At 35.0% G+C, this 101,045-nt stretch overlaps 2 protein-coding genes across 2 annotated transcripts; both read left to right on the top strand.

Annotated features, from left to right (window-relative positions):
- The first annotated feature begins 29,914 nt into the window (after positions 1 to 29,914).
- On the top strand, positions 29,915 to 83,370 carry LOC129004119 (DNA topoisomerase 2-like). The gene is made up of 33 exons (XM_054432554.1): positions 29,915 to 30,200; positions 35,393 to 35,570; positions 37,200 to 37,380; positions 38,353 to 38,596; positions 38,927 to 39,056; positions 39,915 to 40,003; positions 40,231 to 40,404; positions 41,294 to 41,380; positions 41,634 to 41,786; positions 42,570 to 42,675; positions 43,380 to 43,570; positions 44,432 to 44,563; positions 44,752 to 44,962; positions 45,388 to 45,579; positions 46,057 to 46,205; positions 63,164 to 63,411; positions 63,731 to 63,803; positions 65,048 to 65,206; positions 65,758 to 65,913; positions 66,258 to 66,437; positions 67,242 to 67,399; positions 68,381 to 68,522; positions 70,112 to 70,336; positions 71,202 to 71,420; positions 71,807 to 71,930; positions 72,390 to 72,545; positions 74,302 to 74,437; positions 74,785 to 74,909; positions 75,385 to 75,459; positions 75,728 to 75,814; positions 76,042 to 76,152; positions 80,823 to 80,944; positions 82,786 to 83,370. Exons 2-33 carry the CDS (start codon positions 35,402 to 35,404, stop codon positions 82,933 to 82,935), a joined length of 4,854 nt encoding a protein of 1,617 aa, XP_054288529.1. The 5' UTR covers positions 29,915 to 30,200; positions 35,393 to 35,401; the 3' UTR covers positions 82,936 to 83,370.
- A 3,188-nt stretch (positions 83,371 to 86,558) lies between these two features.
- On the top strand, positions 86,559 to 100,394 carry LOC129002607 (ubiquitin-conjugating enzyme E2 variant 2-like). The gene is made up of 4 exons (XM_054430541.1): positions 86,559 to 86,801; positions 94,338 to 94,480; positions 96,205 to 96,330; positions 99,236 to 100,394. The coding sequence occupies exons 1-4, from the start codon at positions 86,777 to 86,779 to the stop codon at positions 99,374 to 99,376; spliced, it is 435 nt and encodes a 144-aa protein (XP_054286516.1). The 5' UTR covers positions 86,559 to 86,776; the 3' UTR covers positions 99,377 to 100,394.
- The last annotated feature ends 651 nt before the right edge of the window (positions 100,395 to 101,045 follow it).

The following is a 101,045-nucleotide window of genomic DNA, read 5'->3' as shown; positions in this document are numbered from 1 at the left end:
CTCACAACAAAAATCAAATAGTTAGTATACGCTGTCCTAATTGTTATTTTTACTTCCGATTTTATAGTTGTAAACAAGGCAATAATGGTGGTTGGAAAACTTAAGTTTTTCGCATACTTGTCTTAATTTACAGATTCGGTTGCATCCTTTGTTAACCAAAAAGGATATTTACATTTATTGACAAAATAAAACTTAGACTGATCGATGATTATAAATTCGATGACAACTGCATTTGCATCACCATACTTATGCAAATAGGTCCAAAATAAATCTCTCATAGACAATATAACTTATAAAGACCGGCCTCTGCAGTAATATGGTTTACCGTACTTATTAATTGCGTACTTATTAATTTACCTTACTTATTAAAAAATAGCAAAGTGCCGAAAATTACCAATTTGTGGGTAAACCAAAGTAATCCAACCTAGCTTACTCTAACCTAACCTAACCTAACCCATGCTTAGATCAGCAAAGTGCCGAAAATTACCGATTTTGGGTAAACCCAGCTTAGGTTAGGGCTGAGGAGCTCAGCTAAAGGTTATTTTAGGGAGTCCTTGGAGGCTAGTGGCCATTTTGGATAATTTCAAACAGCTGCTGAAGAGCGATTTATCGTCCAAAAATATTTTTTCAAACACCAAAGTGATTATAATTTAACATCGAGTATAGTGTGAGATTAGAAATGTTCTTTGTAGTTTTTTATTGTTCTCCAGTGGAGTCAATGAAAGCTAACAGCCATCTTGGATTTGTCCCCCATAAGAGCGATGTTAATTACGTTAATTTCAGACAGCAGCTGGAGATTTATTTACAGTCCAAAAGTATTTTTTCAAACATCAGAGTGATTGTAATTTAAATATCTAGTATATTGTTAAATTATAAATTGTCTTTGTAGTTCTTACATTGTTTTATGAGTTACAACGTCTAGGCTCCAAGGACTCTTTTACACTCTTTTATTGACACTTACCAGTCAAATGTGGCGATATTAATGATTTATAACGCTTTTAACGATTTTCAAACGTGTTTTTCGTGGTGAAATATGTGTTTGCTGAAAAAGTGCAAGAGGAAAAGAAGTTTGAAATGACTCGAATAATAAAAAATAGGCTTCCATTAAAAGAAAAAAAGATTTTTCAAGCGCTTATAATCGCCGATTTCTAAAGCTTTTCTCGATTTCCAAACGTGATTTTCAGGGTGAAATAGTCGTTTCCCCCTAAAGTGCCAAAGGAAAATAGCATAATTTTGGTAGATAAGGTAAAAAATGCGATAAAACATAAGTAGTGCAAGTTCAGTATTGCCTCCTGGATTTCACCAATCACGTATTCAGACCCTAATTCCAAAATTTAGTTAACCTTGCGCTGAATTTTGAGATAAATATTGCAAACCCACAACGGACCTTTCCAGTTCTTGCTTATCTTTCTTTACCGCATATCTCTCTTTCTCCAAGACTACAGACTGCGCAATGAAGGAGGGTCTCGTGCCTATGCCTAATCTGACGAAGAATGAGCAAGAGCAATCGTACATTTGTTTTTTTAATTGTGGTGTAAAACTTTTTAATTTATGTTTGGATGTTATTTAATTTCTTGTTATGTGAGTTTGAATTTAGTATGGTAGCCATTTCAGAAGAAAGTATTAAAGTAATTTGAGATGTTAAGATTATGAAGAAATGTCATTTCTTTAACAGAAATACTAAGATAACTTCTCAAAATGACTTCTAAATTGTTATTTATTTTGCTAATGCAAACAAGCATCTGTTTAGTAAATATAATTAAATTATTTCGTTTATTACGATTGTGTTAGTGTATATTACTATCGATATATCGAACTATTGACAAGAATGCCACATTTAGCTACCCCATTCAGTTTTTCATATTTAAAAATCATATCTTACAAACAGAACTTTCCAAATTAAACATCAAAATTATTTAACTGACCTTTACCCTATAGAATCAGGAATCCCCAAAGGAAGCGTACTTGAACCATACTTGTATATTTCCTTTACATCGGACCTACCAGAAATTGTAAATACTATCGTTGCCACATTTGCGGATGATATGACCATTTTATCTGTCCACGACAAACCGGTTCAAACTACAGCAAATTTACAGTTAAACTTGGATGAAATTTCACATTGGTTTAAAACATGGAGGTTCAAAATTAGTGAAAATAAATCAGAAAACATTACTTTTACCCTAAATCTGGCTACATGTCCTCCAGTATCCATGAACAATATTTACCACCCTAAAGTAACAGAAATAAAATACTTGGGCATGCACTTAGATGCAAAGCTTAATTGGAAGGCACATATCTGGACTAAAAGACAATATCTAAATTTTAAAATAACTAAGCTTAATTGTCTTCTTGGATCTAAATCAAAACTTAGTACACAAAATAATGTTACTTTGCAGAAAAGTTATAAAACCAATTTGGACTTATGGGATCCAACTTTGGGGATCATCAAGTACATCAAACATTGAAATTTTTCAACGATACCAATCAAAATTGCTACGTAAAATTGTCAACGCACCTTGGTTTGTTACTAACAGAACACTTCATAATAATCTTAGAATTTGAAAAGTCAAAGAAGAAATTACAAAATCTAGTGAAAAAAGATAATCAAATTGGAAAATCATTCAAAATCGTCTTATACAAAACAACTTTTGCAAAACTTATGACAGCTAGCCTGATCATACTACTGGAACGAATTACACGCGGTTGGTACCAAATGAAAGATATTTTCCTGTAGATGTGATGAATCCCTTTATAAATTAAAATAGGCTCAAAAATAAACACAAGAAACTAATTTAAAATTTTAAAAATAACTTGGGCCGTATGGGTTGCCATGTAGGTAACGAAATAACAACTAAATGTAAACAGAAAATAAAACCAAATAGAAGAAATTCCATTTACATGTCTTATTTATAGCATAGGGTAAATATAGATAAGTTGGAAAAATACATACTTTTGGTCAAGTTTCCGACCACAAGGCGAGCTCTCATCTTGCACTAAATTTATTGGACAATCACAACACCATTTACGACATTAAACCTCCCATTCAGATTCGGCTGTGTTATCAAAATTATCTTTGTCAGCTAGTGTTGAGAGTGGTAAATCACTATACTTTTAACGTTGTATTATTGTTAATGTATTTGCTTATTTTTCTACTTTTGAAACAGACTGTAAATTAAATAAAGTTGAAACCCGATTAAGCTACAACCCATTTAATAGTATATTTCGTACCTAGGGCCAAAAATAAGGTTTTGCCGGCTCGAGATGGTTCGACTTCGTCTCGATCGAGAGCTGCAAAACCATTTCGGTCCGTTGTACGAACGCTATTTTGCACCACACTATACCCTATTGCCACTATTCACCTCTATAATAATGCACACTGATGGTTAGCACAACTACAACTTTAAGGTTATGTGAAGAAATAATTCGAGGCATCAGCAAAAATAAAAATAAATTGTTGCTAGGCAACGGTGACAATAAAATAATTCTATGGATACTGATTGTGTATTTAATATGCATTCATGTTTTAATTCTGTGGTCGCTGCTAGGGACCTGCTCGGTCCCCGAATAACAATGACAGCTGGCATGGCCAGCAAAACGTAACTTTCAGCCACCAATTAACGTATGTAAAACCACTAAAACATCATAGTGTGGTGAAAAAAATTATACATACTTTCGATACATGCGATTGCATACAATCAAAGCTCACAACTGAGTTTAAATCAGCTGATTTTCACTTCCTAGGGAGAAAATAGTGAAAAGACCTACTTTAAGCTCTTTAAATACGGCTGTTTTTGCTGCAGTATGACTCAGCGTTTGCAGTATGCTTCAGTGTTTTAATAAATATTTGATAGTTAATTTGTCGATAGTGTAATGCAGGTTAATCTTATATAATTCATTACAATGATCAACCACCAAAACACATACTTCAGATTCAGTTAAGCCTAAAATTATTCAAAGATCCCGTGGGTGATAACATAGGTACCAAAAAGATATTTTTTAGATTTTAAGATGAAAAATTAACTGATGAAGAAGCGGATGAAGCAACAGTCTGATCTAGAGTTAAGTTCACAAGAACAGTGGGAATGAAGCTAGTAATTAAGTCTAGTAATTAACGGTAGTATACAAAATACGAAACGTGACATTGGATTGGGCCGTTGAGTATTTTGAATACAATAGGGGTACTCGTCAAACAGTTAAATAATATTATTTCTATGAATTTAATGGGTAACTTTAAAAGATTAGGTGGAATTTCTAACAATACTTCACCGTAATCAGCAGCAAACATACATAAGGAATTCCAGTTATTACAACAGACGCTCTGACAGCCCATCAACATAAGACCTGCAGACGGGTCAACGAATATGCTGAAAAAAATAACGAGATAAGTGAGTGTTAAAGTGACTATTTATATCCAGTCGTCATACGCCACGAGACATTCCGTCAGTGAATGGGAGGCCCACACAAGGGTGAAGATCGATAACGCGCTGCATTTGGAATGGAATAAATTGCACAGGTCCTCGAAAAGTACTAAATTCTCGAGTCCCGAAAAAGTCAAGTCCCCAAAATGCCTTATACACTTACATATATATGAATTTGAACGGATGGTGTTTTTGGCCTCTAGGGACTCAAAACGAAAAATTACATCGGTCCCGGGTCCAGGTGTTCCCATGAGTTATACGGTAATAGCTTATTCCCTATATGCGAAATTCGCTAAAAACCTAATAATTCTATAGAATAACAAGCTGTACCCGCAGGCTTTGCCCCGTTAAACTAATTAATTTTCAAGATTAGCTCGTTCGCATGGCTCAATCAAGTCCTGGTTGAAGTTCGTTCGCTACGCTCTCTCACCTTTAGGTTGGAGCTCGTTCGCTGAGCTCACTTGCCTTGGGGTTAACTCACCTCCAGGTTGAAGTTCGTTCGAAACGCTCACTCAGCTTTTGGTTGCAAATTAGCTGTTGTCATAAATTGTTAAATTGACACAGCTGTTATGATTCATTAATTCCTTTTAAATATGAAAAATCATAAGGTTAAGATGGGAAACTCCAGAGCCACTGGGGCGGAGCCCGAATGCCCGATCATAATAAAAACTACTTAGTTTTCCTATTTAATGCCCAAAGAATCGGTGTATCGAATTTCAGCCTCCTAGGTAAATGGGAAGTGGGAGAATTAGTGATGATGCGTGAGTGAGAGTGAGTGTGTCAGTGAGGGCTTTGCCTTTTATAAGTATACATAGCACATTCTACCAGTTGTTAGTTTAAACAAGTTATATTGGACTAAAACAAATCGATGATTGCAAAGAATACTTTAAAAAATAATTTGAACATCCTACTACTGTATTTTACTATGCACATTTAATTAAACTGCCATCCTCGTACCGAAGAATTAAATGTATCAATGGTCAGCATTACACATACATAGTATAAATAAGTCAACCATAAGTATGTATTTGAATTTTCTTCCAAATGCTGAATTTGTGTCACAAATACTGAATGTTACAGCTGTTATTTTAAGCAAATTATAATGTACTAAAAGCTAGCTAGAAGCATTAAGGTTAGCATCGGCTGCTAGACTTTTTAAAAACTAAAACTTAATTTATAAAAAACTGGGACAATAATTTTAAATTATGGCTTTGAAATTATCTAGTTCTCAAAATTGTCTTTCTTTCAACACAAAACTAATGAAAATCCATCGACTGGTTGATTCAGAATCGTGAAAAAACCCCATTTACGTTATAATAATATATATGATAGTTTGGACAGGTTTCAACCCTTCCGTGGCGTAATACATTACACAGTTTATATGTAGACTACATTATAACTCATAAAATAGTTCTACAATTAAATGGATCTCCTTTTACAAACGTATATAATAACCAGAAATGTTCAGATCGTCCTTGCGTGTATTTTATGCCACAAATTTTGACGAAAGGCTTTTCATTACATAAACTATACCTATTTACAGTGTTGACCAAACAGTTGGCAAGAAGCATTAATAAATAAGCTATGTACCAAATATGATAATTTTAGCTCTATTCTAATTATGACAAAACACGAAGTAACTAAAAGCGAGTTTTGTTGGTGTAGTAAGCGTTGCAGGAGGTCTACTTTACACTGAATCGACGTTCACTTTTATTGCTTTTGATCTTCCGACACTTTTGACTCAGCGAAACTGAAATTGTATTTTACCGTATTTCGTTATATTAATCCTGCTGTTGCATTAGGTCAAATTCCCAATAAGTCAATTGCTTTAACATAGACTAAACTTTTAGCCCGGACTGTACTATTTGACTTTCTGGGATTTTTGATCTACAGACACTGCAAACATTGTAGTTTTTGACCTAGCGGCACAGGTATAAATTATTTGATCTTCCGGGACTGTTGACTTTCAGCAACATTCCCGTCAGCTGTATGCATTGCATTCGGCGCATTGTGTGTAAATTTCAACATATGATTTAAGTAGAGTGGATAGCACACCACGAAAAAATACCATTACGTTGAGTCATTGATTATGAAAATAAAATTATCAATGACTCAAAATTTCCTTGAAGCTTTAAAACTAAAACAATTAATTAACTTGTTGCAAAACCATCCTTAAATTATGTTTCCTGAATTTTCTGCACCAGGGCTGAAATGAAAACTATGAAATGCAGAAGTGACGCGCACCTGTCCGTTCTTCTTGGCGATGTGAAGCTCAAAATCAGAATTTGTATTGCCATGAATACAAATACCACCGACGCAGTAAACCTGCAGACTCGAATTTCCATTTACCCGGCTTGATTTCTAATCAAATATTCCCTAAAAATTTTCAGATTTATTTCCTTTAACATTAATTTTAGTGAGTAGGTTTGCTGCTTCGGGGAAGATATTGAGATGGGGTTTTTTGTATATATTAAAATGTTGATACTGTAGCTTAGTATGAAATAAACAAAATTGCCAAATTTGATTAAAATATACCAATATATCTGCGATAGTTTATTTCATCTCCTTAAGAATGACATGAGAATTTTAAATCTACGATTTTTTAAATTACTTCCGTAACCGTTAGGCATACAACAACGGATTCAATATACAAAATTATTTCTTTTTTAAGCTCTACAAATAGGTCTGAAAAGAAATTATAACATTTAATAATTTTAGAGTAAAATACCCCCGTCGCAGCAAACCTGCCGACTAAGCGAATTTCCATTTGTCTGAATTGATTTTCAGTTATATTTTAATAACATTAGGTTTAACGAGTACCTAGGTTTTCTGCTACAAGGAAACTAATAACGTGTGTTTTTGAGTAAAATATTGATAGCTTAGTACAAAATAAATAAATTTGCCAAGTTTGATCAAAATATATCCATAAAAAAGCAAACTACAACATTTTACAATATTCTCCATAAGAATAACATGGGAATTTTAAATTTACAATTTTTTAAATTTTCTCCGTTACTAATAATCGAACAAAAATACTTTCATATACTAAATTATTTGTTTTTTTAAGCTCTTTAAAAAGGTCTAAAGAGAAATCGGGAAATTTTGTGTTTTGAGGGTCAAAAGTGAGAAAACCCAATTTTTACCCCGTAAAACCCCCCGTAAAGCCCCGTTTCCATGGTCCGATCGTGCTGGTTCGCGAACTCATTCAAGTTTATCTCGCTTTACACCTTTAAACCAAATTTCATCAAAATCGGACAAAAATTACTCAAGTTATCGCGTTCACGGACGTATATATATATATATATATATATACATATATAAATACCCCCGCCGCAGCAAATCTGCAGACTAAGCAAATTTCCATTTGACTGATTGGATTTACACTGAAATGTCTACTTTAAAATATAACATTTATTCCCTATTTAAATAGAATTATAGTTTAACAAGTACTTAGGTTTGCTGCATCAGGGAGGGTAAAACTGTTTTTTTTTTAATGTTAATTGAATGAACGAAGTGAATTCTCATACTGGTGTGAAATGCATCTTTTTGTTGATCGAAATCTCGAGAATGACTAAAGTTATCAACTTGATGTTTTGCACAAAGATTCTATACCACTTTATCTTGCGACCATTAGTTGTTCAAAAATATTTGTTCCGTAATTATTATAAAATCTTAAAAAAACATTTTTAATTTTGTCCCATAAGATTAACATTATGAGCTACCTTCTTCTTCTTTTTATTTGTTTACATTTTACGACCTACAATTTTGTCGTTTACTTGAGACAAAGAGAACGACTACTCTTTCATCCATAGAGTAACAGTTAACAGTCATACCATATTCACATTATAACTCTACAATTTTTAGGATAATAATGTATTTACGAAAATACTGGCAGGAGTTAACAAATTATCTACTAAAATGTATCGCAATTGATTGAAAAATAAATATTCTACAGGCTACGTTTCTTCAGTAGGCTCTTCTATATAATAAGTACGACGCGACGGTAAACAATGCCGTGGGTGAAATTCTACTATTGTTTCCTAACTTGCTAAAAGTTAAGTGTTATCTTTGACTAATAAATATTGGATAAGATTTCACTATCTAATAATTAATGGTTTTAGTTATTTTCGTTCTGGTTGTTCCTAATTAAATTTCAGTAAGGCCTCTCGTCGGTGGCTTTATCTATTCAGTCAGTCATTCAAATGTTGCCCCAAAATATATAAATAAGTTACAAGTTACTGTACTTTCATATTACTGTATAATGATATAACATAAGTACTAAGACTTTTTTATCAAATAAGGGTTTTTTTAATTTAATATATCTTTTTTTCATCGGTCGTCTGCAGTTCACTCGCTAACCTAAGACAGAATCACAAAATGCTGCCAGTGTTCTCAGACGTACGATAATTATCGTTTTGTACGATAATTTAGCCTCCCGTACTATGTACGATACGTCACCGTACGATAATGCTATTTGTACGATAATTTGGGCAATTGAAATACTCTTTCACAAAATTGGTTTGGGAGGTTATACCAAGTAATTCGGAAACATTTTTGCTGTTTTAAATCAAAACTCAGAATTTATTAGAGATGGGATATAAAAATCAATACATAAAAAAATCAATCTTATGAAACCTATAAGTTAACTGTTATTAAAAAAATTAAAAGGAAAACATTTCCATTATATGTGCTTCTGAACTTCTGCTTGAATGCTTCTGCTTCTTCGCTTCTTCTGCTTCCCCTACACCGCGGGAAAGTCTGTTACCATAAGAATAGACCTTCCGTACATAATCTCGCCCAATTGGCGAATTATTGGGCCGCGGCCTTCGAACTGGCAACGTCGCAAGTGGTGTTGTAACAGCTGATTTTTTTGGAAGCAACTAATGGTATTTGTGTATTTACGAAAGAATAATTACTGGACTATGACAATATTGACTCCGCTTAAAAATGTACAGATATAGATCGATATAGATTTTAATTCATAATGTTTCAATTTTCAATTCTGTATGTTTTATTTTCAATATTTTAATAAATGTATGTTCATAAATTAAAAATTAAATCAATAAAGTGCGAATTAGTGAGATGATGTCACCTGTCTGCAATGTTTGGCTTATGGGACGTCTGTCACTGAACAACACCACTGCGATGTTGCCAATTCTACCAGGCCGCCGCCTGTAGTTAAAGGCGGCCGTGATTATTGGCGTAGTGCATGCACAGAGCATAGAATAAATGGAATAAGAATGGTGGAAGGAAAATACAGGTGTAGTGTTTGTGTTTAGGTTGCTGGGTAGGTACATCATTAGAGTATTATATTGCCTGTATTCACATAATTTCAGTTACTATGATTATTACAACGTGCAAAACTAAAAATAATTTGGTTTTATGGCAATTTTAAGATTTATAACAAAAAAATATATAAGTCTATTAGGTATTTATTGATAACATCAATACTCAAGCCAGTTACGATGGTTATTTAAAATTGTACGATAATTTTGCCTGAAATACGATAATTTAGGACCGCGTGTACGATATTTGACTCCGGCCAATCTGGGAACACTGAATGCTGCTAAGTTTAGTGTAGAACATACTCCTCGGTTTAGTGCATTCTGCTATTAATAATAAGACGGCAACCTAAGTAGGTTTTAAAAGTTTGTGAATAAAATCCTATCCATTCAAATTACGTAGGTAAGTAATGCAATAAAACTGCATTTTAGATTGAACTCAAACCTCATCCATTAAGTTAAGGTTAGTGATGGGAGAATCGAATACAGAATCGAATAGTATTCGAATACAGCCCGAGTATTCGTAGATTCGAATACTTCAGATTCGTACGAATACTTTTTTGTGAATACTCTTGACCTCAGATTTTGCAGGATTTCTTGCATCTAGAAAGCGAATTCGGGGGATTCAAAAATGTATTCAACACTTTTTCAACTACTGAATTCCCTTTTGAATATCTTACGAATCCGTAGCATTCGTAAGAGTATTTAATGTTTTAACTGCAGCATTTGTTTTCATCTATTCGTTATAGTTTTACCATTAGCCCTATAATTTACATAAGATTATTATTAATCGTTAACATTTAGAATATATTGGATATTTAAAATATTAGGTTACTACCTACTGGTAGAGGGCAATTGAATAGAATTTATTATAACTACAACCGATTTATATAGTTACATGGCAAAATAACATGCATATCTGATGTAAATTATCCATACCAATGAATAAGACATATTATTTAAGATATTAATTAGTTAATATAATAGAAAATAATACATTAATAAGACTGTAACTGACCATGAAATAATTATAAGTCAAATTAATGTACCTTTTAAAAATCATATAATTTAAAATTACATAGAATAAATTATATTAATGAATTAATTACTGTAAAACAAAATAACAGTGGCCAAAAGAACGGGAAAAAAGAATTACACACTCATTTTCCATGCTTTGCATACTCAAAGGCGTTCGAATACAAGTATTCGTAAAAGTATTCGAATACAGGGGAGGCTACGAATTCACGGTATTCGATTCTTTAAAGTATTCGATTCTCCCATCACTAGTTAAGGTTAACCTAGAACAAGTAGACTCAGTTCTGATGAAGAGCGGATGAAACTCAGCCAATGGACACAAGAATAGGCAATAGGAAGGAGCTTTCCCGAATTTGGTCTGAATAAGTGACAAATTTTTGTGAGTTTAATATTGAACTCTCTGTCGACTATGTGCCAACTGAGCTTATGGACCCTTCATCAAGTATTGAACACTAAATACTGTAGGTCAATAAGTGGGAACCTACTGCTTCAAAGAGCTAGCCCACTTATAATAATGCTGCTAAGGGCCCATAACAAAACGACTACGCTTAGATAACCAAGAAGTGAAGATCAAGACGTACGGTACGAGCAGACATAAAATTGAAATTGGGCTCACAGGTCTTCATCGATTGTACCAAGGCAGTGGAAGAATGGTGAGACAGACAATCAGAATTCTGAGGTAGATAATCTTAACTTCAAAACATAGCCTAAACAGTATAAACTTTTAAAGGAAGGCGGTGAAGCGAGGAAGTGCTGTGTCATGTAAAGTTGTTTTGTGTAAAGTGTGTCTGTTGACATTAATTGCCTAGACGGCAGTGTTGCCTAGCTTAGGTATGGCCTGTCAAGTGTTTTGTTAAAATCTGTGTCTAATGATGTCACAGTACTATGTTTATTTATTCATACAACAATCTGTGTTTAATGTGTTTTTCACCGTCAAAGAATGTAGGCCTACGGTAGAAAGTTTAAACTAAGAAAGGTAGGCCTTAATATAACTTAACCCTAACTTACCTAAATAGACCAAAAAAAGTAATGTAGTCTATAACTTTCTTTTAGCTACTAGATCTGTGTCCTTATAGTAGGCCTACTTAGATTAAGTTACCCATCTTCAGGGGAACAGTTTCGCAGAGAACCTAGCCTACAATAATTTATCAGATGAAATATTTTTTGTTTAGGCCTAACTTAATATACCCTATATGTAATAACTTATCGTAATCGGTTCACTTTTAGGCGATACAACTTACCTTACCTATTTATCATGTAGGCCAAGGCCTATTTCAATATTGAACAATTAATGCCTAAGATCTTTTTTTAAGGAGACTCTTTACACTGTGTAGCTTACTTTTTAGTTTATAATATGCCTAATAACAAAGGTAACATTTCTAAAAATCAACATGAATCTTTTGTGTATGATTTGTTAAAGAGATAAATTTTTACATACATAAGTTAGGCTACGGTAAGTTAACTTTGATCTTTTTCATGAGTTTATAAAAATGTAGGCTACCTATCTCACCTACTGGGTAAGTTACAGTTCCACAGAGAACCAACTTACTTATTTTATCAGATGAATTCAATTCAAAGAAATTAAATACTACAATACTGCCAAATTACAAGTCCATAAGTTAGCACGTTTCTAAACGATTCAGATGACCATAACAAAGTCATTAAATTTCAATGTTATCCTCCATAAGAATAACATGGGGCTCGTAAAAGTGGTAAAAAACCTTCAAAGTTTGGGATTAAACCTAAGTTTAGTTAATTTAGTTAGTTTAGACTTATCGGTTTGATTTTAACTTAACTTAATATCGTAGGCCTAACTTAGGCCTATTGAATTTAAGTTCATCATACACTTACCATATGATATAAATAAAAAAAATAACGTTTAAAAAATCCCACTCCCCAGAGCCATAGGTACACCTACCGAGGTAACCAAACATTAAATAAGCATTTTATTGTTTTATCCTTGGTTGTTTTGTTATTAGGCAGGCCTAGGCCTATTTCTTTTGTTTCTTTTGGGTACACTTCCGGATATCTGTTGGCACAAACAACCGAATGAGTAATATCGATCAATATATCGAATTAAACAATCGAATAATCAATATTACTCATTAGGTTGTTTGTGCCAAAGATATGAAACTGTACCCTTTCTTTTTAATAGGCCAACTTAACTTATAATTTATTTTTGGTCAATTGTAAGTTAGTCCTAGACGGTAGTTTAGCATAATTTCTTAAATATGAACAAAAACTGTACCAACCATAAATCAACTTGATGTTTAGCGACATACATTGGAAAAAAAAGAATTTTTTGTAATCGAAAAATTGAATCAGATAAATATTGATATGCATTGTTAAGATTAAATGTATTTAACTTACTCATCCGATAAAATATTGGCAATTATTTAGTATGTCTACATTGAGAAATGATGTAATTTTTAGATGTTTATTTACAGTATTTTTCACGCTGATTCCAAAAATGCAATCCGTTTTTGTCGGAAAGATTCCTAAGTGGATGTAAAACGAAGGCTAAAATTACGAATCTGAAGTTCATTTCGCGGTTTGGATGGTAATATGGTGTGGTCTGGACGGGTCCAAATGTGGGCTGAGGACTGTGTGAGCAAAGCAAACAGCTGTTTATACTTGACTCAATGCGGAATTAAATTAATTTGTTTTGAAACTAAATAATCAGCTCTTAGTTAGGCATTTGGGGAAGGTAGGTTAGGTTTTATGCGAATTTGTGACTGTATTAAGTGTTTTGAAGTTAGGTTCGATTAGGAAGGTAAAGTTTAGGTTATGATGAACCAGCTCATTAATTTATGCTACCTACAGACTGTCTTTGCACAATTTGAAATAGTGGTCGAAACACAATGAAATAACGATATAAAAAATGCTTGCAAATAAAACAAATTGAAATATTTATCTTGTTATTTTTACCTTAAATTAAATTTCCATAGGTAGGCCTACAGTACCTACTTTATTTGTTTCTATATACAGGATTCTATTCTTTTGGTAACATGGTCCTACAGGTTAAAATACTTAAATAATAACATTGTTATGCATTTTAAATAGTAACATTGTTTTGCATCTTCCCTTAAGAAGGAGTTCCAGATTACTTATAAAGAAAATGATTTTTATAAAATAAAAAAGAACATAAGATGTTTTAAAACCTAATTAACTATGCATTAAAAATTCAATAAAAATTTAAAAGTGAAAAAACTGTTAGTAAAAGTTTTAAAACTTAACTTATAAAAACTTATTAAATTGAAAAGAGGCAGGGTTAAGGGGCACCAAAGACTAAAGACAGATTATATAATTATGGTAGCCTACATGGAATTGGAATTTTAGTTTAGTAAAATTTTTAGTAAAAGTTGTGGATATGCCCAACCGGGATTTGAACCAGGGACCATAGCATAGAACTCCGATCACTTAGCCACTACACCACGGCCACTTCTAATCACGTATTGTAACGAAAGCCATTACGAATCCGAGAATCTAGGTCTCGTAATTGTAAGATAACATTTCCCAAAAATTGTCTTGCTCGGTAGAACTTTTACCAAACGAAATTCGACTGACTACAACAGTTCCTACGATTTAATAATTTATTGATCTCATAGGCCTATCTATCAATGAAGTGAAAAATTGGAATATTTTAAAGAAAATGTCAAGAGGGGTTCACCAGTTAATTAATAATTAAAAAAGTAAGCCATAGATAAGTTAGGCCTGGACACCCAATGTTATCGTAGGCTAATTTAAGTACTTTAGGCTAAAACTTTTTTTTAATGGTCCTTTACTTATGCTAAAACAAATAGTTGGCAACCATATGACACAAAAACAACATTGATTTTGATAGGCCTACAATAAACAACACTCTACAAACTAAACAAATCAAAACTATTTTTTTACTCATGCTATTTAGTTAAAGTTTTTTTTCATTTTCTCTGTCAATGGTTACTACTTTTTTAGGCTTGGATTTTATTTATAAGAATAAAGTGTGGATAACATAAAATGTTGGTTTGTCTCTTAAAACACAAATTTTACCGATTTCATATTCCATATCTGGTCAGATCTGGATGCCAGATACGATCAGATCTGGATGCCAGATACGATCAGATCTGGATGCCAGATACGATCAGATCTGGATGCCAGATACGATCAGATCTGTGATGCCAGATCTGAACTAATTCCATATCTGGTTAGATATGGGTGCCAGATCTGGAATATGTCCAGATATGTCATCCCAGATCTGGCCAGATATAGAATCCAGATCTGGGACCAGTCCACTTTTCCATAAGGGTTACTAACACCATTTTATGGCATCAAACTATTGAATATTATTCATAAGAATTCCGAATTAACCGCAGTACTCAAATTGCCATTCGCGATAGACCTAGGGTACTCTTGCATTATTTGCTCTAGCTTTTATAATTAACATTATTTATTCAATTTATGATAGGGCCAGAGGCCATCACATAAGGTTTAAAATCTTGTAAATCTTATGTTTTTTTTTTTAATTTGTATGGTTGATATAGGGGATAGAGTTTTACTGTTATTCAGTGCTCGATTTGGGGGGAATGCAGTGGAACGGAGTTCCGGTAACTCTCTTTCAGAAAGATAAAAATATTTGCATAAATAGGTACCTACATAAGTAAATAGATATTTCATTACATTTAATTTGACTTCAGTTAAAAAAGGTAGCCTTAAAAAAATTGAAATGAATGATGCACGGTTTGCTGAATATAAGAAAGAATGGTATAAATATTAATAATTCTCTCAATGCACCGTAACAACGTGGTTACAACGACGTTTTTACCAAAAGGTTTGCCGAAATCTTTAAAATTTGAATTCAGGGGATTTTGCGGGTAACCAAGACTTTGATTCCGGCTAATTCCGGGGACTACCACCGGATTTTGCGGGTAAAATGAGCAAGTTGTGTTGGCAACGCTGGTCATCACTGCCACTGTCGCCGCACAAACTTGCGGCGGGCCGCAGAGGCAGGGTTAAGGGGCACCAAAGACTAAAGACAGATTATATATGGTAGCCTACATGGAATTGTCTTCGTCCATTCTCATACGCGACTTCGGAGCGTACTCCTAGTAGTTAGTAAGGAATAAAAACATTTTCCAAATTTGATCAAAATATGTTCATAAACAATCAAACTACAACAGTTTACTTATTCTCCATAAGAATAACATGGGAATTTATAATTTAAAATTTTTTTGAATTTACTCCGTAACCATTAGGCGCATAATAATGCTTCAATATACTAAATTATTTGTCTTTTTAAGCTCTACAAAATGGTTTGGAAAGAAATTGCAAAATTTTATGTTTTTTGGGTCAAAAATGGGAAAAACCTATTTTTACCCCATAAAACCCCCCGTAAACCCCCGTTCCCATGGTCCGATCAAGCTGGATCGCGAACTCGTTCAAATAAACGTAGGTTTAAACGTTTGTACCAAATTTCATCAAAATCGGATCGTTTTTGCTCGAGTTATCGTGCTAACGGACACATATATATATATATGTATATATATATATATATAAATATATATATATATATATATGAATTTGAACGAATGGTGTTTTTGGCCTCTAGGGACCTCAAAACGAAAAAAAAATCGGTCCCGCGTCCAGGTCTTACCATGAGTACTACGGTAATAGCTTATTCCCTATATGGGAAATTCGCTAAAATTTGAACGAATAGTGTTTTGGCCTTTAGGGACACCGAAATGAAAAAGTATATCGGTCCCGGGCCTAGGTCTTACCATGCCACCTAACCTACGGTAATGGTAATAGCTACTTCCCTATAGGGAAATTCGCTAAAATTGTAAAAAACAATTTTTATCCCATAAAACCCCATAAACCCCCAGTTCGTTCCCATAGTCCGATTGTGCTGGTTCGCAAACTCGTTCAAATAAACGTAGGTTTACAAGTTTGTACCAAATTTAATCAAAATTGGATCATTTTTGCTCGAGTTATCGTGCTAACGGACACACACACACACATATATTCATTTTACATACAAGAAGACGGTTTACCCATGGGCTCTCCCCTCTCTGGACTTTTAGCAGTACGTGAACAATCTAGAAACAACCGGGATTTTGAATTAAACAAATCCTTAAAAATCAAAACTATTATATTGGTACCGATATGTTTATGATATTCTTTGTCTATTTGAAGGCACTCAAATTGAAGCAGAAGAACTACATAAACACATAAATTCTCTAAAGAAGTACAAAATTCACAAATCAACTTTCTAGACATAACAATTTCGAAAGAAAGACACATGCATAAGTTTAAAATTATACCGAAAACCAACTACAGCAGAATCATACCATCAAATTCAAATCACCCGTGGCAGCACAAACTGTCAACTTTTCATTCAATGACACATCGATTAGTACATATACCAATGTCAAGCAAAGATTTTGAAAAAGAGAAAAACATCATCCTATATTTAGCCTTAAAAAATGGGTACAAATCTTCTACTGTATAATTGAAAAAAATATCCGAAAGAAAATTAAGAAGAAATTTAAAACACAAATATCAATTGAAGAAAACAATAGAAAAGAATATATTTGCATACCCCATAGTACAACCATAAACAAAGCAACAAGAAAAACCTTCCAAAACTCTAATATGAAAATAAGTTACAGAACTAAAAATAATGCCTTTCAGATGATAAAAAACAAAATTTCTAATGAAGCATATTATAACAACCAAGTTAAAGATATATAAACAAATCAGGCATTTATCAAATTAAATGTTCAGACTGTAATAAATCCTACATTAGCCAAACAATTAAGTCGTAGCTTTAAGAAAAGGTTCCAAGAACATATACAAGCGTTAAATCAGGTAACAAAACGACAATGAAATCAAATTTTGCAGAGCGACTAATCGAAACTCGACATGAATACAAAAATATAAATGAAAATTTAGAAATCCTAGAATATGAAACAAATAAAACAAAATTAAATGTCAAAGAAGAATTGCATATATACACAAATTACAAAAGATCTCCTCAAAATTTACTGAATACCATGAACATCAACAAAATATTATATAATATACGCAAAATTAAACAAAGAATATATCAAGATCCTCTAAATTTTAAGTTAGCTTAACATGACTATATTTATTCCTATCATTATTTTTGTTATTGTATTTGTATAAAATGTAAACATGACTATATGACCTAAGTGTTGAAACATGTCGTTTGTTAATAATTAAAATGAATTTAAAAGGGTAGCTACTAATGTTTCTATAATGTTTTAGATTACTAAAATAGTAGTAGCCCTAATCACAATCATAATTATATATATATATATATATATATATATATAAACTTACACTTAGGGATGGCAACGATATATCGATATTTTTGAAACATCGATATTCTGGCCCCGATATATCGATATATTGCCATCGACAAATTCTTCCCGATAGTATCGGAGACATCGATGTTTTTGGGTCCGATATATCGGATTCATAAAATGACAAAAAATTGTCATTTTATTTAAATTTTCTTGGGAATTTAAGTTCCAATCGTAAGCCCTTAATTTAATTTTTTAACTTAATAACTTAATTTTTTCATTATGTTTAATCTAAATTAAAGATAACATTTTTCGTGATTCTATGTACTTAAATAACACTTAATGTTCCCTGTGTCTGCACATTTGTAATTACAATAAGCAGTTTTCTTATAGAAAAGCGAAGTAAAATTTTCGATGTATCGTTGTCCCGATATATAGGGAATATCGATATTTTGGGGGTCGATATATCGTAGACATCGATATATTGCTTCCGATATATCGGAAACCCGATATATCGACAAAACGAAAAATTTTGCCATCCCTACTTACACTAGGCTGTTAAGGGGACAACAGAATAAGAGAACAGTTGACTGTTCTCTCAACAGCGTCTGGTATAGTAAAATTTGTCAGTATTGCCAACCTTCATAGAACAACCGCCAAATGAGAGGGAAAATAGATAATAAGAGGACAGCGATAGGTCCCTTTAACATCTTCCCACATGGCATGGCTGTTGAGAGGACACTTAACTGTCCTCTTATTTTTATGTCCTCTTAACAGCCTTGTGTAAGCTTAAAGTGTCCTCTCATCAGCTCCATGTATAGTAAGCCTGGTATTAACATTAAATTTAGTTTCCTTTTCTTGATTATGAGTTTAATTACGTAAAAGGGTAGAAAAAATGTCACATTAAGATATGGTCTAATATTAATTTTTATCACTGCCTATACACTGCCTATAAAAATGTTCTATACTACTGCCCAGCCCCATAAATATTTCCATTTTCCAATCCCCATCCATCCAATATATATTTTCAAAATCAAACTCTTTTCGCATCACTCACCCGCGTACCCATATAAAATAATGTTAATTTTTTTTTAGATTTTCAGATTTTTTATGCTGTATTATTGTTTTTGATCAAAAGTTGATACCCACGTAGTGTGCCTGAATTTTAACCGTTTTGCCGCATCTCTTACCGTTTTTAAGATATAAGCATTTCTAAAACAATAAAGCAATGCCGCTCTGCAGCGCCTGGAGTTTAACCTTTGCACCTATTCTAGAGCCAACGTTGACATTATAATACAGTGCATTGACATACAAATAAAAATGTTTGATATATTTAACAAATGGTACCCATATAAAATAATGTAAACTAGGTGGCTTTCGCAGAGGCATCCACAAAATTGAGCGGAGTCATCAGGGTTCCATATAATATATTGTTATTGGCCTTCACCATCGACCTTCATAATTATTTTTACCTACAATTTTAAGTGAAGAGAACATTTGTGTAAAGATAAATATTGGTGTAATTAGATTAGGTACACGTTGATTCGTAAAAAAGGGGGAGTAAAAATCACGGAGATGTAATTTTAGGCATTTTTGGAGACCTGCATTTACATTTTAAGTTTAAACCCTCAGGGTTAGTCATCAACTTATTCTAAAACAGGGTGGTACAGATTTAACTTAGAAATCAACCCTTTGCAGTTTCGAATTCTACCATTTTGGCTACTAATAACTGCATAAGAGGGCTTTATGTGATGGTTACAGTATAAGTGAAACCAAGAAATATATTATCGTTACAGAAGTTATATTAACATTCACATTTGCATTTATTCAAGCGTTTTAACTATAACCTAAGTGTTACACGTTAATAATTTGTATAATCAATCGGAAGGTGATCGAAGGCGAAGATTAAGCCGTCGTGTTTTGGCTAAAATGTCTGTGCTTCCTAGTCGTCCTTGTCACAGAAAACATACTACTATAACCATTATAGTAGTACTAGGTAAACCCCGTCGAAATCGACGGTTGCTTTAAAGGCTTACGACAATTCTTCTAAGTGCGAAAAAAAGAGTGAAATTACAAAAAATGTGCGCATTTAGCATTGTTTAATGAATACGGTAATAAATAGGTGTAAAAACAATAATGACTATTATGCGTTAGTTACAAAATATGGTTGATCATTCAATGAATAACATATTTCTTATATCGTCCGTCATAGGAGTTATTGTTCCTATGTTAACTGATTTATCTTCTTTTTGATGAATATAATATAAAGAATACTTTTGGAAGAACCTTTAAATAGCATTAAAACCGTATTGGTGGATATTTTGTGGTACACACTTCTGCGATTTCATCAGTGTTATGCAGATTAAATCTGTGTGTGTGTGTGTTTTTTTTCTTATAAAATATATGTTTGTTGAGAAGGCACGTTATTATTTCAAAGGGAGGTCCACCCTAAAGCTGTGAAAGTTTTATTTTTCCTTCGTCACGTCGGTCATCATACCGTACTTCTGTGCCAATGAATAAACCTCTAAATTTAGCAATTTAAGCATAACATTGATTACATGACATGCGGATGTCAGTTGTCTCAGCCTTATCAATTACATAAAGTGAATACATCCTCGAAATGTTAGGTGTAGTGGAATATACTTGTAGTGATGCTGTCTTTTATTCTCGAAATGAGGGACCTCGTTCTTATGGCCATGCGGCTTCATTGGCAACAAATAATGCAAATGACAAAGCAATGCTGCATTTTCAAAAAGCAAATACTGTAAATTGTTACGTAAATAGTGACGTTTACATGCATTGTTGTTAATCGACGTATCTTAGAAAGGATGAGGATATCTAGTTCAAAAGGAACACGACCTTTCTGTCATGACAGTAACTGCTTAAATAGTAATTACTCTTTGTGAAATTTGTTTTACATTCGAAGTGTAGTGTTATTTTCACAAATCTCACTTAAGGCCAACCAAGTAGGCCCCGGTCCGTAATAGGCCACTGCAAAACATCTTTCAAGATATAGGTACTATTTTAATTTTAGGCAATGTTTCTGTGTTTGGATATTATTAGACATGATAAGAGCACAATGAACTTCTTCTGCAGATCTTTATCATCTTTTGGTTAAGAGAAATATAAATCGAATTAATAAGTGTCACAATCCAAGCGCATTAAAATGGCTCTGGCATGAACTTTTTTGTAGTATCGAGTTTGGACATTTTGTTTATGTTACTATCTGGGTAAGTTACCGGTGCATTTTGAGATATTTTTGTTTGCTGAGTAGCGCTAGTAAACATGTACAACCCTTTTCGTTAGTTTAATATCAATCAAAGGCTCTATTCTGTTTTCACTAAGCTGAATGAATACATCGAAATAACACCTCTAAAAAGTCTGCAATAAATTGCAATTTTGCAGATTAATGACTTTCTAAATCATACACACATCTATATCTATAAAAGAGGAACTATGTATGTATGTGTGTGTGTGTGTGTGTGTGTGTGTGTATATATACGTTATGGACTCCGAAACCGCTCGACAGATTGTAATGAACCTGTCAGGCATTGTTAAGCATCTTTCAAGGATGGTTCGAGTGAAGTTTGGTGCAGATCCGTCAAAAGGGCTCTGGCCCAGAGGGTTTTAAGTGGGCCAATGTCAGACTTTTTTATCTACTATGTTTACAAATAAATATAATTTAAAAGCAGATGTTTACTTTCACCAACTGTTTAGTAGGTTTGAATAATCACAACATTCTGTATTAGTATTAGTCATGATTGATTTGAAATAGTGCCACAGTGTTTCTACAGATTGCAGCACAGAAAACTATTTTACTTTTGAATAAGTCCAAATGTATTGAACCCCAATCGCAGCACACTTGTGCACTTAACAACGTTTAAATTCTCCAATGTTAAATATTAAAACATAAAAACCTTTATCAAAGTACTTTATTATAAACAATAAAAGAGGTGATTTTTTTTTTAAAGTTATGACTACAGCTAATTTGCAACCAAAAGGTGAGTGAGCGTAGCGAACGAACATCAACCTGGAGGCGAGTAAGCGTAGCGAACGAGCTAACCTGAAAACAAGTGAGCGTAGCGAACGATTTCCAACCTGAAGGTAAGTGAGCGTAGCGAACGATTTCCAACCTGAAGGTGAGTGAGCGAAGCGAACGAACTTCAACCAGGTTGATTGAGCCATGCGAATACTGATGAAGTTAAGCGGGGCAAAGCCCGCGGGTACAGCTAGGGTCTTTATAAAAATTATTAAAATATTAATCCAGTTGCTGTAAACCACTATTAATGTAATAGCTATTTACCTTACAAGTGTAGTAAGAGCGTATTTACATCACGCAGGTGAATGTTGTGCAACGAGCGGAAGCGAGTTGCATAATTTACCTAAGTGATGTAATAAACTCTTGCGTAACGTGTAACGTACAAGATTTTACCTGACCCGACAATATACAGGAGGTTACGAACAATTTTTCATTATCCATTCCACTCATCTTCTAGTAACGTTCATTTACAAACATAAGCTAGGTTAGGAAAATTTTTCAAAACAACAATAAAATTCAAGCGCACAGCTGATTTCTAGCGTTGAACGTCGTTGGCTCCATGGAGGTATATTTTTTAAGTTAAGCACTCAATGTTATTTAAATGGGTTCTATTACCTCACCGAGTGAGTTTTGTTCAACTTTTCATCACTCGAGAAGTAATGAAGTTGTATACATCACGCTTGGGATAGGGAAGTTTAACATGGCGGGATAGGTAAACAAAATATGAACACGGCTCATATGGGCAACGTGCCCTTCTGCACTTGTATTATTTTGTATTGTATTACACAATCGAAATCTTTTTTAATAATTGAAAACATGTATGGAAATGATCTCATGAACCTATCTGTCTTGAATAATATGACAAAATATCGGCAAAAGTGGTCAAAAAGGCAGACACCAACCCGCACAATAGATATAATATAATTCGATAAGAAATCATTTTAAGAGTTTCTATAATATTAAGATTTTCCAATGATTTCATAACTGAACGTTATATTGCAAAACATGAGATGATGCAGAACAAAATAAATTTTAAAATCTGAAAATTACATTGCAAGTACTTCTTTTTGACAAACTCAGTAGTGTTGTTTAAAATGCAATTTAAATATTAACAGTTGCTTCATTAAAAAGTAGTGAAAAATTATCCATATGACGATAATGTAAACCAATCTGGGAAGGAAACTTTAAAGGATTTTAGGGCAAAGCCCTAAGGGAATTTCTTCGTTTTTCTGTTGATGGCTCTTCTACAGACCAACACCTTTCTTTGGACACCTCAACCAAGTTTCTACGCCCAGCCGTTCTCTCAAATTAGAGGGGACAAAGTTTCCAATTAAATGTTTAGATTCCCCCATGTTAATCTTATGGGAGAAACCCCAAATTTGACAAAAGATCCTGCCCAAACTAATAAAGATTTCAAAATATGAAAACCATTTTACAAATCTACAAATCAGGGTAATTTTTTTGCCACCTTAATCATCAAAAACATGTCAATCGGTTCAGTAGTTTCGGAGGAGTAATTGTCACAAAAAACCTGCTTGCGTATTAAATAAGTACTAGTGAACCTGTGCGGCTCAATGCCCCGCAAAATAACATAGGAATTTAGAAAACAAACTCATCGTGTTATATATTGACTTGATGTCGAAAATTAAATACAGTAATAATAAAGCTTTAGAAGGAAAGCAGTCCAGTTATTTTCAAGCTGTATGTGTATTATATTTAGTAAATTAATAAGTGCTCAAGGTCAAGTGTGTTCATAGTTATTTTTTAAAGATTTATAAAACACATTTAACAAAACATTTTATCATATCAAACCAATAGGCCTATGAAGCATATTTTGAGGCCTTGCAATGCTGTTTGGAGAATTAAACTTTTAAATATACACATTAAATATACAATATAATAAATACAAATATATATTAATTAAAGGGCTTGTGCTGCAAATGGCAAAGATAACATAAATTAGCATCTTTCCATTTTAAAAGGTAACTTAAGTTTGTTTCAGACGGACACATTTTTATCCTCGAAATCAAAATATCTCCCCACTCACTTGTCCCAGTTAAGACTTTACATTCTATTAAGTTGTTAACCATTCTGATCACATGAAGCTTTGTGCCATTAATGAGGCCCTTTTTGATGTATTAATATTCCACATCAATAAAACCACTGCCCACTTTTATTAGTCTAATCTGTGTCTTGGCAATCCACTGACCTCTATATTTAAAAACTCAGTTGGATTTTCTAGATGGGTGTCTCCGCCTTCGTCCGTTTTCGAGGACCCAGTCTTCTTCCCCTTGGCATACTGACAGTTAATTACCTAACTTATCAAGTTCATGAACTAATTCATTAATACCGTTAGTTTATAAAGAAAAATAGATAAAAGTTACTTGGCTCGGTGCTTTCATAACTGCAATCTCAAAATACAACCAGAAGTAAAAAAAACTCAAGTTATTGGTTAAAAAAACTATGTTTGTGTAATATCATTATTCACATGGAGTAGATGATTTGTTTGATTTGTCAATCAGCTGTTTTGTTTAAAATGATTTAATAATGTCAAAGATTTGTGATTTTAAATACATAAATTATTATAGTAAAGTTTTCTAAATCATGGTAACTTATTCTCAACTAAATTTTACTATTCCCAGCATTAAAATAAAGTAGGGCCTATTAAAATCCATTATGGGTAAACTTCAAGGTACACAATCCTTGATCCTTGATTGAAATGTAGTATACATTAACAGTCATAACACACAGCAATTATTATGTAGAAGACTTTGACTATTTTCAAGTAACAAACATATGTTTCTGTAAATAAAAATCATCTCCCATGTTATCTTTATGGAGAAATATGAAACTTTAAAGGGCCCCAGGGCCTCACTCTCTAATTATTCCCTTAAAAAGTTTCCTGCACAACTTCACGTTACGCTCTTTCCAATGACACCAAAAACATGACAATCGGTTCAGTAGTTTCGGAGGAGTAATTGTCACAAAAAAACTGCTTGCGTATTAAATAAGTACTAGTTGCTCTGCCCGTGCTTCGCTACGGGGTAAGAATGCAGAAAAGAATAATTAGGTTTTACTTTAAGATGCTATGAGAAACAGTTACAACACACTTACCAGGAAACATATAGGCAAAGGCTCAATCCTGCTTATTGATTATTTAAATTAAGATCTCTTAATGTATTACAGTATTATCATTTTATATAGTGTGTAGAATTTAAAATATATGCAAAAGTATAATTCATTGACCACATGGCACCAAGAAACAATTCTCCTTGTAAACAAATTAAATTAAATAGCAGAACAGCATTTCTGACAACAGCTGTAGTTTCATAACAATGTTTGTTTCCCTTGTTAATCTTATGGAGAAATACGAAATTTTAAAGGGCCCCAGGCCATTAATATTACATGAATATTTATGAAATATTGCAACTTTTTTGTTAAAAATGTCAATATTTCAAAATAAAAATATGAAAATGAAAAACGGATTGTGACATATCAAATGAAAAATAAATTTCACCAAGCATTTCCTTTTTCATGCTCTTTCATTTGATATGTAACAAGGGGTACCTTGCGATTAAAAAAAATTAAGTTCCGGGGAGGGGGGGGGGAAATGTCTCGCAAATTTATGAACCGATTTTAAATTTTTCCACCAAACATTTTCTTTTTTCATGCTCTTTCATTTGATATGTCACAAGGGGTACCTTGCTAATAAAAAAAAATAAGTTGGTGACAGGGGGGTGGAAGGGGGGGAATGTGAATGTAACGTTGAATTAAAAAAAAATTGTGCCCCCTACGTCAATAGATGATTCCCGCAAACTGAATATTTCTATCTATTGCGGTTTTTACATAGATAAAGATGCAAGTTATAAAAAAAACACCCTCTATAGATAACTAACAATATCTTCGACGATTTCATTCCAAAGCTGTAAATAATATATTTCTGGCCTAAAAACGTGTTTTATGCAGTTAAAACTACCAAGAAAAATCTAATTTCGTAAAATAATGAACTTGAAAGACAAAACTCTCTAACAGTGAGCCTTATGGGTTACTAATTTGGGTTTGGGAACGAAATAACAAACGAAAATAGTTACCGTAACATCAACAAAAGAATAGTTAGTACTCTCCATTCGAGTCACTTGTGTTTTCTCATAATCTCAAACAATATCCCATAGTTACAATTAAAAAACAAAATATATAAATATATAAATATACAGCTGATTATAAACAAACCTAATACAAACCAAAGAGATTTTCATCCATCCTCAGGTAATGTTTAACATATTACAAATAGACTGCAACATTTGATTTGGATGAACGGCAGTGACAAAACACTGCTCTCAGAGTATACTAATGACTTTCTTCGAGCAAAGCTCGGTCCCCAAGTGGTAACGGTAAGAGTGGTCTCGGAAACGGTAAGAGGTACGGCAAAGCGGTTAATATACAGGCCTACTACGTCGGTTCCAGCTTTTAATCAAAAACAATAATGCAGCGTAAAAATTATTGTAAAATTTTAATACGTGCCGCAACAGACGTTTTAAGAAACACATACTTTTTTGTGGGGGGATGTTGAAATGCGAAATTGTCTCTTTTCTGAATTTTCCTCATGGTTTGGGGCAGAGACCTGTCATCGTGCCAAATTTCTACTTCCTAGCCCGTCTAGAAGTGCCCAAACACTTGTATACCTGATCAGTGAGTGAGTTACACATCGTGCTGTATAGTTAATTAGATAAAATCAATTTGTTTATAAAAACACAGGATATTTTGGTAAGCACAAATCCGTTATGAGGACACATATTTGGAATTTATACACACGGCTGTTCAGGGGACATACCCATTTAAAATGTATGGGATTTAGTTGGGAAATTCATTCTCCTACAAGTGTATTGGTATGCCTTTTTTGCCATACACAAGGCTGTTATGAGGACACAAAATGTTATATACAAGGATGTTACGAGGACTGTCTTCTTATTAATAAGAGGACAGCAATTGTCTTCCTAACAGCTTTGTATATAAATTTTGTCCACTTAACAACCATGTACATATCTATATATATATATATATATATGAAACTGAACGGATTGTGTTTTTGGCCTCTGGGGACCTCAAAACCAAAAAGTAATTCGGTCCCGGTTCTAGGTCTTACCATGAGACTATACGCATTTATCCTATGTGGGAAATTCGCTAAAAGGTACCGGGCAAAAGCAAGTCACTAATGAGTAAGATCAGTCCCATTAAAAAATACAAACTTTAAGAGGTACTTAGGCCTACTACTTACATTTAAAATACACCCGCCGCAGCAAACCTGCAGACTAAGCAAATTCCCACTTGTCTGATTACATTTTAACTAAAATATTTCCATAAATAAGACATATTTATTCCCAATTAAAATAGCATTAGATTTAACAAGTGCTTAGGTTTGCTGCTACGGGGAAGGTAAAAAGTGTTTTTGACCATACGTAAATAGTATAGGATGAAATAAATAAATTTGCCAAAATTTTATCAATATAATTATAGTATATCCATAAACAAGTAAACTCCGTATTCAAGAGGGTGTAGGCGCCATGATCAAGGCTGTAATCGCCGAATTGATAAGTTTTCCTTAGTCTAAGATATTGAGAATATGTTCTAACTTTTCAGTAAAGGGGGGGATTAAGGGGTTAGGGAACTATATATTATTTCAGCTTAATATGTAAATTATACTCTAGAGCTCACTCGTACCCATAAGGTACGAGTGGAAGTTTTAATTGTTCTTTTCCTTATTATATTAATAATTAGATGCATAATAATATTAAATCATCAAAATGGCTGTGATATGGATGTGGTTTGGCTCAGTAATTAATTTAAGATCATTATTATTCAACTCAGAATGTTGCTTGCAACACTAGATTGATTATATTGAGCCTTAACGAGCCTATGAGTCCAGTAACGTTACTATAAACTATAGTAACACGCTTCATTATTTTTTTAATAGTATATTTCGCCCTCGCTCATTTTCTGACCTCGGCTTCATCTCGATCGTAAAACTTGACCTTGGGTCAATAAGAGTCACTTTAGGCCCTAGTGATATTTTTCTACTTATTGCATTACAGTATTAACTAGAATTGCTTTCATGGCAATGAAAGCCAGTTGAGCGGAGCAATATCATGTTTAATGTTTTTTAATAAAGCAATAAATAAAAAAATGCTTATAGATATAATACAAAATACAAATTTCCCCACACTCTGCACTCCTAGCCTTACTACATCATTCACCACTTCCTACGTTGTGGACCTGTTTCCCTCTCCTTTCCCATAGCATTTTAATACCGGGTGTCCGAAAAAGAACTAAACCATTTTAAAGGCAAATACTGATACCAAAAATAAGAGACTATGTTGAATGTTTTATATATGTGTTTAAAGCTTATATTCTCAAGTTTTATTATAAACTTAGTATAACTCGATATGAGCACCATTAGTGGCCCGGCATAAATCTAAGCGAAATTTGACCTCTTCCCAGGTATTGGTCAGTACTTCAAGGGATGTTGCACCAACACATGCGACTATTCTCTGTCGGATGTGATTCAGATCCCGAATCTGCACCGAGTAGACATAATTCTTTATTCCCCCAAAGGAACAAGTCCAAAGGAGCCATATCTGGACTCCAGGAGGCCATTGGATGGGCCCTTCCCCTGCCAATCCACCAATCGTCGAAACGAGTATCCAGCGCTTCTCGCACACGCAAACTGTAGTGTGGCGGCACTCCATCCTGTTTAAACGGCCACCTTTAACTCCAGGCCGCGGCCTTCGAACTGGCAACGTCGCAAGTGGTGTTGTAACAGCTGTTTTGTTTGGAAGCAGCTAATGGTATTTTTGTATTTACGAAAGATTGGTTACTGGACAATGACAATATTAACTCCGCTTAAAATGTACGGATATAGATTTTTAATTCATATTGTTTCGGTTTTCAATTCTGTATGTTTTATTTTCAATATTTTAATAAATTTTTGTTCAAAAATTTAAATTTAAATCAATAAAGTGCGAATTAATTAGCTGATGTCACCTATCTGCCATGTTATCTTATGGGACGTCTGTCACTAAACAACACCACTTGCGACGTTGCCAATTCTACCAGGCCGCGGCCTGTAGTTAAAGGTGGCCGTGGTTTAACACGTTGCCTACCAGCCGTTACACTCAGCTGTATGAGGGGCGTTACGAGACGTGGTAGTGAAGAAGCTTATTCAATTCAATTCAATTCATTTATTTCCACGGTAACACCATTTTTACAAGAGGTACAGTAAGTAGTAGCTATCAAACTCAAATTATAACAACAAATAAAGGCTGTCACTATTTCTGTTTGTTAAGTACTGTTCTATTTAAGTTCTGTTACACTTATCACGAAAAGTCGCCATTTGCATTGCGTCAGGAGTTGAATAAAAATTGTAAATTAAAAATTCCCTTGTTTTTCTTAAACTGTTGTAGTTTACTTGTTTATGGATATATTTTAACCAAATTTAGAAATTTTGTTTATTTCACACTAAGCTATTATCAACATTGCAATACAAAAACACACCTTCCCCCACACATGCTGTCCCTGTAGCAGCAAACATAAGTACTTACTAAAATCATTGTTATTTAAATAGGAAATAAATCTGACAATTTTTAGGAAATATTTTAGTAGACATCTGGGTACAAAGCCATGGTAGTCTGCAAGTTTGCTGCGGCGGGGGTATTTTAATTTTGGTCCGTGGTTTTGTCGCTTTCATTCTTCTTCTTCAACTTCTTATTTCTTCATCTTCATTCAATCAAGCAAGAACAAGAAGAAGAAGAAGCTGAAGAATCCCATTCCCAATCCCAATCCATCCAAGTCCCCAAGCCCAAGTCAAAGTACTCTTGCTTTGCGGTTCTCGAAGTCATTGTTTGTTGTTTTGCATTTCTGTATTTAGAGTGAAAATCATTTAACACATCGTAGGGTTTACCGAATCCGTCGAAATGATAAAATAGTTCAGTTCTCTTGCAGTGTAAAATCATAAGTTTGCTTCGTTGATGTACTGTTAAACGCATATTCTTACGATTTTATATTCCGATTTTTGACTGTCCTTCCTACCTAGGAAGCCGACTGCTCAGTGGCTAAATCCACACAGGTAAATATGAATTTAGTTAACGGATTATCGTAGATCTTAATTCATTTGTGGATTTTTATGTGTGAAACCTTTGTGCTGGTTCCAAATCCACTCTTAGTAGACTTAATTGCTTTATTATGTGACGGTTAAAATGGCGGTCTGGATTTCCCGCCATTTTGTACTTTGAATTTAAACCCTTTCTGCCTTAGCCTTACTGCTATTCAGTAATCAGTAGTATTCTTTCAGTCGAATCTCGAATCAGTAGGTTATTCATTGCTGCTGCTGCTGTGCCTTGCCAATTCACATTATTTCAGAGTTGATCTACTATAGGGGACTCATTGTATAGTAGTAGGCCTAAGGTATTACCACACAAGACTAGGCTCTAACTAGGCTACCTCTAGGCAGGGACGTATTTAAGTATCTGCCGCCTATAGGCAACAAAGTTTGCCGCTGCCCCTCCCGCTCCCACTTTTCAACGCACTCCCCGACCTCACTAATATCACTCCAATGGCCAATACATGCCCTGTCAGCTGGTTTTGTAGGAAAATAATTGGTAATATTGCATGCTGCATCAATAAATTTAATAACTTTTCACCACACTATGATGTTTTTAGCTGTTTTACATGCGTTAATTGGTGGCTGAAAGTTACGTTTTGCTGGCCATGCCAGCTGTCATCGTCATTTTTGGACCGAGCAGGTTCTTACATCCCTAGGGCCGCAAAATCAGCTTATCGCTTACTTTTAAAACATGAATGCATATTAAATACAAATCAGTATCCATAGCATTGCAATAGAATTGTTTTATTGTCACCGCTGCCTAGCAACTATTTATTTTAACTTTTGCTGATTCCTCAAATTATTTCTTCACATAACCTTAAAGTTCTAGTTGTGTTGACTATCAGTGTGCATCATTATTGTGGTGAATAGTGCTATTAAGGTATAGTGTGGTGGAAAATAGCGTTCGTACCACAGACCGAAATGGTTTTGCAGCTCTCGATCGTTTTAAGTTGACTTCGTCTCGAACCTAAAAACTATCGAGCCGGCGAAACCTCATTTTCGGCCCTAGGTACGAAATATACTATTTCGACCCCTTTTAACAGACTTTTTTGTGCCGTTTTTTTGCAAAACAGTCTGACTTGGATAGGCCTACACGGAATGCAACTTTTTTTATCTAGGCCTAATCAGTATTTTTACAATTCCGTTTTGCGGCTTGAAATGGCACACAAAATCGCCTGTATACAATGGTTCTTATAACGCTTTTCATTGAACACTATTAGTCAGATCCACTTGCGAGACATGCTTTTGGCTTTGATTTGAAATGAAAGAAATATGTTTTCTTATACTAGGCTATTTATATCTTCCAAAAGCACATGAATCGCAAAGAAAGATTACGTACTAATACTGAAAGAATAATATACAATTTTAAATTAGTTAAGTTTGGTACAGTGGTAAGTATTTAGTTCACACTTTCCTTCTTGATTTTAACCTAGCAAAAGAATCTTTCAGCTATAGTGCTGCCGCTGCGTAGTGGTGTATGAAGTAAACAGAAGGGAGTGTTATCTACGTTTGTCACTACGTAGCGGCCGTACCGGCGACCCGCTCCCGCGGCGAGCGTGTCCGCCAGACCAATAGGGCAGCACGGACAACTCTACACAGCTGTGTAATAAACTATTGACGTTTGTTTGACTTGGATGCGTTCTGAAATAGTTGTATACTTAATCAAAATATTGAAATGGCTAGTTTGCCGTTCCAAAAATTGTTTGCAAAATTTTTTTTGATTAAAACTTTGTTTTTTTATCTACCCTCAAAATGTTGCCGCCCCTAAAATTTGCCGCCCTAGGCGGGCGCCTAGTCCGCCTATTCGGAAATATGTCCCTGCCTCTAGGAATATAAAACCAAATGTTCCATAGTAGCCTATTGTGTGCAATAATCGCAAAAATATACAGTAACTTTACCTAGGGCACATAGGATACAGGCCTAGCTTAAAATTTAATAAACACTTAAAGTTAGGGCAAAACTTTAATATCTGACTCCACCGAATTATAAAATGATTGATTGGATCAATAGGCCTATCTAAACTTAGCCTGATCATAAACCCAATAGCCTACCCATTGTTATTTATACAATACCTAGGCTATTACTTAATTACGACTGAGTTGGATAAGCTACCTATCAAAGTTTTAACTTACAAAGATAAATTTCTATAGGTCTATTACGGACACATGTGATTTAACTAACTTTTAACCTTTTGTGTTCTGAGGTTGTGCAGAATTCAGTGGCGGATCTAGAACAGTCACAAGTGATATGTGTGTAAACTAAGTCTCCAAAATGGCAGTTTTATACCATTTCTTTGTCCAAAGTTAAGTTAGTGTGACAAATAATTTTACGCAATGTGTATGCTCTACTGTAGGCCTATTTTATGCAGTAAAAAAAGTATAATGTACACTTGAGGGGGGGGGGGGTGGTCCCTCCCTTCACCCCCCCTCTGGATCCGCCACTGGCAGAATTACATTCAAGCTTGATCAAGTAGCCTAAGCCTAAGTTAATTTATTAGGCCTTTTAAGCCTTAGGCATAACTTAGCCTACTGAGGCTAAGTGACCTAATTTTTTTTCGCACCACTCTTAAGTTAAAGAAAAATATGTTTAAATTTATTTTTGTACTAAATTTCATGTTTAGGTTACATTTGCCTTGTTTGAGAGTTGGACTATAGGCCACTAAATGCACTCTAGCAGATATGGACCGTGTAACTTAAGCTTGAACTTTAACTTAGCCAAGGCTTCTAATTAGGCTACTAAATGTCCTCCCCATTCATTAACTTAGTTTTTAACTGAACAAAATATTTAGTTATGTTTTTTCAAAATAGGTAAGTTCTTACGATAGTAGGCCTAATTAAACAGATAGGGCCTAGTAGGCCCCCTACCGGTAGAAAAAAATAGACTTTTTGCATTTAGGCCTAAGTTTGGTTACAAAAAGGTACATGTTGAAGTACCGGTACCTCCCAGATCGGTAGTGGGGGAGACAACGACGGAACAGCGTCTCAGTCGTCATCTCCCTAAACTTAGGCTAATATTTTTTAAGCAACGGTTATTTTAATTTTCAAATGTTTCCATTATGATTTGGTTTACTAATTTTTTAAATAGCAACACGGCAGACGCACAGGCAGCACTTGCCTATGTCTGCTGATTTTCTTAAATCAAATAACTTAAATGTTAATACAAAAATGTTTCTTTTTATTTTATAGTTTTAGTTTAAATATTTTTTAATCGCAACGTTAAAAAGTATGTATTTTGTATTCTGTATATTTTGTTTCATATTTTTAGATTTCTAGTCATTTGTACAAACATATATTAAATTGATGAACCTTTTGTATTATTTTAAGTTCATCATACATATTCGGCATCAAATGAAATTTTTAGCTTAATCAAATTTAATTTTTGACTTTCACGTGTGATAACAATGTTAATACTCAAAACCCCACTCATGTTATTATACCATTGGAAAGATAATTTTATTCTCTTTCCAGTGATATATAGTTTTATAGGTTAATCTGGAGAGAGATTTTTGTTATGAAACCTTTTGTCAGTAACTCAATGTTCCGATTTCGGAAAAATCTAATTATTTGTATTTAGGAATTTTTTTTGGGTGATAATAGGTAATAGTTATTATTTCACTTGTGTATGATTCTGCATTAAGTTTTGGATATATAAGTAACATTTGAAGCCCATTTCTTCAAAATTGTCCCTTTTACATAGAAAGATGAGAATATATGCATTTCAGTTTAGCGCAAAAATAAGCCTCGGAAACTGAATTTGTGTGAAACTTAAAATGGCCGTATCTCTGAAGCCCTTGATCAGAATGAGATAAAATTTTGGATTTCTTCTTATCTATATGTATATATTATCTATGCAAAATGTTATTGAAATCAGAAAACCTTGGGTGACAAGTCTACTTTTGGCTGGATGATTTGGCGTGGAATGACCCTATATTATTTGGAAAATAAACATATTATTTCATTCATTCAGTGAGTGTTGTGACTACGTTCATCTTGTCCATTGTCATGTATCAAGAACCACATCAGAGAAGTGGCTGGACCGCAAAATTGGTGCATGTTGAGTCTCGATATTTTACAAATTATAAATGAAGACGAGGTAGAACAAGGTGTACTTGACTATGTGATGGAGTGTGAGAAATGTGGGCAGGAATATTTGCTATGATTGTGAAACGTTTTGCCGGTGCATCCATCTGCAGTTTTGCATTCATCTGAAAGAACAGAAGCCTACTAGCCTACAAAGTGTTTATTAAATATAGTCAGGTAAACTTGACCTCACACAATTTTTCATTTTGATATTCTATTTAAAGTTTTATCCAGGCCTACCTCTTGAATCCTATTACCATCATCATTTTTAACACAAATATGAATATAGGCCTAGGCCTACTAGCTGATCAAATAGGCCTACATTTTTTGGAGGTATGTCATCTACAGTAGGCCTTATGGTGTAACTTGACTTCCACTGTGCTGCTAACTTATGCCTACTTACTTGAGACTGCTTACTGCTGTTTTTCTCCGCAGTCATCAAGATTGGGGGAGGCGCCATCTTTTTCTTTTCTTTTTTCCTTGTTTTCAGGTTTATTTTGGTTCAGGTTTATTTTTCTTTGGATTGTTTTATTGTCTGCAATTGTAGGCTATATGATCTTCTATGAATTAATTCAAGTTGTAAGTAGGAACTTTCCAGGAAAGTTGAGTGGAGAATTTTCTGTCATCTTGAATATTTTTAAGCCGGTTTGGTAATACCTGAGCTGTATAATTTTATTGCTCTAAATGTTGGCATTCTTGCGGTTTTTTACAGTTTAGCCTATGTTGGGGTAAGTCATTTTTTCCTTCTGTTGTTGTGGTTATGGGTTTGTTTAAATTAGTTTTATAGGATCCAGTTTTTTTTTAATTGTTTTTTTTTTATAACATTGTACATTGCCCCCTTTTTTACTCAGTTCTAACTGTATGATAGGCCTACTTAACAAATAAGTCAGTCAGGAATGGGTTGAAAAAATAAAGTAAACATGGACAGTGTGCAACTAAATCTGTGTTGTACTGTCTGTATTCAATAATCATTCAAAATCTTATCAGATCCATACGAGCTGTTTCTCAGTCTCTGCTATGATTACAACATGTGTTTTGTGGTTAGTTTTACATTTGCTTTGTTTTGTGTTTGGAAAGCCGAGTACGATGTCAGACAGCGACGGCAGTAGTCCAGTAAAGGAGAATGGCGCACCTAGCAGCGGCGAGGAGCCCGCGCCCAAAAAGGCTGCACCAGCCAAGAAACTCACAGTTGAGAAGATATACCAGAAAAAGTCCCAGTTGGAACATATTCTACTCAGACCAGATACCTATATAGGTAATGTATCTTAAAATTATATTTTTTAGTTACCCTACTAGGTTTTTATTTAAAAAAATTGTCTTCACTTTGGTAAGACAATAAATTATAAATATTCTCTAAAAATCTGTTGAAGTCTGCAGGCTTTATCAGATTACATAAAGTTCCTTTTCTGTTCATGTTATACAAGGGTTTAGTGTCAACTAAGCCTTTCTATCCCCTTCTTATTAGCCTTATTAACCATTTTAAAACTGTCTGCAACTACCTCTATCTCCTGATACATGTTAGATTTGACTTTGACTTTGAATCCTGGTTTGCAAAACAAATTCAGTTGTCAACCTCTTCAAGCAATACCGGAGGATAACACTAGGTTTAAAATTAACTTACCTTACCTCCTTGGCCACTCAAACCTAAGAAGGTTTTTGGCCTCGCCAACAAGTTGCCTCCACTGCTGCCGGTTTAAAATTAACTTGCCACAGCAAAAATTTGAATTTTTCAAAGAGAAATGTTAAAAATATTCAGTTTTAACCACGAATACTACAGGGTGTCCACGTTCTGGAAAGTCAGGTATAGTCATGGAAAAAAATTATGGTCATTGAAAGTCATGGAAATAGACAAAAAGTCATGGAAATCCCCAATGATGGATGGATTTCAGGGGACCTTTCAATGCTCTAGTCGGCCATAAGCGTGACTATTGTAGCATTTTTCACAATTTTTCACAAATGTATGACAATTTCAATTTATACAGTTGCCTTAGTTTAAATGGGTTTTGAGTTTGTATTAGTTCATTGTTGTACCTATTGTACTCCATTGTTATCTGTTAATACATATTTCAATATTTTCTGTGAAATAACTTGTCTAGGCAGTATTATTCGTGTGTGTACGGTATATTATAATTTTTGAGTTAAGTTCGTGAGTCATGGAAATCAATGGTTAATGGTCATGGATAGTCATGGAAAGTCAGGGAAATTGATGACAAAATTTCTGTGGACACCCTGTACTAGAACAGACCCGTTATAGATCATAAACATAAACAAATTATGTTACTGGCCCAAAAGTAAACATTTTTTAACATTGCTTAAATGGAACTGTTTAACGTTAATGTTATTAGTATAGGATTTGAGCCAAGAGCCAGGGGCGTCATTTGTTTATGTTTATGAGCCATATCGGTCTGTTCTAATATTCGTGGGTTTAACTTTTTTGCAACACCTGCCGGCTCCTATAGAAAGTGAAGGCAATTAAAATAAATTCAAAAGAACACAAATGATTTTTTTTTCATTTTTCATTTTATTCCATAGAAGACTTCAAAAAAGTTAGTAGCTTATATAATTTTAATTTGAGTTCCATAGCAAAATTAGGGGAACAATTTATATTTTCATCATGTGTAAGTAGTTTTTTGTTTTAATTTTTTTTAACCTTGACAATAGATTATATATTTTTATTTTATTTACTGCTCATGTTATTATGATTTCAATAGTTCAGTTACAAATTCCTAACTTTTTAAACATTATTTTGTTGACAGTACGGTACCTAAGTAAATCTTGTAGTATATTTTAAGCACTTTGTAATAGGTATAGCCTATATTTGACCCTACTCGATGCATTTTTTTGTGTATAACGTATAAATAATTATTTGATTTGATGTTCTTAGGGTCTGTGGAGCCTGTAACGGAGACAATGTGGCTGTATGACTCCGAATTGGAAGCAATGGTACAGAAAGACATCACTTATGTTCCGGGGCTCTACAAGATATTTGATGAGATATTGGTCAACGCCGCAGACAACAAACAACGTGATGCCAAGATGGACTGCATCAAAATTGATATTGACCCGTAAGTTATATTGTTGGTTTGTATTTCAGGTAATGAATGGTACCACAAAGAAAGAAGTTTAATGCAACCTACACAATTAATTGCCACTCTGCTTCTTAGCTCGACATTTTCCTAGATCACCCCTTCCAGCCCTGTTTCCCAAGCGTAACTTATTTGCAGATGATACGAATAATATATCGTTCTAGGTACTATCCCAATTCCTATTTGGTACTTGCTAAAACACTTAACATGCCATGGCAATTTTCTTGATTTCTGGAACATGTGGTAGTTGCCCATTACTTCTGTTAACCAACCTCATATTGGCTGAGGTTATGGGTACTTATGCCACGATAATCCACTTATTGTTCTCATTTGAAATTAAATTTTTAAGATAAAAAAAATGTTTTAAAAAGTAGATGTTCTTATTTTTTTTTATTTTAGATTATTTTCAGTAGTTTGTAGCCTAACATGTGCTAACAGGTAGGCTACACTACTATAGCACATGTTAGGCTACTAAACTACTGAATCTGGCTTGTCTCATTAGTTTAACTGTTGGATTTAAGGAAACCCCAGATAGATGGCGTCTCTTGTTATTCATTTCTGATTAATATTTTTATTACACAACGGAAATAGTGATTGTATATGTGAATAAAAATAGCTCAAAAACCTCAAAACGGTTTGTCCCATTTCAAAACTTTCTGAAATTATTTTACAGTTTAACTTAAAGTTTACAGTTTTGAGACAAGCCTGTTTGGCCTAAAGAATAAAATAGTTGTATCAAAATCTCAACTTGTCTTGCAGTTGAACTTTAAACATCCTATTGAAATATCCAATTAAAAACCTGATAGGTTAGAAAAGTAAATCACACATCTTACAGACTTGAGATTTTAACATTTAGATAAGTTGTTTTGTGACTCATAAGCTAGTTTCAGAAATAACTCTTACTTAAGATGTTAAGTAAATTAAGTGAATAAAATGAATGTTTGTGTTCAGAGAGAACAACCAGGTGTCAGTGTGGAATAATGGCAAGGGAATCCCAGTAGTGGAACACAAGGATGAGAAAATGTTTGTGCCTACGATGATCTTTGGCCACTTGCTCACCTCGAGCAACTACAACGACGAGGAGGAGAAGGTGACAGGAGGTCGTAACGGCTTTGGAGCCAAACTGTGTAACATCTTCAGCACCAAGTTTACCGTTGAGACATCCTCCTCGGAGTATAAGAAATGCTTCAAACAGGTACACTGAGAGATTGCCATATATCTTAAAGTTGTTTAATTTTTAAATTCTTTGTTTATTTTATATTTTAACCATGAAAAGTGTGAGCTTCTTTCAAGGTTTCGTTTTAATAACTACTCCTGTGTTCTAGCCGGACAAACTGTAATTTGTAGGTCTTCATTGCCACACTGTACATTCTTCATGTATTGTCCTGACCCACTGCACAATCTTGTAAAACAAGTCAATTGCTTTATCAATTACTTAAAGTGTTCTGTATCTATGAGCTATCGATTGTAGATTGTGATTTTTAATTGTTGCTGAATATTCTCAACAGAAAATTCTGTTATACAGACATGGGGTAACAATATGTCCAAGGCTTCTGAACCCAGAGTAAAGCCGACGTCAAGAGAAGACGAAGATTACACTAAGATTACCTTCTCACCAGACCTGTCCAAGTTCAAGATGGACAGATTGGATGAAGGTACACCTAACTCGTTATATGTGGAGTTTGAGGGATTATTGCGGTCATTTTACATCATGATAAGTAAAAAAAAACTAGTCAAAATTCATCCTATGACTTTCCATCCAGCGGTGATGGCAGATTTTTTATTTCTCTACCGAACCTTTTTCCCTTGTGTTCTTTTTTGTAGTGTAAAGCGGTATCCAGTAGAACTTTATATTTATCCGAATCAACTGGGACTGAAACACAATCGGACAATCAACAATTTGTATAGTCATATTTTTACTGAAATTTGAAACAAAATAGGCTGAGTCGAGCCGAGCTTTTAATATTGCTATCACAGAACATGTCTGCAAAGATTTCACGATATAAAAAATCACTCTTTCACGGGAAACTCTTTCTTTTTAAATAATTTGCATAGTTGTTGAAGTTCTACTATATTTGCCTTGCCTTAATTTTTATATGTGATATAATGTATAGGCTACAACAACCCTCAGGATTTTCCAAATGTAATGTATCAGTATTTTAACTGTGCACCAAACATTACAAAAGTATTGTGCTAAGACTTCCACTTTAATTAATTAAAGTATTGGAAACTGAAAACAATTTGTAAACGGGATTGATCTATGTAAGAAAAGTTTCTGAAGCTTATAATATATTTTTAATAATCAAAATCCCTATAGCATATTTTTTGGTAACTAAAGCATACAAGTTTATTGGTGGTACCAAACATTTAAATTTATTTTACGGTTGGTTTGTGTATGTACAATGTTTCTTAAATTATTGTATTTTGGTACAACAAGGGGTTTCCCACCATGAATTGGTTGAAAGTTAGGATTACACTTGGTTATTGTCATGATTGTGATGTTTATTGTCCAGGTATTGTCTCTCTTATGACCAGGAGAGCCTATGATGTGGCAGCATCTACACGAGGTGTCAAAGTCTATCTTAATGGCAAGCGACTGCCTGTAAGTACATATAAACAGAGGCTTATACACAAATAAAAGATCATAAAGCTTAACACTGATATTATTGTTATAACTATTGTTTCACAAACTAAAACTATACACTGCTATTACTATGTAAGCATGTAATTTAATCAATCAATTACCTTAGCAATTAACTTTATTACCTTTTAAATTAATGTTTTTGGTGATATTATGAGATACACTACAGTGGTTTTATGTTTGTGCAGATCAAGAGTTTCAAAGATTATGTGGAGCTGTTTGTGAAAGGCAAAGAGGACGATATGGGTAATGCCATCAAGATCATCTACGAGAATGTCAATCCTCGGTGGGAAGTGGCTGTCGCCTTGTCTGACAAAGGCTTCCAACACATGAGCTTTGTCAACAGCATCGCCACCATCAAGGTAACAATACTCCTGACAATCACAAATGGATTTTAGCTATTTTAGGCCTGTAGGAAAAACTTTCTTCATATTGGAAATTCAAATTTCCCTTCATTGAACATATAAGTAAAATTTATAATGAGAGATAATAACATCTAAAACTTTGCATCTCAACTAGCCTATTTAGAAACACAATAAAGAAGAAGGAATGAAACACAACTAACTTAGACATACCCAAGAAAAGAGTTCCACACAGTTGATAGCACACAAGTTCACTTCATAACACAATAAACTTGGTGTTGCACATTCAACTTCTTTCTTCTGAAGAAGGCTCTTTTGGGGTAAAATATCAAGTTTATTGTGGTTGAACTTTTATGTGTTCTTTTAACCAGGCCTACCTGGAACTCTTTCCTTTGGAAAGTTAGTTGTATATCCATACCTTTTTCCTCATTGTATAAATTATAATGTTAACGTTTTATATAAGTCTAGAACAAATTCACATTCAAATACAACACTATATGTTGTAATGTAATTTTATATTAATATATTGATATTGTAATATGTTATATTAAGTGAGCTTCTGTAAAATAAGACAGAAACTATTCTGTATTTTCTGTGTAAGGTTTCACACGTGTAAGGCAATTAAAGTCCATGTAGGCTACACTTTTACAGAACGTTTTGTATACCAGGGCGTGCTTTGGTCTACACCAAACTCACTGTAAAAGATGATTTATTTAATTATTGAAAGCTTAATATACTCACAAATACTACACTTTTTCCCATACAGTACTGAAGTCAATAATGACATCAGTCCTTTATTGAGACAGGGGAAAGCGATAGGTACTCTAAATGCATACATTTTTACATTTTCCTTGTTTTTAAATTAATTTAATGTGGTGTTTTGTTACAGGGAGGTCGTCATGTTGATCATGTAGCTGACTCCATCGTTAAACAGCTGATAGAAACCATCAAGAAGAAAAACAAAGGTGGCATGCAGGTAGAGTAATACTAGACAAGTTGAATTCTTGGTTTAACCTGGAAACTGTGTAATTATCATACACAAAATTCACACAGTATTTTGTATAACTAGGAACAATTATTTTTAATCTTTAGAAACAATGGTTACTGTTAAATCTACTTTCTGTTTTATAACCAATTGTGGTACTACAACTCTTTCTTTATAACTTTATTTCTTGAGGTCATACCTCTATGAGGACATGCGGTACTAACTGCAATTTATGTGGTTACAGGTAAAGCCATTCCAGATCAAGAACCACATGTGGATCTTTATCAACTGTCTGATTGTCAACCCGACCTTCGACTCTCAGACCAAAGAGACAATGACATTACAGGCCAAGAACTTTGGCTCCAAGTGTACACTCAGTGAAAAGTTCATTACCACTGTGAGTATCACTGTTGTATCCTACTTAGTCAACATTCATGTAAATCAGCATCAGCCATTAGATGGATTGTAAAGGTAAACCATTGCCGTTTACCAGCTTTTCAAGGTTAAGACCTTGTTGAAGCTGTGCTAACTTTGATTATAAGGATTAATTAAACTTGGTAAGAACAGGACAGATTTTTGTAAAGCTTTTATTTTTTATTAGACTTAAGAATTTGTCACAAACGCTGAATGTTTAAACAGCTGTTAAGTTAAGCAAATGGTATTATACGAAAAGCTTGTCTAGAATGTTGGCGTCAGCTCCTAGACTTAAAAAAAATTAAAACTTAATAAAACAAAACTGAATCCCTAAACTAAATTATGGCTTTGACATTCCCTAGTTCTCAAAACTATCTTTCTTTCAACACAAAAATGACGAAAATCCATCAAGTGGTAGATTCGTGAAATGAAAAAACCCAGTCTCGTTTTAATAAAAATGAGTTCTAGAGTTGTTTCTTGTTTCATGAGGCTATGGTTAAAACTTGTACTATCTAGTATCTAATGTATGATAAATAAGCATGTGTACACGTGATGTTGGAACCATATGAATGGCCAAGTATTGAGCAAGAGAGAGCCAACTACCTGTACTTAGTTTCTGTGATGAACAGGATATGATTTTTTTTATAGGATGTTTACAAAAATATGAAACATATCTTTTCCAATTTTCATCATGAATCTTCAGCTAAATGATTACGTGGTACTAGTATCACTCAGTGCTTTTCTAACATTTGTACTTGTTTTTCAGGTAACCAAGTGTGGTATAATTGAGGCAGTGTTATCTTGGGCCAAGTTCAAACAGCAGAACCAGCTGCAGAAAGCCTGCAGTGGGAAGAAACAGAATAAGCTCAAAGGTACATTATTTATTACTGTACACACAGATTACTTTAGTTAAACCTTAATGTCAAGGGAAGGCGCTGAACAATGAATCAGTTGTATTGAAGAATGTGTTGTAATGATTTTAGTTTTTCTGCAGAAAAATCTCTCGGCTTCAGAATTCAGCATAAGAAAAAAAGCTATCCACTAATAACTTGCTTAAGAATTAAGTTTAAGGCAAAGGCACACAAAAAGTATGTAATAGTTCACTTGGAGAGGCAACATGTATTATCTTAGATTCTTGGAAAATATATCTCAAATAGTATCATTTTTAGGGGTGGACAGGACTTTGCTTTTAGGTCGGGACAGGACAGGGGTGGATTTATATTTCTTTCCTGATTTATGAGAGAGGTTTGTGGCCAGATTTTTGCCTGTGCAACAAGGGCAACTTGAGTTTGTTTTTGTGTTTTGTTGTTTGTTTTGTTAAGGTCTTGAGTAAATGTTTTTTGCAAATGGCAATAATGACAAAAATACTGTTAATCTGCTGCGGCCATGTAGATATCATCATCGTCTCCCACGGTCATGGAAACGTCATCGTCATCATGCGTAATGGCTTCAAAAGTGGTAATCTTACAATCAGGCAATCTTCGCAGATTTCAAGTGCTAAAATGTTGTGAAAACTTTTAATTATGGCGATTAAAATTTTCTCCAATAATCTTAAACTAAAATTTGATTACTCCAGGTGTTCCAAAACTGGAGGACGCCAACGACGCAGGCACCAAGAACTCGCTGGATTGCACATTGATCCTGACTGAGGGAGACTCAGCCAAATCTCTGGCTGTGTCGGGTCTGGGAGTCGTGGGGAGAGACAAGTACGGAGTGTTCCCACTGCGAGGCAAACTGCTCAACGTCAGGGAGGCCACACATAAACAGGTGGGGGAACTAATGTATAGACATTCTATGACCCTGTGAAAGTTGTAGCCAGTAGGTAGATTTGTGGTCATCGGGCAACGAGTCAATGTGTCATAAACTACTGTGTAAAAGTCAAGTCGCCCTGAAGTAGGATACAACACTAGAATCGAAGCCGAAACTTCGGTGAATCAAAGTGGTTTTGTAGATTGACAAAGTCGCCGCCTGAAAACCATGAACGTACAATAAGTGAAGGTGGAAGCTCATCCTGGAAAAAATGAACATAGTTAAATTCATCCATAAACTTTACAAGTGTGTTAATGTAAATTACTGAGTTTTGTTAAATACTCCAACTGAGCCAAACCGTAAGAAACACGTCCTGTAAGCTGTGATGATTTTTTCATAAAGGGTAGAATTCTAGCTTACCTGATAAGTTAGGATTCAAGGGCTGATAGCTACACAATATCATACACACAACTTAACACAGATATTCCCTCCCAAATGAGGATTTCTCCAGAGTTTAGGTTGAAGAGAAATGTTACTACATTTACAATAGCATTTAAGTTTGAATAAAAAAAACACGCAATAAAAACTGTACTTAGTTCATTTGATAAGTTATAAGGTATTTAATAAGTTATAGTCTTTTAGCCTTGATCAGAATGGCACAACCCAATATATAAGGCTGTAAATTATATAGTTAAATGTTTTTTTTGCATTTTTTGTAAATGTCTCCTAAAAAAAAACATAGGTACACCCGCCGCTTGCGCATTATAGTATTAGGATGATCAACTATAATGTCAGACTAGGGAGAAAGTACATTTATTTTTGATTTTGCTACATTTTATCGATTCTTAAGCTTGAGACTAACTATGTCATCTGTTTCAGATTTTGGAGAACGCTGAGATTAACAACATAATCAAGATTGTGGGACTGCAGTACAAGAAGAAGTATGAGACTATAGATGATCTGAAGACGCTACGTTACGGACGACTCATGATCATGACAGATCAGGATCAGGTAGGGTCCAACAAGAGCACTCAGCATCACCTGTTGTGTACATTTTACCTGATAACTTAAAAGTTTCAAGTTGAATTTCTTGCTTAAAAACCATGCTTAACCACCAAATACTATGATATGCAAATATGTTTCATCCAGATCATTTCCTCTAAGATCATATGAACTTTACAAAACTTCTTGTGTTCTAGGACGGCTCGCATATCAAAGGACTGATCATAAACTTCTTGCACACCAATTGGCCGTCGCTGCTAAAGCTTCCATTCCTCGAGGAGTTCATCACTCCCATCATCAAGGCATCCAAGGGCAAAGAGGAAATTAGTTTCTACTCTCTACCAGAGTTTGAGGAATGGAAGAGAGATAAGGATAACTGGCATACGTACAAGATCAAGTACTACAAAGGTAATGTTTTTCTACATGTCCGTCTAAGGTTAGCAAGAGTGTAGATTATGTCTTTCTTTTTTTTGGGGGGGGGGGGCTTCCATATTTGTTTGATCATAGATTCACTTTTCTTCCTTGATGTCCAATCCATCTTAAATCTAAATGTGAGCTTTTTGCTTCCTCCATGTTCTTTTGTTAGTCAGAATATATCCCTGAATGCAGAAAAGTTTTTAGCTTTTTCTAGAATCTATGTTTCAGATCTATTTAAGACAGTTATTCATATTACTGTTTAGTGCATATGTTTTTTAGTTTTTTTTTGTTTTTTTTATTTGAGTTATATTAAATATTCAATTATATAGGCTAAGTTAATTTCCAAACTATAATTCCACTAATGAATAATCATAAAAACCCTAGATTGGTACTCAACAATTTCTGTCTCTTGTTAGGTTTGGGTACCTCCACATCAAAGGAGGCCAAAGAATATTTCTCTGACATGAAGAGGCACAGAATCCTGTTCAAGTACAGTGGTGAGGATGATGACAAGCACATCCTGATGGCATTCAGCAAGAAGATGGTCGACTCTCGTAAAGAGTGGCTCACAAACTGGATGAGTGACTGCAAGCGGCGAGCGGAACTTGGTGAGAACAAACCAGCCTCTTACTAACCTTGAATCTTCCCATTCTTTTATACCTTTGTGTGAAACGTATCAACAAAGCAAGAGGTGAGCCGGTACAATACCAAAATTAACTGCACTGATAACTCATTATGGGCAACTCCTTGGCCATCATTAGATCTGAAGAAAACTCTCTCTTCCTTAATTGAAAATGCTGTCAGTGGCAGTGAAATATTCTTGTTTTGTGTTTATGGTAAACATTTTTTTCTTGTGCCAGTTTGTACTCTTTCCCATTCAGGTAAGCCACGTTATCCCCATAAAAATCGTAAAACCCTAGGTCCTTGTGCTCTATGTTACATCCTTAACTTCTCAAAAACTTGTTTAACTTCAAGCAAGATCAACTATAGGGCTTGTGTCTGTTACCTCAGCAATGCATTAATTATGAAAGAATTTTCAGTATTTACCAATGACTATGGTAGTGACAGTGTATGTGTGTGTTTAGGTTTGCCCGAAGATTACCTGTACACCAAGACCACACGAGTGGTATCGTATAAGGACTTCATCAACAAGGAGTTGGTTCTATTCAGTAACATGGACAACGAGAGATCCATTCCTAACCTGGTCGACGGACTCAAGCCCGGTTCGAGAAAGGTGAGGAGAAATTTCTATTTCAAGAAATGAGTTACTGAAAAGTTATTTTAACCCACCATTAACATCCAAATGCCACAGATTAGACTATCTATTATTAACTGAGTAGTTGAGTAGTTATTCTGCTTGTCTCGCCTAATAATCAAGAGGTTGCCAGTTTGATCTATGAGCCAATGTGATAGCTTTTTGATGGTTCGACACTGGACACAACTGTCCTTGACCATTTGGCGTTTGACAAGATGTCCTGGATTATGACATCCAGGTTTTAGTCTGTAACACAGCTTGCTCAGGTCACCCTGCATTTAGCCTACATTCAGCTTAAAATTTGCATTGATGACTTAAATAAGTGATAAGCTATCAGTATATTGCTAGTTTACTCAGTTAAGGAAGTTAAATTACTTGTTGGCTCAGAAGTGTTTTGCCCAAGAGATATTCTCATAAACATAGGGACAGTGTAGTGAAGTTCATACAAGATTAAAGTACCAATCACGCTCTCCTGAAAAATATCAAAAGTGTGACTGAACATGTTTTTAGCCTGTGGTCTTCATTTGTTAGTGTTTTGAACTGCAGTAAAACTCCAATTATCCAAACTCCAACCATCCGAAGCACCGATTATCCTAATCACTAACAGATAGAATTCTAAAACCTAAAACTACAGTGATAAGAACCGTTTTCAAAGAAAGTTGAAACCGTAAACGCATCAAAATCTCCCACAGTCCTCTTGCTGACTTGCTACTTTGGGTAAACATTATAGTCTTCTGTGATTGCAGCAAAATCTTGAATTTCTTCTCCCGTGGTCTTGTACACTCCCGTGGTCACAAAAAATCATCCTCCTCCGCATTTACGGCTGAATTTAAGCAATTTAAAGCTGAATTTTTGATAGCAAAATCTTAGCAAATGTGTTCTGCTATCACAGTGGTAAAAGCTTGTTTCAACTTGGCCTATTTTATTTTCTATAAAATACTCTGATTTTCAGTAAAAAACTAAATTTCTGACTATCAAATGTGGTACGGTCCCAATTGATTCAGATAGTTAGAGTAAATAAATAAATATATCTTTATTGTCACATGACGTTTTACACATTAAATAGCAAAAGCTACAAAAACATTGTTAACATATTCATAATGGTACCTAAAATACTTAAAATGCACAGAACACATAAAATCACACACATAATTTACTTAATATTTCGCCTCTTTCAGAGGTAGGCCTAGATGGTAGTTACAAAACAACAGTTTAAATAGGATGACACAGTTTGAATTCAAAATGTCTGACAGGTTGTCCAACTGACACTGCACAAAGCACTAAATGCAGGCACATTGCAATATTGTATTTACATATAATATGTACATTGAAAAGCAAATTAGTTTTGTCCATACCCGGGCTCATAGACCGGGCTCATACCCATGCAATGAAAACCGATGTAAATCTTGCCAGATACACCATCCTACAGAAACTTTTACCAGCACATACCATAATAAAAATTACAGAATCCAAGGCCATCATACCTGCAGCTCAGAGAACCTTATCTACCAGCTTCAATGTTCACATTGTCCAGCCCAGTACATAGGCCTAACAACCGAGACTCTCCGAAAACGCATGAACGGCCATCGACATGATGTTAAAACTAGCAAAGAAAAACCAGTTGCACAACATGCCTTATCCCACCAACTTCTATTTGATGACTGTTTCACCATAAAAGCTCTAAAATCATTGCCAAAGAACCAATGCAATAGTTCAATGCTCAGAAGATGGGAATTAGCTTACCAGTTTGTGACCAACTCCAGAACCCCACCTAACCTCAACATTAGATAATATCCTCATATCCTCACCCTCACAGCTAACTCTTAAGTATTTATTTTCATGGACAAAACTAATTTGCTTTTCAATGTACATATTATATGTAAATACAATATTGCAATGTGCCTGCATTTAGTGCTTTGTGCAGTGTCAGTTGGACAACCTGTCAGACATTTTGAATTCAAACTGTGTCATCCTATTTAAACTGTTGTTTTGTAACTACCATCTAGGCCTACTTCTGAAGAAGCCTCTGAAAGAGGCGAAATATTAAGTAAATTATGTGTGTGATTTTATGTGTTCTTTGACTCATCTGCAACCTTTCATCAGGTGAGTTAGCTGTGTCCTCTCCATCCTATATTTATTTATTTAATCCAAGCTAAATGCTTTTTCCTAAAAACATAACCTTAAAGTGACAAATCTTTTCACTCTTTCCTTTACTCCTTTCTTTCCTTAGTGTTACTGTCCAACTATCCTATCCACTATGAACCTATCTTCCTTTTGGCTAAAACAAGCCAAACAACATGCTTTCAAATTATCAAAAATTATATGTCATGTACATTTCCTGAGTTCTTGCCTTACTCTAGGCCTAACTCCAGTGGGCCTAACTGTAAAACCAGCCATCAGTGGCATGCCCCCTAATATGTGGCCTGCTATATTAGCCCTAGCCTACAAACAATCAATAGATTTGACTAAATCTGTCCTACAACTGTACTCTGAACAAATGTATAACCACAGAAAGGCTCTTTCTGACCTCACAAAGCTGATTTTGAATGACAAACCACAACTAGCAGATAATCTCAATTCAATAGCACAGAAAGCCTTAATTAATATGAACAAAGAAGCTGAAAGAAAACTCAGAAAACTCTCTAACCTTTGTATCAAACATATACATCAATATGGATCTATAGGCCTAGCCCAACAAACCCAACCACATCAGGTTCCTCTAATCTCAGATAGGCCTTGTCTGGCCTCCCTCTTAGGACTACCTATACCAGTAGGCCAAAAACCCTTTCTACCTAAACCACCGAAGATTCCTACTTCCCCATTCAAGAGCAATTCTGTCCCAAACAACCCTGAAACCTCTACAAATGAACAACAAGTTTGCAACTTATCCAACCACCAGCTCTCAGAAATAGAAAAAACAGTTTTGACCAAGGGTCTCAGTTTTTGTCCCACACCCCGTTTTGACCATTTTGGCCTAGTTAAAGACATCATGTCGCTAGCTAGAAACCTACGTCTCAAACATTATTTCAACTCACAAGATCAAGACAACTCGAAATCCAACAGTGTGGCGCCCTCCCTAGCGAAGTTTGCTCCACCCTCGGACTTCGATCCCCCTCCGTTACCAGCAGACCATCCGATAGAACAATACATCAACTTCTTGGTACAAAACATCTCAGATCCCACTTTCGAAAACAACGTAACCTCTACAACACTCCATAACCTCACCGAAGCCGAGAAAAAAGCCATTTCAACTTTAAAATCAAATACTGATATCATGATCCTTCCAGCTGACAAAGGCTCGACCACAGTGATAATGAATAAATCTGATTATGTGTCAGAAATCCAACGCCAGCTCAGTGATTCTTCCACCTACCTCCCTCTGAAAGAAGATCCAACTATAAAGTACACCGCTGAACTCAAGGAAATAATTTACAAACACTCCAAATCCAACAATATCTCCCCAGAAACAACAAATCTGTTAATACCAGAAGAACCCATCTGCCCTAAAATCTACATATTACCAAAAATCCACAAAGGCATAACACCACCGCCAGGAAGGCCCATAGTATCAGGCTGCGGTTCTTTAACGGAACGTATCTCTTCATACGTAGACGCCTATCTACAACCGCTAGTACAAAACTTGGCCTCATATATCAAGGACTCCAATGATTTTTTGCAAAAACTTAACAATGTCAGACAACCACTCCCCGCTAACACTCTCATGGCCACTATTGATGTCACCTCACTCTACACAAACATACCTCATGTCCACGGCCTAACAGCAACAGAAAACTACCTTCAAAACAGACCCAAAGGATCCCTACCCACCACTTCGTTTATAACTCAACTGATAAAATTCATTCTGGAAAAGAACTATTTCCAATTTCAGGACAAACACTTCCTACAGATCAAGGGCACTGCCATGGGTACAAGAATGGCCCCATCTTATGCTAATCTCTACATGGGGAATTATGAAGAAAAGTTTTTGTCTAGCCGTGAACACCTCCCCATCTGCTGGTTTAGATACATTGACGATATTTTCATAATTTGGACCCACGGTGAAGAATCACTACGGAAGTTCCTGGAAGACCTCAACAGTTTTGGACCGCTAAATTTCACCTGGGATTTCTCTGAGACTTCCATCAACTTTTTAGACCTTACAATTCATCTAAGGAACAATAGCCTCACCACATCTATCCACATAAAACCGACCAACCACCAACAATACCTCCATTTTTCTAGTTGTCATCCGAATAACACCAAGAGATCACTTCCTTACAGTCTTGCCCTAAGGGGAAATCGCCTAATTTCAGAACCGAAAGACCGTACACAATACCAAACCCAACTTCAAAAAGCCTTCGAAAACCGAGGCTATCCTAGCACTCTCGTAAAATCTCAGATCCAAGCGGCTCAGAACCCACGTCCAACTACAAAGAAAAATACCAACCATCTTCAAGTAAATTTGATAACCACTTACCACCCTGGCCTGCAACAACTAAACAACCTCCTTAAAACAGGTTTCAAAATCCTAGAGTCCTCCAGCCAAACCAAAAACCTCCTTTCAAGAGCCCCTTCCATAATCTATAGGCAACCCCCAAATTTGAGGAATATGCTAGTCCACCCAAAACTCCCAAATCCATCAAAAATACCATCTGAGAAACCAAGACCGGGCTCATACCCATGCAATGAAAACCGATGTAAATCTTGCCAGATACACCATCCTACAGAAACTTTTACCAGCACATACCATAATAAAAATTACAGAATCCAAGGCCATCATACCTGCAGCTCAGAGAACCTTATCTACCAGCTTCAATGTTCACATTGTCCAGCCCAGTACATAGGCCTAACAACCGAGACTCTCCGAAAACGCATGAACGGCCATCGACATGATGTTAAAACTAGCAAAGAAAAACCAGTTGCACAACATGCCTTATCCCACCAACTTCTATTTGATGACTGTTTCACCATAAAAGCTCTAAAATCATTGCCAAAGAACCAATGCAATAGTTCAATGCTCAGAAGATGGGAATTAGCTTACCAGTTTGTGACCAACTCCAGAACCCCACCTAACCTCAACATTAGATAATATCCTCATATCCTCACCCTCACAGCTAACTCTTAAGTATTTATTTTCATGGACAAAACTAATTTGCTTTTCAATGTACATATTATATGTAAATACAATATTGCAATGTGCCTGCATTTAGTGCTTTGTGCAGTGTCAGTTGGACAACCTGTCAGACATTTTGAATTCAAACTGTGTCATCCTATTTAAACTGTTGTTTTGTAACTACCATCTAGGCCTACTTCTGAAGAAGCCTCTGAAAGAGGCGAAATATTAAGTAAATTATGTGTGTGATTTTATGTGTTCTTTGACTCATCTGCAACCTTTCATCAGGTGAGTTAGCTGTGTCCTCTCCATCCTATATTTATTTATTTAATCCAAGCTAAATGCTTTTTCCTAAAAACATAACCTTAAAGTGACAAATCTTTTCACTCTTTCCTTTACTCCTTTCTTTCCTTAGTGTTACTGTCCAACTATCCTATCCACTATGAACCTATCTTCCTTTTGGCTAAAACAAGCCAAACAACATGCTTTCAAATTATCAAAAATTATATGTCGTGTACATTTCCTGAGTTCTTGCCTTACTCTAGGCCTAACTCCAGTGGGCCTAACTGTAAAACCAGCCATCAGTGGCATGCCCCCTAATATGTGGCCTGCTATATTAGCCCTAGCCTACAAACAATCAATAGATTTGACTAAATCTGTCCTACAACTGTACTCTGAACAAATGTATAACCACAGAAAGGCTCTTTCTGACCTCACAAAGCTGATTTTGAATGACAAACCACAACTAGCAGATAATCTCAATTCAATAGCACAGAAAGCCTTAATTAATATGAACAAAGAAGCTGAAAGAAAACTCAGAAAACTCTCTAACCTTTGTATCAAACATATACATCAATATGGATCTATAGGCCTAGCCCAACAAACCCAACCACATCAGGTTCCTCTAATCTCAGATAGGCCTTGTCTGGCCTCCCTCTTAGGACTACCTATACCAGTAGGCCAAAAACCCTTTCTACCTAAACCACCGAAGATTCCTACTTCCCCATTCAAGAGCAATTCTGTCCCAAACAACCCTGAAACCTCTACAAATGAACAACAAGTTTGCAACTTATCCAACCACCAGCTCTCAGAAATAGAAAAAACAGTTTTGACCAAGGGTCTCAGTTTTTGTCCCACACCCCGTTTTGACCATTTTGGCCTAGTTAAAGACATCATGTCGCTAGCTAGGAACCTACGTCTCAAACATTATTTCAACTCACAAGATCAAGACAACTCGAAATCCAACAGTGTGGCGCCCTCCCTAGCGAAGTTTGCTCCACCCTCGGACTTCGATCCCCCTCCGTTACCAGCAGACCATCCGATAGAACAATACATCAACTTCTTGGTACAAAACATCTCAGATCCCACTTTCGAAAACAACGTAACCTCTACAACACTCCATAACCTCACCGAAGCCGAGAAAAAAGCCATTTCAACTTTAAAATCAAATACTGATATCATGATCCTTCCAGCTGACAAAGGCTCGACCACAGTGATAATGAATAAATCTGATTATGTGTCAGAAATCCAACGCCAGCTCAGTGATTCTTCCACCAACCTCCCTCTGAAAGAAGATCCAACTATAAAGTACACCGCTGAACTCAAGGAAATAATTTACAAACACTCCAAATCCAACAATATCTCCCCAGAAACAACAAATCTGTTAATACCAGAAGAACCCATCTGCCCTAAAATCTACATATTACCATAGATAAAAGGAGTATAGACACAGATACCCCACGAGATAGGGAAGTCGCGTACGCCGTATTTGAGCAAGTGCAGTCGCTGTTTCGGCGCTTCAGGCCCGCAGCGTTGCCAATTCGTGCAGCGCAGGGACGGCGGAAACTCCCAGATTCCCACGGAGTGAGAGAGACAGAATGAATGTGGCGGCGCATCGTACGTAGCGGCCACAGCGGCCCTCTCTACAGTTGACACTACACCTGATACGACTTATGTCCATAGCATCTCAACTACTCACTCCGAATATTAATATGAAATCGATTAAGTTCATTGTTTAATTTATATTTCAACCTGCATACGAGAAATATGACTTTGTTACTTTAAGTACCAGGGGAGTTTATGTTGATTGTAAAGGGGAGTTTATGTTGATTGTAAAAGCAATATAAAGAAAACTCAAGTATTTAACAACTAATTTTGGATTTCATTATTCAAGTTCCAGTGTAATTTCAATTAATTATTAATACAGCTGTCCCCACTATAAATCAAACTGTATCATTCGGTTAGTGAAAAATCTATATGAAATATAAATATTGATAAGAATTTAACCCATTTTAGAATTTGAGCATTAAAACCAGAGCTAAATCATGAATATTTGTAATTTTGTTTGCGATATCAAAACATTTGGGTATAAACAACAAACAAAATACAAAGTTTTCAATTTAATTTCAATTTTACTTTAACCGTACCATTAATGGAACAGTTTAGACAGACTTCTTTACAGTATATATAAGAGCAACAACAAAAGATGAGTATTTAAGAAAAAATCACGTCAAAGTACAAGAAAATGTACAAACAAATAACAAACAAAATAATTGAAAACCAAACCATTAATAACAATTTATGTACAAATAAAATATGAAGTAAACAATAAACAATGAAAAATATTTGTTACAGTCTTAACAATGAGTCATTTAAATGAACTATGAATTCTAACATATATTTACATAAAAATTGCGTAGAATCTGTACACGCATTGAAACAGCTTAATTTGTATGACTTATTTACAGGATATTATAGACAACAAAGAAAATAATTGTTAAATTAATAAAGTAAAAATACTTTAAAACATAATAACAAGTAAAATAACTGAAAATTAAACACGCAATAATTGTAAAACAATAGTGGGCCTATTTACAAATTAGCAACAAAGTAAACAATGTGAAACATTTAAAATATTGAATTCAATGAAAATGGTGTACCTACTTTCATAATATTACATGATTTTTTATTTTTTATAATAAAACTTGACATGTTATATTAAAAAAAACATACACTATGAAGAAACTGCTAACATTAAACTGATTTTGTTGTTACGAGGCATACAATTATATACATTACAGTCACAAATACACTATACATTAGATAACACCTTTACCTTGCTCAAAGCACTTGTCTTAAATTCTGTAGATATCCACTTGCACTGTTTGTGAATAAGGACACGAAACATATGGTAGAGGATGAAATCTTCTCGCCCGATGCAGTTTGAACAAGTGAGAGAATCTAATGAAACCATCGATTTTGACAACCGAACGAGCCTCTTGACAAGATGGAGTTTGTGACCTATTTTATGGAACCTTTTTTTGTAGAGTTTCAAACATGGGTCTACAACGTATTGTAGACTTTCGGAAGGTGAAAAGAGGCCGCTGGAAATGTCAATTTTCACATTAGAAAATGAACGGTTCAGCAACAACAGTTCTCTTTTATTTTTTAATTCCGAATCTACGTCGCACATTTTCTTAAGACAATCGTTGCACTTGAACTTTTTGTAGTAACAGTGAGCGAGATAACCGGTGAAATATACTTGAGAGCACTTTTCCAAAGTAACTATGTTGTTTTCAATCAATGCTGGACCATCATCTCTTGAATCAAATGAATCGGCCGAACTTGCATCGATGTTGCTTTCCTCGGACATAATGGAGGGGTTTCCTTGAACTGCTTCACCTGAAATAGACACATTTTTAAATTTATGCTTAAAATCAGTCGTTAATACTACTTCATAATCAGTCATTTATGAATCAGTCAGTTTCATTTAAACAGTCGTTAAAATAGTGTGTGATTATCCTTGGTACTCACTAGGCTTTCAACTTTAAAACCTGTATTACTATGTATCAACTTTAAATACAGGTTGTTCCAGAACTGTCCACAAATAGTTTTATGATTGGTTAATGGAAGATTCTGAACAAAATTCTCTATTGCCTATAAGTAGCTTATAAGTTGCTATTTTTTACGTGCTTATAACGCAACGTGGGAAAGCAAAGTGGTATTTAAGGTGTAGTTTCAACATGGCTTTGCAAGGTCTTGGTTCAAAGCTCACCACAACTAATTTAATTTTCTCTGCTTTTTAATAAAGGTTACAATAAGTGGACCAAACACATTGCAATTCATCTTAAATAACTAACATAGAACTGGAAGTGATTGACATGAAATACAAAAAAGTTAAGTTCCCGAAGCTAGATGAGCCTTTTAAGTAATTCTCATGTTATTATATTATTAGTGTGAATTCAGTACGCACGTTTTTAAATTTTAATTTTTTATTTAAAACCCATAATCGAAAAGCAGTTAAATGGTCTAAATGCTTTAAGGTAGTAACTTAATCCTCAGAGATTAAAAATTACAAACAATTTTCTACATTTTTACAACGTTTAATATAGGGTCTATTTATGGTTTCTAATTATAATAATATTTCTAAAAATGGTCTTACCTTCATTTACAACTGCATTGCCAATTTCAAGTAGCTCGTCAAGATCGGGGTCGTAAGATGTGCTTTTTGGTGGTTCCATCAGTTGTTTGAGTGTCGATATTCTTATTGACCCTCTGAAAACTCTAACGGTGGGGTTTTTATTGAATCCCCCCCTCTGCCTGATACTTGAAAACAAGTTCTCCAGAGGATCCTGATTTAGTCTTGATGTCAGGAGGAACTGACAATCCTCGTACTCAAAAAGTTGCAAAATAGCTTGTATTGTTAATCTAAATCCTCGAAAGCAAGGAGTTTCAGGATGAGTTGATTTAATCTTCTTTAGGCTCTTGAAGATTTTCATCCCTCCTTCTAAGACGTCTCTTATATATGGGTCATTTTTGTTCAAAGCACATGTAGCGGGATTTGGAGTTTTGCGTTTTTTGCTGTTCAATGCATCAAACAAATTGTTTATATCTGAAATAAAGTCTGCAGTGTTCGAAGCTGTTGATGATCTTATTTCTCCGGTGGCAACAGCAGTTTTCAGAGCGGCGCTTGTCGTGTGGCTGAAAACTTGTGCTGCCAGGGAAACTGATAGTTTTTGAAAACTGTTTGGCCAAATGTGAGCAGCGGATAGTTGGTGAGCAGCTCTAGTAGTTCCGCTTGATGTCTCGATCTTGTATAATTCTCTGATGTCTGAAAATGATATCTGCTTGCCATCTAAAATGAAGTCATGAGTGATGAGGTTGTTCCGGAGTGATTTTAATAAATGAGGAGAGTCATAGAGTGCAAAAATCTTTTCACCTTTACTGTTGAGGAAAAACGGCTTGTTTTCTGTTATATGTAATTTTTGATAGGCGGATACGTTTGAAGAACATTGGTCACATACAACGGCCTTAACATTTAAATCTGCTTTCTGTAAATAGTCAACTGTTTGTAAAATCAGGTCCTTTATCTCTCCAGCTGCCAGCCCTCGTTCGGTGACGAAGTACGCAACGGGCAATTTCCAGTGATAGTACAGTCCTCGCACCATAAAAACAGCTGCCTGTTTTGCGATTTCTGGCCCACGATTTAAACGCCCTGTGTCTTGAAAACCTTCAATGAAGTCATATTTTCGGGAATACTCTAAGCCCTTTTTGATGTACATCTCATCGAACATTAAAACTACGTCTCGTTCCATACTAGTCATAGTGGAAGCCTTTATCTGTATTTGGCCAAGAACAGTCGAGTTGAATCCCGGCCGAAATAGTTCGTTGCTACCAAGCCAACGTTGAATTGTGGATTGTCCTGGAAGGACTATTCTTTGTCTTAAGAATTTATAAGTGGACGGGGACTTTAAATAAAGAGCTGTGCTTAGTTTTCTTTCTTCTTTGCTCCACGATTGCCTGTTTTTGTGTAGTTGCATATTACACAGCACAGCAGCATCTCTAGTTTTGAACATATTAGTTTTCAATAGCCATGTTCTTTTTCTTGAATCAATAAATCTTTTTTTAAGTCTAGATAGTTCTGATGTTTTTGAAGCTAACTTACGTCTACATTGTTTATATTTACTTTCAAATTTTCGAGTCGGAGTCAAATTTGAAAATAGACTTCTCTTTAGCCGTACCAATCTGGTGCGATCCGGCCGATTAGTTGGCGACGCCTGATCAATCCAGTTTCTTACGGATGGAGATTGCTGCACTGTAAATTTGGAAGAAGATGTGCTAACATCAGGTGAAGCACGTGGCTCGATTGCCCTCCGATTCTCATACGTCTGCATTCTCCCGCTGTGTACTAATCGATTGACTGATTCATTTGGTTCTTGGACACTGTCACCAGTGTTTTCTCTTGTGCTTGCACATGATGGCGTTGAGCATTCTGAAGCAGAGTACTGCAATGGAATTGCGTTTCTCACTAATCTACCACTAGGCAAAATGTCTTCTTTTCGAAAATGTTCCTCACATATTTTTTTGTTTTTATACAATCTAGAAGGTGACAGTCCGATAAGATTTATATTTCCTGAAAATAAATACAATATTTGTACAATATATATGACCACTAAGACGCGCTAACATCCAGAGTGTAAATTAAATATGAAAGTTATTATTGTATTATTGTTTATTTACTGATTATATTTATTGTTACACTGTAATAAGCAATCTAAATTTGTTGGCGATTTTTTTAGAATAAAACTATTTTAGTTTATACACTTTCTCCTGTTATTGTGAACTTGTTTACCTTTTTCACCTATAAATAAATGTATGCAAGTCTCTCCTTTATGTGTTGCCAAACCATTCATCCGTTCGCCAACATTCGATTGTTTCATCAGAACAACAACATATATTTTTATATAGACAACAACAGTCACGCTTTTAAAGTAGAGTCAACATTGATATAAAAAACAATAAATACAACAAATATTCACGTGGGAACAATAGAAAAGTGATAGAATGTACCATAGGTATTGTAATAAGATAAATTTGTTAATATTTAATATTTATAGACAAGAGTAGCAATAAAATAATTTAAAAAATAATGCTAACAACCAAAGGTACACAAATGTTTATTGAAAACTTGCTTAAAGAAATCGTGCGTGGTTTGGTCTAGTTTTTTTATGTAATTTTAAGTACAATTTAGATTTATGAACCGTATGGATAAAAATTACAAATTTGAAAATTATAGTTGGTATATAAAAGAACCGATGAAGAACTACTATTGGACATTTTCCAACGGCGGTCTCGTTCTCGCACCTCTCAGCTCATAAGGGTAAGTGTGCGTGAAGGGGGTGACTGACCGGGTGTCCAGGGACTGATATACAGTTGTCGCAGTTAGTCTGGGCGCGCTGACCCTTGTGTACTAAACCGTCCCTTACGCCAAAGCCATGAGACAGCGCTGAGGCGCTGAACAACACCAGAGAGCCGTGTGGGCCAGATGTTTTTTGGAAATGAGCAATAAACACCCCTCTACACCCCCCGCCATAGCGCGGCCGCGCGCCCAGGCTGGCTGCGACTACTGTACTTTGCTAAATAAAATAGATTAATTGTACTGTCATTTCACCTGACCTTGAGTCACTAGCCTCACCACTATACTATTATGCTTTCGCTTTCATCATTCATGCCCACCTACATAAGGGTGTCCCTTCATGCGTCTTCATTCATACCAAAGATAATAAACAACTGCAATAGCTCTATCACCAGGTTAGGAGTGTTATGACCCTACTTGGAGGGTAGGGATGGATGACAAACACAGAGCAGTTTACGTTTGAAAGCAAAATGCATATATTAAACTAAACATACAATATTATAACACCCAACATGTAATATTAGGTTAAGCTGTTGGATATATAACAATAGTGGTTTTCATTACTAGTCTTGAAAGTGACTTATTGCGGTGAGTGTTTTCGCAGTGATGAAAATAACATTAATTACCTATATACAAACTATACTATCTTAATTGAAAGTAGATAAATCCCTTATTACATTCACTCAAACATGTTCTACGGATAATATCAATAGAAGTATTTTAAATACAAAACTATTGATATTACGAAATAGCCTTGCAAACTATATAATTAAAACATAAAACCAAATACAGAAGGTATCAAAAAGAAAAGAACATGTAGGACAAAGAAAATTGATACCCAATAATTATGCTTTGAGTTCGTAAACTATATCCAAACTATGATTTGCTTAATTATTTATTTGGCTAAAATAATTTACTTACCGCAACTTCTTACCCACTCTTGAGAGAGGTGTTTAGGAAATCTGAACATTCGCAAGTCCTTTTTCTTCTTATACGAATTCTTGCACTTTCTGTAACTACAAACTGTCGTAGTCGTTCTCTCCATGTCGACGTTAACTGAATTACTGAATGGCACAACTGACGAAGAAAGTGTACAGCAGCGCGGCGGTGGTCGTGCCAATAAACATTTTTTGTCTAAGGGTAGAGTTGGAGCTTGTCGGCAAGACTGTGGCGATAAACACTCGTTTCTACCAAGAAAATCCTAATACATTTTTAGGAAGTTAGCAATGTTTGTTTTTCAGTATTTTTACCAAATTCTATTTGGCATGTGCACTAGTAATATCAGCTATAACACAAATTACCACCCTTAATGTAATTTGGTGTATAGCTTTAACTATACTGCAAATTTAACGGCAAATTTACATAATTTGAGTAGATGCTAATTTTGATTTCCACAGGACATTCCAGTTCATAAATATATAACATTTCCTATAACTTGTTATATAAAGTAATTATTCTGCATATTTTCTAAAGCATATAGGCTACAATGTTAAATTAATTATTGTAAGCGTAAAATAATTCCCTTAATAATCTCATGATTATCACACAATGGCTAAATTTTTATAAATTATTTAGCTATGAAGAGAAAACTCATTTCATTTAAGCTCTAGGACGCAGAGTGAAGTGTTCGTGCACTGTATACTGTAGCGTATAGCCTGTGACGGGTGCGAGGGCAGGGAATCTCTCCCAGCCGGCTGAGTTGGCCGGTCGACCGACTGAGTTGCACGACATGGCAACCGCGCTTAGTCGGTTTCGAGACTAGCGCCGCCTAGGATCTAGTCGGTTTTTGGGCGAAAAATTGTTAACACATATTAGCATTGCGTGGGGTATCTGTGTCTATACTCCTTTTATCTATGATATTACCAAAAATCCACAAAGGCATAACACCACCGCCAGGAAGGCCCATAGTATCAGGCTGCGGTTCTTTAACGGAACGTATCTCTTCATACGTAGACGCCTATCTACAACCGCTAGTACAAAACTTGGCCTCATATATCAAGGACTCCAATGATTTTTTGCAAAAACTTAACAATGTCAGACAACCACTCCCCGCTAACACTCTCATGGCCACTATTGATGTCACCTCACTCTACACAAACATACCTCATGTCCACGGCCTAACAGCAACAGAAAACTACCTTCAAAACAGACCCAAAGGATCCCTACCCACCACTTCGTTTATAACTCAACTGATAAAATTCATTCTGGAAAAGAACTATTTCCAATTTCAGGACAAACACTTCCTACAGATCAAGGGCACTGCCATGGGTACAAGAATGGCCCCATCTTATGCTAATCTCTACATGGGGAATTATGAAGAAAAGTTTTTGTCTAGCCGTGAACACCTCCCCATCTGCTGGTTTAGATACATTGACGATATTTTCATAATTTGGACCCACGGTGAAGAATCACTACGGAAGTTCCTGGAAGACCTCAACAGTTTTGGACCGCTAAATTTCACCTGGGATTTCTCTGAGACTTCCATCAACTTTTTAGACCTTACAATTCATCTAAGGAACAATAGCCTCACCACATCTATCCACATAAAACCGACCAACCACCAACAATACCTCCATTTTTCTAGTTGTCATCCGAATAACACCAAGAGATCACTTCCTTACAGTCTTGCCCTAAGGGGAAATCGCCTAATTTCAGAACCGAAAGACCGTACACAATACCAAACCCAACTTCAAAAAGCCTTCGAAAACCGAGGCTATCCTAGCACTCTCGTAAAATCTCAGATCCAAGCGGCTCAGAACCCACGTCCAACTACAAAGAAAAATACCAACCATCTTCAAGTAAATTTGATAACCACTTACCACCCTGGCCTGCAACAACTAAACAACCTCCTTAAAACAGGTTTCAAAATCCTAGAGTCCTCCAGCCAAACCAAAAACCTCCTTTCAAGAGCCCCTTCCATAATCTATAGGCAACCCCCAAATTTGAGGAATATGCTAGTCCACCCAAAACTCCCAAATCCATCAAAAATACCATCTGAGAAACCAAGACCGGGCTCATACCCATGCAATGAAAACCGATGTAAATCTTGCCAGATACACCATCCTACAGAAACTTTTACCAGCACATACCATAATAAAAATTACAGAATCCAAGGCCATCATACCTGCAGCTCAGAGAACCTTATCTACCAGCTTCAATGTTCACATTGTCCAGCCCAGTACATAGGCCTAACAACCGAGACTCTCCGAAAACGCATGAACGGCCATCGACATGATGTTAAAACTAGCAAAGAAAAACCAGTTGCACAACATGCCTTATCCCACCAACTTCTATTTGATGACTGTTTCACCATAAAAGCTCTAAAATCATTGCCAAAGAACCAATGCAATAGTTCAATGCTCAGAAGATGGGAATTAGCTTACCAGTTTGTGACCAACTCCAGAACCCCACCTAACCTCAACATTAGATAATATCCTCATATCCTCACCCTCACAGCTAACTCTTAAGTATTTATTTTCATGGACAAAACTAATTTGCTTTTCAATGTACATATTATATGTAAATACAATATTGCAATGTGCCTGCATTTAGTGCTTTGTGCAGTGTCAGTTGGACAACCTGTCAGACATTTTGAATTCAAACTGTGTCATCCTATTTAAACTGTTGTTTTGTAACTACCATCTAGGCCTACTTCTGAAGAAGCCTCTGAAAGAGGCGAAATATTAAGTAAATTATGTGTGTGATTTTATGTGTTCTTTGACTCATCTGCAACCTTTCATCAGGTGAGTTAGCTGTGTCCTCTCCATCCTATATTTATTTATTTAATCCAAGCTAAATGCTTTTTCCTAAAAACATAACCTTAAAGTGACAAATCTTTTCACTCTTTCCTTTACTCCTTTCTTTCCTTAGTGTTACTGTCCAACTATCCTATCCACTATGAACCTATCTTCCTTTTGGCTAAAACAAGCCAAACAACATGCTCTAATTTTTTCCACATTTTCCGGTGAATTTAGCTTGCCATTCAAGCAGTCAGGAAAATGGCGCCCAGCGACCTATACTCACCATTCGGCTAAAAAAATTAACTTTTTTGATTTTTGAATTTTTTTTTCTGTCCTTGTATGTTGCCATTTTTGAGCAGTCGGCAAAATGGCGGGCGGCGACCTATACTCGCCATTCGACCGCAAAGGGTTAAGTAATTAGAAAAATTACCATCACTCAACAATTCATCAACACTATAATATTTTGTTTACAACAAATGAGGCAAGGCTGCTTTTAAAATAAGTTTTGTTAGTTAAATCTTTATATTTTGGTTGCAATTTATTAAACAATTTCTGTCCCATATATATATGTTGGTGTTTTTTCTATTAATTTTAATCGGTGAATCGGAAACTGAAAATTCTTTTTGAAACGAGTTCTACTGTGTAAGAAAATTATTCTGGAGTGTCGATTAAAGTTTCATTGTGCACGGTGAATCTGGTCACAAAAATAAACCATTTGAAATTTCACAAATGTATCTTAAATATTGTATACATTGTGTTTTCCACGTGCAAACAGATGCAGCCTAAGTTACCAGATAGTATTTTCCTTATATTCACATCAATATCAAAGAGTCTACTCTGCGAATCTACCTGGTTATCGTTGCTAACAGATGTTTTGCCGCTTGTGTAGGTGCTGTTCACTTGTCTGAAGCGTAATGACAAGCGTGAGATCAAGGTGGCTCAGCTGGCTGGCAGTGTGGCGGAACACTCTGCGTACCACCATGGTGAGATGTCGCTGATGACTACCATCATCAACCTGGCGCAGAACTTTATAGGCAGCAACAACCTCAACCTGCTACAGCCCATTGGTCAGTTCGGCACCCGGCTGCAGGGAGGCAAGGACGCAGCCAGTCCCAGATATATCTTCACCATGATGAGGTAAGTGATGTGCTTGTTAAATTCATTGTAGGGAGTTTTGGTTCTCTTTTCTTTACATTTCTTGTTTTTTGTCTATCCTGGTATGAGTAATTGGACCCAAAGATTGTAATGGAGCAGAAATGACATAGATCTCATACTGTGATATAAATAAAGTTCAAAAAACAACTGTTGAGTATTTTGTATATTTAGAGTAGATTTTGTGTATTCTGTTGAAGATTTTTAATATGACAGCAATTAATGTAAGTTAGATCCAGTTAGTTTTGTCTATTTTACTAGTGTTATATGAGAAAGTTAAATGTTTGAAAATGATGTGTTTCAGCCCTCTCACAAGGCTCATCTTCCATCCCCATGATGACCCCTTGCTCAAGTACCTCAAAGATGACAACCAGAAGGTAATCATTTTTCCTTGTGTGATTACTTCAATTCCCATTTGTTGGCCCTAATGAAAGTTTTGAATCGCTATATCTTGAAAAATCTCTCTAGGAGTTGAGTTTTCTCCACAAAATCTCTTTTTTTCTTAGTTTTGGTAAGAAAATACTATTAAGACCTGTTTTGCCAGAAGCGACTGGTGAGTCTGATGCTTAGCAATAATCGCTCAGCGTCTATCACTCGGGGCTTTTTTGCCAGAAGCGTCTGTTTCTTGCGATTATTTGATCAGTGAGTGGTTTTCTTTGGCGGCGAAAGGAGTGCTATATGTGATGTGAGATGTAAAAAGCAAATAGAGAGTATTTGTTAGCTGAGGAATTGGATGATCAAGAGATTACAGAAATTTTATGCGAACCCTGGAAAGAAGTACGTTCTATGTTTTTTTCAGGTAACATAAATGGTTATTATAAATTATTTAAAAAATCACCTCCTTTATAGAAAAGCGGGGTGTGCAACCCTCATAGGGTGTGCTGAAATGGCTTCAATCAATTATTCATCATACATTCAACTATCAATTATTCTAATATTTAGTATGTATGCTTCATTATCCTTTGTAGGTTTTATATTTGTTCAATTATAAACTGAGCGTTTTGGTAACATTGGAACACCGCCACAAATATGCGACGTCAGTCTATTTTAATGTGACTAGCCATCGCATATGTGTGTCGCTGGTCCGTGAATGAAAAAGTGTGTACTATTGGGGTAGCAAACATGTTAATCTTTGTCTTCATGCTTTTCTGCTCTCTGGCATTTTGGTAACATATTCTATGAAGAGATTTCCTCTTTTCTGTGGTTGTTTCCAGCCTGTTTAATCTTCCGCTCTGTACTTGGCCAGAATTTATGGATTAGTATGTATTTCTCTAGTGGAGAAGAAAGTCATGTAGATAAATTCTGAAGAGACAAAACCGAGGGGTGACCACAGCACAAATGGCAGAACAAAGTAAAGGCAGATTAGAACAATAAGTTGCACCAGAAGTTGTAATGAAAGTTTATCTTTTAATATGACAGCAATTAATCTGAGTTGGATCGAGTTAGTTTTGTGTATTTTACTAGTGTTTATGAGAAAGTTAAATGTTTGAAAATGTTAACCTTTATGGTGCTTGTCGGTGTGGCAAAATATCTTCTAAGATCTGCATGGCTCTTGGAATAAGAGTAAGTAAATAAATAATCTTCATAATGTTTTCAATAAATATTGTCTACTGTTTTATAGGTAGAGCCAGTGTGGTACTGTCCTGTGATCCCCATGACTCTGGTCAACGGAGCGAGTGGTATCGGAACAGGGTGGATGACCAAGATACCCAACTACAATCCCAGGGAGATAATTCAAGTTCTCAAGAACATGATGAGGGGCGAAGATCCACCTCACTTGGTCAGTACAAAGTCTGGAATAATTGTAATTTACCTATTTCTAAATAATTCTATTTGATTAGTTTCTCAATTTGCATACATAATACAGCGTTTAAAAATCACAACAGCTCTTCAATGAGTGTACATAATGTAGTTTTATTCATCAGACAAAATTTTACAAATATGTTCCTGATCTTTTTAACTTTCATGCAAGTCAAGACAAAAGAACAGCCTTACATTCACTGGTCATCCCCCATAGAACGTTCTCCTTATTCCTCTGGGATAAAACTATACAGAATGTTTGAGAACTCTCCACCTTTTAATGTATCATTCTTAGCAAAATCCTAAAACATCATGTAAAAAAATCCTAAACTCAAAAGTTACCTGTACAGTCGCCAATTTGTTTTTTTCACAAAAACTTTGTTAATGGATAGTTGCATTAATATTTTTCTCAAAATAAGCCATTCCGTTATTAATCTATGTACCAAATACCAATTCAAAAATGTGTTTACCCAATTTGTAACGTAAAATAGTTTGACAATTCATTGTGTAAATGCTTTATTTTTGCCACAGATCCCCTGGTATAAGAACTTCAAGGGAGACATTGAACCGTTTGGTGAAGGCTACATCTGTAGTGGAGAGATCAGAGTGATCAGTCATGATAAGCTAGAGATCACGGAACTGCCTATCGGCACCTGGACCCAGCAATACAAGGAATCTGTGTTGGAGGTGAGCATTGCAAAAAACATTCCATTCACGCAGAATAGGTGCATTGTCAAAACCATACTATGTGCATATATAATATTAAGCATAAAAACTGTAAACTTAATCAGTAAAATAAACTCTTGCAAATCAATGAGCAAAAGTATATTCAGATTTAAAGTGGTGTACAAATTTTCAATTGAATAAAGGTTCTGTTAATGAGTAAGTTATATATTGTGTCTTCATGTATGGAATTATTTTAATAAATATTAATATCCCAAATAAATGTAATCTTAAATCTTATGGGCAATTAGTATGATGATAAAACTATATTGATGTGTGTAGTATTAATAACAGTAATGGTGTTGTAGGTGATGCTTCACGGTGAAGGAGATAAGAAGCCTGCAGTGATCTCCGACTACAAGGAGTACAACACAGACACGACTGTAAGGTTTGTGGTGACTATGCCGGCTGACCGTCTGGTGAAACTGGAGACAGAGGGACTACATCAGGCATTCAAACTGCAGACCACCATCAGCATCACTAGCATGGTCAGCAACACTCCAGGCCAACTTAGCCTCCTTTAATACAAGGCTGTAAAAGAGAGAACTCTAGCACTAATTCATATTGCGCATCTGCACAATGCTAATATATACAAGTGTTTTATTTTTGAGTCATTCAAAATTAAAAAAAATTAAATGGGATTAACATACTCAAACATTTTAGAGGCATGATCGTCAATGTGTAAACCATACATTTGAAGAGGTTTTTATATCAAAGGGCGTAATATAGTCGTAGCATAACAGAACATTTGGCTGATTATTTACATTTGCAATCAAGGAGGGGCTTTGGCGAGTAGGTCGGCGATTGAGGCGGTGCCATAACATTGGGCACAGCCTTGTATTAGAGGAGGCTATGGAGGTAGTTGTGCTTTACTGGAAAAATCTGTTTTATTGTTCCATTAAACTACCACTGGTATCCAAATCCAAAATAAAAATTCATTAAAATAACAAGTATAATTTTAAGTTAGGTTTAGTTAATTATTATTTTTAAGGTAATTCTATGAATAGCTTCATTTTGCTTTGTTTTTATAGTACATTTAACGTCCTATGATATTGTTAAAGTATAGATTTTAGAAATGATATTTGTAAAATTTATCTGTATACATTTTATGCTATTCCTATTCAACACATGTTTCTGTAATTTTGAATGACAAATTATTAGACTTGAATTAAGTATGTAGGGTATAAGCATACAGAATCAAATTAATTGTTATTTACTCTGAAGCAGGTTTGTCTAATGAATTTCTCAACTGATGTTGTTCCAAAGATTTGTTTATCATGTTTGTGTTTCAGTGCTGCTTCGACAGGGACAGTGTGCTGAAGAAGTATGATAGCATCAAGACCATTCTACAGGAGTTCTACAACGTGAGGCTGGAGTACTATGACAAGAGGAAGGCTTGGCTGGAGGGTATGTTGGAGGCCGAGGCAAGGAAACTCTCTAACCAGGCAAGGTATGTACAGATCTCTATAGTAGATTTGGTGTAACAGTTTTTCACTTGTAAAACCATTATATTTTTTTTGTGAAACAACTAACTTTTGTTTTATTTGTATCTAAATTTTAGACATTTCTCTCGGTCCCTAAAACTATCATATTCAATAAATGTGAGTAAAGCGAGTATAATTTTTTGAATAGGGATGTGTCGATTCTCGATACCACCGATACTTAGCCCTTGCTATCGGTATCGGTGTTGAGAAACGATTGTTTAAAGTTAATTCTGATACCCCCCGCACAATCGGCAAATTACCGCTTTAGCCGTGAATGTTCAAGACGACGACGACATTTTCTTGACCGCGTGAGATGATGATGATGTCTACATGGCCGCAGGAGATGTTCATGAGTTTTCCGCGATCGCAGACGACGACAATCACATTTCCATGATCGTGAAAGACAATGATGATGAAGTCTACACGGTTGCAGGAGATGTTTATGTTTATGTTGCTAAGAACACACACCACATAACCCAGTCAAGGTTGCTTTCTCCTCTTCTAACTATCATTAGCCTTAATCATTCTCCCTCATCAACACATAATGTCAGTGACTCCGTTTGGCCACTGACCAGTCTCCTTCAGGCCTGCTCTCTACACCTACTAACCTTTACAAAAGTACTTAAGGTGTTGTCCCATGTCCATAACATCAGTGGATTTTTCACTGTGCATTTCTACACGTTGTATTTTTATTTTTTCATTGTTTTTATTTTTTTAGTTTTGTATTTTGTTGTACGGCTAGCAACAATGTAAAATGTAAATCTCAACCAACTTGCAAATCTTCAACTCTAGCTGGTCATTCCTTCTTCTCCATTATCCTGTGGAATCAGATTTTTAATGCTAAATCAAACACTAAAAATAATCCAAGCACACGAAAAATAAATGTGAGGCCCAAATAAAGTGTAATCATATAAAATATGTCAGTAACCTTTTCTTTTGTGTTACAGGTTTATTGTGGAGAAGTGCGACGGCATATTGACAATTGAGAACAAGAAGAAGAAGGCAATGATCGAGGAGTTGGTGAAGAAGGGGTATGACTCGGACCCAGTGAAAGGGTGGAAGCTGAAACAAGATAGGGAGGCTCTGTTGGTATGTTTAATCACAACTGTTCACTTTAAAATTTCATAATCACCACGCAACGTTTTACAACATAGCATAACTTTAAAAAGTTGTGGTAACGTTCATTTATGATTAATATATTACCTACCCAATCATTTATGGTCAAAAGAATTGTAGGGGTAACTTATATTAAAGTTTGTTCTTGAATTTGTTAATTATAATGTGTTCTAAGTGCCATTCTAGATACACATTTGTTCAGCCTGATAGAATCAGCTAATGGGTTTAACTCCCTAGGAATCGTTTGGATTTGATATAGGAGTTGTAGTGTTACAGTACATTAACACAGATGCTTAAGCCGCAAAATGGAATGAAACTTTTGTTCATGGTATTTAATTTTAGTGACTTCATAATCCATTTCACCTGTAGATAAACACTGGTAGTCCCATTACCCATGTTGACTAATGTTTATTTTTTATTTTGCTTTTCACCTAAGGATGGGGTAAGTAATTCATTCCTACATTAACGTTTAAATCAAAAACAGTTACAACTTAAATGTATAAAACAAATATTTGTGTATTCATTCCAAGAAATATGAGCTTATGTGATATGGTGTAATATGCAAACCTATTTCTTCCTTGCCCTCTCTTTTTTTCCTTTTCTTCTCTTACTTTATCATCCTTCGATAGAGTGTGTTTAATGTTTATGTAAAATACTGATTTCCGTCAAACACGCCAACTTTTTAATAAAATCTAATTGATAAGTCGTTTTATAGTAAGCTGTAGCATCTTTTATATTGCATCAACTATCTCGGTAACAAAAACTTAGAGAGAAAATAGAATTTTTTAAGTTGCCTTTCACTCTATCTTATCTCAAAGTTGTTGTATCCATTTCAATTCTTCATAAAAAGTTTATATGCTTGTTTGATTCCTTGCTGTTGAGTTTAGTTATGTTGTTTTAGCTCAGTGATTTAATTGTTATGATTTTTGTGCTCCTCCTGTTAGCCTATGTATGCTAAGTTTAATTGTTTGCAATGAGTTTACATTTGTTATTGCTATCCAAAGATAATTTTATCACAATTTTATAGCTTTCAGATCTTAGATGCCATCACTGTTTTATTGTTATCTTAACTAGTCACATTGAATTTTTTTTATTTTCTTATTTGTTATAACTTTCATATTTATTAACTTTAATATTTTTTTATGTCCGCACTGTTTTATCGTTATCATTGCTAGTCACATTGTCTTGTCTTAATAATGCCAACTGATTTTTTGTTTCGTTTCATTGTTAAGCCGTCAAGTATAGATTGGTTCATTACTTTAGGCAGTTTTGTTCTTCTCTTTTTTTTGTCACCTTTCTTTCATACCACTCTGCTTATGTTGCTCAGATTTGTATTTCTAGATTGTAAATACTGCAATTGTCAAAGTTGTTTGTGTTTAATGTACCTGCTTGCTACTATACGTATACCTGTTATCTTGTTGGTTTGTTAAATGCTTGCACTACGGTATTTTTAAGTCTTTTAAATTGTAAACTGGTTTATGCTGTTAATAAACTAATTGAATTGAATAGGCTACAGCTGATCCATATACATGGGATGACTAAGTACTTTAATCTATCTGCAGGAAGAGAGAGAGCCAGCAGATAGCCAGGATGAGGAGAGCGAAGCTAGTGATGACAAGGGTCCGGACTATGACTACCTGCTGGGCATGACCATGTGGTCACTAACCAAGGAAAAGAAGGATGAGTTACTACGCAAGAGAGATGAGAAGCAGACGGAACTGAGGGTACTGCAGGCCAAAACACCTAAGGATCTGTGGACTGAGGACTTGGATGTACTTCTGGAGAAGGTAAAAGCTTCTTTTCATAAAGTGTAACTGACAGCTCCAACTTGGATGAATTGATATTGATATTGGTTATCAATATAGGCTACTTAATACAGTGAGGGTTTTCTCACATCCCTTTTTCAGCCGTCATACTTTACCGATTTTGACAATTTAGGTGACATTGTAAAGCTCTTGTGAATTAAAAAGGTAATTTCCTTTATGTCTTCACCCTCTCATGTCTAATTTATTTTTAGAGTCCATTTTCAAACATCCAGTGATGCTGACTGACTTTTTAAATAACAGCTTAGATGTGCATTGTAATTTTACAGCTGATCCTCCAGTTGAATGATTAACCACGGTCAGATTTATCTCAAATTTGTTGATCATAATGACAATGGTATCGTATAAACGAACGTATAAATGAAGAGACATGCTTTTAACTTACTTTTATTGTAACTTCTTTCATGTAGCTAATAGAGTTAGTAGTTTATTTAAAATTATTCTCTTAAACTTTGATAAAATCATTACTGTGGTAAAAGCAATATAAATCCATGTTGACTTACCTAATATGTCATGAAGCTTACCAAGAATCTTAGTTGTTAATTTAGAAGCTGTTATCTCCTGAGTGTGCTGATAAACCGCTTTAGGCCACAGTTGTTTAACAATATGAACAACTATCGTTTAACCATCATCGTCCCTCTAAGTAGAGCTCCACTTACTGTAGACATCATCCTTTCAGCATTGAACCCTCTAATGTGTTGTATTACCATTTCTTTTGTGTTCTTTGAACTCTTCTCTTTGTCTCATATTTTTGCCTTCCTCCCATTTAGCTGGTCACACTACCGCAACCATATTTTAAACTACAAATTAATAACATGCCTTTTGCCAGCTGGACGAGGTAGAGGCCAAGGAGAGGGCAGACGACACTGGAGAGGCCGTGGGTAAGAAAGTGGCCAAGTTGAAGCCCGGAATGTCCAAAAAGGCTCACATGATGTCTGAGACAGCACCTTCACCTCAGGGTCGCAGGGTGGCGCCAAAGATTGCTGAAGAACAAAAGAAACGATTGGAGAACAAGGAGAGAGCCAAGGAAAACAAGGGAAAGAGACTGGTGAGATAACAAACAATCAAAAAATTCTAAAGAAGATCACTTTCTATTAGTTGCCTTTATTTTACTTACCCTAGGTTAAAACAATATGCCTGAAGCATTGTAACAATATTTATATTTTAAAATGTAGATAGATGAGAAATACAAAAGTACGGGTTTTTTTAAGATTTGTTTAGGAGGGGATAAATTATAGATAGTTTACATAGTAAAATAAATTGCTAGTACTAGATACTAGATCTTCTACTTGAAAGTTCGGAGACTAGCAGATAACATCAAAAAGAAAATAAGTTATGATTTATTTATAAATAAAACATTGTGTCTTTGTGTACAACTGCAACATAGCTTTACTGTTCTGAGATTTGTTTTTCTAATTCACTATTTATTTTTAGAAAAAGGTCAAAGAAGAAGATAAGGACAAGTTTGACCTTTTGGCTGAGGACACTAAATCTCTTGCAGATAAACTAGGAAATACCCCAGACAAAATAGAGAAGAAACTGAAAGCAGCCAAGAAAGGTTAGTATGAATACAGGTTAATACAGTAACTGCTATCAAGATTTATGTAACGTAACCACCCAAAGATAAATTAGTCTGATTTTTTATCCCAGTTATCTTTCCTTAACCCTAAATATGAAAACTACTTTATAAACTCACTGATGCAGCGTCTATGTAAGGGTTTTTCTCACCAAAGCCCTCGAGATTTGTTGGGCAACCTGGTAGGTCTCACTAATGCAAAGCCTCCTCATATATTTTGATGTTTTTCCCTACATATTTCAATCAGTGAATCGAAAACTAAAAATTATTTTTTTGTTATAGTTGATAAACAACTGCAGTAAAAAAAGATAAGGGGTTGGTAATTTACTGTGTGTGGTTTATATTCAGATTAAATGAGGGGCCATTTATTCCCAACTGACTGTATTATACCACTCAAAGACTGAAGTTTGTGTTGTTTTACAATGTTTGTGGATGTTTCAGACCTGAGCAAAGCCAAATCAAAGGGTTCACCTAAGAAGAAGGGCCGAAACCCCTGGAGTGACTCGGACGATGACGGAAGCGCCAGCTCCAACAGCGACTTTGAGTCGACTCCGGTGAAATCCGTCCCTGCCCGAACCATTTCAAGACGTTCGGCCGGTCAGTGAGCTATCCTAGTTTATTTAGGAAACAATTTAAAATTCTATACAAGAGGTTAAGTTACCTTGATTCTGTCCAAGTAATCCTTAAGTCATCATTAGTGCGACCGGTTTCGATGTCTATGGCATCATTGTCAAGCTGAACGTAAAAATACAAAAATACAGCTGAAACTAATTTACAACACGGCGGCGGGTACAGGGTGTAGGTCTAGACTAGACCGCCGCCGCCGTGTTGTAAATTAGTTGTGTGGCCATGCATTTTATCGTTTTTTGTTTGTGTACGTGTTATGTGTTACGTGTTTTTCAAGACTCATGACGACCTACTAGGAGCGATCTTTACGTTCAGCTTGACAATGATACCATAGACATCGAAACCGGTCGCACTAATGATGACTTAAGGATTACTTGGACAGAATCAAGGTAACTTAACCTCTTGTATACAATTCATGAAGTAATCCGGAAGGAAATACACAAGATGAAATTAAAAATTCTTGTTCTATGTTATTTTTTGTGATGATAAATTTATGTTATTCAAGGCACAGTGATCAGTCAAACAAAGTTTTTATGGTTCAGGATCTAGAATCGGATTCCTTCTGTAGGTGAGAAAACACCCAAAACATTATATGAATTGTGATCTACTCAATCCCAGCCAAAACACAAAAGGAAACCTACACAGAAAACTATATACCTCAAGTCAAGTCAAGTCAAAATTATTTATTCCATAAAATAAAAAACAATATTACAATACATTGTAAGTAAAAGGAATTATTCCCCCGAATAGACTATTGATCCGTGATCGGGGGAAGAGTTAACAATATCATCAGTCTATGGGTATTGTCAAATTGTTCGAGTCACTGCACTAGGATCAGAGAAAACACCTAGTTGTTAAAACATGAAACCCAAAACCTTTTAAGACACTAATTATAGGTCGGTCGGTTAGAAAATGACCTGCGCGAAATTTTTAGCGCATGTAGGTGAGGTAACGTTCCCCCTCTCCGCCAATGGCCGTTTTCACACTGCACAACACAACACCGACACGGCGCCGCCTGTGTTACCAAATGGAACTGCTTACACAATGATATAATAACATTTCATGATGCTCAAATATTGATGCGATTTAGGCTATACAATATTTTTTGCAGGACCTATTTCTCTCAAGTTATGAAGAACGTAATTGTTTACATTTTGATCAGCTGTATAATTCAATTTGATTAGCTGTGTTCGGGTAGGTTGGGGGTGGGCGGCAGCAGAGTGGGGGAAGAGCCATAGTCTGTCTCACTCCCACAGCTCGGTATCTCTCTCTCTCGCACCAATGCTACGAGGAGGACGCTTTCCAACCGGCCGACCTATTGTGCCAACTACAAATAAATAGATGATTGACAAACACAATGGAAACTACTGTACAAGATGTTGGCTAAAACAAAACTGAGACTGTAAAGTTGTTTACTAATAATTGTGATGGAATGTTAAGTGTAAGCAAGGCCACACTGAAAAAACAGACTGTAATGCTCGTCAAGCATGACGTCACAATAGAAGACGGCAATGACGTAATGTTTGTCGTTTGTGATCAGCTGCTTGTCTTTCCTCAGAAAATAAATACCTACGTCATTGCCGTCTTCTATTGTGACGTCATGCTTGACGAGCATTACAGCCTGTTTTTTTAGTATGGTCTTGGTGTAAGGTGTGCAGAATTTATTATGCAGAGTACTTAAATTATTTAATTTATGGTATGAAAAATGTGTTGATTTTCATTATAGCTGAAAAGGTGAAGTTCAACTTTGACGAAAGCTCAAACTCTGAAGAAGAATTGGAGCTGAAGGACAATGAGGGTATCATGAACGGAGGTGATGTCAAACAGGAAGTAGATGCCGACTTGGACGATGGAAGCTTCCAGTGAGTACGAAAAAATATTCTTTTCATCTTTATACATTTAGAATAATTGTCAGCAGGTCCAATCACATTTGTCTTACTTCCTCTTTTATGTGCTAACTAACATTGGTAATCTTTTGGATTTGGTTTATGGTACCAATTATAAAAAGATTATGATTTTATATTTAAAAACTTTTTAAAACACTCACATTTTTGTACTTGTGCTGGATTAGCACAAATTACGAGTATAATATAGTCCAAGCGAATCACAATTTTAATTATTTGCAAATAGGGTAAATAGTAAACATTTACCAGTGAATCTATGGTTCTACTGTGTTACCATTGGTTGAAATGTTTTCTTTCATTTACAGTTCCGACAATTTTGTTCCATCTGATCCAGATAGTGAAGAAGAGAAGGCAAAGAAGAAAAAGGGAGGTGGTAAAAAGAAAAAGGGAGGATCGGATGATGAGTTTGAAGCCAAGAAAGCAAAGAAAGGTATGTACATATTTTATTGATAATATAATTAGGCTACTCTTTTTTTTACTATTTCTTTGTTTTTTAATGCAATTTAGTAAACTTGGTTTGTTACTTGACTTAGGTGAGGATGCCTAGTATGGAATATTGGGTAAACTTGTTTTGATAAGTCCATAGTTTTTTCATGAGGGAACCCAAGAATCTGGACTGTTCAGTCAAACATTCCATGAGACTTGCCTGCAACTACATATTAGAAAGGTCCATGTGTAATATAATACAGTCTAAAAACTCAAGAAACTTTCTTTTCTCAAAACTTTCCAAATGAACGTCTGCGAATTTCAACGATAGATTCTGTTCTGGGTAATTACCCTCTTTACTTATTTTCACAATTGCACTCTGTAAGAGGTAGGCTACATAACACATTAATAATTTTGATTTGAATGAACATTTTTATTTGTTTATTTCATTAAAAATATCTTTAAAATTTTGTTTCCAGCTCCCGCGAAACCGAGAAAAAAGAAAGGTTCAGATTCAGAAGATGATGTAGAAGAGAAGAAACCAAAAAAGAAAGGTAGCTATATAAAAAGTTAACTACTGAAGCACTGTAAACTGTATGACAAAACTGTGTAATTAACATTGGTGCATGCCTAACTTAGTAGTATGCGAGTTTCATAAACTTTTGTCAATAGCTTCCCGGAATAAACTAAGTTTGTATCAATGGGTCCAGATTAATTAGAGTTTACTGTGCTTAAAATTATCACAGCACATAAGTCACTTGTTTGAGCATTGAATCTGATTTGTGTACGTTTCTGCAACTGATATTGTTTACCTTGTTCCAGCTCCTGCCAAACCAAAAGCAGTCAAGAAAGATTCCTCCGACAATGACAGCGATTCCGATTTTGGTGTTAAGAAATCTAATGCTAAGGGTGAGTCCCAAGTAGTCCAAAGCAATGACAACTTAGATAAGTTAAATAACAAACATAATAGTGACAAATCTTTTTACTAAATTAAACTGTCATCAAAAATGTAAAAGAAAATAATAGAACCAATACCATTACAATAGTCATCATGAATACATACTATAGGTCTGAAATTTAAGTTATCTATGTAGGGAGTTTTGGTATTAAAGCCTAAAATGCTTAATAATTTGCAGTGGAAGAAGACTCAGATGCAGTGTTTGACTCACTGTTATCGTCTGCACCTAAGAAGCCGGCAACAACATTGTCTGAATCAGAACCTGACTCTCCTGTGAAAAAGTCAAAACGTAAGTCAAAGTCCTGTGAATAGAATAAGTTGATTTTAAGACTACATACTCTTAGCATCTGGTTAAATCTCAGCTAGTAATCATGCAGGATTTAGTCTTAAGTAGGTATGAATAAATCTGGTATAGGTGAGAGAATGGTTCAGTTGGTAGGGCCACAAACTTTGGGTCCATGACTGAGATGTCATGGGTTTGGATCCGCATGCTTTTATCAGCTACTTTTTATCAGTACAGTTCACCCTTGTACTGTGCTGGCTCTCCTCTTGCTGTGGTGGATACGTTCCACGCACAGGCCCAAGGCCACCAACCTCTCTTTTTCTATAAAAAATCCTGATTCCCAAGTCTCTACATCTTTAATACCAAATGAATTGAGGTGTTGTTGATTCTCAATATTTAGTCTTCTACCAATATCAGGACGTTCTCATGATACACTGACCTCCCAGCTTGGTTTTGACGCTTAACATTAAAGTCTGTCTAAAATTATTGTGCGGTTGGAATTCAACATATGATTTCCCTATCATGGTAAATCTCCCACTCATTTACCCTTTTCTATACTAAAATCCCCCGTGACAATCATCTGTTTTATATTGCAGACAGGTATTTTAGAAAGCATTTGTTTATTATGATTGAACTACACATATAATAAAACTAAAAGAATTATTTTAACAATAATAATCTACGTATCAATTTTAATTTCACTAGAAGTGTTGTTATAATGTAATATTAATCCTGGACTAGCATTTTTATGCTTTTGATGGATTGTTTTAAATACCGGGTGTCCGAAAAAAAAACTGAAACATTTTAAAGGCAAATACTGTTACCAATTAAGAGACTATGTTTAATGTTTTATATATGGATATAATGATTATGAAAATCTGCCGAACGCACCTTTCCCCACCTCCTTCCCTATTTGCGCGAATCCTTTTTTGTAATAAAACATTTTTTACGCCCCCGGTCCCAACTTTAAGTCTTAGCTGTCTGGCGCCCCCCTAAAACACTTGGCTGACTGGCGCCCTAGGCTCCAGCCTAATTAGCCTAATGGGTAATCAGGCCCTGTTTTAAAGCTCAAATTCTTAAGTTTTATTAGAAACTTAGTAGGCTATAACTCGATATTAGCACCATCAGTGGCCCGGCAAAAATCTAAGTGAAATTTGAACTTTTCCCAGGTTTTGGTTAGTACTTCAGGGGATACAAGCGTTGCCATTTAATGTGACATGTTAGATGAGTATTTTTCCCCATAACTGGGTGGCATTGAGATGGCGAATGTCCCTGTCTATTTTCAACAGGATGGAGTGCCGCCACACTACAGTTTGAGTGTGCGAGAGGCGCTGGATACTAGTTCGACGATTGGTGGATTAGCAGGGAAGGGCCCATCCAATGGCCTCCTAGGAGTCCAGATATGACTTCTCTGGACTTTTTCCTTTTGGGGTCAGTAAAGAATTATGTCTACTCGGTGCAGATTCGTTATCTGAATCACTTCTGACAGAGAATAGTCGCATGTGTTGGTGCAACATCCTCTGAAGTACTGACCGATACCTGGGAAAAGGTCAAATTTCGCTTAGATTTATGCCGGGTCACTAATGGTGCTCATATCGAGTTATACTAAGTTTCTAATAAAACTTGAAAATTTAAGCTTTAAATACATATATAAAATATTAAACATAGTCTCTTATTTGGTATCAGTATTCGCCTTTAAAATATTTCAGTTATTTTTCGGACACCCGGAAGAAGTTTCAAAATGAATCAAACTTATGGACAATTTCAGGTCTGGTAAAATGATTAAATTAGTTGATATCGTGGTGAACTGGTTTCAAAATTCTAAAGCGATACTTCACTTCTTATTTGGTTATTATTTTAATACCGTAGGTAATAGGAACTTTGTCAAGGTCTCTAGCAAAGCCCTAAGGTCAGATCAGGACGAAAACCATTGGGTTATCCTGTTTATGCCTGAATAATCAGTGTACAACATTGAACTCGCTAGGTAAATGACAAGTAGGAGCATTTGTGTTGAGTAAGTGAGCTGGTACTTTGCCTTTAATATGTATCTATAGGTCTGAGGTCATGATCAATGGAGTCATTTCATTAGACTTGTTTTGTTATACAGAATATTGTTTGCTATAATTTTCTATTACTGAGGATAAACTAACATAACAAATTGATCATACTATATTTGAATGAACGAGTTATGTTTGGAGGTGCACACAAATTAAACCATTTGTATGTATCAGCTATATTACATTTTTTGCTTTTTCCATTGTTTACTAATTGTATAAATATTTCAAATCCCTAATAATAAAAGGCAAATATGCCTTAGTACACACCAAATAGAAAACAAAACTCGTAAAAATATATAAATATAATTTTATATATACAACCACAAAATGAACCTAATGATGTAAATTTAACAACTATTAACTGTAATGTGGACGTTAACAAAGTACTAGAGACGTTCCATTACATCATTCACTCTCATAACTGGAAAGATATTCACCATCATCTTCGCTTAAGCCATCAGAGTCAGTGTCATCATACAGATTTATAATAAATGGTTCCATGATTTCGTCACGAAGTCCTTCTTTAAAAAAATCTTCTTCCTGGATATTTTCAGCATGAATTACACATTTCTTCCAGTCTTCTACTGTTACATGGTTCATGGCATTTTCTAGAAGGTTCCTGACATCCTTTATTTTGAAAGACGTGTTTTTTTGCGCCACCTCCCCTTTCACTTGAGCCCAAATTAGCTCTATGGGATTGTATTGACAATGGTAGGGTGGTAGGCGAATAACCTCATGACCCATCTGCAACGCAAGCTCGTCCAGTTCGTAGCGTGGAGGAAAGCTGTGCCTATGCTGCCGCACGGTGGTGAGGAGTTCTGCTACTGTGTGGACTGGATTGTGTTCAATACCGTTATCTGATAGCCACTTCACAATGTCTGCCTTTCTAGATTTTGAACTTGGAATTTTGTTAAGTTGTTTCGAATGGTAGCTGGCATTATCCATTACAATAATACATGGCTCGTCTAGGCTTCTCAGTAAATCGAGAAACCATTCGTGGAAAACTATATGGTTCATTTCTTGGTGATAATCGACATTACTTTTTGATTGAAATACGAGCTGTGCGTCTTTTATAAAACCATATTTAGCTGACCCAGCGTGACACACGACAAGCCTAGAACCCTTCCCTACTGGAACCCGAAACCCTCCCTTGCCATCTAAGCTTTCCCAAATACACTTTCTTGCATGGTTTTGGTTTACCCACGTCTCATCCAGGTATACAATTGGGAGAGGAGTTTCCTGCCGCCTTAAATCGTGCATCTTTCTTAGAAATACTACCCGGGAAGCGACAATATCGAATTTTCGGCCGTTGTTAGTCTTTTTAAACTTAAATCCCACATCTCTAAGTATCTTACATACAGAATCTTTACTTCCACTAAATCCAATTTTTTCTTTTAGCACAATCTTCAACTTCCTGCAGGTCGGGTACTCTCCTCTTTCGTAGAAATCAAAAACAGTTCTTCGGACTACGTCCTTGTCGAATTGGTCTAGATCAGTTATCCACTTTTTGTGGGATATTTTCCTTTGAGATGAAGAAAATGTTGCTTCTTTTGATATATTTTCTTTATTACAATCTTCGGAGTCCATATTATGTGCTGCAATGGATTTGTTTCCTTCTCCCGTTATGTTTTGAACTGTTCGAAGAGAAACAGAACAAGCTTCTGCTGTAGCCTTTTGGGTTTGATTGAACACTTCCCTCACTGTCGCATTTGGTTTGCTGGTTACAAGCTGTTTTAAATAATTGTACACACTAAAAATTGTGTTTTTAGTTTGAATTGTAATGTCTTGGCACCTTTTGGCCATTTCTAATTAACACTAATCAAGTAATAATATTACACAGACTGAATAATATTAAACTGCACAAAATACTATCAGAATAATCACAATGTTGTTTACAACTAAAATGTAAACAAAGTGACAACTGTTGTAAAATTATAAACAGTATGAATCAGCTGTAGGCTAATATGTTGTGGTGGCAGGGGCCAGGGAGAAAGCAGGGAAAAACAAATTTGTCCTTCAACCGCACATTAAATTCAGACAGAGTATAATGAAGTACAGTACAACCTCCAAATTGCAGGATGCAACCAGCGAGCTAATTTATGGGTTAAATGGTTTTACTCTTAGTATACACTAGTTTAATCCATGAATAATATGATATGTTAAATTAGTTTTTTTTTAATACTTAGGCTACAGCTTTTTGTTAGGTAATTTTTTTTTTGGGAGGGGGGGGATTTTCAATCTTGAAATTTCTGTAGCCGCTTTCTGCAATCATGAGAATAAAAGCTTGGTACGGCCTGATTTTCATAGTGGTTGATCACTAGAGTTTTTACCAGCTTAACTTAGTCAAGAATCAGAATCCCATCCGATCTGGCTTTAGTCTGTAGAATTAATAAAACAACATCGAGAACATCACTGCAGTGTCCCTACACACTGCTTCATTTGTCTCTATTCCACCTGTTCTCTGCATAAGACCGTTGACAAAAATATGCTAATTATGACTGTGAATTTCATTAGTACTATGTTATTGCTAAATGTAATACTGTATAGGTTTAAATGTACACACTAATTTTAACATATAAAATTATAGTCAAAAATACTTATCTTCATCCACTTTTTCAGCTGCTGCTAAGCCAAGACCTGAACCAAAAGCCAAGAAACCAGCAGCTAAAAGGCCGAAAAAGTTGGCTGATTCAGACAGTGATGCAGATATTTTCAATTCCCAACCCAAGAAGAAATCAGCTGTAAGTTCTCTGTTCTTATTTAATCCTGGTTTAAAACAATGTCTGTTGATAAGCCTAATTTTTTAGATATATTAGTTTTATATTAGGGATGGGCCGATTCCGATACTCGATACTTCGCTTCATTGTACTCGATACCGATTCTGAAAAGTGAGGTTAATTATGCTCAACTCAACTGACATTGAAGGTTGTAAAGAGTGGCACATCTAGTGATGTAAAATAGCCGGGTATTTAAAACTCCGGGTAAATATCCAAAATCCATAAATACCCGGGTATTTTGGTTATTTATGAAATCGATTGAAATTAATTCATATTTACCCCTAAATATGTTATTGTTATCATTACATGATAAATTAGGATAGTCTATAACACCTTTTACAGTAACTTGAAGCTTTGCTAGTAGCCTACCTTTTATTTACCGGTAATGATTTAGCATTTTTTTTTTTAATGCATAAAGTTTCTAAATAAGCATGGGGTTTTGTGTCTTAAATCGAGTAACATTAGTTAAATTTAACTTACTAAAAAATAGTATATTAAAAAAGGCTGTGGCTATTTCAATTTTTATCATTGAGAATGCTAGATAGAGAATGCTAGAAACTAAACACTCCCTATGAAATGAAATCAAGACAACACCTCATCATAGAAATAGTGAACCTAAATCCATTCTACTGTTATTAAATCATGATAGTTAAAATTTTTATTGTATAAATGGCTTGGGAGGCTATACAGACCTAAGGCCTGATTGACATTGGCAGAGTACTAAAAGAGAATGGCGAATACTAAAAGTACCAATTAAACTTTTCTGTGTTGCCGCTTAGTTGGAAACAATATTATGGATAAACTTACTAAAAAAAATGTGTCTCCTTTTTTAAAGATAATGCTATAGAATCAAATGTTTTGTATCACATGTTTATGAAATTAGTTTTTTTTATTTTGATACCATTGATACCAACAAAAGATCTAGAATAAAACTATTAATTAATCCTGCCATCCTACAGGTTCAATTTTAATTATTTTCTTAAGCTGTTTAAACATAGGCCACTACGGGTGGCGTCGTCCTGTAATCCAGCTACTAGGAGGTCACGAATTGTGGATATTTATAGGCATGCACTGTGGATGCGATACTCCCTGGTGTGGATTAACGTCCGCACGAGTGAGTACTACGACTATCCGCAGTACTATCCTGATAATTAGACCAATTCGTATATACCAAGGAAAAATGTGGTTCGGATTCCACTATAAACTGTAGGTCCCTTAGTTGCCATTAGCTGTATGGGCTATTAATTAACAGCTGTGTCTAAGGAATGTCGGCCTTAGTCACTAACAAGACTACAAGATCGCGCCCCTCATCCTACACTCATTTCCAATCATACTTGGCTTAAAATACCTACTATGTATGGTCGCCATTTCATTGAACAGTATTAACAGTATGTAAACATTAAAACCTTTATCAAAGTAATATAAACAGTTAAAGGGATGGCAATGCCTTAATATTTGTATCTTTTTATTTAATTTTTTTTACATTTTGTTAACAATTATTGCCACAAACAGAATATTTCTCTATCTATTTCGCTTTAAAAAATACAGATTTGTTTCAAGACTTAATTTACACACTATATAGAAAATTATATGTATCAGCTAAATAATAAAAAATAAAAATAATAAAAATAATAAAAAAATTCACTTTCACATTAATTGATAAACTATTGATAGCTAAATGTTGGCGTGTAAAGAATCACTTAGAAATATATAATAATATATAATAATAGGTCAAGAAAATCCAATGATAATTTGATGTGGAAATACTAAAATGTAGTGAATAATAATTTTGTTATTTCTGACAGAAAAAGCAGAAGAAGGCAAGCTCCGGCAGTGAGGACGAGTTTATGGTCGAGTCAGATGAAGAGAAGGTTGTATCTGCACCATCAAGAGCAACTACGGGCCGTGCCAAGAAACCCATCAAATACACGTTTGATGATGAGGATTCCGATTAGAACACTGATTGTGCTTGTGTAAATGTGATTTTAACTTTAAGCCGAAGTTGAATAGTTTTTAACTATTTATTTACTTAAGTTTTATTGTTAAGTGAGGAACATTTTACTTAGGTTCCAGTTTTATACTCCCGGTTCTTTGAACAAAGTATTTGTGTTACTACCGAGGGTAAATCATGAAAATAAAATGTGATGTTAAGATAGCGTTAGTCTAAAATCCCTTTGCATTAAGGTATTGAAGATAATTTTTATCGACATCACTATGTTTTGTACTCATAATACATAGATTTAGTCTTGAACATTCTTGCTGTACATGAAAATGTCGATATTCCTATCCTGTTCATTTTTTTCTGTTTGTTAACAGTTAGTTGATTTTGTATTTTTATTAGTCTTAAGGTTAAACTGTGACATAAATTATAGCTAATTGTTTATTATTTTGTACAATTGTTGTTGTTTATTGTTCCTTGTTTGACTTTTGAAAGGTGTTTTTGTTTAAAACAACTTTTAGTTTTGTTTTTTTTAGGGTATAACAACAAAAAGTGAACAAATTTTAGCACTGTAATATATTTTTTTTATTAAAAAAATTTGATGAATCTTTTTTAATCCATCTTCAATTTAAGTTTTAGTTAAAAAAAATAATTAATTATTAGCGAATTTCCCATATAGGGGATAAGCTATTACCGTAGGTCCCATAACCTGGACCCAGGACCGATTTACTTTTGTATTTTGAGGTCCCCAGAGGCAAAAAACACCATTTATATGTTCATATTCATATACATGTATATATATTTATATTTATATATGTGTAAGTAAACCTTCATTTATTTTACGAGTTCGCAAACCGGCATGACTGGACTACAGGAACGTGGGTTTAAAAATGGGTTCTCCCCATTTTTGACAATTCCCATGTTATTCTTATGGAGAATAACAAAACCGTTGTAGTTTGCTTATTTATAAAGATATTTTGAAAAAAATAAGAAATGTTATTTAATTCATATTATAGTATTAACATTTAACTATAAAAACAATTTATTACCTTCCTCGTAGCAGCAAACCTAGGTACTTGTTAAACTAATATTATTTAAATACAGAATAAATATGACATTTTTAAGAAGGCAAAGGAAATGTAGAGTAATGAAGTGTTTTTAGTGAAATAAATATCTTAGTATAAAATTAATAATTTGCCATGTTTGATCAAAATATCTATGTGATGTGGAAAGTGAAAAGGGACCTCTTGTCAGGAATTTTCGATTTTGAGTTATACAAACTTTGTTTATATATTTGAATTCTGAATCACTTGGTACAAGTCCCATGCATCTAGGGTTTTTTTTTTATACTTTTTAGTGAAATGGCGACCATACAAAGTAGGTATTTTAAGCCAAGTATGAATGGAGATAAGTGGCGCGATCTTGTAGCCTTGTTAGTGACTAAGGCCGACATATTCCTTAGACACAGCTGTTAATTTAATTAATAGCCCAAACAGCTAATGGCAACTAAGGGACCTACAGTTTATAGTGGAATCCGAACCACATTTTTGCCTTTGGTATTTACGAATTGGTCTAATTATCAGTATAGTACTACGGATAGTCGTAGTACTCACCCGTGCGGACGTACTATACTCCACATTAGGGAGTATCGCGTCCACAGTGCATGCCTATAAATATCCACAATTCGTGACCTCCTAGTAGCTGGATTACAGGACGACGCCACCCGTTGTAAGTTATATAGGACTTTAAAATGTTATGAAAAAGGGCAATTTTGAGAAAAACTATTTTGAAAAATTAAATACGCATAAAAACAGTTTTATTCGTATTCAAGAAACAATTTTGGTATCAAAAGAAAGCTTAATGTCCTCTTTAGAGGCAGTACCAATTTGTGTCTTAACTCAAGGTAGTTTTCAATTAAATAATAGTTTTATCAAAACATGTTGTAAAAATCACATTTCAGAAAAGGTACCTCTTGTTGGCCCTATGTTATTTCTTCATAACATAAAAAAGGTACCTCTTGTTGGGACCGCAAAATTTGTGAGTTAATTTGTTCTCTGTAAACTGAACTTTGCTTTTATTTGTAGTTATCTACAAACTTCCACTAGAATGCAGGACTAAAGTCTGTTAAGTGAATATTAGAAATGGGACCTCTGGTCATTATGGTGAAATAACCTTGAGCAACAAGAGGTACCTTTTCTCAGACCGTGCAGGGGCTAACAAAAATTATTTATTTCAACCTTTTACATCTTCGATTCGATATTTTAACCGATACTGTCCTGCTCTATCTTAAATGAGGTATATAATAACAATCAATAAAACCCGAATGTCGATATTTTCGACCTTGATTACTTATATCCAGGACCGCCAAAAGGGGGGGGGGGCAGATTGCCACCGATCACCCCCCCCCCTGTATAGGAGAGCTGAAAACAGGAGACTCGAAGACGATGGGCTTCTAAACTCACCAGCCAGATCCCAGATCCAACAGTGGGTGGAACGGTGGCATGGCGAGACAAACTTCTTATCAGGCCACGGCTATTTTCAGTCATAAGGCCTATTTTTTATTAAATTAAAGATTTTTACTGTTATTAACCTTTATATTTTAGAACTTGTTATTTATTCTTTAAAAAAACTACCAGTCATGGTCCTGAATGAAGATATACGTCCCTACAATACTCGTGGTAGACATAAAATAAGTGCACCTCCGTTTGAGGAAATCTCTAAATAGCCATGTTGTTATGTGTAAGAAAGCTTATAATAAGGTTAATAATAATAATAATTAATGTAAATAAGCATCCACAAAAAATATTTTTTTTTAAATTCAGTGACTGGCTCTTAAGAATTCCTTTTTACAGTATTGAAGAGTTCCTGGAACAACCTGTGATAAGTCTTTAACTTTGCATCTAAATATGTTAATTATTTCTATATAGTCTATTTTTTTCTTCAACTTTTGTTAATTATTCATTTGTTAATCGTTTATAGTATATTGTGATTGCTAACCCTATAGTTAAAAGGAATTTGTACATCAGACTCATACACAAGTTACCTCTGATTATTTAGACAATGAACATTGAAATTTTATGTTCTGCTCCACTGACAATGTCAATGCATGTTTATGTCCATGATAATACATGATTTGATTTGATGGAGAGTGAGGATAACCGCGGGACTGATCGCATTTCGTTCGGAAAATCTTGCAATAAAAAAAGGTCGACCATTATTAGGTCTTGTAGGAAAACGAACTGATTAACAACACGGAGTACGGAGTGAGCCCTTTGGGCGTAGACAAACTCTGCTTAGTGCTTAGTTCTGATGAAGAGTGACGTGACAAGAGTGTTCCCAGACTAGTTCACGAAGAGTATAGTGGATAATCGATGGGTCTTAAGCCCGTTGCAATCATACACTAAAGGTTGGCTTCCTTACCTAAGTGCTTAAACGCATTTCCTCGCTTCTATCTAAACAAAATTGGGTTGACATGTAAATTACATTACAAGTTTTAATCACGCCTATATAAAAAAATTATATGTGACGGATTTGTAAGCACTGAAGTCCGTCCGGTTTGTTTTCAGATACGGCTGTAGGTAGACTAGAGCAGAGTGAGTGCCAGTGCCCTGCCAGTGCCAGAGACTAGAGAGAAGAAAAGGAACAAACGTCAAAAATCTGTTACCGCACTCGGCGAAGGATATCTAAAGGAAAGTTTTTGTGCTTTCAGATATTTTCTCTTTATTTTAGAATCAGTTTGTAAAATTTTTACTGAATAAATAATTGTTTATTTGTTCGCTTAAATATTCAAAGTATTTTTATGAAAAAGTTTGATCCGAATATTTGTTGTGTCTAGCCTTGCTTGTGATTGTAGTGTCATGGCGTGTACCACAGGCAATGTGGGTAGGTATAATCCTAAAATTGTATTATTAAGTTCTTGTTGTAAGTACTAGGCCTACACACACTAAAGTGGCCCAACATGTCGTAAAAGTATTTTTTTTACTCAAAACAGACTACACTCAAGACGTATTGATATTTTTTTTTTGGTTAAATATCTTGAGATCAAAAAATAATCATGGGCCTGAAGACAGAATCAGGTTGACCTATTAACAGATTAGATTTGGCACTTGGCAGGCAATTGAATTAAGCAGACCAGTTCATAGAGAGTTCCTTAAAAAGTATTGATTATTATATCTTTCAAGTACTATCTAGGTCCTAATTGTGTAGTCGGCCTAGGCCTAGGCCTAACTTAAGTTAACCTAGTGGGTCTAGGTTCTAAAATCAGTTACATGTCATGCCAGCCTATTGGTTGGCCTAAGTTGGTGGTTTACGGACACAGGAGGGCTGATAAAAATGTTGTGAGTTATGCAGGATTACGTATAGGTATATCACCACTGTTATGTTTTTTCCTGTGGCTCGTAAAGGATTTACTTATTTGTATTCCATAGGCTGCACTTTACTTTAGGTCCTACACTCATTCGAACGAAAATATCGATCTATATATCGATTATTCGATATATCATTTGGTTAGTTAGGTAAGGTTAACCTAACCTAACTAACCAAACGATATATCGAATGAAACAATCGAATAGTCGACATTTTCATTCGGTTTTTTGTATAGGACCTAAAGTAAAGTGCAGCCATTCCATACTTAAACTTAACACGTTCGCTACCGAGCGACGCACATTTGCGTCGCTCAGGTCACTCCTACAGACTAAAAGGAATGATCATGACGTTCCTTACAGACCAAGTGATATAGGAATAACATTGCCGACAGACCAAAAGAGAAATATCGTTTAAATGGACTAATTGACTTCATAATAACCTTAAGTGAATTAGTTAGCAATAAATATTGTTTTTATTTTACGTTATGAGCAAATTTTAAAACGCCGCATATATGCGTCGGTCAGTCTATTTAATGAAATCCAGTTAAAAAGATTACATTTTCGTTTCAATAGACCAGGCGACGCACGTAAGCGTCGTCGTAAATTTGGTTGTTTCAAGCTTTTACACAAACAAATAAAGAAACTCCGCTAAACACTAGCCAAAACTGCAAAGGTTATAACGTTTACATCTGTTCTCAGGGTTGGTACGGTCAGGGAAAACCTGGAAAACCTGGAAATGTCAGGGAATTTTGTTGGTCTGGAAAAGTCAGGGAAAAGTCAGGGAATTTTGGAAAAAATCTGGAATTTCTCTTGAAAGACTACATTTTTTACAGATATGTTACATTTTGCATCTACGTCTCAATACTTGGTCAAAAACATCGAAGTTTGACGAAAACATCGATGTAACAAAAACATCGGGAACCTACCATCGATATAAAAAACAACGAACATCGACAGACATTCTATCATCACCCTCTGATCACTGGCTTTAATTGAACGCACCGAGCTCCCAGTGTTTCTACACGACCAAAAGAATATAATTCCGGTCACTGGGTTAAGAAATCCCGTTTAATCCCTTAAGATTTTTGATGTTAAATTAGACATATTGTGTTTAAATAGTTGTTTTTAACATTGCTATTATATTTTGTTAAGGTAATTTTTTCGATTGGGGTTAGTTTTTCACTAAAATAAAGCATAGTAGCCTAAATAAAAACGGACGTCATAGCAAAAACTCCTGTTTTATCCCACAACCCCTTCAAATCCCGCTCATGCTCTAAAAATCCTGTTTTCGGGATAATAATCCCACGTATGGAAACACGGCTAGTACCGCGATGCATGGAAGGATAGGCCTACATTCATCGTTTCAATTTCAATGCCATACTGAATACAATTCCTCATTGAATTTATACCAATACTGATTCAACCTTTAATAAACTAAAAAAAAACTGCACTTCTAGGAGTTTGTAAACAAATTTTATTCTCTGTTAGTTGAAACATTTAATAGTTTAGTTTGGTACTACTTTTTGTCTCCGGTACAAGCATGGTAGTTATTTTTCCAATATCACATGTTTCTTCCGATATAAGCCGATGATATTGAAAGCAAAATATCGATATTTATCAGTATCAGAAGCACTGTATCGTCTATCTGCTAGTGTCAAGTCAAGGCCAAGTAGAACATAAAGTGAGAGGTTAAGTTAGTTGGTACTCTTAATTTTCCAGATTCCAGATGTTTAATTCTTTTCTTATTGGTTTTATGAGTAAACTATTTAGGCCTAAATTTTTTCTAATAATTCTTGATTCTGACTATTCGATATCGTCTTACGGTATACCTGGAAAAAGTATAATATCAGTCTGGAAAACCTGGAAAAGTCAGGGAATTTCATTTTCCAAAATCAGTACCAACCCTGGTTCTGTGATGTCGCGGAATACACAATGTAAAAAACAATGTTGCCAACTGTTGACGTAACCAATCGTCATATCCACAGACCAAGCGACGCACATTTGCGGCAGATATCCCTCTAGACCGATACGATAAAATCCGGGCTTTAAAATAGACCGTTGCTAAGAAATACGCTGTTTAATAACATTAGAACACCGACGCAAATGTGCGTCGTTAGTCTATTTCAATGTGACCAGCTGACGCAAATATGCGTCGGTGGTCTATTGTGAGAAACGAGTCGACGCACAATTGCGTCGCTGGTCTATGCGAACGTAAATTCCATGTAATTGTGGTAGCGAACGTGTTTTACATTTTGCCATGTTTGACTGATGGAACTGTTTAGGCCTACATTTGCTATGTTTGACAGACAGTCTAAAACTGTACAAAGTGCTTTCTAGCGGATATGGATACAACCAACCGGAATAGCCTAGAAATCTTTAGTCTTCGCTTGAGGCTGTTATAAGTAACTATAAATTAACCTATAAACTTACCTCCTGTTTTCTTAATTTGGTACTTTCCTGTTAAGTTAAGGGGAACATTCTTTATTACGGTATATCTATCGATGATTTTTTTTATACCTACATCGAAATTTTACTTTTTGATCCAATACATCAATATTAACAGATTAAAACATATCAGCTGATAACTACGATAACTTGCGCCTATTGTTCAGTATAAACATGAACAAAAAAAAATATTGAAATGAATCTGTTCTAAACTAAATGTTAACTTAACATAGGCTATTTAACCAAACTTTCTACCCCAAAATTTGATATTATTTACCCTCATGCCTTTTCTCTTATCAAACGGAATTTTTAACTAGTAAGCCAAGAGTTACTAAGTTACTGTAGTTAAGAGTAGAGTAAAACTAAATCATTCAGCTAACAATTAGAATCAGTAAATGTCAAAAAAATCTTCCTCTACTTACGAAAGTACGACCAAAGCTAGGAAACCTCTGTCCCGCCTCGCTTCAATGTGCGGTGACAAGAAAAAGTCTTCGCTCCCGCCTGCACCTCGCCTCGCTTCAATGTGTGGCGGGCCTTCAGTTGATTATTAGCTGGAACCATTTTTAGATTTATAAGTTTGAACGAGCTGCTAAGTATACCCGTGCTTTGCAACGGGAAGAATATGTGACAGGCATTGAAGTGTATAAGTGGTGCTGATGTGTGTTTTAAAAATCCAGCAAGTCTATGATTTAATGCGAAATCAAAAACTGATTTAAAAGTATAGGCCTAACTTAAACCTACTTACTTTCAAACCTCTACTATTAATATCAATAGATCCAAAATAATATGACTTGACTACATACCTTAGGGTCTGACTTAAGGGAGGTACAAATGAGGCAATGATGACATCATAGTTAAGTTAAAAATTCCTCCGTTAACAACGTTGTAGTAGAGAGCACAGCGCGTAATTTTTACTTCACTATTAGGCCTAGTTAATTATAAAATTAGGAAATTTTTTAAAATTAATCTTAAATTGTTCATTTCCTATCAAATTAAACTGTCATAACCTAACCAAACGTGCTGATAATGAAAAAATCGAATAAAGGTTTAGCCCTACTTATAAAAAAAAAAAATTGTTTGTTCATAAAATAAAATTATAGGCTAAATGCCTAAAATTAAATTTTAAAATTTTTTAATTATAAAATTAAACTCTCATAACCTAACTAAACCAATCAAACTTGCTGATATGAAAAGAAATTGTTGACAAAAAGTTAGTGCTGCCAGCGGGATTCGAACCCGGCACCTTCGGATTATCAGCCCGACACGCTATCCACTACACCACCGAGGCCGATGATTGAATTCCGTATCGTTGCGGTAATGGTGTCCCCTCAAGAGGAGATCTGACAGCTGACGTCATCGAAGGCTTTTCTGTACCTTAGTGTAGCAATCACATCAATTACTTGATATTGATGCTTCATGAATGAGATGTTTTACCATTATTCTTCAATTTGAGTCAAGCCTTTTTATTTTCATAATGTAGTTGTTTTTCTAAACCACGTTAGCTAATCAATAAAAGGTTACAGTACCTGCAGACTGCCTTGTGGGTTTTGTTAATCAAGTAGGATTACGTACGTTTCGGCAAATATATTGCCATCATCAGATCCAGAACTTGAAGGTTAAAATTTTGATTTTTCGACACATGGTCACGTCAAAGTTTAAAATAGAACACATACACAAAACGAACATTAAATACATGTAGGCCTACTATTAAAAAACCAAACAGGATATAATATGATGCAAGCATCTCTCTTGCCGAGTCTCGATTGGTGGTCGTCAGGTCCTGTGAACTGGACTCTGACCCCAAGGCATCCTGTATCATAAGTGTCGGTCTCTATCCAGTTGTATTAAAGTTTCAAATAATAAATTTGATTGAAGTGTGCTTTTATCATTGAGTAGGTCCTGTTTATTAGTAAGAACAATATAGGCAAACTAACAAAAGATCCGACAGCTTCTTTCACAAAAGACATTAATAAAACCATCTCTAGCTGTAAAAACTTGTCATCAGAAAAGGAGATTAGGCATCTGAAAACAATCAACCCTCATGCTCCCCCACTAAAAGGATTGCCAAAAATACATAAAGATGATAAGCCCATCAGACCATTAGTCATCTACATGCCCGCCCCTGCTTACAAGTTAGCAAAAAAACTAGAGCGTATATTAAAGGATGAAGTAAAATTAGAAAATAGTAATAGTTTAAAAAATAGCCTAGACTTGATTGAGAAAATAAAAAACGTAAATCTTAATCCTAGATATACTCTTGCATCGTTAGATATCACAAACTTGTACACAAATGTGCCTGTGGATGAAACCTTGGACATTTTACAGAATAATCTAAGAGCACACTCAAATTTGAGTAAAGATAAGCAAGAGGAGTTATTAACTTTATTGAAATTAGTCTTAAAACAAAATTACTTTTGTTTTAATAATGAATATTACATTCAACGTGAAGGTTTGGCGATGGGTTCGCCATTATCGAGTATACTAGCAGAAATATTCCTAAATGACTTTGAAAATAAACACATATGGTCTGACAAAAACAAACACAAAGGAAATGTTGTGTTCTTCTATAGATATGTCGACGACATAATCCTTTTATATCATGGAAGCCAAAGACAGTTAGCTCTATTCAATAACTACACAAACAACGCTCATCCTAAATTAAAGTTTACCACAGAATTAGAAACAAATAATGAACTAAATTTTCTCGACATCACCCTGAAAAAAGATAATGGCAAGTTCTTGTTTAAAATTTATAGAAAGCCCACGACTACAGATACAACGATTCATGCAACGTCTCATCATCCCTTATCACACAAAATGGCAGATTACAATAGCTTCGTGAATCGCTTGTTAAAAGTGCCGTTAAAACCAGAAGCTTATCAGGAAGAGAAAAACATACTAAAACACATCGCAATAGCCAATGGTTACAGCCCTGCCATTATCGATAATTTAATAAAAAAACAACTTAATAATATGTCAAAAACAAACATTGCTAACAGGAAAAATTCCGATTATGTCCCAGTCGAATACGGCAGCTCATTTCCTATGTCTCTGTGACCATGTGTGTCGAAAAATCAAGATTTTAACCTTCAAGTTCTGGATCTGATGATGGCAATATATTTGCCGAAACGTACGTAATCCTACTGGATTAACAAAACCCACAAGGCAGTCTGTAGGTACTGTAACCTTTTATTGATTAAGCCTTTTTTTAGCTTACTATAAAAATTTCAAATTAAACTGTGAGCAATACTCTAAAAAACGTGCACTACCTTGGGAACCAAGAAACCCTCTTACCAAACAACTCAATTATTTCTTCAATCTAAATAAATCATCGAAAACATCTTTTGGGAGTAAATAAACAAACACCAGTTAATTAAATTGACCAGCTGTTTCATTAAATAAATTGAATTACATCATTTAAACTTTGGAAGCATGTCAGGCGCAGCCCTTTGGAAATTGGCCTGTGAATACTTTTCGGCAAATCTAAACACTAAGCTAAATTTTGATGTGCTATATGCCTATATTTTTATTTGATAAAAGGCCTTAAGCGTTTAAACAAATTGGAATGTATCACTTTAATAATATAATAGATTGTGTTTAAAACTGCATGACTGTTACTGTACATTTTTAAGATTTACACTTATTAATAATAAAAATACCCCCACCGTAGCAAACCTGCAGACTAAGCAAATTTCAACTTTTCTGATTACATTTTTACTAAAATATTTCCATAAATAAGACCTTCTGTATCCAATAGTCAATGATAAGACATATTTATTCCCTATTTAAATAACATTATATTTACCGAATGCTTAGGTTTGCTGCTATGGGGAAGGTGAAAAGTATTTTTGACCATACGTCAATAGTAAGTTATCCATAAACAAGTAAACTACAACAATTTTAATTTTCTCCATAAGAATAACATGGGGATTTTAAATTACACTATTTTTGAATTTTCTCCGTGAGCGTTATGCATACAATAGCGCTTCAATATACTAAATTATTTCTTTTTTTAAGCTCTGTAAAACGGTTTAAAAAGAAATTGCAAAAAAAATTTTTTTCACAAAACCCCCGTTCTCATGGTCCAATTATGCTGGATCGCGAACTCGTTCGAATAAACGTAGGTTTACACGTTTGTACCTAATTTCATCAAAATCGGATCATTTTTGCTCGAGTTATCGCGCTAACGGACACATATGAATTTGAACGGATGGTGTTTTTGGCCTCTAGGGACCTCAAAATGAAAAATTAAATCGGCCCCGTGTCCAGGTCTTACCATGAGTATTACGGTAATAGCTTATTCCCTATATGGGAAATTTGCTAAAAAACTAACCTAGATATTTCTGATCACCTAATTATTTTAGAATTGTCTAACATAGCACCAGTTTATTTATAGGCCTAATCTTGATCAATAGCACCACATGTCAAGAAAAGCTTACTTTCATCAATGTTTGAAACACTTTGTCAAAAACTTCCGCCTGAGATCAGGGAAGCTGTAAAACAGATCTATTCTGCCTGTGTTACAAACAAGGTCTGAGGGGTTAAGACAGTATTTTTTGACAAGTTTCAGAGTAATCTGTTATTAATTTTGATCTGGTTCATGTTACAGTGGTGCCCCGTAACTTTCGGCTGTTGGAAGAATTGGAACAAGGCCAGCGAGGAGTGGGGGATGGAACCATCAGCTGGGGCTTGGAGAACGACGACGACATGACTCTGACTCACTGGACTGGCATGATCATTGGACCTCCCCGAGTAGGTTACAAGTCCTATATTTGAAGTACTTGTTTTATTAAAATCCCTTAGTAAGAAAAAAGCTTTAAAATTACATTTTCAAAAGGAAGTTATTAACTAAAGACAGTATCCACTGTTAATTCTCGATAGTCTGACACTTCAAATCCAATACATTCAAAATCCGACATGAGTCATCAGCTGATATCTGAATTTCATTTGCGCTGTGACAGGAGTCTCACGTCTCTTATCAGTATGATTTTGTGAGACCATACAGTGAATAGCAGCTTGATAATTGGGTATAATAATTTTATTACCATAGATTAAACGTACCCCCACAGTAGATTTGTCATCCTTATGGATCAGGTGAAAACAATGTTAGTGCAAGTTCCATCCAGTGCATCTAGGGGAGTTTTTTTACAATTTGAATTGTTTTTCTTGTGATTTCAGTTATTTAAAACCTCATTTATTACCCAAATATAATCATAAATAATGGCTCATCCCTTAGTTATGTAACCAAGTATAGGTACAGGATCAGCAATCCGTCACATAATTTCTCCCATTAGCTTGTCAACAACCTTTACCATGGGTAAGCGGTAGAAGTAACTGATATTTTATAGTGAAAATCACCAAAGTTGCAACAACTTTTAAACCATAATTTTTACAGCAATTGCACTTTTTGTTTAGAATTATACGGACCATAACAATCATATTATACAAATTTTAATCAGTTAAGTATGTTTAACCGGCTTTTTTTTAAAATCTGATTTTCTGTTATTTTATAGGGGTTTTATGAGATAATCTTTGGCATAACCTATAATTTGTTGTAAAGGGGAACATAGCTTATACAGTAGAACCTCGCTCTTCCGTCACCTACGGATTCTTGTTCAATCTTAGGCGTGATGACCATGTCACACCCTATTACATTTATGAATCAATTTTTAAATTAGAGGACGTCAGAAAAATACTAATACTTTCCATTACTCATTCAGTAATCAATCTTGGAATTCCAAATTATCTTGCAAAGAATTTTAAATTTTTGAATGGAAGAGGCGCAAGGGATACCCGCTCTGGCTCGTCCACGCTTCGCATTCCTCATCACAGAACAACTGTTTGTAATAAATCATTTTTAGTAACAGAATGCCACCTATGGAACTCCATACCTCTACCCAACAAATCTATAGAAAACCGATCCCGACTGATGGTGGCACTGAAAGAATATTACCTTGGCCGTGGCTTAGCGGGATGGCATGCATTAGGCCTAGATGCAGCAGAGGGTGTATGTGTGTGTGACTGTATGTTAGGGAAGATTAATAAATTTAGCTACTTCATTACTAGTTATGTTACAAACTTTATTGTATTTTTTGTTATTATTTTGTTGTTATTATTAGTTTTTTAGAGGTTAACTGTAAGAAAGGACCATGAGGTCCTAAGTTCGCCTCAATAAAGAAGCATTTTCATTAATAATGGGCAGAAATGGTTGAATAAACAACAAATTTCAACACATGACTAAAAAAAAACACAATATATACAGTTTTCTAGGTATTTTTCTTGGACAATAAGGTTATGTTAGTGGAAGCCTATTGTGTTGGCGGCACGGTCGGACCATCGGAGGTCGGATTAGCGATGTTCTACTGTAATTGATTTATAAAAAAAGTAAGCTACTGTAAAAGTAAGCTACTGCTGAAGCAGCTAGTGTAGCGGAGCTTTTAAATATTATTTATATTAATTATATCTGTTTTTTGCAGACACCCTACGAGAACAGAATGTATAGCTTAAAAATAGAGTGTGGAGGAAAATATCCAGATGATGCACCTTCAGCTAGATTTGTATCGAGAATAAACATGACTTGCGTTAATAATTCAACTGGACAGGTAAGTGGTGTCACATTACTGAGTAATATTCTAAGTAGCCTATGTATGGCCTAGTAAAAGTCTACAGATATTTGTAATAAAATAGCTTTTTAGTTGACGAGTGCAGTCGAATAAAACTGGTGATATTTTCTGTATGAATACTCAATACTAGTGTATCCTTATTCTAACTACTACTATTAATGAATGGTGATCTACAAATCATCCAAACAATAAGAAAAATTGTGTTAGCTGTCAAGCTTAAAAATTGTGACAATATCTATCGACCCTAGAATATTTAGTTGACGTCATCTCAATGATTACATAGATTAGAATGCGGACGGTTTTTTACCTGTGTGTCACAATTTGATCAGGGAATTCTGCGCAACAAACAGCTTGACCTTAACTGGGTTTTGATTTAGGCCATAAAAGACCAGAACTCACAATAGGTGTGAGCAAGGCCGCTCTGGATATACAGGCCGTGCTTATCCCCCACCACCTCAGTCGCTACGTCACAACTGAAGGCGGTCGCTATGCGGTGTTGTCGGTAGGCATATTGCGGGGCTATAACTAACGAAATCGTCCACAACCATTCAAACGTTTATGATATCATTGGAAATATTGAACAATAAAGAAGTGGTAGTGTTATTTCTTTGCAAAGATTCCAAATATAGCACAGGATAGTGTAGTCAAACTAGCACTAGCATTAAATAAGACAGTTACTCTACTGGAGAGAAAACATGTGAATTTATGTGCTAGATGGTTCAATAAAAAAGATTAAGCTACTCTAAAGAAATATCAATTTGAGAAAAAGAATAAAAAATATTGATGGAACTATTATTTTCTTAGAAATTGTACATAGGTGGTGTAAAATAAATCATGCTTTCAAGGGAGTGAAGTTGAATGATAGAGATTGTCAAGCAGCAATAACAACAACTGTTGATCGTGAGAAATGTCTTATTTTTAAGATGATTTGTAGGCTGGTTAGAGAAATGGATCAGTGTGATGGTACGAGAATAACCAGTAAATAATAAAAAAAGCAATGGGAAACTCACACGTCACACCTAATTTTGCACAGACACACACCTTCCAGTACGTAATAGAAATTGTAGAATATTATTTAATGTTGTACGTGCTGCTGGGGAAATTTCAAACAGATTATTTAAGGCTAGGTTCGGACTAAATTATCAGATGAGTTGAATACTGTATCTCTGTTGCGCAAGTTGGCGAGTCAGAGAAAAAGCTTAAAACCCCTACTATTGTTAAGGTGTGTCCTGCAAAAATTTGGGAGGTTTTTATAATAATAATAAGGTGATTTAAATAAATAATCAAGAATAATCATAAAGATAAGGGGATTTTAATGTTGAAGAAACTGAGGGACCAGAAGGGGAACAAACCTTGTGTAAAACTGTGTTGATATTTCCGACAATGGTGTTATTGGAAGTACTTACATAGGAGGGTTACCGATAAATTATTAAAACAGGTACCAATTGCTTTACCAATGCTTTTTATATTGTGAATTTTTTGCATAGGAATATACCATCAGAGATTTGAGATCTACAGGTATCTCTTCCAGTTTATAAACGTTCGGTAAGCAGTTGGCTGTCGGAGATTGGGCTCGATCAGTCTGAGACACTTATCAGTTCAGTATAAAATACCTAACAACAATTAATACACAAGTACACCAAACAATATTTAGCGTACAGACATCAGTAACTCCAACTCCATTCACTCGACTACCTGTTACTTAGCATTAACTGTTCCTGTAGCTGTCTCATAGCTTAGTTGTAAATAGTTTTTTTGAATAATTTAGTTTTAATTTTTAGATTATTTCAAATTTGTAATAGAGCTCGTCCCGCGCACAGGTCTTGTACGGCCTATGCAGGACTATTGTTTCGTAGTTTGTATGCATATATTGTAAACAATTTTGGAAATAAAATGGATTTTGATTTGTTTAAACATAAGTTAAAACTAAAATCAGTATTTTTAAAATTCCTCATTTTGTATATTTTTAACCATACGGTAGCAGTTTAATAAATAGTAGGACATATCCAATAGTGAAAAAAATTGTATAAAAACGTCTCCTTGAAAAGAAATAGGATCCTAACTGGTAAATGTTTAAATAAATAATAACTACTTTATTTTCTTGACAATATACATTGTATCGACAGTACAATTAATTACATTTTAACTTAGGTTTAGTATTATGTTAACGATGCACGAACAATTTTAAACGCGTAACAAACTAGCTAATCACTACACTACACTAATATAGAACATTACTACAAAATTTCATTACATTACGACATCATTTAATGGTTAAAATCACGGTGGGAACTAACTGAAGTAGTAAAAACGTATAAGCGCCTGTGTGTGTAGCGGCAGTAGGACCGCCTACAGTTGTGACGTCATACAAGTAGCAGCATGGCCTGTATATCTAGTGCGGCCTTGTTGTGAGCCCTAAGGGGTTAGGTGACCCTAAAGAAATGTGATGACTCCAGGTCAGTGTCCAACAGGTTAGAGGGATTTCATCAGTGTGTGGTCTCATGATCTTAGAAGTCTCACACTACAGGCTGTCATAAAAACATTTTCCCTCCTCTCCCTAAATGTAGTAGTTTTGTATAATAATCTTTTGCACTTAACTGAATTTTTGACAGTCTGAGCTTTCGTCATCAGGTCAAAAATTGATGGTATTATCCTGACTTATGAACCAGCTGATCTTAGTTAGTAACAAAGCTACACAAGGCATCTATCTCATCCTTAACTCATATTTGGGTTAAAATACACACATATGAGGTGTCCCCATCTCAATTGATGAGTCCAATCACAATAGCTGGTACCTAAAAAATGTTGTGTTCCTTTGTGTGTGTGCAAACACGCATGTAGGTACACACAACAGTGCAGTTGCTTAAGCTACATTATGCTATAGGTGGACAACAGACAAGTTCCGATCCTGGCGAGATGGCAGCGAGACTACACGATCAAGACAGTCCTGCAGGAGTTACGGAGGCTCATGACACTCAAGGACAACATGAAGCTGCCTCAGCCACCCGAGGGAAGCTCGTTCTAAACACCACTTCTGGACAATATCGTTACCTAGCTATGCAGATGTATTCAACAGTATGATTTATTTCACCAAAAATACTACATCGAATTGTATTCCTTTATTCACCTCCCCAATATGTCGTTGGCGGTACATGATTATCAGTTACGTCGTTGGCATTTGATTTTATCAGTGGTCAGTTATAACTTCAGATATAATCACAAAGTAAATAATTTATTTGAGCTTATCTCCAGGAATAGGCTATTGAGGAAAAAGTTGTAAATAAACTACTTTTTGTATCTATTATATTGTATTTGTATAAATTATGATTTCAATTTTTTAGTTAATCATTTGAGTTTATGCATTGTTTACCTAAATGGAGGTGATAATGATTTACCAGAACCTAATTTTTAAAATTTGGTTTTGCTTGGCATGAGAAATTTTATGAGATCGTGTGCTGTTTAAACCTATATTTAGTTTTGCAGATTTTCAAAGTTGTGTAATTTACCTATTTCGTTTGACAGATTGATGCTTCTAACATATTTAGTTGTCACATTCTCTTTCACATTTAGTCTTCACCTTAACCTAACGGTGTGAAATCACCTTTACACAATATGCTGAGACTCCATAGTGTAAATTTTGTAACATACAGTTTGGTCAGCTGTTTGTCGCCTTTTCGGTGATATACATTCCTAGGTTGACAAATAAAGACTCTTCAATTGCGATTGATCTAGAAATTCTACTAACCCGAGTGGTATTTAAGAAGTAAAAATTTTGTAATTTAGAATAGCATTCTCACGTTTCTTTGATATTTTTGGATCTGTGTTTCTTAAACATTTCAGACTTTGATGGAACATACTGGCCTTATAGAGATGGTACTTTTGGTTTAAGTAAATAATTGTATCGATGCAACTATTTTTAAATTGTTGGAATGGCTCACATAGGAAGTGAATATTTTTAACAAATGTAAATGGTCAATATCATCAGCTTTCTCGTTCTAACATATTCAGTTCTAATAGTAAAATAAATAAATTTTACTATGTTACTAGGCTTCTTATTCAATACCTTACCTCTTTAATATACTAGCTTGAGTAATAACTGTTCAGAAACTAATTTTGTTGAAAGGTATTTTGAACAAAGCAATGAAATAAGAATAAAATAAAGGAACAAGGGACTCAATCAGTCTAGGTAACCTTTGTCATTGGTTGACTCGCAGACAGTGAAACAATATTCAGATACCTAAACACAGGGCAAAATTCTTTAAGAGATGATATTTTAACAGCTCTAGATTCTGCAATGCACTGCCTGAACCCCTTAAAGTTAAACAATTTGACACAAGCGATTAGGGAGAGCACTGAAAGACCTACTAACAGAACTGGCTTCCGGATAGTAAAAAGAATATTCAATTCTTTTGGAATTAAGTAGGCCTAGTTAGGTATTATTTCTATTATAATCATTCATAATTATAAAAATAAGGATAAGTAAAAGTTCATACGGCCTTGTGGCTTCATTGGCAACAAATAATGCAAATGATATAGCAATGGGACATTTCCAAAAAGCAAAAATACTGCAAATTGGCTGTTACGTATATATTGACGTTTACATATTGTTAATCAACGTATCTTATAAAGGATTATGTGATCTAGTTTAAAAGGAATATGACCTTTCTGTCATGGCAGTAGCTGCTTAAATAGCA

Source organism: Macrosteles quadrilineatus, unplaced genomic scaffold, assembly GCF_028750875.1.
Source record: "Macrosteles quadrilineatus isolate MER2022 unplaced genomic scaffold, UCM_ALF_1.0 Scaffold_9__3_contigs__length_116548681, whole genome shotgun sequence".
NCBI classification, from domain to species: Eukaryota; Metazoa; Arthropoda; class Insecta; order Hemiptera; family Cicadellidae; genus Macrosteles; species Macrosteles quadrilineatus.
Note: the sequence above shows the minus strand (reverse complement) of the source record. Positions and strands in the feature narration are given on the sequence as shown.

Excerpts from the sequence above, each read along its gene's own strand:
- LOC129004119 (XM_054432554.1), top strand. The coding sequence starts at position 35,402 with ATGTCAGACAGCGACGGCAGTAGTCCAGTAAAGGAGAATGGCGCACCT. Across the intron at positions 63,412-63,730 it reads TATATCTTCACCATGATGAG|CCCTCTCACAAGGCTCATCT; the intron begins GTAAGTGATGTG and ends GATGTGTTTCAG. Across the intron at positions 75,815-76,041 it reads TAAGAAATCTAATGCTAAGG|TGGAAGAAGACTCAGATGCA; the intron begins GTGAGTCCCAAG and ends AATAATTTGCAG.
- LOC129002607 (XM_054430541.1), top strand. The coding sequence starts at position 86,777 with ATGGCGTGTACCACAGGCAATGTGG. Across the intron at positions 86,802-94,337 it reads GTGTACCACAGGCAATGTGG|TGGTGCCCCGTAACTTTCGG; the intron begins GTAGGTATAATC and ends TTCATGTTACAG. Across the intron at positions 94,481-96,204 it reads TGATCATTGGACCTCCCCGA|ACACCCTACGAGAACAGAAT; the intron begins GTAGGTTACAAG and ends TGTTTTTTGCAG.